The sequence below is a fragment of the Xenopus laevis genome, chromosome 1S (genome assembly GCF_017654675.1).
Source record: "Xenopus laevis strain J_2021 chromosome 1S, Xenopus_laevis_v10.1, whole genome shotgun sequence".
NCBI lineage: Eukaryota > Metazoa > Chordata > Amphibia > Anura > Pipidae > Xenopus > Xenopus laevis.
Window position 1 is genome coordinate 150,757,870 of NC_054372.1, and position 121,714 is coordinate 150,879,583.

Below are 121,714 nucleotides of genomic sequence, written 5' to 3' on the forward strand. Positions count from 1 at the left end.
TCCATTCCTGGGAAACATCATTTACAGCAACTAAGAAAAACTTTTACGCAGAAATAGATTTTTAACTTCATTCACAATAAGTTGCAACAAATTCAATTTGTATAGTTTAAACATTTGTTAATTATTGTATTACAAATTAGTCTACAGATTTCTGAAGATGTGTATACAGTATCTATATATAATACACAAAAGCCATGAATATCTTGTAAATTATATCCTTATAAACGGTGAGTAGTGATGTCATCAGTTATAAACGGTGAGTAGTGATGTAATTTCTGTCACATGACTCACTAAAATTTGTGTATTATAATTAATAAAGTACCCCCAGTTGTAAAATATGAGGATATTATAAGTAACCTCGGAGTTCCATGACCTGTATAAAAACACTCGGCCTTCGGCCTCGTGTTTTTATATGGTCATGAAACTCCTCGGTAACTTATAATATCCTTATATTTTACAAGAGGGGGTACTTTATTCACTATATAAACCTATATTTAAGCTTTTGTATGCAATGCACAAATGTTTTCTAAATTCTAAATAAAAATAAAAAATGTTTCACTCATTAAAAGCTTAAATGCTCATAGATGTCAAAGATTTGCAGAAGTGTTGCTTTAAAAATAACTGCCATATTTATACTGTAGATTTAGGGTCTAGTGGTGAAGTGTAGTGCTTCTGTTTCATTTTAATGCTTTATTTTACCAAGCTGCATAATATTTAAATACTGTGTATTTATATTATCATTGAAATAAACGGATATTGGAACTCCATATCTCCTGTTGTTATGTAAACCTCTTAAGAAGGGAGTGACAGGCACTTGTTGGCCAAACAACTATTCTGGCCTGTGGCACAGACCTTGTATTTAAAGAACTAAAGCTCAACAAAGAAGTAGGTAGAAATATAGTACATTATGTATTGGATGTCTGTACCAACCCAAAGTGACCACAGCCTTTTAGCAGGGAAGATCTGTGTCTCAGAAGATGCCCACAGTAGCTCCCCATAAGGTTGCCTAGAGCAAGTAACGTGGATAGCATTTACATTAAGTGGCTGATTTATTAAAGGTTGAATTTTAATTTTTTTTTACCTCAAATTACCTTGAAACTCAAATAGTATCAATATTTTTATGCAAATATACGAATATTACCATCTCGAAAACTCAAATAGAATTCTAATCGAAATCAACTAAATGTCAGGAAGTCTATTAATATCTTCAAATGGGTCACTCGACCTCTGCCATAGATTTCTCTTAACTTGGCAGGTTTTAGGTGGAAAATAGTTGAAATTGAGTTGTTCCCAGGGTCAAGGTATGATACTGTAAATTTCGAATTCCAGTTTGGCTTATTCCCAACTTGAATTTCTGCGTTTTGACCAAAAATCTAACTCAAAAATTTCAAATTTGAATTTACAATTCAAACCTTAATAAATCTGCCACTTAAAGTCCTGGTCCTGGATGAGGTATACAAATCAAGTGTATTAACAGAAGTGCTAGGCAAATTTTCAAATGTTTTGACAGCATGTTTGCACAACACACTCATATTTGATACATATAAGATTTACTGTTTGTATCACAGATTCAGAACCTATTTCAAACATCTTGGCAACGACTCTAATCCTTAAATTTATTTATTTGTTCAGTAATCACAATGAAGACAATGGGAGACTATAATACAGCTGCCATACTGGTAACTATTCTCGAGAGGCAACTTGAGGTGGCTTTGGAAGTACGAATCTTTGCATGTTTTCCCACTGGCGATTTACTTTATTGCTGATGGGAAAATATTTACAGGAGGTTAGTCGCCTGTGGTAGAAGATTTATCACGGCCAACCAATCTCCTCAACTGTCATTGCCCTGAGGATTTGTATTAGGGAGGGAACACACGGCTCTCCCATTTGGCCAACTACACAACATTCTCAGTCAACCACTGGCAATAAGTCTAAAACCTCAAATTAAAGCCTAATTTATTCCCTGAATGTACCCTTGTCCCTGATACCATATAAAAATAAAGTTTTACTAGTATAAGAAAGCTGCAACTATTTGACAAAAAAATAATTCAAGACACAAGAAGTATTCATTTGCACTTATGGTTAGTACATATAAGTATTTCTATATTTGTCAGAATTCTTTGTTTTTCAATAAATGGCAAGGCATGAGTTAGATAGGTGGCTCATCTTTACATTTTTTACTTTTTATTTGTTATACGTGGACTCAAATGAAGCAACTTTTCAGTTGGTATTTTATGGGGTTTTTTCTGTTTTAAATGATTATTTGTTCTATCCCAATGGCAAAGCATAAAAAGCTTTTAAGGATAAGGGTGAAGACACACAGAGTTTCTAGTAGAGGCTACTTGTCACTGCTACAAAATAGACAATAGTAATAATTGGCTTTGCTAAGGTACTACGTGTGTTTTAGCAGAAGCAATTCTCAGTGTTGTCTATGACAGGCTATTTTTTAGTCACAACAATTAGTGCTGCTAGTAGCCAGAAAACGCCAAAAAATTCCATAGACAATACTGAGAATTGCCTCTACTAAAACACACACAGAGAAAAAGTAATCAGTAAATTATCAGCATTGTCTGTTTTTGTAGCTAGCAGCTTTTTGCGTCTTCACCATTGGCCTTGTGACTGTAGGTTAAGACTAAGAAGAACTGATCCACTAAACTCATGTGTTGTCTGTGCTAAAAATAAAATAATACAATTTTCACCTGGAATATAATGTATTGAATATAGACCTTTTCTAAGGGTATGTACCACCAAGGTACAGGTATGTGGTGTGTACTAATGAGTTCTACATCATGGCAAAGAAATGCTTGTACATATCTATAATATAGGTCCAGTTGCACTGAGAAATAGCACATAGGAGCAGTAAGCAACAGTAACCTTGCAACACACATTTACTACATTGTAGTATAACAAACTGGTTATGGAGTTTTGAAGGTATGATACAGATGTATAAACATGTTTTTAACATTCCAACATGAGATAATGCTGAGTCTGAAGTTAGTAAACAGTGGACAATTGGGGGCAAAATTACTAAAGGGCAAAGTGACTAACGCTGGCGAATATTCGACAGAGTGACATCATTTCGGTACTTCACCGATTTACTAACGGTCACTGGCGTAACTTCACTAGCAAAAGAGCGTTACTTCGCAAATTCATTAACATGGATATTTTACTGAACGTTACCTCTTGCCTTCGCCACCTCAGACCATATGAAGTGCAATAGAGTAGACAGGACTAACAAAAAATAGTTGAAAATTTTTCAAAGTCCCAAAAAACGCTGGCGACTTTTAATTTTTCAGGGTGCTAGGCTGCAAAAGATCGTAAATTTTTTCTGGGGTACCCGGCTTCCCCCCTACATTTCCTTACATATGGCACATAAACTATACACTGGGCTCATGTGTAGGGCAATATAACAACTCTATTTTCTTTTATTAAGGTTTCCTGGGCTTGTGTAGTGTAATGTATTTGCTGCAACATATACTTCCATTGAACTGTAACTTCCCTCCGTATGCAAATTATCCAACGCTGGCGCAACTTCGATTTGCTTGCCGCAGTAATGCTAGCACAACTTCGCCAGTGTTTGGCGCCCCTGGACGCAACTTTGGATTTTAGTGAATTAGTGTTGTCCTGGCGAATCTACGCCTGACAAAGTGTTGTGATGTGAGAGAAGCCGTCGCTGGCAAATTTTCTGAGGTTAGTAAATTTGCCCCATGTACTCTTGGTACAAAGATAAAGGATGGAATTATAGTGGTTTCCCCTTTCCCTTGGTTTATATAGTGATTTAGATTATTCAGGGAGGCACAATATATTTAGATTACTTCAGGTACCCAAGAAATTACTCTAGTGATCATGTGAAAGTGAAAATATACTTAAAGTTTAAATTGTGCTTTCTGTTCCCATCCAGCAGGTGCATGACTATAGTATAGCTCTCTGCCTCCATGTGAAGGCCCCCGTGCTATGTAAGAGTTATATATATCAATAAAAGGAGTCAAAGAGCCAGATTTAATGATCTTTCATAGCCTACTATTTTACACCAACAATATCAAAAATATTTTCAAACACTCCATAGGTGTCCAGGTGTCTTGTGAGGATCCTAATTTCAGACAACTGTTGCCTTCAATTGCACCAAATGGGTACAGAGAATGTAGAAATACCTACCTAATGCCCTTTAAGGCCACAATCCTCAATCAACATTGCTGTACAAGGGACAAAAAAACGGATTATCCTTGGTGGAGCAATTTACAAGCCGGCAGTCCACAAATAATGACATGATTAGCTAACTAAAAGGGTCCATCTGGTTGCTTCTTTGGTCAAGGGGTTGATCCACATTCACTGCCTACCTGTAATGACAAATTGTAAATCAGCAATGTGAACCCAACTAGCAGGTTCTGCAGCCAATCTTATACAAAGATGCAGTCAGTGCTTCTGCACAATAATGTCATGCTAGGAGGACTGAAATGTTCATGGCCTTTTAGTAAGAAACAAACTAGGCAGCAGTAATGCTGCAATTAGAGAAATAAAGTAAATACATCAAATGCATCAATTACCAACACCAGTTGCTGGCATACAAAGAGTAAGTTTATTATTTTGTGTGAATATGACTTTTTCGGGATTCTTGGTCTCATGGCTTAATGGTTTCATGGCCCTGAAAAGTGTTTAATTCAAGGGCCCCACGAAAAACAGTCATATTCACATAAAGATCACTATTCTACTTTGCTCACTTACATGATTTTCTAGGGCATTAGGGTTTTTCTTTCGGAACAGCATCACGTTTCTTCCACCGACTAACCCCAATTTGCATTTCGCCAAATGGGCTTTCTCGGAACAAGCTGAATGTGATTTCCTTTTGATGTAATATACCTTTAAAGTCTATTATGGATGTGGTTCCTTTAAGATTAGGGTATTTAAAGGGAGGTAAGTTTCTAACTGCTTGAGAGCCCTAGAGAGGTGAAACAAGTTGCAGCACCGAGGTGGGGGGGTCACACCAAAGGTTGGACTAACATTCTGTATGCTTTTACCCCAAAACTGAAAAAATCGTGTTAGTTTGCCGGTACTTCATGAACTGCTAAATCATGAAGACTGTGAAAATCAGTAAAACAGTGGAAATCATGAAAAGATCCGGAGAATTGCGTTCCGCAGTGGAACGCACACGATGAAGTGAACCAAGCGCCATCTTGGATCTTCGGGTACCTGCAAACTAAGAGAAGTACCTTGTACTACACACTGCTTTACCATATGGGAGAACTATGACTCCAAACCCATAATAACTTTTCTAAGTTGAAGAACTTCAAATCAGTCTTCTTTGCTATTTCACAAGTGGGGCAAGCATCTATCACAACCAAGGAGCAGATAGTGTATTATTTAAATTTAAACGAGTAATTACCCACCTGGAATAATTTAATAATTGTTTTTATGTATTTTTATTTATTTATTCACTGTTTCCTGGCCGGCCAGTTTTTAAGAATTCTGTTTGATAAATAAATCATATACTATTTGAATATATTGGTCTTATAAAACACCTTCAATTTCATCTCTTGATTCCTATTACTTACATTATATTTGCCACATCCGTCTCATTGCATCCGCTTTCTCTCATCGCATTGGATCTGAAGAAGGCGCACCATGTGTTTTTCCAACCATTTGAGGGGCATGGACATTTGTTTTAGGGTGGGCTCATGTCTAGGGCATTAGAGGGTCTCTTGTGTTGTTTTTTGCCTTCTTGGACATTTGTAATAAATAGTGGCCACTTAAAGCATTTGCACCATCATCTCTAATAAAGACCTCTATGCAACCAATATGTACCCGTCCTATTAAAATTGACCTAAGCAGTGGTAAGTAGTGTAAACGAATTTGCGCTTCTGAACTCGCCCTTTAGTGAATCTGCCCCATAGTTGCAATTTCCCCATCATTTGTGCTGTAATGGCTCATAATGGCTTCGAATCGTTTCGCCACACCACTTCGCCAGGCACAAATAAAATGCAAAGTTGTGTCCTGGGTGCCTAACGCTTGCGACTTTTCACTCAATCAAAATGACGTTAGCGATCGCTTCTGCCTAGTGAAACTTCATTAGGCCAATTTGAATAGGGTTTGCTAATGCCTAGCCCCTCCCCCACTCACCTTTTTGGCACCAGGGAGCCAGGAGCCTAATTACCAGTTTGAAAAACAGAAATTTGGCTCTTAAAGTTACCAGGATCGCATTTTTTGCTTTTCCTGGTAACCAGCAGGTACAGCCTCAGGCGACAGCCTGCAGGTTAACAGGGGCAGCAAAAAGCTGAAATTCCAATTTGGAATTTTTTTGGAAATTGGAATTTTGGCTTTTCTCCATTTTTCCAGCTTGAATGGTTGCCCCATGTCTACAAAGAAGCATAGTTATACTGTATAAACTTTAGTAGTGTTTCCCAGGCATTCATTACTTTTAAACACTTTTTCTGGTGTTAATGTTCCTATATGAGCCCTTAGCTGCAGGCTTTGTTGAATTTGCTCACACCCCATGAATGCTTAAGGGACACACTGGGCGATTTGGGGAGTTTTAGTCGCCTGGCGACTAATCGCCGCGACTTTTCTCCCCGAATGCCTCCCCTCGCTCTGCGCCTGGCTAAAATGAAAAATCGCCTGCGCTAATCACACGCGGCGATTCGTTTTCCGAAATCGCCCGAAGTTGCCTCACGAGGAAACTTCGGGCGACTTCGGAAAACGAATCGCCGCGTGTGATTAGCGCAGGCGATTTTTCATTCTAGCCAGGCGCAGAGCGAGGGGAGGCATTCGGGGAGAAAAGTCGCGGCGATTAGTCGCCAGGCGACTAAAACTCCCCAAATCGCCCAGTGTGTCCCTACCCTAAAGGCAGAGTAACACCAAAGATTTTTTTTAAAAAAAGTGTTGTAAAGGAAAGACAATATAATATACTTGTACCCTACACTGGCAAAACTGTTACTATTCCTTTAATCATACCTCCTAACTATCCTGTTTTGATAGCTCAGCCTGCAGTCCGTTTTTTACTGAAATGTCCCGAGTTTCTCTTTGATCTCCTGCACTGATGCCAGAATAAGATACAAAGTTTCTGAAACTTAATTAAAATAAGAGGCTTATTGGCAGAGAGTCCAGAACATAAAATGCCTGCTCTTAGACACATTTGTAATAATTTAAGATAAGCAAAGATACAAATGTAACTATTTACGATAAGCAGGTTTCTTTTGAAAACTGAGACTAGCAGCTTAAAGAGCTATTTCAGTTTAATTAGCAAAACTGTTATAACACAGAAAACATTGTACTAAAATTCCCAGAAATGTGTTCAGACTTTCATATCCTGCCAAATTTTGTAAAATGTCCATGGCAATTAGGGGATTAAGCACAACCTCTTTCTATTTTTCAAATGTTAATAGGTATGCTTAATTCTGATGGGTGAGCTGCTGTAGGCAAGGGGACAAAGTCTTGTAAATGAAAGGACAATCCCTGAAAAATGTGGTTCATTCCAAATTACAGGACTGGATTTTTGGAAAGGCTACCAAGGCCTGGGCTTAGGGTGGCAGGATTTTAGGGGGGCGGCATGCTGCCCAACCATACCCACATTGGTTGAGAAATACTGATGTTGCACAGGAGATACAATAGTTTTATAAATTTCCTGTATGCCAATCCCCATTTCCTCAGTCCCCATGAAAATATAAGTGAATAAAATAGAGGGGGTGGGAGGATGATCTGGCCCTGCCCAATTATAAGATTAACAAGTATTTTCATTCACTGATACAGTAGAATAGAAGTCGACATCAGCCTACTGCAGCTGCTTTTGAGGAAATTTTTGTCCACGCCCCATTCAGCTCCAGTCATACATGGGAATCTGGAGCACTCAGTCATACCTCCCAACATTTTGGAAGTAAAAAGAGGGAGAACTTTTAACCACGCCAATTTTTGTGGCCAGACCCCCTAACTACCATGTTCATTTTACAAAATTTGGCAGGTTATGAAAGTTTCTGTGTTTTTTTTCAAGTTATTACAGTTTTGCCAATGAAGGCGAATTGCCCTTTAAGCTGTGAGTCTAACTTCTTCCAAGAGACATGTTATCTTATATTGTTACAATTACTCACTTGCGTATCTTAAAATTGTTACAAAAGTATCTTATCTGCAGTTGTGGCTGTTCTGGGCTCTCTGCCAAAAGCCAATTAAGTTAGAAACATTTTTTTTTCTTTTTCTGGCTGTTCAGTGCAAAGAAAAGCGGGATTTTCCAGTACAAATGAGGGACTGCGGGTTGAGCTGTCCAAAGAGGGACTGTCCCTCTACAGTTGGGAGGTATGTTCAGTAAGTGCTGCTTTAATAAAAGGGGAATATAAACGGGACCCATAAGGTTAGAGGTACCAACCATCGACCTTTTCATCTGCAAAAACTTTCGTCAACTAAAAAGAACTCTGACCAGGGTGAGTTCTAAAAGTATTAGAAGAACGTTGGATGTTTAGTTATGGTATTTCTAGCAGACAGGCCACATATAAACACATTTGAAGTACATTAATTTAGGGCAGCACTGCCACACATTTGTTGTGGTGTTGGTGTTTCTGATTGCCCAGAAATGGGGTCCTAGTTCTGGCTTCTCTGGTTCCTTAAAGCAGCCTTGTGCTGGCATAACTAGATGTTACCGAGCCCACCAGCAAATTAATCTCAGGGACCCAGCATATCCAGAGGGTGTCCTGTTTTACCAATATTTATTAAACTTGTATATAAATTAGAGCCTCATGGGGCCCCCTATGCTTCCTCCGTAGTTATGCCCCTGAGGGTAACATTTGATTTGGGGCAATATTATGCTTAATAGCTTGATACTGAAAAATACACTGTTTTTACACAGCATATTAAGCATAATATTGCTCCAAATCAAATGTTACCCTCAGGGTAACATTTTCTGCATGATTTGTTTTCTGTGTAAAATTGCAGTGTAAATAGGGTTGCCACCTGTTTGGTTTTGACCCGAACAGTTCGGTTTTATTAAGGCCTGTTTGGGTCTGAAGTTTTTGTTCGGTTTTCAGCTTTATGAAACCAGCAATAATCTGGCCAATGCATGATGCATGAAAAGCATTTAAATACTAAGATACTCACCTCAACATGGCTTAGTTACCATCAAGTACCATTCATTTCTTATTATTACAGATGCAAAAAGGAGCAAACCAAACAAAAATAAGAATGTTTTTTTCTAAATTAGCATTGCTGTATTTCAGAGCTGTCTGGATAACTGATTCCTGTATAATAGAGCTCATACCTGTAATTAAAGGATTGGGCTTACTTACTTAGCAGAATATCGCTAGAGATAGGGTTGCCACCTGTGTGGTTTTAAACTGGGCATCAACACTTTAAAACATTGAGAATACTGGATAGAAATCCAGCCGTTTGCATAAGTGATGCAATAACCTTGCCCTGGTGTCATAACTCTACTCATTGTGTCCACCTCTGATGTCATCATGCCTGTTCCTACATCACTGCCCCACCCCCAATGTTATCTGCCCCGCTTCCTGGTGTTCAGGTTTAGCCATCAGCAAAGATGGCAACTCTAAGTGTAAAAAGCAGCAGCTGCTGCTTGAAAAATCTGTGTATAAAACAAAAATTTCCTTGGCAACTACATTTCTTCCCATGGACTTCAATGGGTTAAGTGGTTATGCCGTCAACGGGGTCAATTAAGTGTGTAAAAGAATCTACAGGGCTTTATAAATTGTCCATTTATTTGACACCATTTACCCATAGTAAATACATTAACACAGCATAATAAATAGTCCCCCAACTGTACATCAATTCATTTTGTGGGTTCATATCCCCTTTAAGGCCATACTACATCTGGCCTCCCCAAAAAGTCATTTTTTTAAAAATATTTGTATCCATCCAAGAAATTCTCTCTCACTCTCTCTCTGAATTTTTTGTTAGAAACTGCTATGCTATACTTTGAACTCCAGGTGGCCCTACAACACCAGAATTCAAAGCCGTAATCCAGTTATGAAAGCACGTCTCACTTGTAGAACCCGGCTAATTCTAGGAAGCGACGTCACAGACTAACGGAAGCGTCGTCAAGGTAACCGTCTCAAGCGCGTTTGTTGCGGAGAACCTTTTGCTGTTGTCAGGTAACGAATTGATGTTGCTTCGCCGCGTAGCACCCTTTTATTGATTTCTAATACGATCATTCTTTACAGATTTCCTAAAAATGGCAATATGCCAGTGATCAAAATGGCTTCACGATTTCCAGATGCCAGACTTGGTCTAGTTACATCGGTTATTTGTGTCCATAATGCTGCAAATAAAATACTGCCATATAAAGTCAGTAATGCAATGTTCCAGTGCTGATCAAGTAACTCTGATTATACTCTTTATGCTCATCCTACAATGTTCTACTGTGCAGATCATGTCAGCTATTCTCCATGCCATGATGGGGATAATGAGACATACAGTATCTGGTATTTTTTACAGCATAGGGCTCTTGTATGTCTGCAAGTCCAATTTTGGGTGCATGTTTTTTTCCTCCAGAATTCCAGTGTCATTGCGGTTGCAAAAAGACAATGCTTTTGAGGCTTCTGGGCTGTGCCCACCATGATTGTGGGTGATTCAGCAAAATGAATGCAGCTGCATGATCCCCTCATCACAGATTGTGCACAGTAGGGGCAAATATTTTAGAAATCTGCCTGACATCATTTCTAGTGTTCAGCGTGCGAGTAGAGTTGGCATATTTGTCCTAATTCAAATCCAGACAGTGGGAGGTTGGTGACAAAAGGGGTATACATTTTTGGCCTGTCCAGTATCATTTTGGGGCAGGCCACAGTGTCAATGGTGACATTTGTCCCATTTTTTTAACCTACCAAAACTGGTTGGGAAGTTTTGAACTGGACAGCCCCTTCAAAAACCAGACTGTCTGGTTCAAGTGACAACCATTTTGAGGCGATTGATGCAAGGTGCTCAGGGTGCTCATAGCTCCAGGGTTCTCCTGCGTCACTAGGTGCAGTAGTGCTCACTTCTGAAAAGAAGGAAACAAGAACTGAGCCGTATAGAAAGCAACTATACAAAAGTGCGTTTTCATTAAAGTACCTTTAATAAAAGTGGTTTTACTGTATATGAAATTGACTGGGAGGAAGTGCAGGGACTGCCCTGTCTTATGTTGTCATTTCCAGGGAAGAGGAATTCGGTTTTAAAAGGCACCTGTTGGGTAAAAATGTTATCCCCAACCAAAGGTGCGGGCTAATAGAGCGTGCATTCCGGTTGGGGATAACAGTAGTTTTTTTTAAAAAAAATACCCCCCATCAGCACTACGCTACCCACACCAGGAGGGAGCTCCTTGTGAGCAGCCATGTCCGGCCACTCGCATGCGAATAACACGCATGTAACGTCACGTGCATGCGCAAAATGAGCAACTCTGGGCAGCTTTTCATTCAGTGCATGCGAGTGACCGGACATGGCTGCTTGCACCAGGAACTCCCTCCCGGTGCGGGTAGCATAGCGCTGGCGGGCAGCATTTTTAAAAAAAAATAAATTACTGTTATCCCCAACCGGAATGAGGGCTCTATTAGGCCGCATCTTTGATTGGGGACAACATTTTTACCCAACAGGTGCCCTTCAATAAAAATCCAGGACCGGATTGTTAATACCCACATGACTTTGGCTCGGTTTACAGATCTGTTCTGTAAATCTGCCTGACATCATTTCTAGTGTTCAGCGTGCGAGTAGAGTTGGCATATTTGTCCTAATTCAAATCCAGACAGTGGGAGGTTGGTGACAAAAGGGGTATACATTTTTGGCCTGTCCAATATAATTTTGGGGCAGGCCACAGTGTCACACTCTGTGTCAATGGTGACATTTGTCCCATTTTTTTAACCTACCAAAACTGGTTGGGAAGTTTTGAACTGGACAGCCCCTTCAAAAACCAGGCTGTCTGGTTCAAGTGACAACCATGCTGAGGCGATTGATGCAAGGTGCTCAGGGTGCTCATAGCTCCAGGGTTCTCCTGCGTCACTAGGTGCAGTAGTGCTCACTTCTGAAAAGAAGGAAACAAGAACTGAGCAGTATAGAAAGCAACTATACAAAAGTGCGTTTTCATTAAAGTACCTTTAATAAAAGTGGTTTTATATGAAATTGACTGGGAGGAAGTGCAGGGACTGCCTTGTCTTATGTTGTCATTTCCAGGGAAGAGGAATTCGGTTTTAAAAGGCACCTGTTGGGTAAAAATGTTATCCCCAACCAAAGGTGCGGGCTAATAGAGCATGCATTCCGGTTGGGGATAACAGTAGTTTTTTTTAAAAAAAATACCCCCCATCAGCACTACGCTACCCACACCAGGAGGGAGCTCCTTGTGAGCAGCCATGTCCGGCCACTCGCATGCGCATAACACGCATGTAACGTCACGTGCATGCGCAAAATGAGCAACTCTGGGCAGCTTTTCATTCAGTGCATGCGAGTGACCGGACATGGCTGCTTGCACCAGGAACTCCCTCCCGGTGCGGGTAGCATAGCGCTGGCAGGCAGCAATTTTTAAAAAAAATAAATTACTGTTATCCCCAACCGGAATGAGGGCTCTATTAGGCCGCATCTTTGATTGGGGACAACATTTTTACCCAACAGGTGCCCTTCAATAAAAATCCAGGACCGGATTGTTAATACCCACATGACTTTGGCTCGGTTTACAGATCTGTTCTATATTGTATATTATAGAATTTCTTTCAGTCTTGCTACCTCAGGGCCCCCACCACTCGTGTGCTCACGCACTTTGCATTTTTGCAGTGTCAGGAACAGAGGCACGGGTGCAGGGAGGGGATCTGAGCCGGTGGGGCCCACAAGACCCGGGGGCTCACCGGGTTTTCTCACAGTGTCCTGCCGGCCCAGTCTGACCCTGGCCCCACCACCATGGCCAATGTCACAAGCCCCCCCCCCCTTACTCCACTTGAATTTCTCATTGGGGGCCAATCCAAACCTGCTTGGTTTTGTGTGGTTTATTTTTTTGTTCATTTTGTTTGTGTGGTTTATTTAAGTGCTTCATGGCCTAAATATACTTCTCTTAGGTCTGAAACTCCATTGAAGATGAGTGACCAACTGAAACTCATTGTTGAAAAGCTCAACAAAGAACCTTTTAAGAGAAACTACAACTTAATAACTTTTGATTCACTGGAACCCATGCAGTTATTACAGGTTTTGAATGATGTTCTTGCAGAAATTGACCCAAAGGTAAATATTTTTATTAATTTTCTATTTACATTTGATCCAATGTGTAATGGTCACTAAGGCTGACATATTTGTTATTACTTTTCTATTTAAATTTGATCCACTGTGCAATGATGACTTAGGCTGACATCTTCTGTGGGAAAACATACAGTCCTTAATATTTGTTGTCTTACCCCTTTTCCCTGTAACATCCATTATAATACATGGTTTTAAATTCACAACATTGAAAGTGTCATACAAATATGAAAATCCATGTAATAGCCAATATATACATAGACTGATGGAGGATGTTGCACATTACACTTTTCTAATCAGTAGACTTAAAAAATGGACTAGGACAATGATATTGATGGTTAAGGAGATTGATATTGATGGTTAAGTCGTTCTTTTGGAGCCTGGAACTTAAAGGGGACCCGTCACCCAAAAAAATTATTCAAAATCCTATTTTATCACATTAGTCAAGCAAAATGAACTTTAATTACACTGTTTAAATGATTTGAATCGTGTTTCCTTCAGTCTGGGAATTCAAAATGATAGCAAGTAGGCAGCAGCCATTTTGTGGACACTGTTATTAAGGAAAGCCTTGCATCATCTCAGAATCTTGTTTGTGCACCAGAATGGGGGACCCAATGTCCATCCCCATGCCCTGGCTACACAATTAAATGGTAAAGAGAACTGGGGAATGTGTGGAGAGCAGTGACAGCTAGGAAGTGCTGAATGGAAAGTGAAAGTAATTGTCTGCCCCACCTCTATGCCCATGGCATAGAGGAGGGGCAGACAATATTTGATTGACATCTGAGATTTTTAAATGAGCTTACAGCAGCTATGAATACTTTAATAAAAAAATGAAATTGGATTTCATGTTTAATTTGAAAAGGACTTTTATTATACAGATTTTTGTGTCTGGGTGACAGGTCCACTTTAAGTGCAATGTGCAAAATGCAATTTTCACATGCAAATTGTCATGTTTTTTCCTCACAGTTCATTGTTTTCCACCCAGAATAACTGCAGATACGTGTCAATTTGTGACCACCACAGTTTTGGTGTGAACTTCATTGTACATGCATGATTTCTAAATTAGGTTTAATTTACAGCTCACATTTGCAATGCATCAACAAATGCTGTTAACATACTATTCATTTGGCACAAGTGATGCAGTCTGTTATTGGAATACTGGAGTCACTGCTAAGTATTGATTTGCAACTTTTTATGAGAGCAAACTGGGTAGGTGCATTGGCGCTCAGTGCTAATATGCAAAATTGTGAGGATTGTACCTTTAATCAATAATGTCAATACACCCATTAATTTGAGCATTCTGCATTTGTACTTAAATGTTGGAAAAACAATCAAACCTATTAGCAAACATATATCTGCCTTAGCTAAGAACTTAATAGAATGTCATGATAAAGATCTATGTATTAGCTTTCAAGTCATTGACAAGGTGCAGCATAATGTTGGAAAGGGTGACCTTAACAACTCCCTCATCCTTTTGCATATTTATTCTTGGGACTGTGACTGGGTTTTAATAGGGAATTGGAGTTGAGTTGTTATACAGTGGTGCTTGAAAGTTTGTGAGTACTTTTTATAGTTTTATATGAATGTGACCTAAAAGATCATCTAATTTTCAAACAAATCCTAAAATTATATAAAGAAAACCCATTTCAACAGATGAACCATGTATTTATTGAAAAAAATGATCCAATAACATATCTGCATGTGGCAAAAGTAAGTGAATCCTTAGGATTATCATATAATTTGAAGGTGACATCAGAGGCTGGTGTTTTTAGTCAATCTCTCTCTCAGCAGTTTTTCTCTTTCTCCCTTTATGCAGCTTTTCATTGGAGTCGGTTATTTTGAAAGTCATTGTCTAGGCAAAGCCCCCAGCCTAGTTTTGTCAGTACAGACAAAAGTCAAGTCTTTGGCAAGTCTTTTTGTTGCCCCACATTAATTTGTGAAAGCTGGTTTAAAACTCTTAGGCGCAGAATTATGAAATATTCAAATTTGGATTTTTAATGCAATTCAAAATTATTTTTTTGATGCAATAATTTGGATGTGACAACTTTCAACACCACACAAAAAAATCAAACTAATATTAATTTAAAAGCTAGTAAGTTCATGTAGAGTTGTATTCAAGTTATTTTTCAGTTTGAGTTCTCAAGACTAATTTGAAAGTTGGCAGACATTGTAAAGGATGGGTAGAATGTTATTTCACTTTTGCGTGCTATCAAGGTTTTCAGATTCAAGGTTTTTAATTTTTTTTTTTTAAATAAATAAGACTTTACTGGTAAAATTTCAAATGCATATATGACATTAGTTTAAAAATGTATTTAAATAGTACATTTATGATTAAACCATGGGAAAGAGAAAAGATTAATCTGGTTGGATAATAGGGCAAAAACTTTAATGGTTCAGGCTGCAATATCTAAGTATTAATGGATACCTAATAAAATTAGCCCTTTGCTGAATTTTGACTACAGAGAGTGAGTGCTATTTATGGTATGGTAGGAGGACAATCACTGAAGGAAGGGAAAGCTGAGGATAGTGTATGCATGGGAATGGAGCATGGCCATGAGGTAAGGAAACAATGAGGAAAAACAAATGGGGTGGTTGTTGAGGGAACAGTGAAGAGGATGCTAGGATAAACCAAATGGAAATTACAGAACAAATAAAATTTAAGCCGTATAGGTCATAAAGAAACACTAGTTAGTATACAATAGATTATTATGTGTTAGGAAGTGGTGCTATTATTGTGAGTCAGGATATTAAATGTGTTTTAATTATAGTTGATTGTTTCCAGTGCTCACACAGTCAACAATATTTAAATAAATAAAATGATTGCGTGAGTTTAAAAGTACAAAACAGCACTTTAATGTGCGGATGAAGGTATGTATAATCAACACCTACCCACTGCAGCATGGTTATTTCTTGTTTTTCTTGGTACATTGTCTCAAATCGTTTCATAGCTCACCCTGCATCCTTGACCCAATATTTATTACAGCTGATTTAAAAATGATTTAAAATAAAATTTTTGCTAAAATAGCTTTTTTTTTTTCTTTTTTTTTAAATTAATGGTCAATAAAATGACTGACAATTCTTACCTATATCATGTAATGCATTCTTTGGTTATAGAACTCCGTTGACATTCGAGAGGAGATGCCAGATCAGACTGCTAAACGCATGTTGAGTATTCTTGGAATTATGAAGTATAAACCTCCAGGAAACATAGGAGATATGTAAGTGCCAATTACGCTCTAGCTCATATATAACATATATATAACAGAAAGCTGAACCTTTCTGCCAAATTGACTGACTTAGCTCATCTTCAGAGGGCTGCAGGGTAGATATAGAACTTTGTTGTTGTTGTTGTTCTCAGTTACAATACCCAAATGTTGTCTGGCTGACCTATTTATGGATGCTGGAGAAGGCATCATTCTCAGTTTTATAACCCATACTTCCACACTAGTTTTTTTTGGTAGGTGTTATACCAGTTTCCAGTATTTGTTCTCCCTCAACCCCATGAAAACGTTGCTACTGCCTAAATCCCCTGTAACATGGTGTTATAAAGAATAATCATTTACAATCATTTACAACAATATTTATAAATAAAAAGGCTCCTTATTTTGAAGAAATATCTATTTTACTAGCAATGCTTCAGAGTCCAATTTTTGGGACAAGTGCCCACTTTCCTAATACCATTTGTATATAGTAGCTCTTTTATGGCAGTGGAAAAATCCATTTAGAGCTGCAGTTGCCACATTGCATAGCAAATAGCACGTTTTTTTAAATACAGGTATAAGATCTGTTATCCAAAATGGTTCGGACCTGGGGTTTTCCAGGTAAGGGATTATTCCATAATTTAGATCATTATACATAAAGTGTGCAAAAAAGAATTCAAAGGTTAAATATACCTAACGTGATTGTTTTCTGAATTATAGATTTCCAGATTGTGGATCTCATACGTTTACCATAGTCTATTACTAGAATATTAATTTGAAATTCAACCCTTGATAAATGTGCTTCTTAGTGCCTTATATTACATATGAGGGATAGTCTTTATTTGCGTATTTCAGAAAGAATTATAAACTATTGTTATTGAATGTATTCAATCATTTATTTTGTTTGTTTATTTCAAGGAGTGTATTTCGCCAAGGATTAGTTGTTGGAAGCAAACCTGTAATTCATCCAGTGTTGTACTGGCTACTCCAGCGAACTAATGAATTGAAGAAGAGGGCTTACTTGTCACGATTCTTGGTCAGACTGGAGGTTCCAGGAGAGTTTCTTCAAGATGATGTTGTATCTGAGACTAATAAGCAGGTATGAGTTGCCTCATTCATTGAGGCATGGAATATTGTAGGATTATTGTTATAGATTGACTATATATTTTATGTAGGTATACTGTAATTGTTATTTGTCAGGCTTTACTGTCTTCTATAAAGATGTCCCATACTGTACAGCCTCCCTTGTGATAATGAATTGTGATTGCAGTATTCTACCTCCTAAAATCCTGTTAACTGACTTTTTTTTACTTTATCTATCAATCTTGTACATTTAGGTCTAACCAAAAAGTCAGAGCATGGTCTGATGCCATTTTTAATCATATGCTGTTTTGAGTTTGGCCAAATTATTTTATAGAGGGTTTAGAGAAGTAACAGGCAAGCATTTAAAGGTCACCTGTTGCGAAAAAAAATATTTTCCCCCACCAAAGGCTAATAGAGCCTGCACTCCAGTCAGTGCCGGGCCAAGAAGGCCGGCTGCCCTAGGCAACCCAGCGTCTACTCCGCCCCCCCACCCACCATTTGCGCATGCGCCAAGGACGCGACGCGCAAGTGCGCATGCGTCAAGGAAGCGCATGCGCATGCATCGGGGGTGCACAAGTGCGCATGCGCAGGGGAGCGGAAAACTGCTACCACTGCCTCTGGAACTAGGGGAAGGCGTCGGAAGAGGTAAGTGCCTGGCGCCCCTCTACCTTTGCGCCCTAGGCACGTGCCTCTTCTGCCTACCCCTAGTTCCGGCCCTGACTCCAGTTGAGTGTAACAGCAGGAGCTCCTGGTGCGAGCAGCCATGTTGTGCAGTGCCCATGTGCAGAATTAGCTTATGACATCACGAGCATAAAGAGCATGTTGTGGCAATCACTCATTATGCACATGTGTGTGCCCCAACAGGGTTGCTCGAACCGGGAGGTCCCTCCCGTTGCAGGTGCCCTAGCGCTGGGCAGGAGGCAATTTAAAAAAAACTGTTACCACTAAACAGAATGCAGACTCTATTAGTCCGAACCTTTGGTGGGAGAAAATATTTTTGGGCAACAAGTACCCTATAAATGCTTGTCCTTTACTTCTCTAAATCCTCTGTAAGATAATTTAACTCAGCATATAAAACAGCATATGCTTAGAAATGGCATCAGACCGTGCTCTGATGCCATTAGCCCACATTCTCTATTAGCCTGCACACTTGGTGGGGGGAAAGATTTTCGGGCTATAGGCGACCTTTAAAGGAGAAATCAACCTGTGGGGAAAAAATCCTCTACCCCCCACCCCAGGTAGACCTCCCTCCGTCCTCCCCCCAGGCTAACTACGCCCCCCGGGGAGATGCCCCATACTCCATACTTACCCCTCGGCACAAATTCTTCCAACGGAGTTCCACGCTAGAGATGTCGCGAACTGTTCGCCGGTGAACTTGTTCGCGCGAACATCGGGTGTTCGCGCTCGCCGGAAGTTCGCGAACGTCGCGCGACGTTCGCCATTTTGGGTTCGCCATTGTTGGCGCTTTTTTTTGCCCTCTCACCCCAGACCAGCAGGTACATGGCAGCCAATCAGGAAGCTCTCCCCTGGACCACTCCCCTTCCCTATAAAAACCGAAGCCCTGCAGCGTTTTTTCACTCTGCCTGTGTGTGCTGAAGAGATAGTGTAGGGAGAGAGCTGCTGCCTGTTAGTGATTTCAGGGACAGTTGAAAGTTTGCTGGCTAGTAATCGTTTTGATACTGCTCTGTTATTGGAGGGACAGAAGTCTGCAGGGGTTTGAGGGACATTTAAGCTTAGGTAGCTTTGCTGGCTAGTAATCTACCTTCTACTGCAGTGCTCTGTATGTAGCTGCAGTGGGCAGCTGTCCTGCTTCTGATCTCATCTGCTGACTGCTGCAATAACAGTAGTCCTTGTAAGGACTGCTTTTATTTATTTTTTTGTTGTTTTACTACTACTACTACTACTACTACTATAAGAGCCCAGTGCTATTAGTCTAGCAGTGTTGGGGAGTGGGACTGGTGTGCTAATCTGCTGCTCCTAGTAGTTCAGCAGCACCAACTTTAATTTTTTTTTTTTAATATTCATTTTTTTTTATTTTACTTTTTTTTATTTACTACCGCTGTAGTAGTGTATAAGTTGACCTTTAGGCATTATTTGCCCTGTAGGCATTATTTGCACACTGTTTTCTTCAACCCGCCATCGAGCTGTGTGACCTTGTTCACATTCTGTCTAAATATCCATAATATTACCGTCTCCAGAAAAAACACCGGAGTCACTTTTTTCAAGCAGCCATAATATATTTTACGTAATCCGTATCCACCGCTGTAGTAGTGTATACGTTGGCCTTGTAGGCATTATTTGCACACTGTTTTCTTCAACCCGCCATCGAGCTGTGTGACCTTGTTCCCATTCTGTCTAAATATCCATAATATTACCGTCTCCAGAAAAAACACCGGAGTCACTTTTTTCAAGCAGCATTCATATATTTTACGTAATCCGTATCCACCGCTGTAGTAGTGTATACGTTGGCCTTGTAGGCATTATTTGCACACTGTTTTCTTCAACCCGCCATCGAGCTGTGTGACCTTGTTCCCATTCTGTCTAAATATCCATAATATTACCGTCTCCAGAAAAAACACCGGAGTCACTTTTTTCAAGCAGCCATAATATATTTTACGTAATGGCGAAAAATGACTATTTTCAGCATTTATATGGCATATTTTTTCTGGCAACTGTGCTTCAGTGGCTGCGTCCAAAAAAACTGGGCAAACAATGCCTACAAGGTCAACGTATGGCAGTTGTTTAAAGAGAACAGTAGATTACTAGCCAGCAAAGCTACCTAAGCTAAAATGTCCCTCAAATCCCTGCAGACTTCTGTCCCTCCAATACAGAGCAGTATCAAGCAGATTACTAGCCAGCAAACTTACTATCATCTGTCCCTGAAATCACTAACAGCTCTCCCCCTACACTATCTCTTCCAAGCACACACAGGCAGATTTTTCAGATACATTTTTGCCCTTGATCCCCCTCTGGCATGCCACTGTCCAGGTCGTTGCACCCTTTAAACAACTTTAAAATCATTTTTCTGGCCAGAAATGTCTTTTCTAGATGTTAAAGTTCGCCTTCCCATTGAAGTCTATGGGGTTCGCGAACCGTTCGCGAACCGCTCGCGTTTTTGCGCAAGTTCGCGAATATGTTCGCGAACTTTTTTTCCGACGTTCGCTACATCCCTATTCCACGCATCCATCTTCCACGATCTCTGTAAAATGAGAGATTAACCAGCAAACTGCTGCAACTGCGCATGCACAGAAATTCCGATCTCCCAGTCATCTTACAGAGGATGCGGAAGATGAAGTATGGGGCATCTCCCCGGGGGGGGGTAGTTAGCCTGGGGGGAGGAGGGAGGGAGGTCTACCTGGGGTGGGGGGTAGGTGTTTTTTCCCCACGGGTTGATTTCTCCTTTAAGCAAAGTTCCACTGCCAAGCTAGTATGCTCATAGCTTTTTTTGACCATCTTGCTGGTGTATGCATGGGTGTTTATTCATTTTGTGTGATTTTAGCTGTTGCTTACATTTCCAAAGTTCCATCTGGAGAAAATTTTCATATATTTTCCATATTTTAAAATATTTACAGACTTTCTTGGTATTTTGAGTGGATACATTTGATGTAATTTGTTAAACATTTAACACATACAAAGACATTTTTGCACACATATTACTCTATCTCTATTTAATTTTATTTATTTCCTGGTACAGAACCTGGGTTTTCTAGATGTGTGATCTTTCCGTAATGTAGATCACCATACCTTAAGGGGGTTATTTATCAAAGTCCGAATTTATCTCAATATTTTCTGCTACAAACTCCGATCAAATCGGCTCGGGTTTTTTACGCTTATATATTATTACATTTTCCCTAAAATTTGCTTTGCGAGAAAACAAAATCAGATTTTCACAATTTTTTTGGATTTTTCCATAAGATTTTCAAGATTTTTTTGGAAATTTCACCCGAAAACCAAGCACACATCAAAAAATTTATATGCAACCTAGACAGGTCTGAGATGCCGGATTTTCAGATTCTGAAATTTCCATCCTCTGGGGTTTAATAAATTCCGAAACATTTGTGATTTTTTTCAAAAGTCAGATTTTATAAAAAAAAATCACAAATTTTTCATGATTTTTGAATTCGGAGTTTAGTAAATATCCCCCTAAGTCTGTTAAAAATAAATCCTAACTAAGCTGCCACCAATATCCAGCTCAGTTAGGATCAAGTACAAAGTACTGTTTTATTATTATTTTCTTCAAATTGAAAAGGGTTTCCATACCTATTTTCAGTTTTCCTTTTAAGCTGTGCGCTTGTGAACACGTACACAAATTTTGAGGTCAGTGCACACAAAATTTTGCATGCATTCTGACCTGAGCACACAGTTTTTAAAAATGTGCACACAAGTTTAAAATGTGCACATAAAAGAGCATTTTCAGCACATAACCAAGATACAGCAATTTCAATTCCCAGACATGTTCCTGCATATATATATATATATATATATATACAAAAATGCGTGTAGTCCGCACACCATGAAATGGAAATAACCTGGGTGCTAGTCCAAGTAAATAATGTGTAGCAAGCGTAGGATGACAGCACTCCAAGGATTTGACAAACAAAATATGGTATCAAAAATAGAATAGGTTTATTAGATCCGACGTTTCAGTTCCTCACAGGAACTTTCTTCAGGGAATACAGAACACAGTGCACAGTGGAACGCTTAAAACAACAATTTGGCGCCAAGCAAGGTTGCTAGGCAACAGTAAACAACGTGAGGGACACCATAGGACCCCAACCGTGTGGGGAAATATTTGGAGATTAAAAGCAAACATGGTTGTGGAGTAAAATATCAGACCTATTCACATTGATCTTGCGCCAGAAATGACAGGAAACCAGGATAATAACGCGTATAGTACAGAGAGCATGGGGGGCGTGTCGTACCGCCCATATATGGACCTTCAGAGGTGGGTGCGGTCATTCACCACACAGGCATCAGTGGGGCGGTGCGTATTGACACGCATGGTGGGAACTCCCAACGGTAGCTCGGCTCATCTCCCCTAGCAACGTGCAGCGGCTTCATTAATACAGAGGCTGGGACCCAGTAGTATAGTGGCTGCAGCGCACATAGGTGCGGTGCTGCGCACATCTCTACCATTGGTCCGTGCCTATAAGTATGCGGGAGACTGAGCCCTCTGTTACCACCTGTGCCTATTAGATCGCCATGACACCTTGCCTGTTTGCCCACATATTAGGACCATCACTAGCTCTTGTAGGAGGAGCCAACCCTTCCGCTCCATTTTACCTGGTTTCCAAAGGTGAATCAGAAGCGCCAATGATCAAATATAGTGAGTCATGGGTCTGGAAAGTAAAGCAACATTGTTGCAGCATAAAAACTGTGACAATTAGCAGGCAGATAAGAATTGAAACAAACATTAACAGGGATGTAATGCATCAACACAGAATATAGTACATCTAGAGAATCAGACAAAGCATCCCAAGGGCAATAATTCGTTAAGTCCTCGGGGGGCCACAGTGTCCAATTTATGAATCCATCTGGATTCTCTTCTGAGTAATGCCTGGTCCCTGTTACCACCCCTAGCCAGGGGTGGTTGATGGTCGATCGCCATACACCTGAAGGTAGGGAGAGTGTGCCCTTTGGACAGAAAATGTTGAGCTACTGGCTGCAAGGCTTTGCCTTCTTTCAGGGCTTTACTGATGGACGAGCGGTGATTGCTGATCCGTTCCTTCAATGTTGTACATGTTTTCCCGACGTAATACATACCACAGGGGCATGTAATGATGTAAACGATATAGGTCGAGCAACAACCTAGTCTGTGCAAGATTTTGAATCTTTTTCCCGTATGGGGGTGGGGAAAGTCAGGCCCCGTAAGTAGGCACCGGCAAGTCACGCAATCAGGGCACTTGTAGCACCCTAATTTTCTCTGGGAGGCTAGCCAACTGGATTCCGTGTTTGTAATGCCCTTAAAGTCTGTTCTCACCAGTAGGTCTCTGAGATTTCTGCCTCTCCTGTAACCCATCATAGGTCCCCTGACGGAGTGTAGGCTAAGAGAGTCGTCCAGGCTCAGCATGGGCCAGTGTTTGTTGATGCTGGCTGTTAAGTGACGGGAAGCTGTCGAGTAGGTCGTAGTAAAAATCAGGGTGTTCTTGGAACCCTCCTTATCCTTAGGGCTCGTTTGCAGAAGTTCAGCTTGCGTGTGGTGGAGGGCCCTCTCGAGTTGTTTGTATAGTGAGTCCTGTGTGTATCCTCTGTTGAGGAATCTGTCAAACATTTCTCGAAGCTGTGTTTCGGCTGTCTCTCTGGAGCTGTTATTGCGTATTACCCTTAGAAATTGTGAGTATGGGATCCCCTGGGTAGTACTTGGAGGATGGTTGCTTGCTGCATGTAGGATCGAATTGCGGTCAGTAGATTTTCTGAAGAGTCTGGTGCCAACTCCCGGGCCATCTAGAAAAATGTTCAAGTCAAGGAAATCGATGTTCAATCTGCTGTAGTTGAGGGTAAGCTTAATGGGACTGTCTCCCATGTTCAGAGCCTGATGGAATAAAAGTAGCTTTTCTTCTGAATCTGTCCAGATAAAAAACAAATCATCTATATAGCGGAAATAAGTGAGTATCGAATGGCCACAGTAGGGGACTATGTTCAGAGTCTCAAATTCCAACATGTAGATGTTGGCATAGGACGGTGCCAATGCACTGCCCATCGCCGTGCCCGCCACCTGTAGATAGAATGATTGTTCAAATCTGAAGAAGTTCCTTGATAGTGTGAGTTCCAGGAGTTGGATTAAGAGCTCGATAGGTACATCTCCAGGAGGTGAGGCTTGCAGAGCTCTCCTGCAGGCTTGTACCCCCTGATCGTGAGGGATCACTGTATAAAGGCTTTTAACGTCCATGGTCACCAAAATACTAGACTCTGGGATGGGTGGCAGCTCCTTCAGTCTTCTGATGACATGTCCAGAATCCTGTGTGTAAGAGGACATAGATTGCACCAAGGGCTGTAAGTAATAATCAATGAAAGTTGAGACAGATTGGTATAACGAGCCCACCGCAGAAATGATCGGTCTGCCCGGGGGAGCAGATAGCGACTTGTGCACCTTAGGTAAAGTATATAAAATGGGTGTTCGGGGGTATTTTGTCACCAGAAAATTAAATGTGTTCACATCTAACCACCCAGCATTCTTGGCCATCAGCAAAACTGAGTCAAGTTCCTTTTTGAATTTGATGGTGGGGTCGCCAGGGAGTAAGCGATAGGTGGCAGTATCAGAGAGTTGACCAAGGATTTCTGTTCGATAGTAAGCATAGTCTAAAAGGACGATAGCTCCACCCTTATCGGCTGGTCTTATGACAAGTTCTTTGTCGTCTTTAAGAGTCCTGATTGCCCGTCTCTCTTGCGAGTTGAGATTGTGATGAGGCCTGAAATCGTGCTTCATGTTGTCGATCTCTCTACTGAGGATGTTGCCAAAGGTTTTAATGGCTGCCGGGGGATTTGGAGGTTCAAAATTGCTTTTCGCCCGGAACTTGGGTATAGGAAGCTCTGTTGTATTTTTAAAATGTTCTTTAAGTTTGAGTTTTCTCTGGAACTTGTATACATCAACCAACAGGTCAAAAGGGTCGGGTGGGGACGAGGGTACGAAGGACAAACCTTTGGAAAGCAGTGAGGTTTCGCCAGGCTGGAGGATATGTTTGCTTAGGTTGAAGATTATGGTTTCTTCCCCCTGGGGGGTTTTCCTCTTATGCTTATGCCCTCCCCGCCGCGTGTGCCTTCTGTGTCTTCTTTTTCTTTCACCGCTTTTGATCTTGTGGCTACTCCTAAAAAAGAAGTGTTGTTGGTCTTGTTTTCTGGTCCGGTGTCTGAATCTGTGGATTGGTCAGAACTGTCTACCGAGGTAAAGGACTTGGGGATGCGTTTCTTACGTCTCAAAGGTACTCTATAATTATCCGATCTGAGCCCCATCAGCCACCCGTAAACTCGTCTCGCTTTATAATCATCAGACACCTTTTGTAGTTTGTTCTGCTTAAATGAAGTTAAGTCCTGTTTATATTTATCCACCAGCTTCTGGAGCTTGTCTAGCCAGTCAGAGGATGTGTCTGCTTTAAGTGTATCTAGGTGCTGTTGTTCCAGGACCCTGATCTCCTCTCTAGTTGTAGCCAGTTCTTTTCCAACCTGTTCCACTACTAATAAGATGAGGTCGAACGAACACCTATTAAGTATCCCGCACCACTTCGCACAGAATTCTGGGCTGTTCCTCCCCAGAGTGGGAATATTGCTCACTCTGAAGCCCCTAGGGATCAGGCGCTGTTTGCTTTTAATCTCCAAATATTTCCCCACACGGTTGGGGTCCTATGGTGTCCCTCACGTTGTTTACTGTTGCCTAGCAACCTTGCTTGGCGCCAAATTGTTGTTTTAAGCGTTCCACTGTGCACTGTGTTCTGTATTCCCTGAAGAAAGTTCCTGTGAGGAACTGAAACGTCGGATCTAATAAACCTATTCTATTTTTGATACCATATTTTGTTTGTCAAATCCTTGGAGTGCTGTCATCCTACGCTTGCTACACATTATTTACTTGGACTAGCACCCAGGTTATTTCCATTTCATGGTGTGCGGACTACACGCATTTTTGTAACTATGGACTAATCCTGCTGGATTTTGCCATTTTTTCCGCACCCAGCCTAGGGGCTCAAGTCTGACTTGGACCCCTCACACGCATACTTACCTTTGGGTAAGTTTTATGTTACCATTTAAACGAAGGTTTATTTTTGGGAACCAGATTTGCTTCCAGATAAGTTTTGAACATCCCTCACTGGCACCTGACGATACACCCCCAGGAGCGTTTCCCTCCACCAACCTGAGATTTCCATAAGAGACCTGTCCTGTTATGGCAGAACACTCATCACAACTACCATTGGACATCGATACCAGCCATGACTTCATGTTCACCACACAGGATGCAGACAGAATACTGTTCTCCATTACCCCGCAAGACATTGCTGTAAGTAAACCAAGTACTGACATTTACCATGATCTTTTGAATCTCAAGAAAAGAGAACAGGACTTACTGCTGCATGGTATTTATTTATCTAATTACCATCGACAGCGCCTGATCCCTAGGGGCTTCAGAGTGAGCAATATTCCCACTCTGGGGAGGAACAGCCCAGAATTCTGTGCGAAGTGCTGCGGGATACTTAATAGGTGTTCGTTCGACCTCATCTTATTAGTAGTGGAACAGGTTGGAAAAGAACTGGCTACAACTAGAGAGGAGATCAGGGTCCTGGAACAACAGCACCTAGATACACTTAAAGCAGACACATCCTCTGACTGGCTAGACAAGCTCCAGAAGCTGGTGGATAAATATAAACAGGACTTAACTTCATTTAAGCAGAACAAACTACAAAAGGTGTCTGATGATTATAAAGCGAGACGAGTTTACGGGTGGCTGATGGGGCTCAGATCGGATAATTATAGAGTACCTTTGAGACGTAAGAAACGCATCCCCAAGTCCTTTACCTCGGTAGACAGTTCTGACCAATCCACAGATTCAGACACCGGACCAGAAAACAAGACCAACAACACTTCTTTTTTAGGAGTAGCCACAAGATCAAAAGCGGTGAAAGAAAAAGAAGACACAGAAGGCACACGCGGCGGGGAGGGCATAAGCATAAGAGGAAAACCCCCCAGGGGGAAGAAACCATAATCTTCAACCTAAGCAAACATATCCTCCAGCCTGGCGAAACCTCACTGCTTTCCAAAGGTTTGTCCTTCGTACCCTCGTCCCCACCCGACCCTTTTGACCTGTTGGTTGATGTATACAAGTTCCAGAGAAAACTCAAACTTAAAGAACATTTTAAAAATACAACAGAGCTTCCTATACCCAAGTTCCGGGCGAAAAGCAATTTTGAACCTCCAAATCCCCCGGCAGCCATTAAAACCTTTGGCAACATCCTCAGTAGAGAGATCGACAACATGAAGCACGATTTCAGGCCTCATCACAATCTCAACTCGCAAGAGAGACGGGCAATCAGGACTCTTAAAGACGACAAAGAACTTGTCATAAGACCAGCCGATAAGGGTGGAGCTATCGTCCTTTTAGACTATGCTTACTATCGAACAGAAATCCTTGGTCAACTCTCTGATACTGCCACCTATCGCTTACTCCCTGGCGACCCCACCATCAAATTCAAAAAGGAACTTGACTCAGTTTTGCTGATGGCCAAGAATGCTGGGTGGTTAGATGTGAACACATTTAATTTTCTGGTGACAAAATACCCCCGAACACCCATTTTATATACTTTACCTAAGGTGCACAAGTCGCTATCTGCTCCCCCGGGCAGACCGATCATTTCTGCGGTGGGCTCGTTATACCAATCTGTCTCAACTTTCATTGATTATTACTTACAGCCCTTGGTGCAATCTATGTCCTCTTACACACAGGATTCTGGACATGTCATCAGAAGACTGAAGGAGCTGCCACCCATCCCAGAGTCTAGTATTTTGGTGACCATGGACGTTAAAAGCCTTTATACAGTGATCCCTCACGATCAGGGGGTACAAGCCTGCAGGAGAGCTCTGCAAGCCTCACCTCCTGGAGATGTACCTATCGAGCTCTTAATCCAACTCCTGGAACTCACACTATCAAGGAACTTCTTCAGATTTGAACAATCATTCTATCTACAGGTGGCGGGCACGGCGATGGGCAGTGCATTGGCACCATCCTATGCCAACATCTACATGTTGGAATTTGAGACTCTGAACATAGTCCCCTACTGTGGCCATTCGATACTCACTTATTTCCGCTATATAGATGATTTGTTTTTTATCTGGACAGATTCAGAAGAAAAGCTACTTTTATTCCATCAGGCTCTGAACATGGGAGACAGTCCCATTAAGCTTACCCTCAACTACAGCAGATTGAACATCGATTTCCTTGACTTGAACATTTTTCTAGATGGCCCGGGAGTTGGCACCAGACTCTTCAGAAAATCTACTGACCGCAATTCGATCCTACATGCAGCAAGCAACCATCCTCCAAGTACTACCCAGGGGATCCCATACTCACAATTTCTAAGGGTAATACGCAATAACAGCTCCAGAGAGACAGCCGAAACACAGCTTCGAGAAATGTTTGACAGATTCCTCAACAGAGGATACACACAGGACTCACTATACAAACAACTCGAGAGGGCCCTCCACCACACGCAAGCTGAACTTCTGCAAACGAGCCCTAAGGATAAGGAGGGTTCCAAGAACACCCTGATTTTTACTACGACCTACTCGACAGCTTCCCGTCACTTAACAGCCAGCATCAACAAACACTGGCCCATGCTGAGCCTGGACGACTCTCTTAGCCTACACTCCGTCAGGGGACCTATGATGGGTTACAGGAGAGGCAGAAATCTCAGAGACCTACTGGTGAGAACAGACTTTAAGGGCATTACAAACACGGAATCCAGTTGGCTAGCCTCCCAGAGAAAATTAGGGTGCTACAAGTGCCCTGATTGCGTGACTTGCCGGTGCCTACTTACGGGGCCTGACTTTCCCCACCCCCATACGGGAAAAAGATTCAAAATCTTGCACAGACTAGGTTGTTGCTCGACCTATATCGTTTACATCAGGGGTCTCCAACCTTTTTTCACCCGTGAGCAACATTCAGATGTAAAAAGAGTTGGGGAGCAACACAAGCATGAAAACTGTTCCCAGGTGGTGCCATATAAGGGTTGTGATTAACTATTGGTAGCCCCTATGTGGACTGGCAGCCTACAGAAGCCTCTGTTTGGCAGTACACCTGGTTTTTATGCAACTAAAACTTGCCTCCAAGCCTGGAATTCAAAAATAATCACCTGCTTTGAGGCCACTGGGAGCAACATCCAAGGGGTTGGGGAGCAACATGTTGCTCGCGAGCTACTGGTTGGGGAACACTGGTTTACATCATTACATGCCCCTGTGGTATGTATTACGTCGGGAAAACATGTACAACATTGAAGGAACGGATCAGCAATCACCGCTCGTCCATCAGTAAAGCCCTGAAAGAAGGCAAAGCCTTGCAGCCAGTAGCTCAACATTTTCTGTCCAAAGGGCACACTCTCCCTACCTTCAGGTGTATGGCGATCGACCATCAACCACCCCTGGCTAGGGGTGGTAACAGGGACCAGGCATTACTCAGAAGAGAATCCAGATGGATTCATAAATTGGACACTGTGGCCCCCCGAGGACTTAACGAATTATTGCCCTTGGGATGCTTTGTCTGATTCTCTAGATGTACTATATTCTGTGTTGATGCATTACATCCCTGTTAATGTTTGTTTCAATTCTTATCTGCCTGCTAATTGTCACAGTTTTTATGCTGCAACAATGTTGCTTTACTTTCCAGACCCATGACTCACTATATTTGATCATTGGCGCTTCTGATTCACCTTTGGAAACCAGGTAAAATGGAGCGGAAGGGTTGGCTCCTCCTACAAGAGCTAGTGATGGTCCTAATATGTGGGCAAACAGGCAAGGTGTCATGGCGATCTAATAGGCACAGGTGGTAACAGAGGGCTCAGTCTCCCGCATACTTATAGGCACGGACCAATGGTAGAGATGTGCGCAGCACCGCACCTATGTGCGCTGCAGCCACTATACTACTGGGTCCCAGCCTCTGTATTAATGAAGCCGCTGCACGTTGCTAGGGGAGATGAGCCGAGCTACCGTTGGGAGTTCCCACCATGCGTGTCAATACGCACCGCCCCACTGATGCCTGTGTGGTGAATGACCGCACCCACCTCTGAAGGTCCATATATGGGCGGTACGACACGCCCCCATGCTCTCTGTACTATACGCGTTATTATCCTGGTTTCCTGTCATTTCTGGCGCAAGATCAATGTGAATAGGTCTGATATTTTACTCCACAACCATGTTTGCTTTTAATCTCCAAATATTTCCCCACACGGTTGGGGTCCTATGGTGTCCCTCACGTTGTTTACTGTTGCCTAGCAACCTTGCTTGGCGCCAAATTGTTGTTTTAAGCGTTCCACTGTGCACTGTGTTCTGTATTCCCTGAAGAAAGTTCCTGTGAGGAACTGAAACGTCGGATCTAATAAACCTATTCTATTTTTGATACCATATTTTGTTTGTCAAATCCTTGGAGTGCTGTCATCCTACGCTTGCTATATATATATATATATATATATAGTGAATAAAGTACCCCCTCTTGTAAATTATAAGGATATTATAAGTTACCAAGGAGTTTCATGACCATATTTTTATATATGTTTTTATACAGGTCATGGAACTCCAAGGTAACTTCTAATATCCTCATATTTTGCAACAGGGGGTACTTTATTTATTATAATACACAACTTTCAGTGAGTCATGTGACAGAAATGACATCACTACTCACCATGTATAACTGATGACATCACTAGTCACCATTTATAAGGATATAATTTACAAGGTATTCATGGCTATGACAATAGCCACAATATTTAGGAAATATTTATAGCTTTTTACGGAGCGTAATTGTTTTTTTATTGCTATGCTTTATTTACTCTACACTTTATTTTTATAGAGCACACAGATTCACCCATCACTATTCAGCAGTGTTTATGCTTGCAGAAAGCTGATATAGATAAAGATTCCCTTAGCCTGCAACCTACTAATATATAATGATTTTAATCTGGCATTTGTTTCTGAACAAATCAGTGTGAATGAACGATTGTATCATATTCACCATCTGCTGGACACATCCCTGTTTAAGATATGCATTGTAGAAAGCCTGTGTTTATGTTATACATCCGCCGAACTGTCATATAGAGTGTGTCCTTTGATAGCACAATGGAACAAGTAAGTATTTACTCTGTCTGTCATGGCTATAGGAACACCAAGGGCAGATTTTACAGAAGCAGAATCAAACCAGACTGAAATTTGTAAGATATTCTTTTGCTGGCCCACTTATTTCCGCCTACACACACACTACCTGGTCTTGTACTTGTGTGTTAATAGCAAATTTCATCAGTCACACGCTCCAAATGTAACACATTGTGCAATGTAATAATGTTTCTATATATTTTTAAGGAACTGTCCGCTAATTTGAAACTAATTAAAGGTAATTAGCTAATTAGGGTTTTCCGAAATAAACACTATCATTAAGGGAACTAAAGCGTTAATAATTACCAAACTGAAGAGTTTTACAGCTGCTTAAAGGAGACCTATCACATAACTGTAATTGCCCCCCAGTCTTATAGGCAATAATGACTAATATATGGTGCTGGTTTTACTTTGGGATAAAAATGAATACTATCTTTAAAAATGGCTGTTTTATTGGAGCTCCCCATAGAACTGCTATAGTAGCTGTCCAAGTTTCAAATGAGGGGTGGGCATATCCTAATGGTCCCTGCCAAAAGCACATATTGGAGAGTGATAGCCCTCCAATCACTCAGGCAAAGCCAAGCTTCAGTTCCCTATGAGGTCAGCCTAGCTACTGATTGGTTTCTATCCTACAGTGCAGTGTTCTGAGTGCTGCCGGCATCATCCACTCTTCAAAAAAAATAAAAAACAAACAAACAATTGGCATCTGATTAAATTGACCATAGTTTGTGTGTCTATTAGGGAGCTTAGATTGTAAGCTCCATTGAGCCAATGAGTAAGTGATTGATGGTGAAACACAGGACTAGGGTTAGATTCTTTAAATCATTAAAAATATTATTATTTCTAGCATTTCACACCACAGTATCTCAATGAGGTGCTGGAAATTTCAGCAAATTCTTAAGCCTATAACTTTGACCTTTGAACTTGATGCTCTAGTACAGGTGGCTACAGGGACTTAGAGCTTAACATTTCCTGCACTATTAGTGAGGTTTTTAAATATGTACAGAGGGTAGTTAGAGAGGCAAAACTATTGATCACAGGCCTACTTTAACTGGAGAACAGACAAACAAGTGCACCACTCTAAGGAGCAATGAACCACTTCTCTTATAAGGTTTATGAAAACTCCTGAATAACTAAACTGGTTGGACCTGAGGTAAATTTTTAACTGCACAGGGTAACTAGTCTGCAACAGACAACTGGCAAATATTTAGAGCTGCCTAGAGGCAAGTAGAACACAGCCAGAAAACAGCACTACCCAAACATACCTTGCCGTTGGACATCTCCAGTGGACAGTCTGTTTATGATGTGGGAGTTCACAGCTATAAACAGCTCTTCAACATTCCTCAATGCCCAAAGGCTTTTAGGTGAGTTCTAGTTTACAGCGTCTTTACAGGGGTTATTCAGCTTTCAAATACTTTTTTCTAGTATAGTTGTTTTTTAGGTTGTTCACTAGAAGTATAGTCTTTCCATCTTTCAGTGATCCAGGAGCAGATTCTGAACTGTTACAATTTGCTACATTTAGTTGATACAATTATTTGATACTTTTCTCAGCAGCATCTGTGAAATTTTAGCAGTCATTGTATAAATTCTAACAGCTGCCTTTAATGAAACTTTATTAACTAAATGTATCAATTTACAGAGTTTTGACCATCCCTCGAGCTGCTTTACACTTCAATATTATTATTATGAACATGTATTTATATAGTGCCAACATATTTTGTAACGCTGTAATATTAATATTAAAGGGGAACTCCAGCTTCCAAACCAAAATTTGATAAAGAGGCCCACATTACACAGAAACCTCTAATATACCTATTACAGTTACCTGTTTCTTCAAAAAGTAAAGACTAAATGCCATTTTCTATGCTGAAATCCAGATGTTTAACAGTTCTTCTCTTTCTGCATCATTTGAAATCCTGGCAGGGAAAGAGGGACTAAACACTGATTTTACAAATTGTAACAACGTCTCCACAGCTTACAGACAGCAACCGGGAACTACAAAACCCACAATGCATTGCACTGTGATGTCCTGTTCCTTATTGAAATCACGTGTGCAGGGAATTGTGGGGTTTGGAGGATGCAGGCTGAGGACAGCTGACTCTTGATACAAAGTAACAGTAGTCAGCCAGCTCAGCAAAGTAGTCAGAAAGATCAGCAGGAGAGCAAGGGGCTAGGCTTAGGGAACTGTCTGGAAACCATTAAAAATCATGAAAAGTCTGCATATTTTTTAATTGATGTATATTGCAGAGCTGCTTGAAATTATATTTACTTTTCAAAAAGCTTAAGTTTTGTTTTTGTGGCATTCCCCTTTAAAAATATTGTTTAAAAATATAATATATTATATTAAAACATTGTAAAAATAACAAATAGAAAGTAATTGAGGAAAAACTTTATTTCTGGTGAACTATCTGAACACCACTGAACTGAAAAAAAAGTATTGCAAGGTGAATAACCCCCTTGTCTGTTTGTTCACAAAATTTCATATGAACATTAAGTCGCTGATTTATCAAAAATTGAGTTGGCTTTTTTCTCGATTCGAGAAAAAAAAAAACAGGCACAGAGAACCCGCATGTATTTTCTGAAAATCTTGAATAGTCAGAATTTGTTAAAGGAAAAAAAAAACGAAACGTCAACAGAAAAAACTTGGCAAGTAAAAGCTGGTGAGGTTGTATAGAATTCAGTGGAAATATTTTCTTTTTATTTATTTTCCCAGTTTATTTAAACATTTCAGATTTTCAGCCTTATTGAAAAGGAATGATAAAATGAGATTCCTGCTTCCAATCAACTTTTATTCTGTGTGTAAACAAGCTAGCATTTGCGAAAATAAGTTGTACGAATTGTGTCTGCATTTTTTTGATAAATCTGTCCTTAAGAACAAAAATTAAAATCATTAATTTGCCGTGAACTTACTATTTATTCCTGTCCTGTACTTGGAAATAAACTTTTTTTTCCCAGAAGTCCTGGTTTTATTGCAGTGTGTTTATTATTAGCAGTACCGTGTTCAGTCATTTCTGTCTTGTCTCTAAAAAAAAAAATCTTACCTGGTCAGCTGTGTTTCATGACACTTTATATAATATTTGTAGTTGTTCCATTAGAACTTTCAGTGGCAGTTCATGTATGCATTTTAGGGCACTTCCATTTCCTGGTGTTACTGCTCCCCTTAGTATTTAGTAATTTGGATCACCATACCTTAAGTCTGCTAACTAAAACTGAAATATTAAATAAACCCAATGGGATTATTTTACCACCAATATAGATTAATGCAATTCCGTTACCATCAAGTACAAGGTACTATTCTTTTATTACAGAGAAAAATAAATAATTAATAGAATAAAATTATTTGTTTAAAATGGACTCTATGGGAAACGTCCTTCCTGTAATTTGGATAACAGTTTCTGGATAAGGAATACCATACCGGAACCAAAATACTTCAGATCAATGCCCAAAATGAGAAACTCCCTGTGCAGAGTTTTATTAAAAGAATATACTCCATAGGATAATAAAGAGTTAGCCGAGCTTTAAAGGGATACTGTCATGGGAAAACATGTTTTTTTCAAAACGCATCAGTTAATAGTGCTGCTCCAGCAGACTTCTGCACTGAAATCCATTTTTCAAAAGAGCAAACAATTTTATTCAATTTTGAGATCTGACTTGGGGTTAGATATATTGTCAGTTTCCCAGCTGCCCCAGTCATGTGACTTGTGCTCTGATAAACTTCAGTCACTCTTTACTACTGTACTGCAAGTTGGAGTGATATCACCCCCCCCCAGCAGCCTAACAACAGAACAATGTGAAGGTAACCAGATAGCAGCTCCCTAACACAAGATAACAGCTCTCTGATTAAATATTTAAACATTTGTTATCCAAGAAAGTGACTGTAATCAATAGAATATAGACACAGGTGTGGATAATTGGGCCAACATAGATGTACCGCAGTGAGTATATGAATGGCCAACTTTACGTATTGCAGAGATTCTTTGTTGTCTATGTCTGGCTGTTCAACTACAGCTCAATGTCTTCTGTTGTATTAACTACTATGTGCAGAGGGTGTTGTGTGATATTGCAGTCACTGTTATTCTTTCATATAACCAACAGAGGGCGCTGTGTGATATTGCAGTCACTGTTAATCTTTCATATAACCAACAGAGGGCGCTGTGTGATACTGCAGTCACTATGATTCTTTCATATAACCAACAGAGGGCGCACTGTTATTCTTTCATATAACCAACAGAGGGCGCTGTGTGATATTGCAGTCTCTCCCCAAGCAAACTGTTGGTATATATTTACATAAATATTGCCCTTTTACATCTCTTGCCTTGAGCCACCATTTCGTGATGGTCTGTGTGCTGCCTCAGAGATCACCTGACCAGAAATACTACAACACTAACTGTAACAGGGAGAAGTGTGGAAGCAAAAGGCAGAACTCTGTCTGTTAATTGGCTCATGTGACCTTACATGTGGTTTGTATGTGTGCACAGTGAATCTTACGATCTCAGGGGGCGGCCCTTATTTTTTAAAATGGCAATTTTCTATTTATGATTACCCAATGGCACATACTACTAGAAAAGTATATTATTATGATAATGGTTCATTTACATGAAGCAGGGTTTTACACATGAGCTGTTTTACTCAGTATCTTTTAAAAGAGACCTACATTGTTTGGGGTGTATAGTTTTCCTTTAATCATGTAGTTCTATTTTATGTACTAGAACTTCTTATAGCTTAAGCATGTTATCAGTATTGTTGATCTTTCCTTACAACCTTTCCTTCTACATTCTTCTTGTAGTATGAAGATTTAATGGAGAACTTTAAAATTATCCATAAAGAGTGTGAACAACTTAAATCTTCTGGATTCTCCACTGCAGATATCAGACGGGTAAGGTTAATATATATTGTATGTTATTCAAGCTATTTCTGTAAGTTTGTTGATGGGCAGATTGGACACAAATCTCCATGCATACATACATACATACATATGCTATCAGTTACTTAATCTTACAGTGGTGGCACACATGCAGATTCTGGGAGATTAGTCGCCCAGTGAAAAATCTCCTCTTCTTCGGGCTACTAATCTCCCCGAAATGCCTTCCAGACGGCAAGAATGTGAATTGCCGGTTTTCCGAAGTCGCCCAAAGTTTTTGCGTGAGTCAACTTCTGAAAACGAAGCATTCCAAATGCCATCCCACCTGCGATTCACATTCTTGCCGGTGCAAAGGCATTTCGGGGAGATTGGAAAGGGGGTGATTTGTTGCTGAGCGACTAATCTCCCCCCCTGAATCTGCACGTGTGCCACCACCCTTAGGGATCAACAATATGCACTGTTGGTCTCTAATCCTTGCTAACTGACAGCAGTCCAGAGATACTGTAATTGAGATAATAAACATAGGTTTCATCTTCAGAGGTACAAAGCTTTACTACCAAAAGTCTTTGGTGGCCTTGAGCTGATACAGAAGTCCAAAATATATTGTGTAACTTGTCTAGACAAATAGAATCTGCATTCCAGTTGGGCAAAACAATAGTTTGTTTATTTATTTAAAAAATAGTCTTACCAGCGCTAGTCTGCCCACACTGGGAGTGAGGGAGCAGTGGGGCAGCCATGTTGTATAGCATGTATGTGCATAATGAGCGAGTGGATAGCCCTAATAAATGTGGCATTATGTGACTCATTATGCGCATGTGTGTGCCCCAACATGGTCACCCACACCGGGAGCTACCTCTTGGTGCTGGCAGCCTAGCACTGGCAGGGTCTATTTTAAATAAAAACAAAAAAACTTTTGTTTCTCCCAACCGGGGTAGTTTATATGTGCCCAATGCAGTTTGAAGGAGTAAAGAAGTTGTTTTCAGTCAGCAAGCTAAAAACAAAAGAAAAAAGGCCGTAGCTATGCAGTTTTGCATTTTAAATGTATCCTAAAAGCTTTTTCAATAAAAATTTTAAAAAAATGTGTCATTAATATGTTTATTTTAGGATATCACTGCAATGGAAGAAGAGAAAGATCAGCTCATTAAGAGAGTGGAACGTCTCAAAAAAAGGGTAAGAAGAAAGCTGTCACTGTAGCTTCTCAGTGTCAACCACTTTGGCTGAAGGAATGCAAACAAGGATTAAGACCCAGCATGTTGTTATTTAAGAATGATACTAAATATGTAGCTGCAGGAAAGGGAATCTCCTTAGGCTGCAGTCCAAAGCTTTTAAACACCTTGTGTCCAATTACTGTCATCTCCTGGAAGTAAGATACACAAAGAGGAGGCGCTAAGTGCCTGTGTAAAACATGATACTACTACCACATTTATTTAATAATCCATCTTAGACTACTTCATCATTTGTGTAGGTGGAGACAGTGCAGAATCATCAGAGGATGCTTGAAATAGCAAGACAGCTGCGTGTTGAAAATGAAAGGGAAGAATCCTTGGCACAGCAGAAGCAAGAACAGAAGAATCAGGTATATACCACCCTGACCCACTTATATAGTTTTAGCCTGGTTTGAATTCAGAATGTGATTGCATGTATTATCAAACTTGGTAATAAAGTTTTCAAGTAAAAGGACCTACTAATCAAATGTATCTATAAAGTATTTAAATATATGACAGGAACTTTTGTGTACACATATGGCTAAACCATAATTTTACATTTCTTATCAGGGTAAAAATTTCAAATGTAGAAGCAATGTAAACTCTGGCCCTAATAATACGCTTTCCGGGAGAATGTAAAACTGGGGAACCTAAGTTTTGCTTTATGTGTGTATTAATATACATACAAATGCTTTTATTCCTGGAGCCATTTGAGTAGGTAACATTATTTAGCTAGTTTATAAAAACAAAAGCTGAGTTTTCATGGGATAAGTTAAGAAATTATTTTTTATCATCAGTTGAATCAGATTTCTTTCTATAATGCTATATATGAATTCTATACTGCTTTTCATATATTTGGCTTAATTTTGTTTTGAAGCTGTTTCATGCTGAACAGAGGTTGCAAAGAGCACAACATCAGCTGAAGAATATGCGCCATGCTGCTGCAGATGCAAAACCTGAAGGTTGGTAAAAGCATATTTTTAACTACAGCAGCTACACTACTGTGCAGTTCTACTTACATGTATGACATTGTTGTGACTGTAGAGAAGTATAACTGATAATGTATACTAACACATTTTGGTTAGTACTCACAATCATAGGGAGTGCCACAACTAAAATAATATTGCAATTGTAGATGTGTTAAAAAGTGAAAGGAATTTAAAGGGAACTAACACTATAGCAAGTAAGGAATAATCTGTTGTTGGTTGGTATTCAGTTGGGTTCAGTGTGGGTGTAATAAAGATACTGAGGTGCCACCTAATATGTGACTTGTTAGCTGTATATAGGGGTGGGCATATTTTGATCTAAAAATAGATATTTTAGGTATATGCGGTAGGTTCTTTCATTCTGTTGGATTGGACACTACTTATTGATCATGTCCCGGGTGATGGACAAGGAGTAGATGAATGCAGAGGTTGGAGGAGCAGGCATATAAACTGTTACCTAGACGTTTATTGAGGCAGGATGGCTAGTTTGCTTCAACAGACTTATCAATGACACCTCTGAGTTTGCCTCAGTGGATAAGGACGTCAGTTCATTCATAAATCATGCTTATGTACCATATTAGGGTAAAGCAAACATTTTGTGTTATACCACACATTAAAAAAGCACTGTGGTAAAATGCTAAAAATTTATGTTATAAATAAATGTATTATATGCCGTAGTATTGCATCAGTAGGAAGCTAACTTACCAAAAATGCATGTGTGTGCTGCACTAACAAGCCTTCTTCAAATTACCCTTCTTTAAGCCCCATCTGTATTCAAGAATATAAACTTAAACATGTTTTGCCTTCTTAAAACTGCAGTCTATGATATTGTTTCATCAATTAAAGAATCTGTTACATACCAGTTGGAACATTGATAAATATGTGGGTTGTGTATATGTTTCTGTTTGATCAAGGTCTTATGAAAAGACTTGAAGAGGAAATGAAATTTCATTCATACATGGTTTCTGAAAAGCTTCCGAAAGAACTAGAGAGCAAACGGCAGACTTTGCATTTCCTGCAAAAAGTTGTCACAGAGCCAGCAATGAGTCAGGCTGATCTAACTGAGCTCGAAGAAAAGGTATATGTGAATTTTTTTACTAAGTTTTCCTATTTTTTATAATGAAAGTGCATTTATGAAATTTCTCATTTAATCAGCAATAATTCTCCTCCAGGTAGGTGAAAAAAAGTTAGCTATGCAGCTTAGCCTGCCCTAGCATTACCTGCCTAGCTACAAAAACACTCTTCCTTTGCCAAAGCACAATGCCCTGCTGGTGCATGTGTAAAATGTTCAGTGGGCAAGGCTGGGGCAGACTTTCAATATATTATAAAAACAAAAAAAAAAAGGCCGGGCAAAATTCCTGGCCAAAATGACCTTGGGTGAAACGGACACTCCTGTGCCACCCTGCATATGAAGGGTCTGCTTCATCTATAGTTACATCCCTTGGTAAAATGTGCATATGCAAATTAAAGTGGTTTTGTCTGCTTTTTGTTGCTGCCATTTTCAATAAGCAAAGATCAACAAAAGAGGTTGTTTCGAGGGCCACAGTTATTTTTACTAGCCATTAAGAGGAACCATACATTGTAAATGAAAATATAACAGATCATTTTTTTTCCCATGACAGTATCCCTTTAAGTAGAAAGAATGCACTGGTGAACTCTGTAATTGCAAAGGGACTGGTAGGGAAAATGCCTGTCCAACAGGTCAGAAACACTTTTCAGGAGGCAGGTGTGTCTTTGTCAGAGACTACTATCTGCAAAATACTTCATGAACAGAAATAGAGGCTACACTGCAAGATGTAAACCACTAGTTAGCCACAAAAATAGGATAGCCATATTACAGTTTGTGAAAAAGTACTTAAAAGAGCCTGCAGAACTGTGGAAAAAGGTTTTATGGACAGATGAGACTAGCCTGTATCAGAGAGGCAAGAAGACAGTGTGGAGATGACGATGTTACTGCTAATGGCACAATTAATTCTGCGGTGTATAGAAACAGCTTATCTGCTCAAGTTCCAGTAAATGCCTCCAAGCTCATTGGGCAGTGCTTCATCCTGCAACAAGATAATGATCCAAAACATACTGTTAATACAACGTGGGAGTTTCTCAGATCTAAAAAATGGGAAATTCTTGAATGGCCAAGCCAGTCACCTGATTTAAATACAATTGAGCATGCATTCCATATGCTGAAGAGCAAACAAGCCCCCAAAATAAGCAGGAGTTGAAGGTGGCTGTAGGAGAGGCTTGGCAGAGAACTTACTCGGCACCTGGTGATGTCTATGCATCACAGACTTCAAGCAGTCATTGCATACAAGTGATATGCAACCAAGTACTAAACATGACTAATTTTATATACTTACCATTGTTTGTCACCCAAACATTATGGTGCCCTGACATGAGGTGGACTATGTAGGAAAAAATTTGTAATTTCTACACGGTGAAGTAACACCAATCTATTGGGTTTATTTAATGTTTACATGATTTTCTAGTATACTTACGGTATGAATATCCAAATTATGGAAAGATCCATTATCTGGAAAACCCCAGGTCCCAAGCATTCTGGATAACAGGTCCCATACCTGTAGACTATACAGTAGTATATAGTATATATAATATAAGTTTCTGTCCAGTCAAGAGCTTCAGGAGGTGTGGGGGTTGTGTGTATATATATATATATATATATATATATATATATATATATATATATATATATATATATATATATATATATATATATGTTCTGTGAAAGGCTTTAGCACACACTTCAAAAGTTACATACCTGGGTGCAATTCAGAAAGCAAATATCCAAAGGCAGAAAAAGCTGAAGCACACCAGGATTTTCTTCAAAAAGATAAAGTGTTTATTTCAACGTTTCGGTCCTCGCATGGGGCCTTTTCAGCTGTGTGTGTGTGTGTGTGTGTGTGTGTATACAATATACAGCTCTGTCTATTCATTGGCTAATTCAATCTAGCATGAAGTGTGCCCATGACAAACTTTAGTACTTAAAATGGCAATGTTTCAGTATGAGATTATCCAATTGCACATACTATTAGACATATATTTTTCATTAAAAAAAATATTTATTTTAAATGTGCTTTTTTTTATGTATTTTTATAAAACCTGCAATGTTAGGTATAGTTTTCCTTTAATTCATCATCAAGTTTTCCTAGCAAAATATCTTCTTAAAACATATAGTTACCCTATGTAAACTAATAGTTGCCAGGTAGTCGACTCCCAGGTTGTAGGCCTTAAATTTTGAAATACAAAATATTTGAAAGTTTGCTTGGCAAAAGAAGGGCGTACAAAAGTTTGAGACAAGCTTGTACTTTAAGGTTTAATAAGGCTTTTCTTAGAATGTACAAAATTATGAAAATAAATGTTATAGGATTTTTTTTCTTCTTTAAGATTCATGAAGTCAATTTGCAGATTAATCAACTGATTGAAAATCGAATGAGAAAGGATCCAATGGATAACAAATTGTCTCTTTTCCGGCAACAGGTAATGAAAAGTTGTTTGGTTTTTTATTTACCAATTTGTAAAGCATTTATTTAATATGCTGTATTAAATACAAAGTACTACAGGTATGGGATCCATTATCCTGGAACCCATTATCCAGAAGGTTCGGAATTATGCCATGGCCAAATCCCATAGACTCCATTTTATCCAAATAACATAATATTTTTTAAATTGTTTCCTTTTTCTTTAATAATAAAACAGTACCTATTGGGTTTATTTAATGTTTATATGATTTTCTAGTAGACTTAAGGTATGAAGATCCAAATTACAGAAAGATCCGGAAAAAAGAAGTTCCATACCTGTATAGCTGTAGGCTCAGTGAAATATATAGTAAATATAGTTAAATATATAGTGATTGTAATTTTACAAAAATTTCAGATGCGTTTCTGTCCAGTCAAGAGCTTCAGGGGGTAGGGTGGGGGTTTGCATAAAGGCAAATCTCTAGTATGGACACAAAATTGAGTGTGCTTCCTTCATACCTGCTACCAGCAACTTGCAGTGAGTGCCAGTTCAGAGTGCAGTGAGGAATTGTGTTCAACTGCATGCATGGATGCTACTGAAGTACTTCCAGTCTAAATGTTATGGTAGTTCCAAGGTTCCCCTAGCCGGTTGCATCCATTGATGCAGCTGACTTGCTTTGATCAAATTAGACACTAATGCTTCATGCTGGAAATTATGTGAACTCCATTACTAGAACAGCCTCTGCTGTCAAAAAAAAAAATGCAGTAAAAAAATGTAATACTTAGTGGGTACCTTCAATAACTCTTGATTTTCAGGAAAAACGCTGATTTCTGAGCTGCAGTAATGTATATGCAAAATATAAAAGTGTGTCATTCACAGTACAAAGTGTTAAAAACACTGTTTTCCAACAACAGAGACAACACATTAAAAGCTCTTGTGATTTGATGTTTGGTAGTGAAGAGTCTTGGGCTCATTGCCAAAGCAGAGCTCCATGCTGCAACATTTGCATGAAAAATAGCACATTTTGCACTGGATGCAAGTCAATGGGGGTCATTTATCAACACTGGGCAAATTTGCCCATGGGCAGTAACCCATGGCAACTAATACGATTGTTGCACTCATTGTTCTACTTAGGTTCTAAAAACCTAATCACTGATTGGTTGCTAAGGGTAACTGCCCATGTGCAAATTTGCCCAGTGTAGATAAATAAGCCCCAATGTGTGTTGGTATAAGTTAAATGCCAGTGTGCATGTGCTAGTGGCAGGTGCCAGCTAACCCTAGGCACTTCATGTTCAATGAATGATGAGCAAACTAGGGTGAGTAGCAGCATGGCAGTCACTACCACAAGTAGCATTGTTCAAAATGCTGAGTAAAGCATGGCGCTAAGAAATCTGTGGAGGAAATTTGCTACAGGGTAGGTAAAATGTTATAATGATAACGTTTTTAAACAGCATGAAGAAATAAATGAAAAAAATATATTTATTGTATCTCCTAAGGAGGGTGTGTTTAAGTGCTTATTTGTTAGCACTGTCTTCCATATGCAGCACATCTTTAAAATCCGTGTATATGTTTCGTTTTCATAGGCAGCTATTATTGCACGAAAGAAAGAAACCAAAGCCGAGGAATTACAGGAGGCAAAAGAAGAGATTGCCAACTTCGAGAGAGAAATAGCACAAAAATCCACCCAGGCTCGAGATATTGATGGCTCTGAGATATTAAGAGGAGATGAGGTAAGAAGCAACTTAAAGGAAAACTATACCCCCCAAACAATGTAGGTCTCTCTAAAAAGATATTGCATAAAACCCTGCTACATGTTAACAAACCATTTTCATAATAATATACTTTTTAGTAGTATGTGCCATTGGATAATCATGAATAGAAAATTGCCATTTTAAAAAATAAAGACCGCCCCCCGGGATTGTACGATTCACAGTGCACACAAACAAACTATACTTCTTAGGTCACATGAGCCAATTAACAGAGTTATTTTGCTCCCACCCTTCTTCCTGTTTCAGTTATGGTTGTAGTATTTCTGGTCAGGTGATCTCTGAGGCAGCACACAGACCATCACTTAATGGTGGTTCAAGGCAAGAGATGTAAAAGGGCAAGATTTGCTTAAATATATATTCCAGTTTGGTAAGATTCTTTAATATGCCACTTAATATGATTTAAACTATATGTTGCTTAAGTATTCATTTTGGGGGTATCGTTTTCCTTTAAATATCTTTTGTGCATCTGATTTTCATTTTATCAGTTAGCAGTTTAAATGTTTCCTTGTTTTAGACATAAAATATATTTTATCCTGCACAGAAATATGTGAGAATGTAGTTGTAGTGTTTGGGACTAGGCTGTAGAGTAGCAGAATGCATATGGTTTGTTAATTGCATTTACAATACATGACATGGTTATTATGTTGCAGTAGGCTAGCTCCATAGAATTGTTAAGGTCAGAACATGACCTAAAATGAGTGTATGACAGGAGAGTTGCAGGTAAGCTTTGCTGCAGTGGGTCAAAGCCCTACTGTGTATGTGCTATGTCTTATTACTTAATTGCATACCATTACTTTGAAAAGGTGGACATTCTTTCAGGTAGGTTAATCCTCCATTAGGTTTCTGAATCAATGTTATAATTGGACATATTGAGAATAATATGAGAAGTATAAATGTTTGCACAATGATGCTGTGTAAATTGCCCATAGCAACCAGTTAGATCTGTGCTTTCGTTTTCTAAGTTTTATGTGACTGTTGAAATCTAATAGCTGATTGTTTGCTATAAGCAACAACATTGTAGCTTTTTTACACAATGTTTTACACTGCATCATAAATAGGCCCCTTACTGTTAGTAATATAGAAGCACTCTTACTGTCAGTTCTGTGAATGGTGTAAGTAGAACAGGCTCTTCAAGAAAAATCAAGTTCTGCTTTTAAGAATACCTGGAATGCTCCCTTTATTGCAGAGTTTACTTTACTAGGAACAGCAGACAAACAGCATGATACTTATATAAACATATATTAGTCAGGAAATTTCACAAATATTGGCAACCCTCATATGCTTCTACACCTTGTCAGAAGTCTGTACTACACTACATTCTGCTTGTTATGGCTGCTGCTAGATGCCCAGGACTAGGACTTTGGTTTTAGGGACCACACTGATTTGCTTGCTACAATTTTAACATCTTAAGCACACATTCTGGCCAGCATGAAGTGAAATTGAGAGAGAGATTGAGTGCAAGAGTTCAAATAATCTTACTGGAGTTTATTTAAGTGGATCTCTTCATTTGCAACATTACAGTTGGGAAATGTGGAAGAATTATAATTTAAACGGCAGTCTCACATTAACTGCAATTTATAAATATATAACAGAGGTGTTGTTTTAATGACTGGTTTGTGCGTTGTTGATAATGATCCAGATTAGTACTTGTCACAATGCTGAAGTTAATATCCAGCATAATCTTGCTAAAACATAGCAGACTGGGTAAATGGTTGAAGACAAACAAGTTGCAGTGCTTATGTAGTCAGAATCTCACAATGCAGCCCCTATCACTGAAAGGGTAAAATTCTCCAACGTTGTGCACCATTTGGAGAGCTCAGCACGGGCATCTTCCAACACTCACACCTTTTGCCCTCAAAACTTCCACTGCTTCTTGCTTGGTTACTTTCTCTTCTGAGCACTGCTACAGCTACCTGCACTGTTCTTGGACATGATATTTGTGATCACTGCTTAAAAAAAAAAAACTGCTATTTTTTTTGCCATTGTGTGGCTTAAGTTGCATCTTCATCGTTTAACCAATTGCCTATATTTCTAGTGCTTCGATTTTTTTTCTCATTGGCCTTTTAAAGGGGAAAAACTATTTCCGAATAAAAAATTACTCCAACTCAGACCTGCCAAATTATGTAGAAGTCAATGGGAGATGTCCCGAAAATATACTGATCTGCTCTGGGTTTCGTGCAATAATCTGAAAATTTTGTGGTTTTTTGGGCGTTAAATCTGAAAAGTCGCAGTTTTCAGCGACCAACTCGAAAAATTCACACGATTTCAAGATTTTATCTTGTTTTTTCCCCACACAAGAATTATATAGGAAACGGCATTGATTAATAAGGGGGAAGAATACATGCAGATCTGGTCGGAGTAGTTTTCAGAAAATTCTGAGACATTTTCGGATTTTGATAAATAACACCCTAAGTGTTCGCAACCTAACTTGCTCCTGGGTAATTGCTGCATTGTCTGACTTAAATATGACTTCTTTTTAGCTTTCTTCTGTTCACCATGGAAGATCTCTGGTCTTGGTTAAGGGTCTATTTGAAGCAATTCATAAGTGTCTGCTGTAGGAAATTAGGAAAGGGTTCTTAATGTGCAAGTCCCTTACACAGTCCCATATGCACTTCCTTTAAAGTCTATAGTTATGTACATTTTGTCTCATTGTGCGTGTGAGAGACAAAGTAATGTGTAAGGGAATGTTAGTGAAATTTTAGGCATCTTCCTGATGCATATTTCAATAATCCCATCCCCCTATATCCTGGCACATTATTCCTTTGCTCCTCTTCACACTTTACAAATTGTAACACAGCTTCATAGAGATCAAATATATAAATCGTCCTATGATGTGCTGATTTATTTTTAGCACGAATTTACAATAAATAATAGTTTATATTTGAACAGGAATGTATTCATTGTATAATTTGAAAGATAAATGATACTCCATTTATAACAAATCTACACCTTTACCAGCACAATCAATAACAGTTGAGATTTTTTAAGTAGGATAGTCTTTCACCGTGATGAAATCTATTGGATGAGAAAAAGTATAGCAACTGACCTGAAATATAATGGCTTGAACACAATGTGCAGTGTGTTGCAGCTCCCATTTCACAATGTGGCTGTTCGCAGATACTTTAAATTGTTTCCAGGAATACACTACCGATCTCTGTCAGTAAGTGCACCGTCTCCAAGAACAATAGATGTATCTCCTAGTAAGTTCAACTTATAAATGGAGTAGAAAGGGTACAGTCCAGACTCTGTAAATATATTTTCCCAAGGACACATTAGGATATTTATTTTTTGCTAACATTATTAGTATTATATAAGCAAATACCAAAATTTGTGAAGGCACAAATAGTAGATCAGAAGAAATAGACCCAATTACCTAGGCTGATTAGTTGTAGCATATACCACTAACTAGGATAGGCACCACTGATAAATAACATCTGACCTTAGTAAGTTAATCATTAGATAATTCAAATTTTTGTTAAAAAATAAATGTATAGTTGAGGATTTAAACTGTATGGCCACCTTACAGATCCTCAAGTGGGTACACGGATCTTCTGTGCTAATGTTCACATTAAAACTGCATTGACCACCATAATTTTTGTTGTTCTTGACTTTATTGCTGTTGCCATAAAAACTATTTATTTGTTAGACAGATATCATTTATAAGTGTGGCATATTAATACGCACAATGGGGCCCATTTACTAACTAAATTGCTATTTTTTCCACTAATCTCGAAAGATTTGTGGTTTTCCTATATTTCTTAAAATTTTTAAAAATTCTACAATTGTTAAGTGTAAAAACCTCTAATGCAAAATTTCTCCAAGTTAAAGTTGTCAAGGTGCTATAGACATTGGTGGGAGCTACACTGATCGGACCAATTTTAATCAATTCGTGTTTTTTTTGGGCCAGGAATTCTAGAGGTTTTCTAGGTACCTGCATTTTTTAAAGCATCCTTCAGCATTTTTTTTGTTCAAACTTTTTATATTTGGATCTTTTAATAAATTTCATGACATTTGTGGTTTTAGAGAAAGTGAGTTTAGTCGTGGTCTCAAAAACCTCTAAAACCACTAAAATAAGAATGTTGATAAATACACCTCAATGCTTCATGCTGTTGCAAAAGTAGGGTATTAAATTGTGAGCTGTTATGAGAAAGGCACTCCCACCCTATCCCATATTTATTCTGTATTCCTTGTTTTTTAAATGCCACGGTTTGGTTATGAAGTTACTTTAAAACACTCTGTAGTTCTCCAGAGCTTTACTATATTACTACTCTAAAGATATGCTAATGATTAGAAATCCATAACATCTTAGTCTTGGCTACCTTCATATATGTTACTTATATTCCAGTGTGCTTTCCAGAGTTCAGATTTCTTCATATATTTATATATAGAAGTGTATGAAAACCCCTCACAAAATTTGTTTTTATTGCATTTCTGGAAGTGGCTTACCTGTTGAATATAGGTCATTTTAAAAAAAATAATAACTCAATGCAATAATAAGATATTTCTTGGCGGGCTTTGTTGATAAAACACAAACACACAGAAGCATACCCAAAATTTACCACTAACCCACCAAAATTGCAGGAAACCTATTGAAGTGCATACCATCAACGCATTTTTATTTCAGAGTGTTAACACAAACACAACTATGGACATTCTGTCTTCCCTGTCGATGTTTGTAAGTACAAAGTACATATGTCCATACCCACTTGCATTTATACCACTAGCTATCAGTGCTGCTGCAGTCCTTTTTATTAAATTAGTTGCTGATGATCAGCCATTATTCTGACATTTATCTTTCAGTGTAAAGTTCATACCACTGCCAAGGAAAGGCTAGCCTGCATAGAGCACATTCAGACATTTTTAACATTTGTCCTTTCCTCGAAAATGTTTATGGCAGTTGACTTCCAAAATAGTTCTGGAGTATAACAAGTTTAAAAAAAAAAAAACAGTTGGCTTCAACGTGGTAGAGGATGTTAGATGAAGAGGTTAGATTTAATTTTAGGCATGCTGCCCAGGCCACTTTTAATAGTACATAGAGATATTCCAGTTAGTTCAAGGTTTTACATTACTTTGCTGTTGGTTATACTCACGAGCAGCAGAAAATAATGATTTAATAACTCGCAATTTTCATACATTTAATCATAAAGTAAGTTGCAAGTTATTATTTTGTTTCCTGTGACCAGTCTCAGACTGGCCCACGGATAAACCAGGAAGACTCCCAGTGGGCCAGGTGTCAGTGGGAGGAAGAATTCACCGGCACACAGGTAATGCAAGCAGGTTATACCTTGCTAAATGTTTGGGAGGGCCAGGGTGTGCGAGTACTCACTGGATCTTTCTACCAGGTGTCAGTGGGCCCTCATGCTGCTAAACCTATTTGGCCTATTTAATAGCAATTCCCTATTTCTATGAGAACAAAGCGGCTAAATAGATGGAATGATATCTTATAGAATGTAAAGACTCGGAGAATAGAGGTTTAGTGAGGAGAGGAAGAATAATAGTACTCATAGTGGGCCCTTTGGTCTAAGGTTTTTTGGTGGGCCCCTGGTCTAAGGTTTTTTTGGTGGGCCCTGGTGTCCCAGTCTGACACTGCCAAGGACTCATATTTAGCCATTATACGAAAGTATGTTGTTTTAACTTAAGGCAAACAAAAACAAAGAAGGAAGTAGCTTTTACAAAAGAACAACTGTAACATTCATGAATAGATTAATAGTCTTCTGAGCGACAATCTTCCCGAACTGCCTTAGTGTGTTTTCCCATAGGCTATAATAAAAAGTCACCTTCGCTAAAGCACACGCGGAGATGCGTTTTCCATAGTCGCCCGAAGTTGCCTCCGAAGTAGCCTATGGGAAAACATGCTGAGGCAGTTCGGGGAGATTGTCGCTCAGAAGATGAGGCAATTAGTCGCCAAGCGACAAAATCTCCCCGAATTTCCTTGTCGCTCAGAAGACGAGACGATTAGTCGCCAGGCGACAAAATCTCCCCGGATCTCCTTGTGTGAACTAACCCCAAAAAGGGCAACCATGTTTGGGAGTTTTAACCTTGAAAGCAGAAAGTAAGTTGCAGGTAAAACTTAGACCCTGTGTAAAATGTTTAATAAAGCAGTAGAATTCTTAATGAATCAGATAAAAATTGACTTAAATATATTGCAATATATGGACAAACAATCCCTGTTTTGTTTAAAGGGTACGGCACTTTTTAGTAGCTGTATGCACAATGTCTTAATGTCTTAGATATATTAATAATGGGTTGAGTGCAGAGGACCTCTTGTATTTGTCTATATGAATTTTGTGGTCACAGCCTCATTGCACCCCCTCTTAATGGTTTAAATTAGTGGCAAGCACAACTTTCCCTTGTTTGCTGTAATTTAGACCTTACAAATATCATGTAAAAATATTTTCATGTAAATACTACAAATATATCCTGTGTCATGAATCTAAAGACATGAAGTTATAGCTTGATCCATAAAAATTGTTGTGTTACTGCTGTGATATTTCATCTGGAAATGTACATCTTCCGCTAATGGCACTTGTAGTGTTTGCTTCACAGGCAGCCACTGATGCAAATTGCAGTTGCCAGTCAACAGCAGTGACATGATATTTTGAAAACACCCATTTTAACATTTTTGCTAGTCATCAGTTGGAACAGGCAGTTACCATCCAATTCTATGGGAGGCAGCATATTGTAACAGCAAGTACAACATTCTAAGGTTCAAGGGTAAGATGACCTACCAGAATTTTTTGGTATTATTCAGGTAGAGAATTCCACATCTTTACAGCTCTCACTGTAAAAACTCCCTTCCGAATATTTAGGTGGAACCTCTTTTCTTCTAATCGGAATGGGTGCCCTCGTGTCAGCTGGAAAGACCTACTGGTAAATAAAGCATTAGAGAGATTATTATATGATCCCCATATATATATATATATATATATATATATATATATATATATATACACATACATACATACATACATACATACATACATACATACATACATACATATATATATATATATATATATATATATACACATATATATATATATACATATATATATATATATACATAGTTATCATATCTCCCCTTAAGGGCCTCTTCTCCAGTGTGAGCATCCCCAATTTGACCAGTCTTTACTCATAGCTAAGATTTTCCATACCTTTTACCAGCTTAGTTGCCCTTCTCTGGACCCTCTCTAATTCAATAATGTCCTGTTTGAGTGATGGAGACCAAAACGGTACGGCATATTCTAGATGGGGCCTTACAAGTGCTCTATACAGTGGAAGAATGATCCCCTCCTCCCGTGACTCTATGCCCCTTTTAATACAGCTCAAGACCTTATTTGCCCTTAATACCACTGACTAGCATTGCTTGCTACAAGTTTATTATTTACAAGGACTCCAATGTCCTTTTCCATTATAAATGTCCCTTATTGGGTATAAGTGGCTTGGATATTTTTACATACCAGGTGCATGACTTTACATCTATAAACATTGAATCTCATTTGCGACTTAGCTGCTCAGATTGCCAGTTTGATCATGTTGCAAGGATGCTGCATCCTGGATAGAATTAATTGTTCTGCTTAGTTTTGTGTCATCTGCAAACAAACACTGATACATTACTTACAATAAACTACCCATTGTCATTAATGACCACGTTAAATAAAAGTGGACCCAATACAGAGCCCTGGGGGCCCCACTAAGATCCCTATTCCAAGTAGAGAATATACCACTAGCAACCACCCTCTGTACCCGATCCTGTAGCCAGTTTCCTATCCAAGTGCAAATAAATCCATTAAGCCCAACAGACCTTATTTTAGAAAGCAGTTGTTTGTGGGGTACAGTATCAAATGGCAAAATCCAAATAGATCACATCTACTGCTCCCCCGCTGTCCAGCATCTTACTAACTTCATCATAAAAAGTAATCAGATTTGTCTGACATGACCTATCCTTCATAAAGCCATGCTGATTGCTGCTCATAATACAATAGATTAGGGATCTTTCCATCATTTGGATCCCCATACCTTAAATCTGCTAAAAAACATTTAAACGTTAATTAAACCCAATAGGAATGTTTTGCCACCAAAATGGATTAATGATATCATAGTTGGGATCATGTACAAGCTACTGTTTTATTGCAGGAAATCAGTTTTTTTAAATTTTAATTATATGCATAATAGGATGGCTCACCTTTGAGGTAACTTTTAGTATGTTAATACCTTGCAACTTTGCAATTGGTCCTGATTATTTTGAGTTTGTAGTTTTTGAGTTATTTTTGAGTCTGCACAAGAGTATATGTTTTTTCCACAATCCCAGATATACAATACAACAGTATAAATATATGTTGGCCTGTTTTGTCCCAAATCACTTTGTTGAGAATATTGGGTAATCCTTTTAAAAAAAAAAAAAAAAAAACTTCTGAAAATAGGAATGTGGAGGCTAAGAGGCTAGCTTACCTCTAGACCTGTCTAAATATGGGAATGCACTTGGCTACTAAATAAAGAATATATGAAATTCTTGGTCATACCACGTTCAGAAAATGGTCTCTCTTGTTTATGTTGGCATAGAATATTGTTACTGAATTCAAAACAACTGTAATAAAAGTCAGTTTGCTTTGCACTGAACATTAGCATGTCCCACTAAATGCTGTTTTTCCCCTGTTCTTTTAGTTTAAACATTATGTCAGCAAACTGAGATTTAAAAGCTCAGTCTATAAGAAAAAACGTCAGGAGCTGGCAGAGCTTAGTGCTGAGAATGGTGTCTTGCAGAGGACAGAGGAGATCTTGAAACAACGACATGAGAATATACAGCAACAGCTGGTAATGACAAACTCTGTGCCTTAAATAATCATCTGTTTACTCTCCAGGAACCAAGTGCAGATGTGTGTCTGGGGAAGCTACTGAATTTCTATGCTTGAAAACAGATCCATCAAGAAAGGAAAAATGATAGGCTTCACTCTTAATTTAAAATAATGACTTACTTGATAAATATTAGTGCACATTTGTGTTTAGCTATATATGCTGCTTCCTCTCATTTTGGTGCATTTTACAATTTGTAAAACAATTGTACATTTTGCAAATAAATAGCATGTTACAGAACTTTCTCTTTAGCAAAGGCAGGTAGCTAGTCTTTGGGATTACATATTATGTTTGCCATGATGAGGCAGTCAGGAAAATACAAATGCATTTCTCTGCCACTTCTTAATTTGACTGCAAGGCACCACTTGGCTTAAAAGTCTCCATTACATTTGTAATATTTTAGAGAGATTGGATTAATAGTGAAATGGACTCTTTGCAGTATGATAAAAAGCCAAAAGTGTTAAGAGATTTACATGGAAATTGATGTGTGCAGTAACTATTGGAGTGGATCAGACAAAGTATGGCACTCAAAAATTGAAGAGATGCCAAAAACAACTTAAAATACTGCACTGTACTACATGGAATGCCAAGTCTCATTAAGTGCTACACAACAACCTTTAGAACAGTTATATGCACTTCTACACTGTGTATGTTATGTTATTTTTCTGTTGTTCGGTGCATAGTTTACAGCTATCACCAAAATATTTTTATATATTCTGACAGAATCCTCTATATCATGATCCCCAACCAGTTGCTCGCGAGCAACATGTTGCTTACCAACCACTTGGATGTTGCCCTCAGTGTCCTCAAAGCAGATACTTATTTTTGAATTCCTGGCTTAAAGGAAACTTTTGGTTGCATAAAAACCAGGTGTGTTCTGTAGGCTACCAGTCCAAATAGGGGACTACCAAATAGCAAATTACAGATTTATCTGGCACCCCAAGGACTTTTTTCATGTTTGTGATACTCCCCAACTCTTTTTGCATTTGCATGTGGCTCATGGGTAAAAAAGGTTGGCGACCCCTGCTCTATATAAATGAAAATGAAATGTAGTGAGATTAACAAAGCACTGGGCGACTACTCTCCCCAAGTAGCCACGTCTGCCACCACCCTTAGGTGGAAAAAATACTGTCATTTACTTACTGGAGTTCTGAATGTATTTTGTTTCTTGCAGCAAGCAATTGAACAGAAAAAAGGCATTCTTGGGTACAGTGACACGCAGGAAGAACTGGAGAGGGTGTCGGCTTTGAAGAGTGAAGTGGATGACATGAAAGGAAGGACTTTAGATGACATGTCTGATATGGTGATTTTGCAATGCATGAATATACATTATATTTCCTACTTTAATAATCATAATAATGGTAGTATCTTTATTCTGTACTGCAAATTTTTTATCATCAATGCAAACAGATTTTTTTTGGCTACTTCAAATAACTGCATCATAGACTTCTATGAAAAATCAGTTTTTGCTACCTACATCCAGAGATATAGTAACATTGCAGGGAAATAGCATACTTTGAAAAGGTGGCCTTCCTATTCTTGCCAGATGTTCTAAGGCTGTGATCCACAACCAGTGTGTCACGAGCAACATGCTGCTCACCAACTCTTTGGATGTTTCTCTCAGCAGACTCAAAAAATTCATTTTTGAATTTTAGGCCTGGAGGCAACTTTTGGTTGCCCAAAACCAGGTTTACTGCCAAATAGAGCCTCCTACAGGCTGCCCATATAGGGTCTACCAAATAGCCAATCACAGCCCTTATTTGACCCTAGAAATTGTTTTAATGCTTAAGTTGCTCCACAACTCTTTTAACATCTGAATGTAGTTCACAGGTAAAAAAGGCTGGAGACCCCTGTTCTAAGGGATGCTAAACTTTTACTTAAGACAGGGTGATACCTGTGTTAGAATAGTTGTATCTCATCTCTCTGTAAATGGGTATAATTAATGTAAATTGTTGTTCCTACTAATGTTGTGCTTGGACTATTCAATTTCCAGCTGTTTTGGGCTGCCCCTACTAGGCTAGGTACCTCACTGGGTCCTTGGAAAGAAAATATAGCGGTACTGTGGCATGTGGCTTCAGCTGATGGTCTGATCTGTTTTGCCTAAAGCAAGACAAGCATAAAAATTGTGATATAGGATACCTTGTTTCAGTAATAGCTGCCTATAAGTTTCCTATTTATTTGTTTTCTGACAGGTAAAGAAATTGAATTCCAGGATAGCAGAGAAAAAGTCAGCACTGGCGCCAGTCATTAAAGAATTGAGACCATTACGTCAGAGATGCCAGGTCTGTGAAAAGATAAATAAGTATAGTTTCATGTTTGTTGTCCGCCTACTCTACATACAGTAGAGTGGCGTGAACTGTAGCAAAATATAGAATTCCACAAAGGCAGAATGTAATTCATTGTATTGCTGCAGTGTATCTGTTACACACTGAAAAAAATATATATTCAGACTGCATTATGTTTTTAAATAGAATTTAGGAATACAACTGTTTTATATAAAATAACACACAGGGGGTTATTCATTAAAGGCCGATTTGTTTCTGGTTGTAGTTTTAAAGGAGAAAACACCATTTTTTCTGAGAAAAAAAAAACTAGAATTTTTCATGATTTATTAAACCCCAAGGCTGCTAAAAGTCCAAATAAAAAACTCCAGAATACTCTATCTCAAACTTGCCGAGGTCATGTAGAAGTCAATTGCAGATGTCCCGTTAACAATTGGAAGATATCATGATCTGAGCTTTCAAGGGGTCTAATCCCACAAAATTGTACAATTCAGATTTTTTTTCATGATTTTATTGAGTCTTTTCCTGCACCAGATTTTTTCGAGTTGATTTATTGATAAATATGGTTAAAAAGGTTGGGAGTTGGTCGAAGCAGTTTTGAAAATAATGAGAAAGTTTTGGGTTTTAGGATTTTGGATTTTTTGGATTTTAGTAAATAACCCCCATAGTTTTAGAGTAGTTTATTTTAAGGGCTGGTTTATTTTGAGGGCTGATTTATTTTGAGGGCTGGTTTATTTTAAGGGCTGGTTTATAAACATTCAGGTTATGTTCCAGTTTTGATTAATTTAACATTAGGGCTCCCATCATTCTCCATTCCCAGGGACAGACCTCATTTCAGGACCTTGGTCCAGGGGATAAAGTGTCCCCATCTAGAGATCCTGCATGCGCCGAAAACAGTATAGCAGTATGTTATAGCAGCCACTTTTGATTTTTGATTTTTAATTAAATGTTTTGGTGTGAGTTGGTGTAGTCAAGGGGAGTGGTTAAAAAGTTGAATTGGTCAAATGGAAATTTCAGAGCCACTTTACGCAACTATGACTCCTTATAAAGTCACTTTGAAGACCAGATAACCATCTGCTAAATGATAATTATTGTTTTCCTGCATTCTAACCATTTAATAAATATATTAATAGCTATTACAGGTGATAGTTTTTTTTTCATGTGAAAACAGTTTGCAAAATGTCTCTACACTGCCAATTTCCTATAGGCATCCACATTGAGAATTTATAATGCACAAGTCCAAATTATTTACCTGAGCCCACTGATTTTTTTCATACAACCGTTCTGCCATAGGCTACAATCTAGCAAAAAAAATCTGGTGAATAAAACAATGTTAAAAATACTTTAGTTAAACCAGGCAAAAATATTTGTTTTGAAAACAGTATTACTATTAGTGAAATAACATTGAGTACTGCATGTACCCAGCTTAAATCCTTCTGTCAAGCAAAATGTTTGGTTTGGCTTGGTTAAAGGAGTAAAACTGCAGTACCAAAATCCTCTGCTTGCTTTTCATTAGGAACTGACTCAGGAACATGATGATAAAAAAGCTCAATATGACAGCTGTGCTGCTGGCCTGGAGAGTAACCGTTCAAAGTTAGAACAGGTATAAACTAACATGATAATATTATTTTTTCACAGGGGCAAATCTATGCTTTTCAAATTAGCCTGATCATTCTCAAGTCTGACGTGCACACACAGTAAGGCCATTTGTTTTGTGCTGAATGTTAAAGAGATAGTGGAACGTTCCAGGATTTAACAAGAAAGTGTTACTATACCTGCGTAAATAAATCCTAGCACTACAATATTGCTTGTATTTTGTTTAAAAATTATTTTAACTGGGAATATTTTAGATTTATGCATTGATCGACGTTTTGAAACAATAATACAGTCAAGTGATAGACAAGTGACTGAGCCAGGTGTCCATTACAAAAGTTGCTTACAATGAACCCAGTGAATGGAAAGATGTTTGATGCAATAGATTAACGTTCAAGGGCAATTGATCAATGTGTTCAAACTATTTTCTGCTTAATGGGAAAACTTGGAATGCATTAGGATGTAAAAGGAATTGGTTTATTCTTAGGAAAAATAAAAGTTGGTTAGTGGGTATATGGAGTGGTCGGATGACGTTATACATGAGTAGAAAAGATTCAGGTACACGAATTACAGTAGCTCTGTATAGTAGGGATAAGAATTTTATATGGAAGCAATTTTCATCAATCATCTACAGCATCTTGAAAATAATTTGTGTTATCCTTTCGGTTGTTGTATTTAGAGATGGTGGCATGGACTGATTTGTTATTCTTTAAATGCCCTTTAGTAGTTTTGTTTTTGATTTTATGAAAAAGGCTTTTCTAACAACACATATGTTATAAAGTCATATAAATCAAAAAAGGTGGCTTTTAATATTGGCAGGCAGAACAATAGTTATTCTTTTATTCCTGTGGTATTCAATTAAATTTCAACTGGTCAATATTCGCCCTGCAGTTCTAGCAAAGTGACTTTCCACTTTGTAAATGACTTTTGAAGATGGAATTAGAGAAATGGAAACACTGATAAATATTCTGTGATTTACAGTAAATGTTTGTGTAGACTAGGGAGTTTTTAAACCTTACATGTTTATATTTGAAAAATAGTGACAAATCATATATTTACTTCAAATTCCAAGATATTTTTTCTCCTCCATATAAAAGGAAGTTCGTGGACTTAGGGAAGAGTGCAGCCAAGGAGAGAGTCAGTATCATCACATCAACTTGATGAAGAAGGTGAGGCAATTATCAGTTATGTGGTGCTCTTTGTCTTAATTATATTTTTATATTATACACTTATATTCTTCCCATTTCCTCCTTAGAGTGTTGAAATACAGATACAACGAGCAGCAGATGAAATGAAAGCTTATGTTTCTCCCGACCCACAGGAACGTAGAAAAGCTATCAGGTACACAGTATGTGTGTGCATGCACCTGATACCTGAGTAAACCATGCACCCTTTACAGTTAATAGGGTGAATTATTTTAAATTAACTTTAAGTAAGATGGCACAGTGGTTAGCTCTTGCAGTGTTTTTGCGCTAGGTTAGACTCTAGTCTGGGCGCTATCTGAATGAAACATGTAATTTTTCAACGTGCTTTTGCTGATTTCCAGCCCCACCCACATTCAAAAAAACACGCAGGCAGGTAATAAACATGCAAAAGATAGGGGTTTGATCAATGTACATTCCCTGTTTCACTAGTATCTATTCAAATGCGTATATTTTTCAAAAATAGGTTTTTCGTTAAAAAGTTATGATCATAAAATTTACAAGCCACTGTAACACATCAAGGTTAACCCCATATGGTGGTCACTAACCATTTTCCTCTAATTACGTTTTGTCACCTCCCCGTGTAGAAGCATTTCTTTGGATAAGTGTCCCCTGACCAATGAACTGGTCCCACAAGGCTTAATCCTCCCCTACCAATAGCTTTTAAAGGAGAAAGAGACTACCAAAACACTGGTTTCACAGGCTAAAACTGCCAATAGACACCAAGATACCATATTCGTTTCGTATGATTTTTGGACCGTGTTTAGTGTCCGGACATTTTTTATATCATGGCAATCGGTAGTACAATTAATCGGACAGGTTAAAAGATATCAATCAGCTACAGATAATATCTCTGCATGTATTGCCTATCTGACAATATCAATGATTTGTCGTACAATTGCTGTCTTTCAATTAATGGCCCAAGCATCGTGTGATTTCTTCTCTTTTCTACTTTATATTAATTTGAATGGTTAGTTGCAGGTCAGAAGATTGGCACGGACAATCGTTCGTCCGACAATTTGCATTTCCCCCCCCACTAGCAGCTTTTAAAGGAACAGTTCAGTGTAAAAATTAAAACTGGGTAAATAGATAGGCCGTGCAAAATAAAAAATGTTTCTAATATAGTTAGTTAGCCAAAAATATAATCTATAAAGGCTGAGTGACCGGATGTCTGACACAACAGAACACAACTTCCTGCTTGTCAGCTCTCTGAGTTAGTCAGCGACTTGAAGGGGGTCACATGGGACATAACTGTTCAGTAAGTTTGCAATTAATCCTTAGCATTCAGCTCAGATTCAAAAGCAACAGTTATGACCCATGCCCCCCCCCTCTAGTGAATGATTGGTTACTGCCTGGTAGATCAGTAGAAATCAGTAGAAACCAAGAGAGCTGCAAAGCAGGAAGTAGTGTTCTGGCTATTTTTTTAGACATCCAGTCACTCCAGCCTTTATACATTACATTTTTGGCTAACTAACTAAATTGAAAACATTTTTATTTTGCACAGCCTATTTATTTACCTAGTTTTTATTTTACTGAACAATTCCTTTAAAGGAGAAGGAAAGCTACAGAGGCATTTTATTGCCAATAGATTAGCTGCAATAGTGCAAGCTAGAATGCTATATTTATTCTGTAGAATGTTTTACCATACCTGAGTAAAAAGCTCTAGGAACTCTCTGTTTGTTTAGAATAGGAGCTGCAGTATTAACATGGTGTGACATCACTTCCTGCCTGAGTCTCTCCCTGCTCTGGGCTCAGATTACAGCAGAGAAGGGAGGGGGGAGGAAGAGGAGCAAACTGAGCATGCTCTTGCCCAGGGCAATGAGGTTTAAGCTGAAGGCAGGAAGTCTGATACAGAAGCCCATGTGTACACAATAGAAGGAAAGAAATGCAGTGTTTCGTTTGACAGGGGACTCAGAGCAGCACTACTTTGTGGGTTTACTGGTATATTTAGATGGACCTTTCTGATAAGGCTTACTTAGTTTTAACCTTTCCTTCTCCTTTAAAAGAGAGAGATTGCCCAGACCACCACCCAAGATATAAGAACACCATTAAAGGGATGGGTCAGTCACTCTTCCATTGTACTTATGTATTATACTTAGCCTTGGAGTGCTCCCACAACCGCCATTTTTGTGTATTTTTATACAGGCAGGTTATTTGGTTGCTGATAAAACTGACCCAATTGTGTATGTGAATGTGAAACAGACTGTAAGCTCCACTGGGGCAGGGACTTACTGTATATGTATGATGTATAATGTTTGTAAAGTGCTGCAGAATGTGTTGTCACTATAAATGGATAATAATAACATAGGCCATTGTACCTTAAATTATTTGCAGTGGTTTTTTTTTTTAATTATTTAGCTTTTTGCTCGGTTGCTCTGCAGTTTCAGCAGCTATATGATTGCTGCTGTCCCACTAACCGTAGCAAGCTGACAGCACTTAGAATGAGAGAGTAGAAGATGAAAAGAAAGATAAGTTATATAAAGTAGCAATAGCTTTTTTAGCCTCACAAAGCAATAGTTTTTTGGGTGCCACGGTCAGCAATCTCCATTTGACTACTGGAAAATGGCAGAAGCAGAGGGCAAATTAAACAAAAAATAAAGAACAATATAAATTGTTATATAACAGTTATATACAATATAAACAATATTATAACAGAACATTCTAAAAGTTAACTTTTATAAATAAAAACAATCTGCTGCTTCATATAGCCATTGTTTGGCAAAAAGTAAAGGACATGAGAACATTTTGTTTCAAAGTTGATATAATCTCTTCAGTGACTTCACATTTTCCATAATAAAAAGGCATCTATCATGTTGGTACTGACAAAATGTGAACTGTGTATTTTGTTATCTAAATTTAGAACATTTTAGAATCTATGAAGCATTCTTTCCGAGGTCAGAATTATAAATAGTAGTAAAAGAAATCTAAATAACACCATAGCGCATTGTCCTAGCTATGTATTCTTTTATCTAATTGTCGATTCTGGTATCTGAAGGCAAGTACTCAGTGGACTGTGTTAATGTGTTTGTCAAGTAACACCTCTGTGCTGCCCCAAATTTCCATACAGGGTTAATGGTTTGAGCTATTGAAACTGCAGTAACATATTCTCTCTGGGACTTAACAGCATTCGTTTCAGTCTCACTCTCACGGTTGTAACTATAGAGGAAGCAGAACTCTGTCCACGGGGGGACTGACTGACCACCAGTTTTAATATATATGTTTATGAAAACATCTTGTTGCCAAAGTTTAGGGTGGGGCATCTTAAACTATTTTGCGGTGAGGCCCAGTTACTTCTAGTTACACCACTGCTCAGCCTCAGTCAGAGTCCTCATATTAAGCTATATTCTATGGATTTGTGATCAATTACAGAGAGAGAGAGAGATAATAATAACTTTAACATTGAGTGGTCTGACCTTCTTTGTCTCATTGTCAGTGAGTCATTGTCATTCTCACTTGTGCTTAACAGGGAATTATACCCAATCGTTTCTTTCTCTAATGAAAGAAAATGTAATTCTCCACAACTTTCCTATATACATAATTAACCATTTTTAGGGGGAAATGTAATAAATCTGTGAATAAAAATTTTGCATGTCACTTTCATGTTCTTCATTAGGCTTTTGTAGCATTACGAATCTTAATTGCTTTTGGAGCAAATGTAACAACTTTTTCATTGGGAAGTTTTATTACATACACTGCGCACTATCGCAAACTATACAATTCACAATCTCTATCCTACCGTCGTGTGAGAGACAAAGTGTTCGCAAACGCAAAAAGTTTCACTTGGCGAACATTTATTTGCACTGTGAATTGCGAGTGATTTTTGGGTTAGTGACCATTATTACATTCCCCCACTATTGTTTTTAAAGGAGAGGAAAGGCATCCTGCACTTTTGTGTTCCAAATGTTAGGCACCCTCAAGTGATTGTATTGACTAAAGGTGGCCATACACGGGCCGATAAAAGCTGCCGACAGACCGTGTCGGCAGCTTATTGGCCCGTATATGGGTCCCGCCGACGGGCTTCACCGATCGAGATCTGGCCGAAAGTCGGCCAGATCTCGATCGGATGGGACAGAAAATCCCGTCGGATCGCAGCCGCATCTATTAGTTGATGCGGTCCCGCGATCCGACCGCCCGTTAAGGCATCGTTAGGATCCGATCGTTGGGCCCTAGGGCCCACGATCGGATCAGCCCGATATTGCCCACCTCAAGGTGGGCATATTGGAGGGAGAGCCGCTCGTTTGGCGACATTGCCAAACGAGCGAATCTCTCAGTGTATGGGCACCTTTACCTACACCAGTGAGCACCACGGAGTGATCCTCATCTGGCGTCTTCTTTCTTCAAATGTCCCTGGGCAAACAAATGCGCAATTGAACAAAATAGCAGACTTTTTAGTTAAAGTCCGGCTTTTCGTTCTACTGCGCATGCACAGCTGCGTGAAGGAAAGAGGAAGATGGAAGAGAAGCGCTTCGTGGTACTCACTGCTATAACCTCGGGCCGGTGCAGTTTTCTGCTGATAGGAGCACCAGCCCGGGGTTTCAGGTAAGTCACTACAATCGCTTGGGGGTGCCTAAAATTTGGCACCCCCAAGTGCAATATGCCTTTTCTTCTCCTTTAATGTTGTTACAAAAAAGTGTATAAGTGATATTAAACAAAGGATGGGACTATGACCCTTTCAATTCAAATAAAAGCAGGTCCATTTTCTCAGTCTTACCGTGTAGTGCCTCTCGACAGGTGGCAACCCTGTGTCTATTGCATTAATTCAAGAATAAAGGAAAATTGAACCCGGAGAGCACAGTACAAATCATATCTCCATTGTGTATTTATTGAAGGATTATTTTACACAACATGTTTCGTCATAACAGCCGAGGGAAGACTGTTATGCCAAAACATGTTGTGTAAAATAATACTGAAATAAATACACAATGATGCTATGATTTGCACTGTGCTCTCCAGGTTCAATCGGCTATGATCCTTTCCTCATTCCACATTTCTGCAGATGTTTTTTTTTTTTGCAGATTAGTTTTGACATCTACAAAATCACACACCACTTTAATAGGTAGTCTGGTGTAAATCAGTGATATTAGAACGTGCACAGGTATGGGATCCGTTATCCAGAAACCCATTATCCAGAAAGCTCCGAATTATGGAATTCCCGACTCCCATAGACTCCATTTTATCCAAATAATCCAAATTTTTAAAAATGATTTCCTTTTTCTCTGTAAAAATAAAACAGTACGATGTACTTGGTCCAGACTAAGATACAATGAATAATTATTGGAAACAAAGCCAGCCTATTGGGTTTATTTAAAGTTTACTTGATTATGGTTCATATGATTCACGAGTCCCGAGCATTCTGGATAACAGGTCCCATACCTGTAGAGTGATGTATGGTGACAACAGTTTGCCAAATGAAATTGATTGTGTCACATCAAAAAGCCACATTTTTAACTTATATGTGTGTTTAAATATTTACAATTTTAGTGTAACATAATAATGAACTCACCAGTTTTATGCTGTCTGAGGCAACTTTTCTGTACCTTGTATTTTTCATGTAAATAAATGAAAAATATATTTGAGTCAAGCTTAGGAAATAAAAAATGTCGACTCTGGCATATTTACAGCCCAGATTTACAACTTTTAAGATCTAAAAGGAGTAGACTTCTTTTAAGAGAAATAATATATTGCACAGCTCTGAGCAACTTAACTACAGAACTACAGCATGAATTAACCTATCACCTTTTGTATCTTGTAGGGAACAGTATTCAAGAAATATCTTAGAGCAAGAAAATCTCGGAAAGGTAAGCGAGTTTTTTTGCATGACCTTAGCTAAAAAATGTGACCGCATTTTATCATGGGATAATGTGTAGACAAAATGAATGTATTCTTTGTGTTAACAAAGTGCTTGAATAATAGACATTGGAAATGTATTTGCTTTAAAGGGCTTGTTAGTCTTCAAACACTTTTCTTCAGTTCAGTTGGTTTCAGATTGTTCACCTGAAATAAAGACTTTTTTCAGTTGCTTTTTATTTTCTGTTTGTGATTGTTTTTCTAATACTGAAGTGTAAAAGTTTTATTTTTCACCTTCTATAGCACCTTATAACCCATCTGTAGCTCCAGAACAATGCAAGGCAGTTCATGTGGACAGTGTATATTTCTTATGTAAACATTCATAAATGTTATAATGTTTTTGACCTGACACTATACTAGGCAAGCTAATCCTGCAGGTTTCAGGGACCATTTTCCTGGCATGGGGAGAGACATATGAATACACATATTTCTGTTTAGAAACTCCTGCTTTTTTATGCAGCACCAGGAAACCTCTGCTCTAAGACTATGCAGCAAGCCAAGAGAAATTAGTACAAATATTTTATTTAACATATATGATAAAGTATGTTTTTGTAACAGCTATGATTCATTTAAATTAATGGGTGCATTCCCCAAACAGGGTTGAACAAAAGATAAATACATAATATGTGGGAGATTTTTCTGTCTCTCTCTATTTATAGTAACCAGGGCTTTATCATAACCCGCAGCGGCAAGAGCAGAGCAGTACTCGCTGTACTAGTTTGATAATGTCTTTTCCCATGCCCTCTGTTGGATAAACCAACTTTCTTTTCCCAAGTTGTAAAACCATATGATTGTTCCATTAACCGCCCCTCCCCACTGTTCTCCCATGCAGACTGTGAGAATCCGGCATTGTGCTGGCTGCAGGGTAGGAAGCAAAGCTGTGTCGTCAATGAAACCCCGACTATGATTCATCAGGTGTAACATGAGCTTCCTCTTCTGTGTTTCATCTGAATAATGGAAAGTCACTCTCCATGGAAATGTTATTTGTACATACCAACTTTTTTAAGCATCCAATTATAAATCACACCTGTCTTTCACACATCAAGCCCAGTTTTCACCTTCTTAGAAAGGCGACCTCTTGTAGTTTTATTTATATAGGAATCTCCCTGCATTTTCCATAATATGCTACAGTGGCAGAAGATCTGCAGAGAGTGACTTCAGATTGGGATAGAGGGGCATGTGAATGAAAGCTACCCCCCAATAGTTATAGTGTAAAGGGATTTGTCTTATAATGGATATAATGTGGCACCCCCATTAATATCCACACAGGATGGTTTAGTATAACAGTGTCTATAATAGCTTCATGGTTTTGACACAGAGAAGAGAGCAAAGTGCACATTGATCATGTGATATTGTATATGGCCTTGGTGCGTGACTTTAATGAAAGCATGTGTTACTGAGCAATCACTGGCACATAAGGTTATGGAGGATTCGTGGCATAACATAACATGCATGTAACTGGTCCTAGACTGGCCATAACAATATTTGTAGGAATATCATATAAAAGCCGAAGATTTATGTAAATACTGCTTGATTACAGAATTAAAATGTGTCTTTGCTTCTTTAATAATTGGCAATTTGGGCATTATTACAAATAATTATTGTATGACCTCTTCCAGTGGTCAGATGGTTTCAATATTAGAATGTGAACAAATATAATATTTGATCTTTGATTTGAAAGTTACATGGCAAAAGTCTGAAGTGGGGAAAAAACTGTAAACTTTAAAAAATTACAAAACTACATGGTATTGCTTGTAATCCCAAAAATGTTCTTTTACATTTACACTTCATAGCCTATACTGTAGGAAGGGAACACACAATAAGCAGTAGCTCAGCAGTACAGTCTTATAAGGAACTGAGGATGAGGGAAAGGATACAAAATAATAGAATTATTCATGCAGATTAAGTTAGAGCTTCAACAGGGAACATTTACCTTAGAAGGTAGGAATGGTAACTCACGTGGTAAATATTAGTAGATTATAGGAGTCTTTTACTATAAGACAGGAGTGCAAAAATGGTGGGGGAGGCATGACAGTGTCTTCCCAACTAATTTACATGTCATTCAGATATGTTAGAGTGTGGAGAGGACTTAGGCCAAAATTGGGCCAGGCAGAGCAAACCTGCATCCCCTGACCCTGCACCTCATGCCAGAAATTTTTATCTGGAACAAGGTACAGACCACAGCCAGACCAGATGAAGAAGTGGTTGATGAACGCTTTCGTCCCTTAGTATTCTGGCCCCTTGCATTTTGCCATGGGAGAGGTGCAGTTGCTGCATTGGATGATCCAAAATTCCAGCTTTTTGCTGCCCCTGGTAACCTTTTGGGTGCTGTCGTCTGGTGCAAGACTCTTAACTTGCCTCATGGCAGCAGAGCCCTTCTTATAAGGTGGACATTCATTTGTAGAAAATGACCAGTTGAGCATTAGAATCTTGTGAGAACTATGTGTGTGTCAGTATTTACAGGCTGCAAGAGCTGTGTAGGTAGGTAGTTGTAGGTAAAGTTCAGGCACTTGTCAGAACAGTATTGGAGATTTGTTGTAGGTTTGTTACAAAGCAGAAAACTGTATTTTAGGAATACTAAGGTGATTTTTTTTAAATTCATTTTTGTAATGTTTTTTTTTTCCAACATCATTTTTACAATTGTTCTGTTCTAACAGGCGCTAAGAGAAAAGCAGAAGTTAGTGCGGGAAAGTCACGGGCCAAATATGAAACAAGTGAAGATGTGGCGTGACTTTGAAAAATTGATGGAGTGTAAGAAGTCCTGTTTTCAGAAACAGCAACAGGCATCAATCGGCCAAGTTATTCAAGGAGGAGGGGAAGACTTACTCATATTATAAAAGCACCCAACTTCTTTAAATGTATTATTATATATATATGTGTGTGTGTGTGTGTGTGTGTGTGCATGTATCATTGTTTTTTGCCAGTCCTGTGATCATTTATGTTAACCCAAGACAAATTCAAATGCAGGCAGTTCTTCTTCTGGTTAGAACAATAAACACAATTTTGTTTTTAATGAATAAAATGTAAAGCTCTGGCATGTTTGGTGCCTGAGGCTTTCCTGATAAGAGGTCTTTCTAAGAGCTGGTTTTCAGTTTGGTGCTATACAAGACACCAAACCTCAGACCTGGACTAAGGGTGTGGGTGGAGTGATGAGCAGGCTTTGGGGATGGGGTGGCATAGGGATTGTGTACAGGACTGGAGGGCCTGAACTAGTGGTAGGCAGACACAATAGGTACATGATTAGTACCCCCAGGCCCTAGGCTTGTGCCTTTTCTGCCAACCCCTAGCTCTGTTAGTAGGCACAAATACTAATTAAATGGCACTCTAATGGGCAGTGCACTGTGTTTTACTAGTGCAGATATCCCCAATGTTTTTTTTATAACGAGCCACACTGGAATGTAAAAAGAGTTTAGGAGCAACATAGGCATGAACATGTTCCTGGGGTTTCCTTTGTGGTGCCAAATAAGAGCTTTGGTTGGCTATTTGGTAGCCCTTATATGAACTGGCAGCCTACAGGCGGCTCTTTTTGGCTGTAAACCTGTTTTTATGCAGCAAAAATTTTCCTTCAAACCAGGAATTCAATAAATAAGCACCTGCTTTGAGGCCACTGGGAGCAATAGCCAAGGGGTTGGAGAGCAACATGTTGCTCACAAGCCAATGGCTGAGGACCACTGCTCTAGTGATTGCGTTTTTAAATTAGCCCTTATGGAATTTTAACAATGATGGACAAACTTCAGCCCTTCAAAATAACGTGGAAGTAAGACTTGCAGTTTTTACAACAGCTAGAAGTTTATACAGTAGGTTGCCCATTGATGGATTCACAGAAAATAAACATGCAAGGACATAGAACTGAACATTGCATTTCTTGGTGGTGCGTTGTTATGACTCTATCATGATGAATGCATTAAGTTTCAGAAGATACAGAGGGCAGATAAAGAGTCGCATGTATAATATTACATGCAATTTGTAACAAGAGCCTGCTTCCTGTCTGCACCGCTTCAACTTAAAAAAAAAGATTCTTTTGACAGTTTGATTTATTAGTTTAGCAGAAATGGATATCTAATCTGAAGCTTACTACCAAAAGTGTTTACTTAACATATTACATTTAATTTGGGGAAATACGGGTGACCAGTTTTATGTGTCATTTGAGTTTTTTTTTGTAAGGCAGCTAGACTGTATTTCTTCTTACATACCTATTTCTGGTTTTGTACCTGCATCTAATAGCCGGGGAGTAAAACGGTCTTCCAGTTCTTTTATATGGCCTTCTGCCTACCCATGGACTGTGGGGGGGGGGATGTTTGCAGCTGCTGAGTTTAGGGTTTATAAAGTTTCAACAGTTTCTAACTGTCAGACATTAGTTTTCTTGGTGACTAAAGACTGCACAGAGCTGATAGTTTGTGTCTCAATATTGCATGCCTCGCCCGCTACTGATACATAAATATATGACAAGTTACCTCTGAGTTCTTTGATCCAAATAGGAGCAGTAAGCCTTCAGCCTTGTGCACTTGTCTAGCCATAAAACTCTTAAAGGGGAAACGAACCCCCCTAGTGATACAAATCGCTACCCCCCTACCCTACAAAGCCCCCCCTCCCTGCTCCCCCCCCAGCCTAGGTGTTCACTCCTGTAATTGACCCTAATTCTTTACTTAACTCTCCTTGCAGAGTCAGAAAAGTGGTGCTCATGGGCACCATATTTCGGCTCTTCAGTTTTCTTGGGGTCTTCTTCCTTCCCTTCAGCAATTTCCGTCACTTTCTGCACATGTGCAGCTGTCACAAACTGGAAGACTGCTCCAACTGCACATGCGCCAATATACTGCTCACTTCCAAAGAAGACCAAAGATGGCGCAGTGAGCTTCACTGTGCTGACTCTGCATGGAGAGTTAAGTAAAGAATTAGGGGCAATTACAGGAGTTAACACCTAGGCTGGGGGGAGCAGGGGGGTGCTATGTAGGGTAGGGGGTAACAATTTTTAATAGCAGGGGGTTTAGTTCTCCTTAAGGGTAAGGACACACAAGGAGATTCAGGGAGATTTTGTCGCCTGGCTACTAATCGCCTCGTTTTTTGAGCAACTATCTCCCTGAACTGCCTCAGCGTTTTTCCCCATAGGCTACAATGAAAAGTTGCCTGCGTTAATGCACACACGGCGATGCGTTTTCAATAGTTGCCCAAAGTTGCCTCAGTGAGGCAATTTTAGGCAACTATTGAAAACGCATCGCCGTGTGTGCATTAATGCAGGCAACTTTTCATTGTAGCCTATGGGGAAAAACGCTGAGGCAGTTCAGGGAGATAGTTGCTCAAAAGACGAGGCGATTAGTAGCCAGGCGACAAAATCTCCCTGAATCTCCTCGTGTGTCCTTACCCTTAAGTGACTTCTAATATGTGTCTGTTTACAATAATAGCTTCATTATCTCTTTTAAAATATGTAGCAGTATGCATAAGGAAACATAAATGCTTTGAGTACGTGTATGTTATACACACAGATCTGGGGGTTCTAAGGCTTATTTAAACACCTGCAAAACCCAACGTTAAATGATTCTCTGAGTACCATGACCCCCTTTAATGCTCTGTTCGTATTGCTTATGAGATGTTTACCATATGCAGTAGTGCAAACAGTGCTTTATATCTTGTATAAAATAGTCTGAGACGTGAATGTGTATTCTTTGATATATCTTCAACCTCTGTTTTGCAATACACCCATTCATTGAAAACCATTATAAAGACCACCACTTAAAAAAAAAACCTCGTACACGATATTTAACTGAGGATGTTAAAAGCTGCCATTCCTAGGATACATGCAGGAGCTTCACACCTGTTCTGATTGTTAAGTAAGTAGTGTGTTTATTGCAGGAAAGTATTTCATATGACTGGGAAGCATAATTATGACGCCCATAAAGGTCCACACGTGGCTTTCCTAGTTTCCAATGAGGTAGAGTACTAAATATTCTCAAGAATTGATGCTTCATACACAAGCATGGAAACATGAGAGAAAAAGTTTAGAGGAGAACAAACGCTTCATTAGGCTGAACAAGCTACTTCTGTACTAGCCATTCAGCAGTAAAGATTCATGGCTTCAAAGATCCCCCCAGTAGCTCCCCAATTTCTTTTATGCTGATTCGAAGCATAGTAACAACTCATTGCTTTTTCATACATTGTATCACTGTACCACATTATAATTGCTAATAAGACTGCTAGCACATCACTTTTCAACTACTTATTACCCTTCTAAGATAGCAGACCAGATTTTACCTTTAGATTTTGGGCTCATATAACTTTCTCAAACTACATCAGCTAGGGCCACAGAAGACAAATGCTGACTTGGATGCAAATTAACTGAGAGCAGGTGATAGGCCTGTTACTGTAAGTGACCAGATGAGTGGGAATTAAACCTGGAAAAATATAAGTAAATTGTTATGTTAGGCATAGCATTTTACATCACTTTTATTCACAGATGTGCCTATTTGTTAGTGGGGTACGGTAATAAATCATGATAATGCCCCCTTACATACATGTTTATGAATAGTCTAATGATTTGCTTTAATTTGTTACCTACTTTGTCTGTTTTGCAAAGTTTCAGAACAGACTATAAAACAGGCATTTGCATCAAACAACACCTACATTTGTCTTATGGAGCCAACAACAAACAGTGTAACATCAAGAGAACTGGCATTCAGCAAAACATAGAATGCACCCCACTTCTATTCCACCCCATAGATCAACAAACCAACCACACTTTCACATTAAAAGGAAATAGTTGTTATATAAATGTAAATATATATTTAAACAGCACATACAGCAGTAACCCAGAAAGCTTGCCCTCTATTCATCTACTGAAACTATTAGCTTGAAACTTGAGCTTTAATCCCTGACCAATTTCTATTCGGTATAGTTGGATCTGGTAAAGCTTTTCTATCTTGTGATCAGATTGTGTTTGCAGGGAACTCAGCCATGGAGTTAAATGTCTTCCAGATTTCTCATCAGTGACGCTGATAGGGGCTCTCATCCTCCAACTCTCTGGACAAAAAAGGGCACAAAGGCAGAAAATAGGATTGAAATATCGAAAATCTCTCCCTGAAATCAAACTGGTGTTTAGTAGAAACCTACATAGACAAAGTCAAGTGTTTGTGAGTTTCATTTTCATTACTAAAAACAACTGTTTGACAGATAATTATCATCATATTCTAATTTTACTTTGTTTTTCATTTTCTCGCTTTTTGAATGTTCTTGTAATTGATACTATTCATTTATTTTTTTTCACTGAAACACTCTTGGCATGTTGGGTACAATGTTCCCTCTAAGATGTGCTCACATAAATTTTGAGGGCAGTGCACAGAACAAATTGTGGTGCGCACAAAGAATTTTGTGTGAAAATACAAACTTTTGTATTAATTCTGACCCGAGCACACCGTTTTAAATAACTGCACATGCGAGTTTAAAATGTGTGCACAAAATAATTTTTTTGCGTACATAGCTGAGAAGGAATTAGAGGGGGCATTGGTTGGGTAGCTTATAGATATCTTTATTCAGTAAGTATGGCAGCTGTTTGAACTCTGTATGTAATAGTGGGCAAAAGCAAGGGTATGAGCAAGTTAAATGTGTACTTCATTGCATCCACTGTAATAAATCCAGTTTAGTTACAAATTGTCTTGCCAGAAGATGTTAAATGAAAATTGTAATAAGTATAGTAAATCTGAAGGAATGCTATATATTACATTACTTATGAATATAATTATACATATGGCTTGGCCCCCATTGCACATGTTTATAACATATTCAGCATTGTATGTTTTCCAACTAGTAAACAACTAATTCCTAAATCTGCACTTGTGTTTATTACTCTATTACCTGTATTACCAGTTGGCTACCAGAAAGTGACATTAGGGGGCATGTGAGGAAGGGCAGAGGAGAAGAACATTTAGGAAATCAGATCTCAAAGTGCTACCAGAATTGCTGTACCAGACCTGCTGTACAAGACCTTACTTGCAACGTGACTGTACAAACTACTAAACCAATATTTGCTGCTACAATCCACTCTTGGATGACTAACTTTTTTCAGTGTCCCCATTAGCTCACAACAAGGTTACAGATATATTAAAACAGTGATCAACCACTCTTCCAAGATACATCACGCACTGTTCCAGGAATATCTAAGACAGTAAAAAAAAAGTTTATCCTAACTCTCTCCTCAACTGACCTTCAAGCTGGTCTTTCACATCTATCCAGGAGAGCAAATAAACTTTATCCCCAAATACTACCTTCAGGCTGAGCTAGGCCAATGTCCCAAGCGCCTCAAACAGGGCTGGATGTACATAGTGGGCCCCCCTAGGCCCGCTGCCATTTGAACCCCCCACCCCCTCTCTTTTATTCACCAAATTTTCATCGGGACCAGAGCAGTGAGTCCCGATCTCCTGCACATCCTCAGTTTTTCTGAACCAATGTGGGTGTGGTTGGGCAGCATGCTGCCCCCCTATAATCCTGCTGCCCTAGGCCCGGACCTTGGTGGCCTTTCCACAAATCCGGGCCTGTCCTCAGGACTGCCAGGCCCACATTCTGGAAATTACTGCTCTATACTCTCAATACCTACACAAGGCAGCAAGTTTACTGGAGGCACATAGCCCCTCATAAGATTTTACTTACCACTTAAATCTTGTGGTCTTGTTATTTATACATTTTCAATCCAATTAGCTGATGGCATTAAGTGACATTTTATTTGACGTTATATTTAATGTATGTTTGTCAACAGAATATCTGGCAATAAGTGAGGGTTTCATTTCACAATTATAACCAGCAACTGACAGAATATCATTATATTTCTATGTTACGTCACTAGAATTCTATTCAAAGGTGAAACATCTTAATTCATTCATGAGACTCCCTGGCAGGGGAATGTGCAGGTATGAAATAGTGTTCCCTATACAAACAAAGCTACAGAAAAGAAAACAAAGTTCTATCCACGTGTTAATGTTAACATGACACAAGGGGGCAAATTTACTTATGGTCGAATATCGAAGGTTAATTAACCCTCGATATTCGACTGCCGAATGGAAATCCTTCGACTGTGATGATAAAACACCAGGTATTGTCATGGATTGCAACACATTATAGTCAATAGGAATGGCACGGGTGTGGCACATGGTTTCAGTTGTTGTTCCAAGATCTAGAGATTTTCTGATCCTGTTGAGAAAAGTTTTGGAGACAAAACCATTGTGTCCGGAATTCCTTACAAAGGTCGGCTTTGCAGCGATAATTCCAGTATTTCCTTAAAAATAAACTGCTCCTATATTCTGGGTGCAGGGAAAAAATGTGAAGGAGCCAAGCTATGATGCTGGATGCCAGTTTAGCCAGTGATGTTTGAAGTGCACATTGAAACTATGATTAACCGAAATAAACATCTTCCAGATTTGGCAGAAAATACAAAGTGTGACGCTTAAACAGCCAATCGGGGCATAATAGTTGAGAACTGGCAAGAGACTGGAACTCATTCCTCGTGGAGCTAGAGGTGGTGCTGCAGGATAATATGCCTTGTTAAATGTCTCTTAAATGTACACACTTATTATGTACCCTCTCGGCTGAAGCCATTTCTAAGTAATATACTGTATGAATGTATATATCTATAGAGCAATACATTAATAACAAGGGGAACGACAGTGCGACAAATACATAATAAATACAATGTAGTGTAGTAACTGTAGTTCCAAAATTGTACAAAGCTCTTTGTGTTAAGCCCATTTACAGACACATATAGAAGGGTCATAATGGCAATTCCCAAAATTGACATGTTTGTATCAGTACCATGCTACTGATGTATATCTGTATAGACCAGCTATATATGGGACAATCCTCATAACTATCCAGCCAATTGGCCGTTGGCTGACCGATACCATACAAGGGACCATTCACTACATGGCCATCTTTCTTTTATTCCATTGCTGGAATCCAGTCATACCGTCTGATTACTTGGATACAGTGTCAGTCCTTAGATTGTTACAACTGAGAAGCCCTTTAAGTAAGGATTGCTGTTGCCTATGAGGGTGCATGTAAAGGCACAGAGGTATATTTTAGTAATTACTCTACACTGATTTGACCCAGCATGTAGAAGGCCAAAGGCAAACCTCACCAGACCCTGGCAACCTCACCAAACATGTATTTTATATGTAAATATAAAAACACTACAAAAAAATGTACAGTCCATCCTGGATTGCTGTTAAACATGGTTGTAGAGATGAGGGGGAGGTAGGGTACCCTTCTCTTATGTGATCGTAGGAGGGGAGCAGTTGGATGTCTGATGCCTAGACACTGGAATAAACTTTCCAAAGGATTTACTATGCTAAGTCTTGTAACTAGAAGTTAATGGGCCCCACAGTCAGGCCCGGACTGGCAATCTGTGGCTTCTGGCAAATTCCAGAGGGGCTGCTATAAGGTGCCATAGAAGTCAGTATTTATTGGGCTGTTTGGGCTTCTGTGTAAATGAAATGGAAGGGCCTATTTTGATTCTCAGTCCGGACCTGCCCACAGCAACATTATTTGTGAATAAGGCATTTTTCATTACATATATTGAAACTAGTTAGCAATTAATGCCCCATATTTCCCTTTATTTCCTTTTCATGGTTATTTGGTTGTCATGGTAATACAGGAAACCAATCTAAATATTTCCTGGGAAATCTTTTACTATGGAAACTTTTGCATCCTTTAACCTAATACTAATTTTGCCCCCTGGGCAAAATGATACATAAAGAAGAGAATATGTACAGAAGAGACACAAGCAGAGGTTGTCAGCTGTTAAAAATCCATACATTATTATACTGGTACACATTTATTTATTATGACAAAGAGGTGGCTGTCTCAAACTTACAACCCCTGCCTTTTCATCTATATCACCTGTTTATGGGGGATTTTGAATAATATGGCAATCCGATTTACAGTGCTTTAGGTCAAGTATCAGATTTTAAGTATGACCCGGAAAGAACTGCACAAGAGGGCCAAGAACTCTTTGCATTGACATATTCATGTGTTACAAATAAATTGAGGTGAGAACTGTCCCCGATAGGTCACCAATGAGATCTTTCTAATTATTATGCTAAATGTATTTATCCTCTTGGGGGAGTATAAAACTCATTGTTTCTGTGTTTTCTTTAGTCCTCATTGTTGAACGGAAATTATGATCCAGCTAATTAAATTATAATTCCATCTATTAAAGTCAGAACAGCTATTAGAAGTAATGGAGACTTGCAGGAGCTGAATACGTGAGTACGTGCAAATGGTAGTTCAGGGCAATTAACTAACAACAATGTGCAATTGTGATGCAACCAACATTTGTTCTGGGAAATCATAAAGCACTCTTTGTTGTTTTGCTTGCCAAAAAGAACCTGCACTGGTTTAATATATATTATATAAAATAACTAAAATACAGCATTTTTACACCTTACTTTATTGGTGTAAATGGAAACACAAAGCCCGTTTACAACTTCTGCAATCAGAAAGAACTTATATAAACAATAAGAAAGATAATTAATATTATTTGTTCTATGCCAGAGTAACAGCCTAAGACCATAGACACATGGGGCAAATTTAGTAAAGGGCGAAGTGACTAACGCCAGCGAAAATTCGCCAGTGTGACGTCATTTCGGGACTTCGCCGATTTACTAACGGGCGGCAGCGTAAATTCACTAGCGAAGGGGATAGACTGTAGCACTACTTTGCACTCTAACGCCAGTCAAATTTTCGCTCTGGTGAATGGTCGTAACTACACAAATTCACTAAGATGCGGATTTTAATGAATGTTACCTCTTGCACCAGACTTGCCTTCGCCACCTCAGACCAGGCGAAGTGCAATAGACTAGAAAGGAGTTCCTCAAAAAAATTTGAAAATTTTTCTAAGTCCCAAAAAACACTGGGGACTTTTCCGTTTTTCAGGATGATAGGCTACAAAAGATACAAAAAATTTTTAGGGTACCCAGCTTCCTCCCTACATTTCCTTACATATGGCACTTAAACTATACACTGGGCACATGTGTAGAGCATTATAACAACTCTATTTACTTTAAGTTTACCGGGCTTGTGTAGTGTAATGTATTTGCTGCAACATATATGTCCATTGACATGCAAATTAGGCAACACTAGCGCAACTTCGCCATCGTTCGGTGCCCTGGACGCAACTTTGCATTTTAGTGAATTGGTGTTGTCCTGGCAAATTTTCACCTGGCGAAGTGTGGCGATGTGAGTGAATGCCGTCATGGCGAATTTCCGGAGGTTAGTGAATTTGCCTCATGGATTGAGTAAAGAGATTTACTATTTTAAACGCAAATACATATATTAGCACATATAAATGCAATGGGCTTGAATGATAGGCTGTTATGCAGTTCTCAAGGAAAACATAGGGGCCAATTTGTTACGTTTTGGATTTTTTCACTATTTGAGAATAAACACAATATAAAAAATGAATATAATCAAGAATATTGTTTGGATTCCGAACCTTGAATAGTTGAGATTTATTTTTAAAAAAAAGTGACGATTCTCCAGAACACACAAGTAAAAGTTAGTGAGGTTTACTTAGAAGCTAATGGGAATTTTTTGCCTCATTGACAATGAATAAAACAATGTGATTCTCACTGGTGTGTGAATTTTTTTCTGCCAAAAATATGCACATGGGAATATTTTGCTTATTTCGTAAATAAGCTAATGTGCAAGGGAAAAGTTTTGTGACCTTTGTTGTCCCCCCCCCCTTTTTTTTTTTTTTTGCCGTTCATTGGGTTTTTTTTCTCAACCTCAAAAATAGGCCTCCAAGTGTGAGCTATTATTGAGAGATATCTAGATTCATAAGTAAATGTGTGTTTTATATATATATAAAACATATATATATATATAAAATATGTATATAATGTTATAAATATGTTATAAAATATTTCTATATGATTTAATAGGGCTGCAAGCAATAACTGGAAACACCAATGAGATATGTTTAATTATGGAATTAAATGTATTTATCCTGTATGATTTAAACTGAGCTGCAAGCCCCTATATTAAATTTATGGGGCCAATTTAGTAAACAAGTTTTTTTGGGTTCGGATTTTTGTTGCCAAAAACCTGAAAAAGTAGTTGGGAAAAAGTGTGACTTTTTTGGGGATTTATAATGAGTCATCCCCGGTATGGCAAGTTCTGCACTCAAATTGCATCTGATGAATTCTATTGCTTCATTATACATTTTACAAAGGGACTAAGTTTTACCTGCAACTTACTTGCTGCTTTCAAAGTAAAACTCCCAAACTTGGCTGCCCTTTTATTAGACACCAGTGGGATCACCTTACTATAGTTGGGAAGGGTGGGAGCTACAACATGGAGCTGGTCACTGCTCCTGTATAACTATAACAAACAAGGGAAAGTTGTGCTCACCACTATTTTTTAAAACCATTAGGCGGGGGTGCAATGAGGCTGGACAAACAATCCCTGTTTTGTATAAAGGGTAAGGCATTTGTAGCAGCTTAAGGCACAAAATGTTTCAATGTCCTTAATATATTGATTATGGGTTGAGTGCAGAGGATCTCTTGTATTTGTGTAAGCGAATTTGCGCCTGACAAAGTTGCGTGTGGCGAAGCCTTCCAAGGCAACAATTTGCCCTTTAGTGAATTTGCCCCCATGTCTAACAACAGGTTCCCGCCTTTATCTTCTAAGTGAGAATGATTCATGTTTATAAATGGTCCCTCAGGAGAGTTCTGGGTAGTGGCATTGCCCATTGAGTTCAGTGAAACACAATTAAGGAGAACACAGGGAGGTCCATTTATTAACAGTCTAATTTTAGTGGTTTTACAGGTTTTAGGAACCTTGAATAAACTCACTTTCTCTAAAACCATGAATGCCATGTAATTTATTGAAAGATCTGAATATAAAAAGTACAAGCAAAACATTGCTGAAAAAAGATGCGCTAAAAACCTCATACATAAAAAAATGGAAGGTTTTTGGACAGTTACTAGCAACAAGATTCAGAAAACCTAGAAAATTCCGAATTGTTTAAAAATGGGAAGAGTGCAGTTCTCACTGACAGCTTTTATTTGCCAAATTTTTGTGGTTTTTACGCAAAATCTTGAATTTCTAGTGTTTTAGTGAATCACAGATATTTGTGTAAAGAAATAGAAATTTGCTAGCTATTGTAATTTATTTGTATTATTCAATAGCACAATAGCATGAAGTGGTACCGTAGAGTGCAACACCTGATAGGAAAGGCTTTTTGTACAGTAAGGGGCCGATTCACTAAGCTCGAGTGAAGGATTCGAATTAAAAAAATTCGAATTTCGAAGTATTTTTTAGGTACTTCGACCATCGAATTGGTTAAATTCGTTCGAATACGAACGAAATCGAACGAATCGAACGAAAAATCGTTCGACTATTCGACCATTCGATAGTCAAAGTACTTTCCCTTTAAAAAAAACTTCGACCCCCTACTTCGGCAGGTAAAACCTACCGAAGTCAATGTTAGCCTATGGGGAAGGTCCCCATAGGTTTGCTAACCTTTTTTTGATCGAAGGATTTTCCTTCGATCGTTGGATTAAAATCCTTCGATCGATCGAACGAACGTTTAGCGCTAAATCCTTCGACTTCGATATTCGAAGTCGAAGGATTTCAATTCGAGGGTCGAATTTCGAAGTATTTTTTACTTCGAAATTCGACCCTTAGTGAATCTGCCCCTTAGTATTAATCAAATCAAAAATTCGAATTTCAAGGTATTTTTTTGTGTACTTCGAATAAGGAATAGTCCAAATTTGATTCGAATTTGAAAAAAATTTGAATATCAAAATGTATCATGTACTGTCTTTTTCAAAATTAATCTTCGACCATTTGCAATCTAAAACCTGCTGAATTGCTGTTTTAGCCTATGAGGGACCTCCTAGAACCTATTTGGAGTCAATTGGTGGACTTTGAAAAATCAATGTTTTTTTGGGGAAAAACTTTGAATCAAATTTGATCAAATGCGCTATCCATTAGATTCATCTGATTCGAATTCGGCCAAATACGGACCTATTCAATCGAAAACAGACCTATTCGACCAAAAAAAAAACTTTGACTTTATTTTGGTTGGTCTTTTTGAATTTGAATTTCGAAGTTTTTTCAATTTGAAATTCGACCATTGATAAATATGCCCCTTAGTGTTGGAACTGGCCCACTTGGATATCAGGAAAACTCCCAATGGGTTCAGGTGTCAGTGGGCCCTCATGCCGCTGAGCATTTGGCCTATTTCATGGCCATTCCCAATTTCTATGAGAACAACGAGCCAAATAGATGAAATAATAGATTTTAGTAAGTAAAGAAAACAGACTATGAGAATAGAGGTTGAGTGAGGGGAGGAAGAATAATAGTACTGAGAGTGGGCCCCTGATCTAAGGTTTTTGGGTGGGCCCCTGGTGTCCCAGTCCAACACTGGCTACATGTTGTGCAAATCAATTAATCAATCAATATTAAACCTAAGGGGGTTATTTACTAAACTCCGAATGCCAAAAACCCAAAAACATTGTGTTTGTTTAGTATAAAACCCGAATTTTTCTGAATTTATTGTACCCAGAGGATGTAAAAAGTCTGAATCTGAAAATCTGGCATTTTAGACATGCCAAGGTTGCATATAAGTCAGTGGGAGAAGTCCCAAAGCTTTTTTGATCTGCTCTGGGTTGCGTGCAATAATCCGAAGTGTTCGGGCAAAAATCCGAAAAACCTGAGTTTTCAGGGTGAAAATTTCTCATAAATTTGTATTTTTCACGATTTTTCAGATTTTTTCCCGTAAACTAAATTTTAGGGAAAGTGTATTAATAAATAAGCTGAAAAAACCTGTGCGGATTTGGTCAGAGTTTTTTTCAGAAAATATTGAGATAAATTCAGACTTTAATAAATAACCCCCTAAATGTTTAGGGCAGTATAAAACACAGTCTTCTCAGCGAGAACAAGGGCAAATAGAAACAGCAGAAATCAATGGCAGCCTATTCCTATTTTACGCAATAGGAATCAAAGAACCTATGGCACATCACAACAAGTGGGGCACGGGAAAGAATGAATCTGGTTTAAAGGGAATGGAAAGAAGTTACAAAGTTATGAATGTTCTTTGTTAATAAGGCTCAGGTGCATGGATGGGCCAATTTACACAAAATATTGATTAATGACATTTATATTTTGTGTTTTGCAATTTTCCAACTTGGACATTTAACTTAATTAATCTTTTGGAGAAATTAGATTATTGCACTTGCAGCCAGACAGCAGTTGGGAAGTCAGACAAAAAAGATCACTATTAGAGGACCTGGAAAGAAACATAAGCAATTAAAAACAATCTTTAAATTAAAACAGAGTAGTCTAGTTTTTTACATTGCCAGGGTCAGTGACATCCGCAACTTGACAGGATTTACAGTTCCAGGCTGGAAAGAGAATAGAAAGGCTAGTAATGCAAAAACCATAAAAAACAAGTAATTAGGATCAATTGAAAAGTTACCTAGAATTGCCTTTTCTCTGTAATAATAAATCAGTACCTTGTACAGGTATGGGATCTGTTATCTGGAAACCAGTTATCCAGAAAGCTCCGAATTAGGGAAAGGCCGTCTCCCACAGACTCCATTTTATCCAAATAACCCAATTTTTTAATTTAATAATTTAATTTTTAATAATAAAACAGTAGCTTGTACTTGATCCAAGCAAAGATATAATTAATCCTTATTGGAAGCAAAACCAGCCTATTGGGTTTATTTCATGTTTAAATGATTTTCTAGTAGACTTATGGTATAAAGATCTAAGTTACAAAATGATCCGTTATCCGGAAAGCACCAGGTCCCGAGCATTCTGGATAACAGGTCCCATACCTGTACTTCATCCTAACTAACCAGCATTTATTTATATTGGTGGCAAAGCAATTCTGTTGGGTTTATTCAATGTTTAAATGATTTTATCAGACTTAAGGTACAGAGATTCAAATTACAGAAGAGATCCTTTATCAGGAAACCCTAGTTTTGTTGGTTCTATCAGTTATTTTGGCTGTGTTAGACAAAAATTCCCAGGTAGCAGGGTAGTAAATGGAAAGGAGAATTTCAGATATACAGTATCTGAACCTGCTCTTTGCTCTGATCCTAAATGTACATCTAGAATCCCTGCCATGAAGCAAAAATTAGCACTGCTGTCTTCTGCAAGAGAACCAGGAAAATTTCCTTAGTACCAGGAAATACATCATTCCCATATAAATACAAATAGTAACTTTTCAGAAAAAAATACAATATAATGCTTTCCAAACCATTCAGTGTAATATTGTTGATTGTTGTAGTGATGTGTGGGTTGACAAATTCTCGACCCACACCCGACCCTAACTCGACCCTGCATTACCAGCACCCAGCCCGATGCTCCGTGTCTTCTTATATATCTGCACTTGCCCCCATCTCTGACATCACTGAGGGGGCAGGGCTGGCGTTTGTCTATAAATAGACACCCCCAAATGTGAAAGTGGGCACAGTTAGGTCAGGGGCAGCAGGAAGCACTCAGCCTCAGTTGTTGCTAGAGTTTGTGCAAGAGTTAGCCAGAACCCGTTGGTCCTGCTGGCTTCAGGCTGGCTAGCACATCACTGGTTTACAGGTATAATTTTAGTCTACACACTATATCTCGTATGTAATTTGCACTTTTATCTACATCATTTTCTGTTTGCTTCTAGTTTTCCAAGAATATTTGTACCTGCAGGTAATTATAGAAGGTTGCCAGACCCTTTTATGCCTGACATTTACGTATATGTGTACTTGTGTAGGGCAGGGCTAAAATATATATCCAGTGTCGGACTGGCCCATCGGGATACCAGGAAAACTCCAGGTGTCAGTGGGCCTCTTGCTTCTAACTATTTGGCCTATTTCATGCTCATTCCCTATTCCTTAGGCTTAATAATGGAAGAATAGAGTATAGTAAGTAGATATAAAAGACTAGAAGAATAAAGAGAGAGTGAATAGAGGAGAAATACTATTTGGAAAGTGGGCTCATGGTGTAAGGTTTTCTGGTGGGCCCCTGGCATCCCAGTCCGACACTGTATATATCAATAATATGGTGGCAAAGAGTAAGTAAATATATTACTTCCTCTCTAAGAATTCTCTGACTGGTGCTCAACATATAAATGTCTATTTAAACTTTTGTACTTCATGTTGTTAGTCTATGTGAACAAAAAAGGTACAATCAAGCATCTTTAAGTGACAGAAAATAAAAGGACAGTGTGTCCACCTGTGGCCTCAGGTCTAGAACAGTGGACAAAAACCACAGTCTTAGGGGCTGAGAAATCAACACTCATATCTTTTTATTTTTTCCTGCTTGAGTCAAACTTTTTTGAGCAGAAAATTGAGCATTTAAATAAAGATGTTAAAAACACAAATTTTTGAATTTTTAAATGAAAAAAAAAAAGAAGTCAAAGAGATCTTTCCTTAGCCAATTGTAAAATATTTCCTTGAAAACAGAATTCGAGGCTTTGGTTTTTTGAACTTTTTTTTTTGCATTCACAAAAAACTAAACTATGTTTTAGAGGTTTTTTGTTTTTCCCACAAATGTATTTAATCATGTTTTTTTAATATTTTTTAATAAATAAGAAAATATTCTTGCTTTTTTAAAATGGGAATTTATTTGTGGTAGAAAAAACCTCTAAAATTACACAAATATGAATTTTGATATATAACTCCATTTGCAGTGTGGTCTCTCCGATATTCCCACATTAAAGTGAGCGATATCGGGCTGACCCGATCGTGGGCCCTAGGGCCCAATGATCGGATCAGAATGGAGGCCAAACTGGTGTTCAGATCGCGGGACCTCATCAACGAAAAGATGCGGCCGCATTCCGACGGATTTTTTTAACCTGCCCGATCGGCATCTGGCCGATATCGATGGGAAAAGCCCGTTGGAGGGCTCTACAAACGGGCCGATAAGCTGCCAGATCAGAAGCTTTTATCGGCCCGTGTATGGGGGCCTTAAGAGTATAATTAGAAGTGATTCCTTTTTTTCTGTAATAATAAAACAGTACCTTGTACTTAATCCTAACTAAGATATGATTAATTCTTATCAACCCCATTCTATTTTTTATTTATTTAAATGTTTAAATGATTTTCTAGTAGTTTGAAGATCCAAATGACAGAAGGATCCCTTATCCAGAAAACCCCAGATCGCAAGCATTCCAGTCCCATACCGGTAGTATATAACTGTATATTTTATTCCATAGCAAATGATAAAACTACATGACTTCCTTTTCCCCTGGCAGAATCCACGATTTGCTCAAAAGATTTGGCCTATTAAGATTTTTTAATTGGAATTAAGTATCTGCTAGCACACATTGCTTAACCTCTCTCTTCATCTCACAGTGTTCTGCAATGCAGTACGGAGAAAAATGTCATTCATTTCATTGTTTATACATTCCACTAAGCACTCATGGAAAACAGGAGAATGTGATACGTTCCACTGCTTGCACATTACACGTGCCAATAAATAATGTTGCCTTTATTCTGTGTAGTGAGTTCCAAAAATATATATATATGCCATTTGTGCCAGCATCACAACACCCGGGTCTTTGTGTGGTTTTTTTTTTCTCTGTAAAATCTACAGTGGGATAGAATAACCACCAGCTGCTGCGTAGAGCTGAAATAAAAGCAGGTTATTAGGAACGCTATCATTGACGTAAGTGATTGTATCTGCTGTGTTACAGAAGCAGCAAGAATGATGTACCGTACAGAAACAAACAGGATCTGCTCTTTGGATCCAGTGCAATGTGCTGAGTTCACTCCCTCTTTATACAATACTCCCAGAAAAAAAAATTCACGCTGCCTATACTTCTGAAACTCAATCCACCTTAAGTAAGTGTCAACCACAAGGTACATCTTGTATTCATGAAGAAAAACATTGCTGTTATTTTTATTTATTTATTCCTTGTGCCAGACTATTCTCCTTGGCCTTTAAAGGGATCCCTTTGCTGAGGGTTTGGCAATGTCAGACACATTTTAGACTGACACTTCTTGAGGAATGGGATTGAAACTATATATGTCTAGATAACATCCAGCACAGTGCCCCTCTCCTGCCTTTGTTTCAGGATTATTTTTGGAAACAACAGGGGCATCGCTGGACTCAGCTGCTTTTCCAATTTAGGAGTTTGATGGTTGTATTGTAATGCACACATGGACTGTACATGTGTGTCGACCAATCTGTGCACAGATAGGGCTGAAATTAGAAAACAAGGGGCCCAGAAAGATGTATGAAGGGTAGGGTCCTTATCTTGATTAAAAAACAACAACCTGGTGTATCCAACCTAAAAACTTTACATTAAGTGCAACCAACCTGTTACCAAGCTGCTATTAAATTACAGATTGTATGACCACCAACAGCCTTTAGCTCTCGTTCTGGAAACTCCAGTTCCACTTTAGGGCAGTAGATTTAATAAATGTGTAAATAATTAAACATCTCACAACTTCTACTGCAGCCCTCTGATATTCAACCCCCCTATTACTTTCTGTGCATGTTGAGTCATCTGGGCGTATCTCATGATATTATGCTTGTCCAAGAAATCATCCAAACCCTTCTTAAAGGCAATTTATATGCATTTATTAGAAGTGTATCTGATTTTTTCAAGTGATCTAGTAATATTAATTTTGCACATGCATTGATGAGCACGAGTATTTTTTGTAGAGAAAAGACGGCCATTCTAACAGAACCTAGAGGGTACAAAGAGGGGATGGGAGGGCTGTAATATACAGGGGGAGGTACACGGTACACCAATAAGGCAAAAAGCTACTCCTTTAAGAACTGAATTTATGTTTTTTAAACCAGAACCTCTATTGCTAAAGAATGCAATTCCGCTAGCAATGCACCCCCCAGGACCTCTTCTGACACAGGAAAAGTAAGCACAGGGGGGCTGCATTGCAGTAGAAACTGTGCTGGTCATATAAGATGCACAGGACTACTGCAGAGACACAATTAACAATTACTGTAGTCATATAGTAGAATCATTTTGGACCCTCAAAACTTCAGAGGATATGTTTAACTAACATATATGAAAATTGCTCATCAACAAGGGGCCCACCAGGCCTGTACTAGAGGAGGAAATTGAATTTTGTTTGGGAAGGATACCAATAGATTGCTGTTTATTGGAAAGCATATAACTATGCTAATATATGGCAGTTGGTCTTGTTTTGGTTAGGCAAAGCCTAAACCACTGATCCCCAACCACTGGCTTGCAAGCAACATGTTGCTCACCAACCCTTTTGAAGTTGCTTGCAGTATATTTAAAGCAAAGCAGGTGCTTATTTTTGAATTCCTGTCTTGGAGGCAAGTTGTGGTTGCATAAAAATCAGGATGATTGCCAAACAGAGCCTCGTGTAGACTGCCAATCTATATAAGAGCTTCCAAACAGCCAACCAAAGCCCTTATTTAACGTCCCCAGGGAATTCATGCTTGTATTGCTCCCCAATTCTTTTTAAGTGGCTTACAGGTAAAAAAAAAAGGTTGGGGGCCCCTGGTTAAGCTTTCATTATTCTCTGCCTATGTCCCTTATACTCACAGGACAGCAGCAGCTTCAGGGTCTGCTTCACCTATTTGTATGCCTTTGGGTTGGTGTTAAAAAGAAACAGACCAGCAGCCTGAGATATTGAGACAGAAGTTGTTTTTGGGCTTCACTTGCATAATAAACTTGAATTGCGAAATCCAAATGGATTATGTCAGTTACCCTAAACTGTATTCACGGATTTGGACCTGCAGAGGAAATGAAATAAATAATAAGCTTGAAATGTGTTAATGGGATATGTACCAGACATAAGTAACCTAGTACCGAAGAGGAGGGAAATACAATGCATTTAACATTTGTCTGCTGTTACTGACATGAAAGTTTGATATGCGGCCAATGTGCCTGGACGTGAAGTCTAAATGAGGACAGGGAAAATCTGGCAAGGTTCCTGTAATTACCACCTGTTCAGAACAGATCTGAACTTTCATGTCAAGTCTCTGCTTTGAAGCCAAGGTGAAGTATTGTGTTTCTGATAGCAAAACATAAAACTCCCTGTCAGCGCAGAGACAATGCAAGGCTTTCTATTGCCTCAGCAGAATTTGGTGTATCCTCTACAATTATTTTGTGTCAGTTACTGTGCATTTAGCTAAGCATGGCACATGCCTCTGAAAAAAATGGAAATTACAATTTTTAATTTTTTTTTTAACAAACTGCACAACCTAAGGTACACTGAGTTTGGCTCAAAGTGACAGACCTAAGCAGAGGCATAACTATAGAGCAGGGCTGTCCAACTGGCGGTCCACAGTCCCCTCTTGTGTGGCCCCCCACCTACCTGCTGTGTTTGCTTACCTTGTGTAAGTTTTAAATGGTATCACTACATTTGTTTAAACCTCAAAATCAGACTAATCCCCTGTATTGTTCACACCTGTGATCCCCCTGTATTGTTCACACTTGTGACACCTCTATTTTTCACACCCCTAAATCCCTGTACTGTTCACACCTGAGACCCGGACTGAAACTGCCCACATTGTTCACCTGTTCACACCTTATACAAAATGCTAATGGGACACCAGCACTGTGTCACTGTATGTAGTACATATTAGAGTGGTCCTGATAGGTTTCCCTGTCTCTTGCTCTATTCTGCCTTCCATATGCTCCCTGTGTGTGCCCTGCTCTGCCTGCCCTATGTTCCCTGTATGTGCCCTACTCTGCCTGTGTGTGCCATGCTCTGCCTGTGTGTGCCCTGCTCTGCCTGATCTATTTTCCCTGTGTGTGCACTGCTTTGCCTGTGTGTGACATACTCTGCCTGTGTGTGTCCTGCTCTGCCTGTGTGCCCTGTTCTGCCTATGTGTGCCCTGCTCTGTCTGTGTGTGCCCTGCTCTACCTGTTTGTGACATGCTCTGCCCGTGTGTGCCCTGCTCTGCCTGTGTGTGACATACTCTGCCTGTGTGTGCCCTGCTCTGCCTGTGTGTGACATACTTTGCCTGTGTGTGCCCTACTCTGCCTGTTTGTGACATACCTTGCCTGTGTGTGCCCTGCTCTGCCTGTGTGTGACATACTTTGCCTGTGTATGCCCTGCTCTGCCTGTGTGTGACATACTTTGCCTGTGTGTGCCCTACTCTGCCTGTGTGTGACGTACTCTGCCTGTGTGTGCCCTGCTCTGCCTATGTGTGCCCTGCTCTGTCTGTGTGTGCCCTGCTCTACCTGTTTGTGACATGCTCTGCCTGTGTGTGCCCTGCTCTGCCTGTGTGTGACGTACTCTGCCTGTGTGTGCCCTGCTCTGCCTGTGTGTGACATACTTTGCCTGTGTGTGCCCTGCTCTGCCTGTTTGTGACATACCTTGCCTGTGTGTGCCCTGCTCTGCCTGTGTGTGACATACTTTGCCTGTGTGTGCCCTGCTCTGCCTGTGTGTGACATACTCTGCCTGTGTGTGCCCTGCTCTGCCTGTGTGTGACATACTTTGCCTGTGTGTGCCCTGCTCTGCCTATTTGTGACATACCTTGCCTGTGTGTGCCCTGCTCTGCCTGTGTGTGACATACTTTGCCTGTGTGTGCCCTGCTCTGCCTGTGTGTGACATACTTTGCCTGTGAGTGCCGTGCTCTGCCTGTGTGTGCCCTGCTCTGCCTGTGGAACATAAGCCTGGTATTTGTTCTGGGGGTTTGTTAGCATTTCAAAATAAATTATTATTGTGGGCCCTAAGCTGTTTAATCATGTGCTGGGGTGCTGTGTTATCCAATGGGAAGAGGATGCATATGGATTTAAGGGTATGTCTTAATATGACAACTTTTTTTTTTACATATCAGGGATAAGTGATATCCCTGCAGGGAGCACCAACCATTTGGTTTTTTGGTGTGCTACCACAATTAATGTGGACTTGATCTTGTGGTAACATGGGTGTGGTTTAAAGTGAGTGTGGTTTAAAAACAGGGAGTGATCAATACTGGCTTCCATTATCGGCCCTCCACTATGTAGGCCGGAAAAATTTTGGCCCAGCATAGGGCATACCTCCCAACATTTTGGAAATAAAAAGAGGGACAAAAAGTTGCCGCACGCAGTGTGGCGAAAGTTTTTTGACCACCCTAATTATTGTGTTCATTTTACTAAATTTGGCAGGTTATGAAAGTTTGAACATATTTCTGTGTTTGTTTTCAGTTATTACAGTTTTGCTAATGAAGTTGAATTGCCCTTTAAGCTGTGAGTCTAACATTTACCAAGGGACCTGTTATCTTAAATTGTTACAATTACTTATTTACTTATCTTGAAATTGTTACAAAAGTATCTTATATGCAGCTGTGGCTGTTCTGGGCTCTTACACATCTTATTCCCAAATTGTAGGGGGACTAAAAACAAGAAAAAGCAGTAAAACCCCACACTACCTAACTAAAATTAATTGAGATCTAATTATATAAGTGCTTAGTGCTATTATAATCATCTGCTTAGTTCTCAATCAATTTAGCACCAACATACAATTAATGGTATTTCAATCGATTGTGTTATATACAAGTAATTAAAATGATTAAAGTGCTTAAGTGCTATAAATTAGGTGCTGTGACTTTCAATAAAAGTTATCTACACACAATTGAAGAATAATGTAAAATTTCTTGGTTCTTATATGAATTGTGATCGAAATTGTAGGGGGACCTAAAATGTTTTTGCTGTGGGTCCTTGTTATTATTAGCTATGCCACTGATCCTGCTTTTGCTCAGTTTGGGTATTGAAGGTTAGGCAAAAGAGGAACAAAAGCAGAATGAAAAAAATTGTTGCTAGTGGAATACAAAGCACTGAGAGTGAGCCTGATATCACCCTCCCTCAGCAAACATAGCTTCTAAAGGGGGGTCCAGGAGGATAGAGGGCCTATTGGTACTACTAACTGCACGTTTACTATGGGTAGTAAATGGGTCCAGAATATTTTAGCAATGACTTATAACATACCCATCTCTGTATTTATTTACACATGCTCAGTTGTGGTGAAACAGAACTTGTCTGACCACAGTGTGTCCTGGATTAGCATTCTGCTCACTTGTCGGTCAATAGAATTGCCAGCAGGAAGCCATAGCTGCATATTGGCCTAGTCACAGTGAGAATTGTTCCCTTTCTCTAAACTGGAGTGGGGGTTTCCTTTCTCTCTTCATGAGACAGCCTTTCTGAAGCACTCACTTAGCATCAGAAAGAAATTCTGCATATCTGAAAAAAGAACTCAAAAGTGTCTCAATATAAAGCTCAATGTATTATATTTACATCAGAATTTTCTACAATGGGCCATCTGCCATTACTGTCTCACATTATAAGGCATTCTAGAGCTAATCATTAACTAGTGCACAAAGAGTAGAAACATGGGACAAAGTACAGCTGATCATTGTATCAACCAATGCTATGCAATCAAAACTATCTTTTTCCAAGGAAGAATGTGTTGCCAATTCTTATTCTTCTCATGTAATGACAGGTATTTATTAGATTCTGAAAAAGCTCAGTATTCTGTAATTGCACAAATAACAACACAACAGGCTTCCGTGTAACTGAGTGACTGAGTGAATGGGATGCCATGTGCCCACTTCTCCTCTGCCCCCCTCCAGACATACGGAAATCGTAGGGTTTCTGTGGTACAGGTAGGAGATCCTTTATTCAGAAACCTGTTACCCAGAATGCTCAGAATTAAGGGAAACAAATAATTATAATTTGAAAAAAATGAAAACTAAGCTGCAAGAATCCATATTGGAGGCAAAACACAGGGGAGCTGATGCCATGAGTCGAGCTGAGAAAGCAAAATCACTTACCAGGGACGACAATAAGCCACTTCTGGTAAATTCAAGAGACAAAATTCCAATTTTTTAAATCAGAATGTTGGCTCTTCTAGTGCAGTTTGACCCCCTTCATCCTCTCTGTGATGCAAAAACAAAAAACCAAGTAAGTGTGGGGGAGGGGCAAGGGGCAGCATCCACTAGGCAAAAAGTATCCTGTTCGGGTTATATAATATTTCAATGATTTTTTTTTAGATTTTTAGCAGACTTAATGGTGATCTGCAATACAGAAAGATCCCTTATCTAGAAAACCACATATACCTGTATAACCATGAGAGGTTGATCTTTGTCCTCCTCTGTAAAAATAGAACTCCTGAAATGTTTGTTTCCCATCTTAATTAACCTATGATAAACAAGGAAATATATGGGTAAACTCTATAAGCTAAATATCGCTATACAAGCTGAAGGGCAATAATAAGGCCAGCCCAGCAGTGCATTATTGTGCAAAATAACTCACGGATAATGTTATTGTGCAAACACCTCAAAGGACCTTCTCTGTGTGGAAGTGCAATTATTGAGGAGCAGGCACATTTCAGGGGCTGCAGCAGCCCCGATACCGCCCCCCCTCCCGCCCGCGCTTCTAACTTCTAGCGTCGGAGCGGGTGGAGGATGGGCCGCATCGCTAGTGCAGCGAGCGATATTGAGCTCGCTGCACTAGAAGAGCCTCATTTCCGTTTTAAAAAATGGAAATTCGGCTCTTAAAGTTACCAAAGGCTGCTTTTTGCCACCCTGGTAACTGGCCGCTCTGTGCCACCTGAGGCAAGATTCTCACCTTGCTTCATTGCCGGAGCGGCCCTGTTGAGGAGTAGGGCTTGCTTAAGACCTGTCATAGGCAAAAAAATATCTTGGTTTAAAGAATAGTTTTATATGCTCTAAAAATGTTTGTAGTTGCTCTAGAATTCTCACTACCACATGTCCAGAACATCATGACCTGGATGACTGAAAATCTTCTAAGACATTTGCCCATCTGATCATTGCTGGTTTGTCTTGTACCAATAAGGTTACTTGCCATATCAGCAGGTTCCGGGATAGTATGTAAAAGTCATCTAAAGGCACAGTAACACAAAAATACTAAAATGTTTTAAAGGAATAACAATATAATGTACTTTTGCCCTGAACTGGTAAAACTGGTGTGTTTGTTTCAGAAAGACTACTATAGTTTATATAAACAAGCTGCTGTGTAGTCAAAGGGGCAGCCAATCAAGCACAGGATACACAGTAGATAACATACGTTTTGAAGAATCCCATTGTTTACAAAAGAGCTTATCTGTTATCTGCTGTGTATACTGTGACTTTTCTCCTTTTTAGCTTTGAATAGCTGCCCCCCTTGCCGACACAGCAGCTTGTTTTATAAACAATAGTAGAGTTTCTGGCACAAACACACCAGTTGTACCAGTGTAGGACACCAGGATGTTATATTGTCATTCCTTTAAAACATTTTTTTGGTGTTACTGTTCCTTTAAATCTTCTTCAACTCTACTTGGAGAATGTGTTAAATATTAAATAGCATACTAATTGACTAAGCAAGTAAATGCTCAATTAAAATGACAAAGAAAGGTGCAAGAAAACAAAGGAAAAGGAACAGAAAGGAGAAGGTTAAGTTAGAAATCCAGGAGGTGCTTCAGGGTGAGTTACAGTGCAGCAATAATACATAGTAATTGATGTGGCTGGTTGCCTGCCAGATGGATGGTGACTAAAGATCATGCCGATACTATAATATCTTTTCCAATCAACTTTGTTTATCTTTGGATTCACATCTTTAGATGGATGCTAAATGCTGGTGCTCTAAGCTGTGCAAATCCCCAGCCCAAGAGAAGCAGTGATGAAAACATGACTGCATATTCAAAAGCAATTTCGGTTTGAATTTGAAATGCAGTAGAGATTTCTGGGAAACTAATAATCCATGGCCCAGATTTATGGCTTTGATCCTTACGGATCTCTGACCCCTGCCACTTGCAGCAGCTACAGGCTGCAGTAATGTCCATGATGTTGTTTCTATGACATTCAGTATCGTCAAAAATATACAAATACTTCTCTGCTCTGAATTTCATGTTTGATTCCATTAGTATTTGGTCAGACTAAAATGGACTAAAATGGCACATGAGTCACAAGTACCTTTTCTGGAAAAAAAATACCGGCCTTCCTATATATTTACCTTTTTTCCCTATTAATAACATTGGAAACAACCATCATTTTTACAGGCCAGGCCGGTAAAATACCAGCCAGGTGGCAACCCTAGTCACAAGACTGGTAGAGATTTCAGCTTTCTGACTGACAAATGTAGCCTGTTTTACTTCTGAATCTGCTTGGTAATCTCCTGGTTTATTCTGCTGGCTCCTGATTTCAGAACTGTTTGTGCAACTCTCCAGATTGTCTGTCTTTCTTCCGTCACTGTTCCCAGCAATGTATTTTTCTCCATGATCCCGTGTTGCAACTGCTAATGTTTAAAGGGCAAGCCAACCCCAAAATAAAAATTGTATAATGAAAGAAACCATAATACTAAGCAACTTTCCAATATACATTCAATAAAACCTTTCAGATATTTTAAAGTTATGTGTAAAAACAATTGCTACTGAAAGCAGCATGTGCTTAAAGGGATTCTGTCATGATTAGTATAATGTAATTATTATTTCTAAATAACACTGCAAATAATTCAAACTACCATATAACATTTCATTCCTGAACCAGCAAACGTATTTTTTTTCGTTGTAATATTGGTGTGTAGGCAGCCATCTCAGGTCATTTTGCCTGGTCATGTGCTTTCAGAATGAGCCGTTGTTTCTCCTACTCAATGTAACTGAATGTGTCGCTGTAGGACCTGGATTTTACTATTGAGTGCTGTTCTTAGGGAGCTGCTATCTTTTGTAAGGGAGCTGTTATCTTGTGTTAGGGAGCTGCTATGTTGTGTTAGGGAGCTGTTATCTGGTTACCTTCCCATTGTTCTGTTGTTGGGCTGCTGGGGGGGAAAGTGAGGGGGTGATATCACTCCAACTTGCAGTACAGCAGTAAAGAGTGACTGAAGTTTATCAGAGCACAAATCACATGACTGGGGCAGCCTGGAAACTAACAATATGTCTAGCCCCATGTCAGGTTTCTAAATTAAAAAAATCTGTTTGCTCATTTGAGGATTATATTTAGTGCAGAATTCTGCTGAAGCAGCACTATTAACTAATGCGTTTTGAAATTTTTTCAAATGCCTTGTCTTATATTGTATCAACAGTCCACCAGGACAGAGAATAGAAAGGGACTGACAGACCCTGCTTTCAATAACAGTACATATACAAATAACTAAAAACCATAGAACATGTGTAATGAATGTATATTGCAAAGTTGCTTATAATTATGTGTTCTCTTATTAGGCAAAAAATATTTTTTTGGGTTGACAATCCCTATAAATAAGTGGTGCTTAATGATGGTATCATTTCTGATTTCAAGTGACGACTTTTGTGCCATATGACTCACTGAAACTGATGTGTGATAAGAAATGTGTTAAACACTATAGCGCTCATGCCCAGTTCCCCACAGAGTGTGCAAAAAAATGCTTCACTTCACTGTATGGCACATTGTGCATATAGCTCCAGTCCTCTGTGCTCCATTTCAGAGAGAAGAGACCTGTGGACTGTGCTCTGAATTCAGTGCATTAAATTGAAATGCATTCAGAAGGGGTGGGCAGGGGGACACAGGTTGGCTTAGGATGCGTTCAGATAGGCTGTTTCTCCACCTGCATTTATCCACAGGTTGTGAAACAATGCCATGTGACTCCAAGAGCAGATTTCAGCACAGAAAAACGAAGGTATGCATTTTTATGACAAGCCAATGCAGTGCCTATCATCTTAAAGGAAAACTATACTCCCAAAATGAATACTTAAGCAACAGATAGTTGTTTATATCAAATTAAGTGGCATATTAAAGAATCTTACCAAGTTGGAATATATATTTAAGTAAATCTTGCCCTTTTACATCTCTTGCCTTGAACCACCATTTAGTGATGGTCTGTGTGCTGCCTCAGAGATCACCTGACCAGAAATACTACAACTCTAACTGTAAAGCTGGCCATAGATGTTGAGATTTTTAAAAGATCAGATCCTGATCGTGAGACCACGATCTTCTCAGAATGATCGTACGATCGTACGAATTTACCATCAACTAAAAAGACCAATTTACCAGGAAAACAAAGGGGAGCTGCCTGCTTGGCCCTGCAAACATAGAGAAAGATTGCACTGGGACCGACAAAGATTTTTTGACCTGGCCGATCAATTTCCCGACAGATGTCGGCCGAAAAATCGTAAGATGTACGATCGTTCGAATACCACTAACCACACGATAATTGGTCGGGCTTCCCTAAAATCGGTCGTTCGGCAAGAAGAATCGTCGCGTCTATGGGGAGCTTTACAGGAAGAAGTGTGGAACCAAAAGACCTAACACGTTTGGTTTGTTTGTATGCACAGCAAATCTTAGGATCCCACGGGGTGGCCCTTATTTTTTTAAAATTGCAATTTCTATTTAGTATTACCCAATGGCATATACTACTAAAAAAAAGTATATTATTATGAAAAAAGTTTATTTACATGAAGCAGGGTTTTACATATGAGCTGTTTTATACAATCACTTTTTATAGAGACCTACATTGTTCGGGGAGTATAGTTTTCCTTTAACACAATTAGTGGATGATGCAGTTCTGTTTCGATCACATTAGCCTTTATCACACTCATTAGATTTAACTGCAGGCAATTGCCCAATAAATGGCATATTAAGGCGATCCCCTGCATTCTGGTTTAAGGGCTCTTACACATGGGGGTTTCTACCCTGCATTCCATTTTAATCTGGTCATACGCTGGGGAGCGCGTTCTCATGACGCATGTAAGAGCTGAATGCAGGTGGAACACAACATGTTGCCCGGCTGCTCCAGTTCAACCTTGCCTGTCTCTTCCTTTCCGAGTATTTGTTCTTTTAGTGATTTTGCCCTTCTTATAGCTTTTTAATTTTAAAGCACTCAGCCACAGGGGAGCACAAGAACCATGGAAGCGCCAAACGTCAGTGGAACGCAACATTCTGCCTTCAACCTGCGTTTGGCGCTTACATGTGCCTGTGTCAATACCGGCCCTTCAAATTAATTAGATGTGTTCCTTTCCATGCTCCCCTGCGGCTGAGCACTTTAAAATACAACACAGGGTAGTGTAGGTTTGAGCGCTCATCAGTATCCTGATAATAGTGTGTTAGGATATTTTAAGTCAACTGAAAAAACTCCATAGTGACTACTCATGCCATCCATTTGTACACATTCAGGTGCATGTAACCATTGAATACAGGTGTGATCCACCAGCTTTCAGCTCTTACACGTTCCTGTGTGAGTACAGTCCTAGAAGAGTCAAAGAACGTGTTTTGTCCTGCACTGCCCTGTAGTGCAAAATATACCCCTGAACAATGTAGGTCTCTATAAAACCTTATGGCATTAAAACAGCTCGTACTGCATGTAAAACCCTGCTTCATGTGAATAAACCATTTTCATAATTATATACTGTACTTTTTAGTAGTGTGTGCCATTGGGTAATCCTAAATAGAAAATTTTAAGACATAAGGGTTTGGATTTGCACCCATCCAAGCACATGAGCACACCTTGCTTACCTTCTTCTCTAAGCAGGTGCGCCCGACCAGAGCCAGCAGTGCAAATAAAAATAAATATTAAATAATAGACATAATTATTATTATATCATTATTATATCATTATTGAATCGAGTTGTGCCCCTGATAACACTGGGCCCCTAGGATATATCCTAGGGTTGCATGTACATTAATTTACCTCTGCTTTCCCCTGTTTGCTGGCTCATTATAAGTGCTTAGTTTAGTTACTGATCAGCACATCTTGCACACGACTAGTGATGGCAATGATGGGGGGTAGCGTGGAAATTTTCAGGGGTACATAGAACAAATTGAGCAGTGTGCCGTCCCTCCTGTTTAATAAACAAATTGTAAAAGTTCATTTTAGTGGCACCAATACTCTGAAGCGAGAAAATTGCACTTATAAAATCATGGCAGAGAAGACCCTGGCTGGAAGTGGTGGTCCACAACAGCTGGGGTCCTAAAGTGGTTCCCAAAAACATCATGGCATGTCTTTTGGGTTTGTTACATTCTCAGAGTCTGAATTCTTTCATATTCTCTGCCATGGAAAAATAAAATGAGGGCAGCTGAAAGTATTCTTCTGTGTATAATAAACCAGGGCCAGTTTCATGATCCAACTAAACCCTGTGATGGACTGTTCTACCTCATTTTCTTTCGCATTAAAAATACCCTCCCTCCATCCTTGCCTAGATGACAATATATTCTCTTTCTCTCTGACCTTGTACTGTAAAATGCACAGAGCCACGTGTTACAGCGTAAACCTCCTTATATAGAGTGTGAGAGAGATGAACTGCTGCTACTATACACAGCTGTAATTCCAGGCTCATCCCTGTTCCTAAAAACTGAGTGTGTAATGCCTGAAGAGCAAGCTCCCTAGATACCAGCTCTCCTCAGATAAGAGCTTATGGAAAGCTCAGAGAAGCACTTCAACTTAGTAGTTTGGAGTTGTGACAAAAGAAAAGCTTTCACAGTATCAGAAACAGTCAAGAGTATTTTATAAAGATTATTTTTATATAAAATCTATTTTATAATTTATGTTTATTTTCCTGGAAAGCACAGACTGCAGAGGAATAATTAAGTCATGACAGCTGAGAGTGCAGTCACACATAGGCAGTCACTTGAAGGGTATAATTAGGAGGTGTAAGGGAATGCAAATACTGAAGAGCCCAGGGACCTTGGGGGGGGGATAGCCACAAATAATGAATTCTTTCCTATTAGATGATTAAGAAAACTGCAATAAAAATGGCCAATCCATAATTATACACACAGGGACTAAGGGATATAAGCAGATAGGGACTAGGACTATAAATCTGCTGGTGATACAAAGCATGGAGTGTTGGGGGGGGCATACATATCACTGGGTGCAGCATGTGCAATTTCACTGTAGAAACCCAGTTGCAAAAAGGATAAAGGTGAAAGAATGGCTCTGTTCATTTTTGCACTAGGTCCCTCACTGGTTCTGTTAGGCAAACTGGAATTAATTACATGAGAGAGAGCCCCCGGATTCCTACAATGGTCAACTAGAAGATGAAAAGTATATAAAACAGGGATGTCCAAACTCTGCAGATTATCTGTTATTAACTGCAGTGTAATAAGGATTAGGTTTATGGAACACCAGGAATTGTCTTGTCTGGCGTATTTCTGTCTGTAGATGCATTCCTGTCACGCCCATGCTGCTTGCCATTGACTAGTAAGGACAACATTTGTCACCAGAAGTGACAGATTGATTTCAGCCTGAAAACGTTCAAATGTGCACTGGTGACAGGTAAATGCCATTTAAGTCAATAGCAAGTAACATGGTATTGACAGGTGGTCCCATACTGTATTAAAAAAAATGCTATGCTTAAAGGGGTTGTTCAGTTCAGTTGTTTTTAGATTGCTCACCAATTGCTTTCCATCTTTTATTTTTTACCTTTTTCCAAAAATGTAAGTTAAAATTCTAATGTCCATGTCTCTAGTGTCTCAGTCTGGCAGATCAGTGATCCAGGAGCGTCTGAACTGTTACAATTTGATACATTTAGTTGATAAATTTCTCAGCAGCATCTGTGGAATATCAGCAACTATTGTATCAATTCTAACAGCAGTCTTTAATGAAACTCATGGATTCTGCTCAGCAGGGACAAACATAACAAATGTATCAATTAAATGTATCAATTTAGAACAGGTAAAGAGTCCCCCCGAGGTTCTTAGAAGGTGAAAAATTAAATATTTAAAAAACGATCACAAATAGAAAATACAAAGTAATTGGAAAAAGTTTTTATATCTGGTGAACTATATGAAACCAACTGAACTTAAAACGTTTGGAAGGTGAACAACCCCTTTAAGGCAAAGAGAAAAATAGAAATAAGGCTTTCTATGCCCAGTATCACGATCAGGACTGGGGAAATGCTTTATATGTCCCTGCATTTGTTTAAATTATAAATTTAATTAAATTATAGACACGAAATGCTGCAACTGTATCTATTACTAGGGATGCACCAAATCCAGGATTTGGTTCTGGATTCTGCCTTTTTCAGCAGGATTCGGATTCGGCCAAATCCTTCTGCCTAGGCGGAAGCGAATCCTAATTTGCATATGCAAAGTAGGGGTGGTGAGGGAAATCTCGTGACTTTTTGTCACAAAACAAGGAAGTAAAAAATGTTTTTTCCTTCCCACCCCTAATTTGCATATGCATTTGATTTGGTATTGGTTCGGTATTCGGCCAAACTTTTGCGAAGGATTCTGGGGGGGGGGGACATTTAACCCAATTTCATGTCCAGCTGTTGGCGGACCAAACGGATCCGGTGGCCAAACTGAAACCCTAGAAATCCCCAGAAATCCCCAGAAATAGAGTTCCCTGCATTTGCCCATATTAATATATTAAAGGATATTAACATATGTTGTGCAAAAAGCCTTCACCTTTAGACAAAACAGGAAATGATTGCCCATGTATTGCAATATTCTGTACCTAAGCTAAATAAATATTTAGGGAGGCTTTGCTACAGCAAAAAGTGATTAATATCTATATATTGATATAATCACAAGTTCTACAACATAAAACCTTCTATTGGTAACCTCCCCAAAGAAAAATAGCACTCTCTTCCTCTGCTCACATTCATCAGATTCAGTTCTACTATGTCATCTCTTAAATGGTTGCATTTTAGTCACCAGAGGGATCACATGAAATTAAACAGTCGCCCATCTATGCAATGTCCATTTCAACAGTGTTCAATTTATAGTGCAATACTTTATATTAGGGATGCACCGAATCCACTATTTTGGAATTGGCCAAACTCCCAAATCCTTCTCAAAAGATTCAGACGAATACCGAACCTAATCCTAATTTGCATATGCAAATTAGGGGTGGGAAGGGGAAAACATTTTTTGCTTTCTTGTTTTGTGACAAAAAGTCATGCAATTTCCCTCCCACCCCTAATTTGCATATGCATATGCAAATTAGGATTCAGATTTGGTTCGGCCAGGAAGAAGGATTCTGCTGAATCCAAATCCTGCTGAAAAAGGTCAAATCCTGGCCTAATTCCGAACTGGATCCTGGATTCGGTGTGTTCCTACTTTATATATTCCGGCCTGCTGGGGCCCCCTAAAATTGACAGGGCCCATAGCTGACTGAGTCTAGGGAGTTGTATGTATAATCCAGATCTGGTTAGATAACCTTTATAGCCATTTATAGCTTGGTTGAAATGTAGCCAACTGCTTTAGAGAGACACATTGAATCAGCCTCCCAGAGCTGCCATCAGTCTCATAAGTACCTAATTCTTTTTGGAGTGAAATGTGATTATTTTTAGCCAGGCATAATCCTTTGTTTATCATACTTGCAGGATTGATTCCCTGTGAAGAATGACCTGATTAAATGCAGGTACAGGAGAAAAAGAGACAGATTTTTCAATCTGAAAGGAGTATAGTACAACTGTGCTGCAGCCCCCACAGAGAAGCTTTATTACTGGCAGTGCAGCAGCATGAGGAGAGAATACAAACTTCCCCACTCGCTGCTCTGAATACTAAAATCTAAAGCTCTCTCTCTCACGTTCATATGCTGCCTGTGACAATTCTGTCTGTCTGAGATATGAATATTCTGTTTTAGCAACTCTGAAGAAGTGGCTACCCAGTGGATGAATATGTCATTTCTTCTGCAAGCTGCATGGACCATAAAAGTATGGACTCACCTATCCTTAGCCCCATGTTTGTGCTTTGGTGCATTCTAACTTGGTGGCGAAAGAAGAAACAGCAAATAGAAAAGTTGTGACTACAACTGCAAACATTATAGAGTACATGTGTTTCCCCACGATGCAGCGTTTTTCCCAGAATTCTAGCATCATTGCAGTTAAAAGGGCACAATTGAGCACGTGTTTCATCATAAATGGAGCACCATTATTTGTGAAGATTGCCTGGAGTAATTTTTGGTACTATGGGAATAACTCCAGTACTGGCTTGTAAAAAAATAAAAACATTTATTGAAACACAGGCAGACTTGTCCCGTTTCATATTGTAGGTAGCATTTAATAATAAGCACAAACACACAATAATCGATAGTATTGCACTTACACTCAAGCAATTACTGATTTTAATGTACTAACTATACGTTAGCTAAAGCATACCCTAGTTATTGGGTGTGTGTGCCTGTTCATTTGAGCATACCATGGCTTGCTCTGTTATTCTTTTAAAGAGTGTTTATTATGTAATTAAAAACCATGAGTATTTCAAACATACAAATCTGTTCATCTCTGACTGCCCAAATGGACCTTATTTATCATCAAAAAAGTCTGAAAAAATTGGATCAGGCAAAAATCCAATAACTTCGGAGCTTTGCCCGAAAAGCACACATTTTTCTGAGTTTTCAGACTTTTTGGTTCAAAATCCCCGAAATTATTGGATATCAGACACTGGGACCTTCCCCATTGACTTATACAGGACCTCGAGAGCTTTGAGATGCCGGATTTTCAGAGTCGGACATTTAAGACCATCAGGCTTTAATAAATTCTGAAAAATTAGTAGTTTTTTATTTAGTCCAAAAACCACTAATTATTCGAATTTCGTATATATTCGGAGCATAATAAATAACCCCCTATGTGTTGGATCACCATGAATGGTTAACTCATTAGGGTTCCACTCATATGAAAGATAAAGCAAATTTTAAATCCTGCACTTCAAGTTATGGGCTGCAAAGTCATTATTATGCAATCTTGATTTCATTAATCATCAAAAAATCATTTAATCATTGATTATGTGTCCAACTCACCATTAGTTAGATAGGTAAGAGGCAAATCCAAAGAAAAGGCAGGGACAGTACTGGGTTTAGTTGATTTCAGCACAGATCTGCAGAATTCTCCAGAGGTATCTGATTCCTTTGCCACTCTTGTTTGGTTGCAACACTGTCTTTGAAAATACCTGATCTTATCAGAATTAAAACTTCCAAGGATTCTCTGTTCTGCCTTCAGTTAGTTAGTAGATCTGATATAATAGAGCATGTAATGCAAATTTAGATCTGCCTAAGGCAATAACTCAGAACCACTGATAATTAGGTTATAAAACCGAGCTAAACTAATGATTAACAGAGGCAACTATAATTTGCCAGACTAATGGGTTGGGCAATGGTGATTATTTATCAAAGGGAATCTCCACCCAAAAATGGTTTAGCACAGTTAGGGCAGAGACACACACAAAGATTTGGGGGGATTTAGTCACCCATCGACAAATCGCCTCTTCTTTCGGCCACTAATCACTCAAAATAGCCTTACTGCCAGCTAGAATCTAAATAGCCAGCGGGTTGGTAATCGGAGTGCTTCGTTTTCCAAAGTCGCCTGAAGATTACTTGTGAGACAACTTCGGGCGGCTTCAGAAAACGAAGCGCTTCGAGTGCCATTTAGATTTAGATTTTAGTCAGCTGGAAGGCAGTTCAGCTAGATTAGTCTCCCGAAGAATAGGCGATTTTTTGCCTTCACGTGTGTCTCTGCCCTTAAAGAAATATAAACAGCTTTTCAATATGCTTTAAATGTCTGAATGTCCCAGTACCTAACTGGTTCAGACAGGGGTCCCCAACTTTTTTTTTACCCATGAGCCAGATTCAAGCATGAAATAAGGTCCAAGGGGATCACAAATTAAGGCTGTAAGTGGCTATTTAGTAGCCCCTGTGTGGTCTGAAAGCTTACAGGAGATTCTGTTTAGCAGTAACCTTGGTTTTTATGGCACCAAAACTTGCCTCCAAGCCAGGAATTCAAACATAAACATGTGCTTTGAGGCCACTGAGACTAACATATTCAAAATACTATCCTGTATATAGTTGCAACAATGTAGTCACAGCATTTGAACTGTTGCCTTGCCTATTTATCACCCATCTTGGCTATTATAGACAGAAGCTAGAGACCTGTTTATATGTAGCAAAGGTGTATGAACCACTAATTAAAGGCTTTTAATAACTTTTTTCTGCAAAGAAGCTCAACAAAACTGCCTACGGGTAAGAACAAAAATCATTTACATGCCTGAATTACTTTGCAAATCAGACTAGTGCCCCAGGCCTTACACACCCATTTAGGGCCTATATATTTAAAGGGAGCTATGTTTAGTAAAAAGAGTACAAAATACCACACTTACTGCATCTAATATTTTTGTTAAGTGCAGATATATATAACATTGTATCTGAAGGCTTATACACATTATAAACATTACTTCTTGTTATGTGTTATAAATGCTCTAGCCCTGTGATCACATCCCCCAGTATCTGAGTTCTGAATGTTAAACCACTGCTATGACTTTGCATTAAGGTCAATGGGCGTCAAAAAATTTTTTACGCATGCAACTTTTTTGAGGAAGCAAATTTTTGCAGCAGTCTCATGAAAAAAATTTGCAGGTGGCGAAGTGTGTAAATTCGCCGTGAATCTGCGCCTGGTGAATTTACTAATTACTAATTATCATGGCATATTAAAGAATCTTACCAATATATATATACACTGAGCGCGCGCGTATGCGCAGGGTGATGCCGCCGCACATGCGTGAGGTGACGCTGGGGCACATGAGTGAGACGACGCTGGTGCGCATTCGCAGAGGCACAAGAAGAAGACAGCGTTTACAAGAAAAAGATGGAGAGTGAGGGGATCGGACATGGGGTAGGCGACAGAGTAGGTACGTGCCTGGAGCCCCCCCAGCTTTGCGCCCTAGGCACGTGCCTACTCTGCCTACCCCCTGACCTGGCCCTGGTTTGTGTGCACTATGGATTATATGGTCCCAGGGGGATGGCCTACTTCTTAAAGGAGCAGTTCATGTAAAGCTTGAACTTTAGCCAAAAATTTCATGTATAAAGGCTGGAGTGACTGGATATCTAACATAGTTGCCAGAATCCAACTTCCTGCTTTTCAGCTCTCTAACTCTGAGTTAGTATGTGACTTGAAGGGGGCCCACATGGGACATAACTGTTCAGTGAGTTTGCAATTGATCCTCAGCATTCAGCTCAGATTCAAAAGCAACAGATAAGACACATGTGGCCCCCCCTCAAGTCTCTGGTAACCAGTCAGTGTAAAGAGAGAGCTGCAAAGCAGGAAGTATTGTTCTGGCTATTATTATTAGACATCCAGTCACTCCAGGCTTTATATTTGACATTTTTGGTTTATTTTGCATAGCTTATGTTTTTACCCAATTTTTTTTACACTGAACAATTCCTTTAAAATGGGCATTTTCTTTTTAAGGTTACCCAATGGCACATACTACTAAAAAAAAGTATATTTTAAAGTATATCTTTATTAAAATGGTTTATTTACATGAAGCAGGGTTATCCACATGAGCTGTTTCATGCAATATATTTGTATTGACCTACTTTGTTGGGGGTAACATTTTTATTTATGTGGTTTTGGCATAAAGCTCAAGTCAGAGATTTTCTTTTAAAGAAATACTTTTATATGTATTTAATATGGCCTTGTGAATCATTGGGTGCCTACCTGTTGCTGCATGTTATATGGCTTGCTCCATCAAAATGGTCCAAACTGGTCCCCATAGTTGATAGGACCAGCCCAGTCTATATCTACCCTGACAATGCTTTGTGACCTGACTGCTAAGCTTAATTTCATATGACATTCCATGAGAATAGGAACTATTCTTTGGTCACTCTTAATGCTACTTTATTTACACAAATTATTTTGCAGGTAAGAGCTGTCACTGAAAATAGCAATTGCCAAATATCAGCCAAGAAAACTTTTTATGTTTAAAATGTTTAAAAAATAGAAAATAAAATCACCAGAAAACAATATTTTTTATATTAAGTTGGCTTTGAAGAATAATAAGCTTAGAAAAATGCTGGTGTAACCAAGCAAAGTCTTTGTATAGAGATATAATAATCATCACCCATCACCCATAACTTCACTTGGATATAAACAAGTTCAGACAGAGCCAGCAGTTAAAGAACTGATTAATGACACCATGTTTTTTGAGGCCAAGTGGCTGCAGCACAGTCATTTAATGACGTTGACAAAGAAGTATATGCAAATGATACAATGCTGTGCAATCCTGCTTGGCACAGTAACAGTATATATAATATTGCAGATATTAAGTGAATACGTGCAAATTTTAATCCTGGGCTAGAGCTGCAGCATTGTGCAGATGAATGCAGGTGCTCTCTCACATAGGAATCTAGTAACTGGGGTGTTTGCGTGGTTGGGGCAAGTGGAGAACAACAAGGGAACCTGTGCATAGAAAAACATGACAAAGTGGCTCTAAAGTGATAGACACATTTCTGAAGGCTATTGAAAGGTGCATCCATATGTTATTAATTCATAAATTGTTTGTACAAATAATGACGTTTTAGTAACTTGCATAAATGTGGAGTCCACATTTCATAAATAATAAGTAAACCAAAGTCAGCAATATTACTAGTCTAGCTAAGTGCAAGAGAACCTTAGGAAATACTAGTAGGATGGCAGGAATTTAGTTAGAACATGTCAGGGCTTTGGTTTTAAGGAAAAAGCCTACCAGAGTGGGCCTCTATTTAGCCTAACTCAGTGAGTAAAAGGGAAGAGGAACCCATCTGTAGGATTGGTGTTTCCTTGCTGTAGAAGCAGTGTCCAGAGTCCCATATGACCAGTCAGGACAATGTTACCTGAGGCACAGAAGAAATTTAAACCTTTTTCTCAGACCTTTCTCTTGTCTTGAACCCAGGGTAGCCAAACATCAGGAAAATTGAAGTCAGAGGTCCTGTGAGTAAAGATTTACCAATGCAGCGTAACATCCACAGATGTCCCAATGTCCACAAAACATTTACATATGGGTAAATATCCTATTGCATGAAAAACAAAAATCCGATACTTGCACTCCACATCTAAATCATTCCATGCATGTCCATATAGTTGCCCAGCACCACTGCCAAAAATAATGGCAACTGGAGTTAAAAAACATTACACTGTGATTAAAACACATGGCAATTACATCTGAAATCAAACTTTTCATGGTAAGTAAATGATCCTTATTTTCTACGTCATTTGAGTATTCACAGATTATTCTGCTTTTATTGATATGTAACTCAAAACATTATTTGTTAATGTTTGCTTAAAAACCACTGGAGTCCAGTAGTGCACTACATTTAGTTCTATTGCTCATTTTCCAGTAAATATATATCTGTCAGATGGATTTATTATGTATAAAATGGCTGCTTCTGCTTTTAGAGAGATCAGTTAGCAGTGAGAGGCAAGGGGAAGTTCAAAGCTCAACCACAGAACTCAACTATTTTAGACTTTATCAGTAGGAAACAGACACATTTACCCATAATAAGTTCTTTAAGAAATGACACTATGTATATTTAAATAAAACAAAAGAAATGGTCTTGTACCACATCCCCAGCATTCCCTGGCTGTAATGGAAATGGAGGAACTTATCCCACGGGACATCCAAGATGGCGACCTCCTGCTCCACCATGCGGTTCTTCCTGGTCGCAGTGGGACTGCATCAGAAACGTGTCGCCCCAGGATTGGTCGCCGGCAGCGGAATGGACGCCGGCGTCAGAATGAGCGTCGGCGTCAGGACACCAACGTGAGGACGCCGGCGTCGGCGTCATGAGGTCAGCGCGTCAAGTTTTGGTGCCAAACTATGGACTATTTAAATCTATTTGCCCATCCTGTCATTGCCCAATTATAGGTCTATCTTGTATAGTTCCTGGGTGCGATTTCTTGCTATTTGGATTCTCCGTGTATTGACTTATTGCCTGTTTTACAATTCTGATTCTAATTCTTTGCTGCCTGTACCGACCAATTTGCCTGCTTTTGACCATTCTTCTGATAAACCCTCTTGTACTGCGAACTTGGTGTTGTTTTGTCTCCTCCTTGGTCCACACTACAACAGAGCCTTCAGGCCCTGACAGTATAATTGGGCCATGGACCCTTCTGAGGAGCCTCAAGTTCCTACTGATGTCGGCAGAGCCGTTCGTGGATTGGCTTCTCGCATGCAGACCTACGAAGCCCAACAAACCCACTTCGGCCAGGCTCTAGAAGCAATCCTGAAGAAATTGTCTGCCTTGTCTCCAGTGGTTCCAGTTCCTCTGCCTGTCCCTGCTACTCCGCTCCAGGTTTCCGAGCCTCGCATCCCTGCACCTCCTCTGTACAGCGGTGATCCGGAATCATGCCGTGGTTTCATCAACCAGTGTGAGATCCAATTCACCCTGCTTCCAGGTCAGTTTGTCTCGGAGCGAGCGAAGGTGGGCTATATCATCACCCGCCTGCAAGGGAAAGCTCTGGAGTGGGCTTCTCCTCTCTGGGAGAAGGAGGATCCGGTTATTGACGATGCCAAGGCCTTCATCCATGACCTTCGCACGGTGTTCGATGCTCCTGGTTGGGCTACCTCTGCCTCGGCTCGTTTATTTCAGCTGCAGCAAGGGACTCGTTCTGTTCCGGAATACGCCATCGAATTCCGCACTCTTGTGGCTGAAACTTCTTGGAATAATGATGGTTACCATGCTGCCTTCTACAACGGCCTGGCAATGCGCATCAAGAATGATCTTGTATCACGGGAGATTCCTTCTCGCTGGGAAGATCTTGTTGCGTTGGCTGTGAAAGTTGATACCAGACAAAGGGAGTTCCAAGTCGAACTTGACAGGGAACGCGCTAGGAAGTTTTCCAGGTTCCAACCCACCCTGGCTCCACGCTTCCAAAGACCCTTACTCTCCAGTCCGGCTTCCAACCTTCTTTCTCCGCCTCCTGCGGCATCTGCTACTTCTTCTTTACCTCCTGAAGAACCAATGCAGATTGGACGGGCACGTCTTTCCGAACAGGAGAAGCTCCGGAGAAGGGCTGCTGGCTTATGTCTCTACTGTGGGGGAAAAGCCCACTTCACCCATGAATGCCCAGTGAAGCCGGGAAACTCCAGAACCTAGGTAAGATTGGGGAGACTTACCTGGGTGGAATTTTTCATTCTCCCCATTCCTCTGCTCAACGTTTCCTCCTTCCTATACAAATCCAGTTCGGCTCCAAGAAGATCCTTTCTCAAGCCTTCCTCGATTCTGGCGCTGCGGGCAACTTCATGGATCGAGCCTTTGCCGGTAAACATGCTATTCCGCTCCAACCCTTGGCAACCCCTCTTTGAGTCCTGGCGATCGATGATCGTCCTCTTTCTTCTGCCATCATCTCGCAGTCTACTCAGGAACTTTCTTTCAAGGTGGGCACTATGCATTTGGAAAGACTGTCTTTTCTTCTTATCGATTGCCCTTCCACTCCTGTTGTCCTGGGATTGCCGTGGCTGTATGTTCATAATCCAGTCATTGACTGGTCCACCACACAAGTGTCCCGTTGGAGCTCATTTTGTCTACATAATTGTTTGCCTGCTGTTCCTGGTGATAAAGTTTTTCTTTCCACACGCAACATTCGTCTCAAGATTCCTACACCCAAGCTTGGTCCTAAATTCATCGGTCCTTTCCCTATCATCGAAATCATCAACCCTGTGGCTGTTCGTCTTCAACTTCCTCCTGAGCTGCGGATACCCAATGTTTTTCATGTTTCCCTGCTTAAACCTGCTGTGTCTTGCCCCTCTTCTTCTTCCTCTCCAGCTCCTGTCTTGGTCGACGATCATAAGGAATTCGAAGTCAAGAGAATCTTGGACTCTCGTATTTCTAGGGGCATTCTTCAATACCTTATCGAATGGAAGGGGTTCGGTCCAGAAGAGTGTTCCTGGGTGAGAAGTTCTGACGTTCATGCTCCTGTCTTGGTCCGTAAGTTCCACAGACTTTTTCCTTCTTCCCCTAGCCTCGGTGGTCCTGAGGCCCCCCCTAAGGAGGGGGGTACTGTAATGGAAATGGAGGAACTTACCCCACGGGACATCCAAGATGGCGACCTCCTGCTCCACCATGCGGTTCTTCCTGGTCGCAGTGGGACTGCGTCAGAAACGTGTCGCCCCAGGATTGGTCACCGGCGACGGAATGGACTATGGCGTCAGAATGAGCGTCGGCGTCAGGACACCAACGTGAGGACGCCGGCGTCGGCGTCATGACGTCAGCGCGTCAAGTTTTGGCGCCAAACTATGGACTATTTAAATCTATTTGCCCATCCTGTCATTGCCCAATTATAGGTCTATCTTGTATAGTTCCTGGGTGCGATTTCTTGCTATTTGGATTCTCCGTGTATTGACTTATTGCCTGTTTTACAATTCTGATTCTTTGCTGCCTGTACCGACCAATTTGCCTGCTTTTGACCATTCTTCTGATAAACCCTCTTGTACTGCGAACTTGGTGTTGTTTTGTCTCCTCCTTGGTCCACACTACAACAGAGCCTTCGGGCCCTGACACTGGCATGCTTCAACTGTGCTGAATGCTGGGAATTCTACAACTAGATTAGTACAGGTTGGACATCATTATGTATGAATTCTCACACGGGGGCACATTTACTAAAGAGTGAATTTTCTTTTCATCTTAGATCACCAAAGTTCACTTCATTTCGCCAGGTGTATTTTCCCAACACATCTCCATATTACCAAAAATAATAAGTTCACTTTTTCAAGAGTGGTGATTTTTCTGCTGGCCAAAATTCTCTTTGAAAATAGTAGTGGGGAAAATTCTCTGGAGAATTTTCGCCATGAAGGAAAAGTAGCATGGAAAGGTCAATGTTGATTGCCCCTACTGAGTTAATATATCACATTCCAGTGCTGTACAAACAAGCAAACAGGCAGGAGGCAACTCCTGGACTAACTAAGACTAACTAGGATATTCAAAATTAATAAATGGTGACTTGTCAGAACATCATGTTTCACATAGTGATGGATATTACTGCGTATACAGTGGAACAGGGATGTCAAGGTTCTCACACTGCCTCAGTCGGTGTTGAGAAGGCTCCCTGCCCCCTGGTAACTTTTAGAGCCGAAACAGGAAATTTGTCTCATAGTGCAGATGTGCAATTACATTATTAGCACCAGCAATGAGCTCACCCCTCTCCTCCAATCAGAGCGCTGGAAAGGTAAGCTTGGGGGGGTATAAGGGTGTCTCGGGCCACAGAATGACCCCTGCAGTGAATGGAACCAAATATATCAACACTGTGTCCTAAAGTAGTCACATAACAAGATATTTCAGTATGAGACATAGATGAATGGCAAAAGCATGAAGAGACAATACTCTGGTCTTATCTGAATACTGTTCATTGGAACCCTGTTAAGTTTATTTCCTGAACCCTGTTTACCAAAAGCAAATCTTTTGGACTAGATGATCTGGTTGTGAAGAGAAAAGATTAGGAGGTACTCAAATTGCCATCAGCGTGACACAAAGCTTCCTGTTGCCATAGGAGATTGGATGCTGCTCAAAATAAAGGAAAGGGACCCAATCTTTCAGTGTAAGGGCAGAAACACATGGTCAGATTTGGGGAGATTAGTTGCCCGGCGACAAATCTCCTCTTCTTTAGGGCGACTAATCTCCCCGAACTGCCTTCCCTGCCTTCACACGGCAACCTCGGGCACTTCAGAAAACGAAGTGATCCGAGTGCCATCAATCCAGGGAGTTACATTCTAGCCGGCGGGAACGCAGGGGAAGGCAATTCAGGGAGATTAGTTGCCCTGAAGAAGAGGAGAGTTTCGCAGGGCGACTAATCTCCCTGAATCTGATTGTGTGTCTCTGCCCTAATCCTGCATTCAACTCAATTGAAAAAAAATATACGTTATTGCTAACAAATAAATCAGGGTGGAACAAGAGATTTAAGGGAAACAACAGTGTACATCAATATACTTTCATCTCTTGTTGTGTGTAGACAGGATCATGCCTGGCTAAAATAGTAGTTAGTGTAATCTGAATAAAATAGACTATTCATTACTCTAAACCTATTGTCCAATATACAGCCTATTAATATTATGTTTACAGAGGCAAAAGTCAACTGCCATTAGAAAAAACGACTTTGCAGAGCTGGCATTTGGCCCTCTACCCATACTGTGTCCAAACACAGCTAACAAATGATGATTGTTTGCATTGTATAAAGGGTGATTAAGCGGGAAAATCATTATACAACTGTACAAAGGCACAGTATATGTATAGTACATGTATGTGCATGTATAGTAACAAACTCTCTGGAAACAAATTACTGTATACTTTCAACAGGGCATGAGGTTGTCACCTGAGATTAGAATGAAGGTTTCATCTGTAGGTACTGATCATGCAACTGTATCATTACTATGGAAAAAGAATATGCATCATAAAAATAGAGACTTGCTTGTTTAAACAGGGCACCAAGGTAAAAGGGTTGTATTTTGTAGATTATGACACATAATAAACATATATATTTTTATAAGAGGTATTTTGCCTGACAGACCCAGGGCAACCAGGGGACTATAGTAAGTAGTAGCTGTCTCATGTTAATTTAGAATTCATAAAGTATTATAGAATGGGTAATTTTTTTAATATAATTGATGAAATCATCTCTAGATTCTGTCAAATAAAAATCCTCCAGGAAAGGTTTTTGAATAACAAATCTAATTTGACTACTAATATTTGGATGGTTGTTCTAAACAGCATACCTGTAATGATGAAATACTCAACTTTGGTCAGAAACAAGTATTTGCTGCAGTGTCTAGATTTATAGCCAAGCAATAACAGATGTAACTGGCCAAATCCTTAGGAATTGGCTGTCTCTGAATCTTGCAGAGTATACTGGCATTTGGGCTCTTTTTATTTACCATTGTGGCAGTGTGACAATGTCACATGAAATACAGAATTGCTCTTAGTGGGCACACTGAGTCAGAGTATTCTCTGTTACATACCACCCACTGATATCATTAATACCACAATCAACTACAGTAAAACAAACTCACAGGCAGTCGTATAGAATAAGCCCACAAATCCCTCGGCTGAAGTTCACAGATCTCCCACAAGACCTTTAAATACCAACATACAAATAGAGCTCCAGCACTTATAATGTGAGGGGAAAAAACTGAGATTAACAAAGGATAGTGTAGTAAGTATTAAAAAAATATATATAGATAACAGTGATATAATGGGACTAGTATAATAAACATAGAATCATGTTGTCTCTATAAATAACAAGGAATACATTAAATCTGAAAAACATCCATGTATTTGCCAGGATAGTTATGAGGCCCAGTGGCATAATTATAGAGGAAGCATACCACACAATCTCTATACACGGGAAGGGTGGTTGCTAGTTGTGTTGCACTCTTTAATAAACAAAACACTAGTATACTAGTACTAGTATAAACACATATATAATATATAAGCTTACTCACTTGATAACCAGCAGTAAGAGGGACTTTGGCCAATCAGATCACCTTACCTGTTCTGTTCAAGCTGCATTTTTTTCCCTTTGCACTGAAAGGAGAAAGCCATTTATTGCTAGTTAGAGCATCTTCAAATATTAATTCATGAAAGGTCTGTACAAATATTCCTGTTTGCAAAAACTAATAAAACAAATCTTATATCTATAAAAAATACAAGCTGCTGCTATAAAACACAATGCATTCATAACAAAATCTTATTCTATTTTTCACTTGAGATACACAGCATAAGGATAAGGCCAACTGGCACATACCAATAAAATTGGGGAAAGTACAGGGAGTCATTTGTTTAAGTGGAGTAGTGTTTGAGACATTGTACAGGTCCCTTTGATTTATTTAAGGGGTGTAAGGTAGAGTTGGCTTCATGTAAAGTACTGTGTGAATTATCATTAGGATCCTCCCTAGGGTTAGCAGGGCCAACAGAAAAGTAGATTGCAGGGCGAGCGGGAGATATGTAACCCTACTGTTTATAAAGATTTAATTATTATACATACATTTATTATTATTATTATTATTATTATTATTAAACATACATTTTATTACAATTATTATCACTGAACTAAGTTTTCTAACTAGAGTTCATATTCTATATATATATATATATATATATATATATATATATATATATATATATATACACATGCATACAGTATATATTCAAAAGGAATACCAGCACTCCGGTCTAGCAAAAACTAAACTGGGTGCAGAAACCAAAAATGTAGCATAGAAGAAAGTCCGCACACACAGGGCTTAAAAATCAATTTAAGGTTTTTATCTTAATGAGGGGAGACCTGACGTTTCAGCCAGCAATCTGACCTTTTTCAAAAGTGACTTTAGATAAAGGTCAGAGTGCTGGCCAAAATGTCACGTCTCCCCTCATTAAAATAAAAAACTTAAATTGATTTTTAAGCCCTGTGTGTGCGGTCCTTTCTTCTATGCTATATGGGTAGCTCCCACCCTTTCCAGCTACAGTCATGTGATCCCAGTGGGGGCCAATAAAAGTGCAAACATGTTTGGGAGATTTAACCTTAAAAGCAAGTAAGTTGCAGGTAAAACTTAGTCCCTGAGTAAAATTTATAATGAACCAATTGTTCACCTTCCAAACACTTTTCAGTTGAGTTGTGTTCAGATTGTTTACCATAAACAAAGACTTTTTTTAAATTGGTTTCCATCTTTTATTTTTTACTTTTTTCCAAAAATTGAAGTTTAAAGTTTAATGTCCCTGTCTCTGGTGTTTCAGTCTGGCAGCTCAGTGACCCAGGAGCAGATTCTGAACTGTTACAATTTGCTACATTTAGTTCATGCAATTAGTTGATACATTTCTCGACAGTAGCTATGGAATATTAGCAATTATTGTATCAAATCTAACAGCTGCCTTTAATGAAACTCAGGGATTCTGCTCAGCAGAACTAAAGATAAAAAATGTATCAACTAAATTTATCAATTTTGAACAGACGGTGACCCCCTCCCTGCAAGACGGTGAAAAATGAAACTTTACACTCCAATATTAGAAAATGAATCACAAATAGAAAATAGAAAAAGTCTTTATTTTCTGGTGAACAACCAACTGAACTGAAAAAAGTGTTTGACTGTAATGAATCATATAAAAATTGAGAGTAGGACTGGCCAGACCAGGGATGACTTTAACATAGTTGGCCAGCTTAAATACATTGCAATATATGCTCAAACCTTAAGTTTTGCTTTGTTTAAAGGGGAGGGCATTTTTGGTAGCTTAAGGCACAAAATGTCTCAATGTCTTAAATATATTCATAATGGGTTGAGTGCAGAGGGCTTCTGTCTATCTACATAGTGACATAGTAAGCAAGGTTGAAAAAAGACACGTCCATCAAGTTCAACCTTTTCGTTTTTTTTTTTTATCTGCCTAACTGCCAGTTAATCCAGAGGAAGGCAAAAAAACTCATCTGAAGCCTCTCCAATTTGCCTCAGAGGGAGAAATAAATCCTTCCTAACTCCAAAATGGCAATCGGACTAGTCCCTGGATCAACTTGTACTATGAGCTATTTCCCATAACCCTGTATTCCCTCACTTGCTAAAAAGCCATCCAACCCCTTCTTAAAGCTATCTAATGTATCAGCCTGTACAACTGATTCAGGGAGAGAATTCCACATCTTCACAGCTCTCACTGTAAAAAACCCCTTCCGAATATTTAGGCGGAACCTCTTTTCTTTTAATCAGAATGGGTGACCTTGTGTCAGCTGGAAAGACCTACTGGTAAATAAAGCATTAGAGAGATTATTATATGATCCCCTTATATATTTATACATAGTTATCATATCTCCCCTTAAGTGCCTCTTCTCCAGCATGAACATCCCCAACTTGGCCAGTCTTTCCTCATAGCTAAGATTTTCCATACATTTTACCAGCTTAGTTGCCCTTCTGGATGGAATTATTTGGGCTGGATATTTTTGTGTCATCTGCAAACACTGATACATTACTTACAACACCCTCCCCTAAGTCATTAATGAACAATAAATAAAAGTGGACCCAATACCGAGCCCTGAGGGACCCCACTAAGAACCTTACTCCAAGTAGAGAATGTACCATTAACAACCACCCTCACCCTCTATCTATCTATCTATCTATCTATCTATCTATCTATCTATCTATCTATCTATCTATCTATCTATCTATCTATCTATCTATCTATCTAATTAAGTACTGTATATATTTAGTATTGGGTTTGCTTCCATTTGGTTCCAGTAGGAAATATCAGATTTAACACAATCTGTGAAATAACAGCTCAGTTGCATTCTTCCACCCTAGCAGGATATTGATGGCCATTGGCATCAGGAAGAAGAGCCTGCAAATGGCAGCACAATCTGCTGTTCTGGCACAGTACAAGATCATCCTTACAAACCCCTTTGTGACTTGAAATGGCACAAAGGAAGTTCATCCAAGCAAATAAGCCAAGAAGGCCTGGGATGTGGGCATGCATATGCAGTGGATATGAAAGCAAGCTGCTGACAATTACAGCACAATAAGAATTAATGACAAAGACGAGCAGTTACAGAATTAAACTTCAGCGTGTCCACTTCTTTTGAACTAAAACAAAACAGGCAAGGAAGTGGTAAAAAATAATTTGCAATTTTCAGCTTGTAAGCAAGCAAATATAACATGTTGCCTCGTTAGTTGTCCATGACAGGGGTTTCAAACCACCTTGCCGAGGACCAGTGATGGGCCGCGGGTAGGGTTGCCACCTTTTCATATACCGGCCTTCATATATTTTTATGCATTTCCCCTATCAATAACATTGGAATCAAGCTTAATTTTTACCAGCCAGGCCGTTAAAATACCAAGCAGATGGCAACCCTAGCTGCAGGCCATGCCGAACTGGGCCGCCTATGCTCCCAGCTGCAGTATATAATAGCTGCAAAAACATTGAATTACCTGTAATCCCAGCTCCCTGACGCTCCATTGCCATAACAGCAGCTGTGCAAAGCCCAGGAAGCTTTATACTGATCGCGATAAGGACCAAAATACTGTTTGGACAGTATTTGGTAAGCTTGAAATGTACCCACATGTCTTGCTTGAAACTAGTCCATTGTACAAAAAAGGGTGGGGGCTGGTGGTCCATGACATACCTTTAAATAAAAACTAAGGGTATTTATTTGTAACTTATCCACCAACCATCCTGTTAGTTCTATGCACTTTGTTCCCCTCTGGGTCAGGCGTGTGGAGATCTCATGACTGGAGTTATGGGACCTGGACCATCCAGTATAATGCTTCTTAGCTGTAATATCAAGGGCTACCATTTTAAGTAAATACACTAAATATATATATATATATATATATATATATATATATATATATATATATATATATATATAGATGCAATCAGGAGCACTCACGGTTGAAGTGATCAAAGTATATCTTTCATTGGAGTGTTACAAACTACCCCACATCAACGCGTTTCGGTTCTCTCAGAACCGTCGTCAGGATGCACCCAGTGGTCGTCACATGATGTATAAATACAGACATCAACCAATCAGTGTAAGATATCAATTAAATATTCATGTCAGTGAACAAGCACCTCATTTAAATGTTAATCAAATTTCAAATACCCATTGAAGACATATAAATAAGTGATAAAATCGTATATAAAATACAAAAGCGTGTTCCTAAAAATTGTCATAACAAAGTGAAGCCTGGTGTACCCACCAAACGTAATACATGCAAGTGTATATATTAAAAAAACTTTTTAATAGGCTGGGTTGTTATGGATGCCATGGAGGAATAGCCACTATCTGGGATCAAAATTTACCAACAGGTGAGCACTTAGAAAAAACAATGGTGTCGGTAAAAACTTTGTTACCAACAATGCTACATGCGAAGCCCAGCCAACCTACCGATATCGATTCACCTTAAGGTATAGATCATCTCAAAAACAAGTTATCAGTCAGGTTTGTTTTGTATCTATCTTTCTGCTGCATGCAAGCTGCCACAAATCAAAATATATAACGAACATTTTCTTTAGTCTAAATTTATAATGATTATTTAGCCTGACATTTTGCTTGGATAGGCCCATTCCTGAGGTCATCCCCACAACCCAGTTTCTAATTCAACATTACGAATATTAAAACAATTTTCAAAACAATTTTCAAGGAATTGTGACAAAATATCACCATTAGCATTACATCAAACCCTTGTAGAGCCCTCTATTATCTCTGACCCCTCTAGAGTCAGAGGAAAAAGTGAAAGCTAAAGATTAAAAAGTTTAACAAAAGTAACAAAAATAACAAAAAAATAACAAAAAAATTTACTAATAGACTCATATAAAACTAATACGATCTATATGAAGGATGAACAAACATATCGTCTGGATAAAGCGTATCATCTAAATAAAGCAAGCCAGTGAATACATCTCATTGAGGCCCCTCGGGGCTACTGTGTCTAGTGTCCGAATCCACTTGGCATCTTTTTGCAGTAATATTCTCCCCCTGTCACCTCCACGTTTAAGTGGAGGGACATGGTCTATTAATACACATTTAATGGAGGGGAGTGAGTGTCTAAAGTTTGCACAATGTCTGGCAAGTGGAGTGTCTGCTCTCCCTAAGGTCAGAGCAGTGCGTATAGTGGATCTGTGATTATTCATGCGGATCCGAAAGGTTGTGGTGCATTTCCCAACATAATATAAACCGCACGGGCAAATAATACAATACACCACAAATTCCGACAAACAGTTGAGCCTGTGCCTGATCTCATACCTCCTGCCGCTATGTGGATGAGAGAAATGGGAACCCGTTAGCAAAAACCCGCATGTAATACACCCACTGCATCTGAAACAACCCAGCTTATTGAATTTTAGCCAGGACTGTGAAGGACTGGTATCTCGATCATTCTGCAATAGCGGCAGGAGGTATGAGATCAGGCACAGGCTCAACTGTTTGTCGGAATTTGTGGTGTATTGTATTATTTGCCCGTGCGGTTTATATTATGTTGGGAAATGCACCACAACCTTTCGGATCCGCATGAATAATCACAGATCCACTATACGCACTGCTCTGACCTTAGGGAGAGCAGACACTCCACTTGCCAGACATTGTGCAAACTTTAGACACTCACTCCCCTCCATTAAATGTGTATTAATAGACCATGTCCCTCCACTTAAACGTGGAGGTGACAGGGGGAGAATATTACTGCAAAAAGATGCCAAGTGGATTCGGACACTAGACACAGTAGCCCCGAGGGGCCTCAATGAGATGTATTCACTGGCTTGCTTTATTTAGATGATACGCTTTATCCAGACGATATGTTTGTTCATCCTTCATATAGATCGTATTAGTTTTATATGAGTCTATTAGTAAATTTTTTGTTATTTTTTTGTTATTTTTGTTACTTTTGTTAAACTTTTTAATCTTTAGCTTTCACTTTTTCCTCTGACTCTAGAGGGGTCAGAGATAATAGAGGGCTCTACAAGGGTTTGATGTAATGCTAATGGTGATATTTTGTCACAATTCCTTGAAAATTGTTTTGAAAATTGTTTTAATATTCGTAATGTTGAATTAGAAACTGGGTTGTGGGGATGACCTCAGGAATGGGCCTATCCAAGCAAAATGTCAGGCTAAATAATCATTATAAATTTAGACTAAAGAAAATGTTCGTTATATATTTTGATTTGTGGCAGCTTGCATGCAGCAGAAAGATAGATACAAAACAAACCTGACTGATAACTTGTTTTTGAGATGATCTATACCTTAAGGTGAATCGATATCGGTAGGTTGGCTGGGCTTCGCATGTAGCATTGTTGGTAACAAAGTTTTTACCGACACTATTGTTTTTTCTAAGTGCTCACCTGTTGGTAAATTTTGATCCCAGATAGTGGCTATTCCTCAATGGCATCCATAACAACCCAGCCTATTAAAAAGTTTTTTTAATATATACACTTGCATGTATTACGTTTGGTGGGTACACCAGGCTTCACTTTGTTATGACAATTTTTAGGAATACGCTTTTGTATTTTATATACGATTTTATCACTTATTTATATGTCTTCAATGGGTATTTGAAATTTGATTAACATTTAAATGAGGTGCTTGTTCACTGACATGAATATTTAATTGATATCTTACACTGATTGGTTGATGTCTGTATTTATACATCATGTGACGACCACTGGGTGCATCCTGACGACGGTTCTGAGAGAACTGAAACGCGTTGATGTGGGGTAGTTTGTAACACTCCAATAAAAGATATACTTTGATCACTTCAACCGTGAGTGCTCCTGATTGCATCTATTTGTTCCCCCCTGAGGAGCACCCGGGATTTGATACATTGAGGGTGAGTGCCGGTGGAATATTTGACTATATATATATATATATATATATATATAGTTGAGAGAGAGAAAGAGAGAAACCGTCAGAAGAATGTTTCATTTTTTTTCGTTTCTAATGTGGGTCAGTGATGCTGGGAGTTACACTGAAGTGTTGACCTTCATATGCAGTTTTCCTTTTTCAATTTGAATAAAGTATGTAATGTTGTGAAAGTCATAGAGTACATCATTTTAGTCTAGATCATTTATCAGCTTCATTGCAGCCATTATAATAGTTTTGCTGCACCTGACAGGGGCACTTGGTATTTCCTTGTACTTCTCTATATTCATCTACTGTGTCAGATCAAAGGATACTACTATTTTTAGCTGCTAGTTTTATGTCATTTGCACTTTTTTACAGAGTTGATTTACTGATTTGGTACAACTATGCCTTTATCATAGTCATAGTTCTAAAACTCCCAGGAATGTTATAACAACTCTCTATCTCGATTTCTGCTTACTCTGATCCAGTTATGGACAACATTAGTACATAATCTGATCCACAGGAACATTACTAACTGGCTTCTCTAGTTTTCCAGACTGTTCTATAAATACATTTCCTGTTTCAAAAATGCTCTGCTGTAAATAACAGTCATTCTAGCTTTGATTCAGATAAGTTGTTCTGTTGCCTTAAATCACTCCTATGTCCTAATACACGTTAACAAGAACACATATATTGTGAAAGGCTGAACCAATACAAGGCCATAGGCAAATGCACGGCTTACCTGTCTGAATCATGTGTGATTTACTGTTTTGTTGTCATAGCATTGTTGTTGTCTGTTTAGGAATTCTTTCTTAGTGCCAAAGTGCCATAAAGTAAATGCTTACTCCAGATGAGTGAAAAATTATACATTGGGGTCAAGCGGTGACTACTACAGGCATGAGTGGTTGCTCATACAGTGCAGGCCTCTAACTGAATTTCCTACTCATGCCAAAATTTGCCTTTCCTTCCTCAGCTAAACAAGCTGCCTGTTGCTAAAGCACTGTTTTGGTCTGCTATGCTGAATATAGTCCCTTTTTTTGTCCATCATTAATAGTTTTTGATGGATGACATAGATTCTTAATATCAAACCTGTTTCTATCTGTTCTGCCTGCTTGTTGGTTTTGCCACCTGATATTTTACCGGTCTGGTAGGTAAATATGATGCTTCATGCCCATGACATTAACAGCAAAGATACAAACATAGTAGGGCCAGAATCAAACCTCTTTGGCTTTAATACTTTATGTTAAATTCTGTTTCATGTAGTTATCTTTAACTGGGCCATATTTTCTCTTTCATACACCTGAAAACCAAGCACTACTAGGATATGCAGTAGTATACAATTCCATGAGCCTTCATGTCGGGCCCTGATCGAAGGCTGGACTTCCAACTGAGGCTTGAATTGAAAGTCCGACAACCACTGCTGTAGCCTGTGTGTACACAAACCCTTACATACTGTACATTGTTGCAACATTTCTTCCATTCGTTCTTTTATTTACATGAACATATATCTGTAACATGACAGTTAATGTATTTTATTTGATACTTTTTATGTTCTGATTACATATATTAACAAAGGGACCTTTAGTACCTAACATTTATTCTTACCATTTTTAGACAAAGTATGAAAACACAAGTTAATACAAATCCACTCCAGAAAGAGAAACAGAAGCTTAGTTTCAGCAAATAATGCATACATCTATCACATTGGTAAAGCATACAGTGCCTGCTATGGTCATATTACAGATCAGGCCACAGCTGAATGAGAAACTGGATGGATTAGCAGAGATCTGTTCTTTCAGCAGGGAGAGATTTGTGTTAATTTATGCTTTCTGCAGACACTCTGTGAGTTTTTTTCTGATATTGTTGTGACAAATCATTTTGGAGTTTATAAACATGAAAATAAATAGACAGCAAAAAAGGAGAAAGTGCTTTCACAAACATTTTCCATGGTTGCAAGCAGGCCCAGACTGGCAATCTGTGGGTTCTGGCAAATACCAGGATGACTGCTGTAAGATACCATAGAAAATGACTATTAAGTGGGCTGGTGGGGCTTTTTGGGCCTCTTTTTACTTGGAATCCTAGGGCCTATTTTGAATCACAATCCTAACCTGGTTGCAAGCTATAAATGTAAAATAGTTCTTGTATATGCAAAATGTACTTTACTATCTTGTTTGGTAAGGTGTCCTTGATAGGGCTAATTACTCTCAATCAGTGCAAACTGTGCCCATAGGCATCCATATATTCTGCGTTGCTTGCATATCAAGAATAATTTGGGCAAGGCATTACTAGTGACCTGTGCTGCACTCTTTGTCTTACCTCTGATGTGCCATAAAAAGGTGCCAGTGGCAGTAGTTGCAGATCACTAAGCATCACTAGCACTAAGCATCAAATAGATAATTGCTCTGTATACAATATTCTAAGCAACTCCATCCATGCTCTCCAGCACTTGTACCTGTCTGATAACAAATGAGCCTGGCTAGTGAATGCCTTTACCATACTCTCCTTATTGCAATTCTAGATTTAACACGTGCAGCCTTTTTTTCTTCAGTATATAGCAATTCAGGATATACAACCTGCTAAAGCAATATTTGTTTCAGCTGTACTGGTACCATTTCTTGGGTAAAGTTTCTCATCTAATGTTAGTGGCTGTTCTAAGCAAATAAACTTATTGAAAAGGCAAATCAGTATCCAGGAGGAGACAACACGTAGATACAAACAGAACCAAAAACACTATATTAAGAACAGAGAACAGGAGTGTGTCGTATCTTATACATCGCTGTGTGGGACTGGCTTGTGACGCACAAATCACGTCAGACTGTCCTCCTGTTACCAGAATAGAAGTGTATTTAAAAAGCGCAATTAATGCCTTATGAATGGTTTGTTCCTAAACCACATTTATCTTTCCTTCAGTGATTTCATGTGGACTTTCTCTCTCTCTCTCTCTCTCTCTCTCTCTCTCTCTCTCTCTCTCTCTCTCTCTTTATATATATACATCTGGAGAAAGTGAATAAACCTGGGCATGTCATTTAAAATAACGTTATTGTAAAACAAATACATGTGTTCTGAATGTAATACCTGCAGCCATAACAATATATAGACTATAATATTGTATAGAAAATTACTTTGCTTTCATTCACTGTTATTATCTGTGCATTTAACATCTCCTTTCAAAATGAACAATTCTTCCTCTTGCCACAGTTGGATCAGCTTGTGCACTATGAGGAACGCATGTTCCTGCTGCTGCATTGTTGTTTGAAAGCCAGTGGCATTGGCTACATTTATTCATTAGCAGTAAATTCATGTCACAAGGACGCCGCTTCTTTCAACATGTCTATTATTAAACATTTTGATCTGCTGTGACACATCAGGTTGGAATGGCGAATATTCTGCAATGTCGGGGACAAAAGTGCTTTCAGCTCCAGAAGATGGGATAGTCCTTCCACACACACACAAACATCTGCTACCTCTGCCTGTCCGAGGGGAAGAAAGGATGTTATATATAGATCTCCCTGCATAACAATGGAAGCAATCTGGCCATACAACGAACACTATTTTTATTTATAGATTTCATGGAAAATTCCTTTGGAAAATGTATAATATTAGAGAAGAATAAATGACAGTGAAAAGCAATAATGCTCTGCTATTCTGTTGATGATTTGATATACTAGCTAATGGTGCTTGCTTCCCTTTATCCAATGTGCTTGCTGGCAGCATTCAAGTGTAAAAATGTGTCTACTTGACACACACAAATAATTATCCGCATGATTAAACTACAAAGTCAAAAGCACTCCTTGGGAGATGGAGTCAACAGACTGAAAGGCTTTTGAAGTCAGGTTTAACAATGCCATACACACAGCACATAGTACATTGTATTTAACATTTAACAGATTTTGCAATAGATATCAGAACTGTAAGTGCCCACTTATATTGCAACTTATTCTCCATACCAATCTATAGATCCTATTATATGGAATATTGGTTCTTTAAAAATAAAAAACCTTTTATTGTAGTTTGAGAGGCATACAATTCTTAAAGGAGAAACATCAATTTACCAAGTGTGCTTTTAGTGCAGTGTAATAGTTAGGGGGTTATTTACTAAACTCCAAATGCAAAAATCACGAAAAATTTGTGATTTTTTTTTTAATAAAATCTGTTTTTTTTAAAAAAAAAAATTTAAAAAATGATTAAAATTATTATTGGATTTTTTAAACCCAGAGGATGGAAAAATCCAAATCTGAAAATCCGGCATCTCAGACCTGTTGAGGCTGCATATAAGTCAATGGAAGATGTCCCAATGATTTTTTGATGTGCGCTGGGTTTCATGCAATACCCCACATTTTCGGGTGAAAATTTAAAAAAAAAAAATTGTGAAAATCAGATGGAAAAATCCAAAGAAATCATGAAAATTCCCCGCAAAGCAAATTTTTGGGAATAT

The 121,714-nt window shown here is 39.1% G+C and overlaps 1 protein-coding gene and 1 long non-coding RNA gene across 4 annotated transcripts; both read left to right on the top strand.

Moving 5' to 3' along the window:
* The first annotated feature begins 9,968 nt into the window (after positions 1–9,968).
* Positions 9,969–66,895, top strand: ift81.S (intraflagellar transport 81 S homeolog). Of its 3 annotated transcripts, none has more exons than XM_018244202.2 (19): positions 9,969–10,082; positions 13,002–13,164; positions 16,291–16,394; positions 17,295–17,475; positions 36,085–36,174; positions 37,264–37,329; positions 37,625–37,735; positions 38,242–38,326; positions 39,265–39,428; positions 41,750–41,842; positions 43,405–43,551; positions 52,255–52,404; positions 53,618–53,746; positions 54,636–54,725; positions 56,242–56,328; positions 57,416–57,487; positions 57,574–57,659; positions 63,273–63,318; positions 66,025–66,895. In XM_018244202.2, exons 2-19 carry the CDS (start codon positions 13,021–13,023, stop codon positions 66,202–66,204), a joined length of 2,025 nt encoding a protein of 674 aa, XP_018099691.1. In that variant the 5' UTR covers positions 9,969–10,082; positions 13,002–13,020; the 3' UTR covers positions 66,205–66,895. The 3 variants fall into 3 exon arrangements, with proteins under 3 accessions (XP_018099691.1, XP_041436307.1, XP_018099692.1); XM_041580373.1 differs by having other exon boundaries at positions 64,200–66,102; XM_018244203.2 differs by having other exon boundaries at positions 9,993–10,033.
* A 23,612-nt stretch (positions 66,896–90,507) lies between these two features.
* On the top strand, positions 90,508–99,205 carry LOC121399497. Its single transcript, XR_005965083.1, has 2 exons — positions 90,508–90,751; positions 98,563–99,205. It is a non-coding gene; the product is annotated as an uncharacterized LOC121399497 (long non-coding RNA).
* Positions 99,206–121,714: the final 22,509 nt, after the last annotated feature.

Bases quoted from the DNA above. Each gene is read 5' to 3' on its own strand.
- ift81.S (XM_018244202.2), top strand. From the start codon at position 13,021: ATGAGTGACCAACTGAAACTCATTGTTGAAAAGCTCAACAAAGAACCT. The intron at 43,552-52,254 runs GTAAGAAGCAAC...CTGTTCTTTTAG, and splicing joins AGATATTAAGAGGAGATGAG to TTTAAACATTATGTCAGCAA. The intron at 52,405-53,617 runs GTAATGACAAAC...TGTTTCTTGCAG, and splicing joins AGAATATACAGCAACAGCTG to CAAGCAATTGAACAGAAAAA.